This window comes from Brienomyrus brachyistius, chromosome 1 (assembly GCF_023856365.1).
Source record: "Brienomyrus brachyistius isolate T26 chromosome 1, BBRACH_0.4, whole genome shotgun sequence".
Classification (NCBI taxonomy): domain Eukaryota; kingdom Metazoa; phylum Chordata; class Actinopteri; order Osteoglossiformes; family Mormyridae; genus Brienomyrus; species Brienomyrus brachyistius.
In genome coordinates this window covers 49,058,049-49,202,227 of record NC_064533.1, presented here as the reverse complement: position 1 = coordinate 49,202,227, position 144,179 = coordinate 49,058,049, and the positions used below count along the sequence as shown (strand labels likewise).

Here is a 144,179-nt window from a genome sequence, read left to right as displayed (position 1 = left end):
TGAAGGCAACAGAATTTTTTGAAGACGTGGCAATTATTAAAATATCAACTTGCAGTATTTGGAACGGGACTTTATGCAAACCAAACAAGAAAATGGAGACCAGTTCGGTAATGCCTGAAAGATCTGATAGGAAGAATAACATTTCTCTAGGCATCACTTTCACTGTTTTCAAATCTCTGTTGTTTGTTTTTGTGTGTCCTGCCAGCTTGAGTTCAGATTTTTGTCTGACGGTCAGCTGTCTGCTATGTTCCATTTGCATGCCAGGCTTGTGTATAAGCTGGGATTCATATGCCTGGCAGCATGTGGCCATTTTTCACTGCGCAGTGCTGGACCAGTGCAACAAGCCACAAGTCAGATAACACCGGTCACAGTCAGATAACACTAATCGCCCCCCTGTTCTAATCTATAATGTGCTTTGAGGAATCTGGAAATATTATTAACTGGGGCTGATTTTCTTGTTTTGTTAAATACGGGCGACATTGCCACAGACTACATGAAGAGAGCTGCACCGGTTAATTCCCTAGCTCACATCTCTGCTTGCTAAAACTGCTTACAAGTTTAAAACAATTGTTTACAGGAGCAATTCAGTTGAAATGCTTTGTTTTGCCCGCTACCTTCGCTAGACTTCTGAGCATGAATCTTTCATTGCCGCTATCGGCTGTAGCCTGACTCCATCCCAGAACTTCAAAGAAAGTCCCCTACCAAAGCATTAAATTGCACAGACCTGCGACTGCACAGCATGCAGTGTACTTCTCTGACCACAGTGCGTGACAACCTGCAGATCTATGCATAAGAAAACAGCCGAAATATGCCTTTTTGCCACGTTATGTAAGAAGATGTTCCGCAATGAAAGGGGATCGTCAGTAGCTAAAGGCTAATTTCCGATGTTCCAACATGTGTGACAACAGGGTGTAAGGAAAACATTTACTCCCGCCCTTGGTGCTGGGGCCACTGAGCTGAAAAATGAACACTTAAAATAAAAAGGCTATAATCTCTCAGTGTGTAGATTCTGTATAAATAAACAAGTGAGGATTTGCAGAAGCTAAAACAAACAATAACGCAATGCGGACTTTTTCTGCGTTGATTTTACTGTGTGAGTGAACCACAAGCTACACGCCCCCTAGAGGCTGGGGCAGCCGGTCACACAGTGACACAGGGTCCAGAACAGAAAACCCAGCATGAGGCGAGAACATTGCATAAATTAATTTGGACCATTTGATGCTCCCAGGTTCATCTATTTATTATATCCCCAGTAGCCATGCAACTCCCAGCACTGCTAGTAAAAACATGATTTGCAGTCCATTTTCGATCCTGCACGCACCTGGCAGCCCATCATTCCAGTTTCAGGGGCTGAACTCCATGTCCTCCATGCTTCACATCAATTTCTTCTTCTTCTTTATACACAGAGGATGTGTATATGGCCAAAATGTGTCGTTATAAAGTCATTTTATGTGTATATTGTCATCTTTCATTTGCAGGGAGAAAATACAAGGTCCAGTCTTTAATTAGCAGCTATTAATTATATTTAGATATAAAAACTATTAAAAAGGACTGGAGCGAGAAATCAAGCAAGATTTGGGAGACCACTGGGGGGGGTTTTTCCTATGACCTGTTGTGCATGTTATATGTAGTAATTCATGTATTATTTTAAACCAAAATGAGTGGCGTATGAAATGTACGATGACATTACTGTGTCTCTGTCTTCAAAGCACCACAAGCCGCTTAGGGCTTTATGGGGAAGGCTTGTCCACAAATACGCCTGTCAACTCAAAATCGAACAAGGATTCGTAATTAAAAATTCCTCCTTTTGATGAAGTCGCATTGGAGGCTGCCCAGATGTTACAAGTGTAAGTATTTCCCAGAAATATGGTTCCCATCTCATTGCAGAGATGCAGTGAAACTCAGGTCATGGTCGAGGTTACTTAGAGAATCATACTAGACGTAGCAGGCTTCATACGGCACGCTGGTATACTCCTCACACAATACAAGCGCCACCTCTAGGCCATGTCAAGATCTACAGCTGGGTGGAAGCACAATTTGGCAACCCCAGTAACCAGCACATAAGCTAAAGGCTTTAAAAGTAGCCAAGTGACACGTTTTGGCAGCAATATTTATCTCACCATTAGGGTCGATGCTACACACATATCACCTATGAGAGAATATTAAAATAGGAAAAAAACAAACAAATAATTCTCAAGTATGTATATTTTTATGTAAAAAAATGACATACTGTACAGTACAATAATCCAATTTTGGATAGTTTCTTTTTAAATCTATGCCTTCACAGTAAAATAGCACAACAGCTTATAATACTAGAGAATAAAAAAAGGATATGCTGAAAATGAAGTCTGCCTCCATGATATCGGAGCCATTTTAACTTGTTTCAAGTCATAGAAAATATAACCATTTGCAATAATTGCCGAAGCAGTGCTTGAGTACAGACCAATACGCCAAAATACACATGGATAATACATTCACTTAAGAATGTAAATTGTTACAATGTTTTACCTATGCAATTTAAAACATGTGCCCATTAATACATACCGATGTTCAGTTGTTAAGCTCTGTACATACATAGTAATACATCTGAAAGCAAGAATCATGTCTCCACTCACATACTGAAAGTAGGAAAATAATTTTAATAATAAAGCATTACATCTAAAATGCAAAATAGGTCATGTTTAGTTTTTTTTTTCTTTTTTTCCCACAAAAAAAACAATTTTCACTAATAAGAAAAACAACCCAGAACCTTTTATGTAAACCATGTCTCTGCTGCCAGAATTCTCAACCTAGAATGGTGATGATTGCCATGCTTGTATGTAATCGAAAGTGATTCCAGTGAAACTCTTTGTGATCCTTCCACCCATCCGTACTCATACTGCTTAGCTGGGACATGGTTGTGGTGAACTGGGAGGCTGTCCCAGGAAACACACGACACAAGGCAAGGAGGCACACGGAATTAGACATTTAGTGATTTGATCATACACAATCATATACTATGGACAGTTTTGGAGATTGTAATGCAGTAGGAAACCGGAACACTCAGAGCAAACCCAGAGGACAAGGAACAGGGGCAATTCTATGATTTTCTAAGGTAGTGGGCATAAAAGTTGGCATAATTCATACAGAGGGACCAACCTTATAATTAGACCAGTGTTTCCCAATCCAGGAACCCCGGACAGTCCACGTTTTTGCTTCCTCTCAGCTCCCAGTGTACCTGTACCAGGTATTCAGTGTTCCTGATTGGCTGGGAGCTGGGAGGGAGCAAAAACATGGACTGTCCAGGGTTCCCCGAGGACTGGGTTGGGAAACACTGCATTAGACAATGATACAGGCACCTGTGGCTGAACAAGCAGAGCAACACACCAACAACATAAAGATCGTGGGTTCATATCCTAGGGTATACACATAAACTATGACCTCTCCCTCTACCCTAAGTCGCTTTGGATAAATAGGTTTTGAATCAGTGAGTAACTGGGGGCCAATCAGCTTTCAGCTGGGATCAGTGCCCCAAGGAACGATCGTTTCCCTTGACCTTACCCTTTACCCTAGTGTTTGATCTAGGTATACCAGTATACTTAAATGGTAGTTAATTAGATGCTAAGTAATATCAGTCATTTTCTTCCCAAAGCTCAGGTACAGTACACAGTAGCACCGAGGAACATAACTGTAGACTATGTGCAGGCTGTGGGCCTTGCTCCTATGTGTTTTACATAGATTAGGCTCTGCTTGCTTGTAAAAAAGAAAACAAAAAGACCAATTTGGTAAATTTGCATGTGGTAATAGCAAATTTCAAGCATTTCATTGTGAAAATCATGGAAATGTGCTCTATCGTGATAGTTGTTTTTAACTCCCAACTGTTTCCAGACAAGCTGTAAAACACAATTTCACTGTCACAGTTGATTAAGCGAGAACATGTGGGGACTAAGCCGTATGTACTCATTAACTGCCGAGGCACGATTTTCGTAGGCAACAGCAGGTGTCCAGGCATGAAGCTGTCATCAGATGAAGCATTGTTCAGTCGTCTGATTCTGGGGTTTAACAACACACTTCAGAGAAACACAGGACGAGGGTTTGTCTGGTCTTTACACACTGTTAACATCTGAGGTGCTTCTTGCTGGACATGTCATTCCAGACCCTGTGCATTTCATCAGGGGAGATCTGGTGCACTGTGACGACCCGGCGGTACCTACAAAGGCTGTAGGCCATCTTCCAATGGTTGAAGCCGCTGTTCTGGAAGGGGTGGATGCCTAATTTGCGCAGGCACAGCCCCACGTAGACGTCCTCCAGGTGTAGGAGCCGCGTGTGGAGAGACGTCTTGTAGATAAGGTCAGCAACGTCGGCCGAAAACACGTATCCCGTGCCCGAGCAAAAAGGGGGGTACTTGCTGTCGGGGTACAGGTCCCTGGGCATGTACCATTTGCTCCGTGTGTCCCGAATGGGGCCGCCATTGATGACGTAACCAGTGAAGTACCTTCTCCTGGGCTTGGTGTTGGGCTTTAGGAGCTTGTAGATCAGGTTGTCCATGTTGACAAAGATGTCACTGTCGGCCTTCATGACGTATTTGGCCTTGGGACAGTAGGTGGCAACCCACCGCATGCCCATGAGAGTCTTGAGGGTAAGGTTGTGGTAGGAGTCGATGAAGTCCTCCACCACGATGTCGTGGAAGATCTGGCTCTCCTGTTCCACCATCTGGTTGAGGACGGCATCCGTGTTCCTGCCCAGCAGGAATAGTGTGATGATTCGGATGTCGCTCAGGCTGCCTTCGTCCCCCCAGGTCTCTCGGATGGCTTGCCGGGCGTCAAACTCCTTGTGTGTTGTGCTGATGAGGATGACGAGGAACGGTGGGTCAGTCTCGCACTTCTTCGGCTCGTTGATGACGAATTCGAAAGCGTGCGGGTTCAGGGGGCGGGTGCGGATGTTGCTGATGGTGATATTCTTGTGCTTCACTGTCTTTCGTATGGGTATGGAGAACTGCCCAACGTAGGAGGTTGACGGCCGCGATATACTTAAGTACCAGAGAGCACTTGCCCAGCAAATGACTGTCAGAACATATAAGCAAGAGACCTTTGAAGGCATTATGCTGCATTTACTTGTGTCTAGTGCATCGAATATTAACCAGATTTTTTTCCATTAGCAAATTTATTTCCAGCAAGGCAGCAATACGCTGCATCGCTTTGACACTTGACATTAATTTTTATTAACCGGACACTCTATGGGCAATTAATGGAACTGGTTTAATGAAGATAGGCATTCCTGTTCCCTCCTGGTCATTTAACGCCTGGCCGCCTTCGAACTTCTGCCACTTTTCCGGTCCGTCTTTGTGACATGTCCTTCCCTCCCATTAAATCTGGAACAAAAAAACAGTAAAAGAGGATGAGAGCCCGTTACCATCAAGCAATGCTCACACGATCAGTGAGTTTACGTTGTCTTATGCATTTTTCACGTATCCCTCAGCCCTTCGAATGAATAAATGAAAAACATTTTCTCGCTGCGCTCCATTTTTGATCTGAAGGTGAAACGGCTGTTGAAGAGCTTCCAGCTGTAGGACCAGCAATACAGCTGCCATGAATATTTTATTACAGCCTGAAGATTGTGGACTATTTAGCCGGGATGTTTTCAAAGCTTTCTGTCTGCAGAGCATCGCAGTTTTATAATCAAATTGGAGTATATAAGAGAGGGGGAAAGTGGAAAAGGGGAGAGAGAGGAGATAAGAGTGAGACGGAGAGCGAAAACCAAACCAAAAATAGGGAACAATGAAATGAGGTTCATTTTTCAGATTAATGAGGTAAATTAATTGCTTTTGTCTTCCAGGACCTTTCTTGCTTTTCTTTCCTTTATAAGAATCCAAATATGTATATAGCATTACTCAGACGCTTGTCAATCGCTAGAGATACTACAGAGTTACTAGGCTACACTGACTACAGCCCCTGCTTATGTTGCCCATATTGAACCCTGAGCTCTCATGACATGACTGAGTCTCCAAACCACGTTTGAAAATATGAACATTTATGTATTACATAAGGGTACAGCAAGGTGCAAGTAACTGGAATATGATATTTTTCTTGTTTATTGAAGAGCAGAAGCATGTCTCTGGATATATAATAAACGCCCTACAAGGTGTGACATATTCATTAAGTTCTGTTAGTGCTGCTGTTTTCCTAACTGCAGTGGGGTGTTACAAACGTGTCCCTGCTTCGTGTTCGGCCGCGCCGCAAAGGACGGCGAGAGCGGCCGCTCGTTCCTGCCTGCCACGTGCAGCGAGCGACCTTCAGGCTCATGCTTTCAGAGAGGGCTGATGTGTGAAAATTCAGGGACGCGGCGAGAAATGTCGCTAAAGCGTCCTCCTGGAGGAATGTGTCGGAATGCCCGCCGGAATCCAGGCAGCTGTAAAGGAACGGGGGGAAAAAAAAAAATATTCGGAAGCACCCAGGTGTGACACACGTCTGACGGGACGTGCGGCTGAAGTGTGGCCCTTTTTGTGCCAGAGTGTCTTTTGCTACACTGAGCATGTCTAATCTGCCCCCCCCCCCCCCCCCCCCCGCCCCTCTGCTGCATCATCTGCATATAGAATCCTTCCCTAATAGGCCACTCTTCTGCTAAAATCCAGAACTTCCATGACAAGGTAAAGCAACAGTAATGGAGATAATGCACCTTTCACCTCCTGAAAAGGCAGTATGTTTCTGACGTTCTGCTGGTGGAACATGGGCCTTCACAATTCGAGTTCTTATTTCAGCATCTCTGTCCTACGTCCAGCAGATGTCATGTGCTCCTGGGAGTTAAGGCTTAGATACGTGTTACAAACAGCCTGAAGAATCTAGCCTCATTTTCCCACAGTAACCCGTGACTTCTTGTTACCTTAGCCCTTGGTGTAGCAGAATAAAGAGTACTAAACCAGGCAGAAGTTAGCGTGGGAGTATAAATTTGGGATGACATACTCAATGTGATACCAGAAGACCTTGTGACTATTTATACTGTTAATAAGAGTGAATTAGTACATGTATCAGGCCAGCTGAAATATTCATAGCTTTTACTGAACTAGGAGAAATACTCAGGCTCTTCCTTGTTTTTAATGTGTTCAGTAAAATATAAAACTAAGTATTGTTACACCTGAAATTTGAGTGCATTTTATGATAAATTTATCTATCCAATCATCCATCCATCCATCCATTTTCCAAACCGCTTATCCTACTGGGTCGCAGGGGGTCCGGAGCCTATCCCTGAAGCAATGGGCACGAGGCAGGGAACAACCCAGGATGGGGGGTCCAGCCCATCGCAGATGATAAATATATTTTATCTGTAATTTTTTGTTTAATTAAACAAATAATTAGTTTCAATAAAAATCACCATTTAGAAATGTATTTTAATGCATTCAAAACATAACAGTTTTTTAAAATAAAATATATCACAATATGTAGTTTGTCATGCCCGGCTCGTCCGCTCCTCGTGTGTGCCACGCCCCCTGCCTTCCCACGTGTATTTCCCTGATTGTACCCCGCTGTATCTGATTACTTTGATTAGTCTTGTCTGGTTTTAAGTCCTGGTCTTACCTGTTAGCGTTGTCCGTCATTGGTGTTTCCTAATGTTGGTAAGCGTGAGCTGTTTCCTGGTCCCTGTTTCCCCAGTAAACTCCCGTTTTGCCCCGTATTCGCCTGTCTGCCTGCTCATTGCTCCTTACACGCACGATCGCCGCGCTCGCTGCACCCCGATCGTGACAGAATGACGGACCTCAAAAAGAAGAGGAAGCAGGGGAAGCAGAAGACCCCCGAGGAATCCATCTGTCTGGGGTCCTGCTCGCTCTCTGGCTCCAGTCTCCCTTTCGAGAGCGAGAGGGAGGAGCTCGTCCCTAGCCCAGTGTCGGAACCGCTTCATTTTGGAGCCCGTGTCCTGGCCCGACTCTGGGATAACGAGGACGAGACGCAGAGGCAAGTTCCGTTCCCGGACCTCGAGCCCTTGTCCCCCTGCCAGCCGCCACCTCTCGAGCGGTATACTTTCCGACCCGAGAGGCTGCAGAATTGGGGAGGACGGCGAGCGATTAGAGACCCAATCCCGCGTATGCTCCGCTTTTCACAGGGGGCAGGGATCGTCTCTCCCTCGCTGGACTTACCAGTCCCGCCAGTGGAGGCCAACGCCCCTAAGACGCTCCCCTCATCTCTGTCGGAAGGCAGAGAGTGGCTGGCACACAAGTTCTTCGCCCTCCAGGGCTTATATTGGAGGGTGTTGGACAGTTTCGCAACTCCTAGGGACTCAGAGGTGGAACAACTTCTGCGTCAGCTTCAGAGAGACTTCGAGGCTTTTAACCCCGCCTCTGAACCGGCGGCCCTCGAAGCCCTCGCGGAGGGTTTACAGAGGCTTCTCCAGCTCCGGAAGCCGGAAGATCCCGCACCGGAGCATCCGCCTCTGGCCCCGGAACCTGAACCGGAGCAGCCCCCTCTGCCCGCGGATCCTGCTTTGGAGCAAACGCCGTTACCGGCGGACTCCGCGCCAGGACCACCGCCTAAGCCGGCGGACCCCGCTTCCGGGCGACCGCCGCCGCCTGCACGGCTCGCGGCACCCGCCCCCCTGCACTCTGCCGCTGCCGGGGCAGTCTCCACAACTGCCCGTGAGAACAGCGCAGCTTCCTCTGCGAGTGACGCCCGCATCGGTGCAGCTCGCGCGGCCGCCGCCGCCCGCGGATCCCGCTCCAGAGCGGCAGCCGCCGCCTGCGCAGCAGCCGCCTGCGCAACCAGCGCAGCCCCCACTACCTGCTGCTATTCCTCTTGCAGCTCCCGGGCCGGCGCCCCCCACTGCAGCCACCTGCAGCTCCCGGGCCGGCGCCCCCACTGCAGCCACCTGCAGCTCCCGGGTAGGCGCCCCCACTGCAGCCAGCTCCTGTTCCTGACCGCGCTCCAGTTCCTGACCGCGCTCCAGTTCCTGACCGCGCTCCTGTCCCGGCGCCCCCCGCAGCCTGACCGCGCTCCTGTCCCGGCGCCCCCGCAGCCTGACCGCGCTCCTGTCCCGGCGCCCCCGCAGCCTGACCGCGCTCCTGTCCCGGCGCCCCCACTGCAGCCACCTGCAGCTCCCGGGCCGGCGCCCCCACTGCAGCCACCTGCAGCTCCCGGGCCGGCGCCCCCTCTGCAGCAGCCTGCAGCTCCCGGGCAGGCGCCCCCTCTGCAGCAGCCTGCTGCAGCTCCCGGGCAGGCGCCCCCTCTGCAGCAGCCTGCTGCAGCTCCCGGGCAGGCGCCCCCTCTGCAGCAACCTGCTGCAGCTCCCGGGCAGGCGCCCCCTCTGCAGCAACCTGCTGCAGCTCCCGGGCAGGCGCCCCCACTGCAGCAACCTGCAGCTCCAGTTCCTGACCGCGCTCCAGTTCCTGACCGCGCTCCAGTTCCTGACCGCGCCCCACTGCAGCCGCCTGCTGCAGCTCCCGGGCAGGCGCCCCCACTGCAGCCGCCTGCTGCAGCTCCTGTCCCTGACTGCGCTCCTGTCCCTGACCGCCCTGCTGCAGCCGCTCCTGAGGTGCCCCCGCTGCAGTCCCCTGCAGTTCCCGGGCGAGCGCCCCCACAGCAATTGCCTGCAGCCCCAGTTCCTGATCTCGCCCCAGTTCCTGATCTCGCCCCAGTTCCTGATCTCGCCCCAGTTCCTGATCTCGCCCCAGTTCCTGATCTCGCCGCAGCCGCTTCTGAGACGCTTCTGTCCCCGCCTGCTACAGCCGCTTCCAAGGCGCCCCCACTGCAGTCACCTGCAGTTCCAGGGCGAACGCCCCCACGATGGCGGCTTGCAGTGCCTGGGCCGGCACCCCCTCTGCAGCGTCCTGCAGTTTCCGGGCTGATGCCCCGGCCGCCTGACCGTGTTCCTGTCCCGGCGCCCCCTCCGCCTGCAGCAGCTCCAGTGGCGCCCCCTCCGCCTGCAGCAGCTCCAGAGGCGCCCCCTCCGCCTGCAGCAGCTCCAGAGGCGCCCCCTCCGCCTGCAGCAGCTCCAGAGGCGCCCCCTCTGCCTGCAGCAGCTCCAGAGGCGCCCCCTCCGCCTGCAGCAGCTCCAGTCCCTGTCCTAGTCCCCGAGGTGGTCCCGGACAACTCCATCTTGGCTCCTCCCTCTTCGGAGGTGGAGGAGCTGGAATGGGACCCCTCGGGGACAGAACTTGTAACCCCTTGTCCCTCGCCCCGGCGACATCGACCCAGACCTAGGGTCGGCCTGTCTGTGTCCCGCAGGGGAAGGGGACACAGACGCAGGGCTGGGGTCCCGCCCGCCCTGCCCCCTGGCTCGCCCTCCCTCGCCTGCGCTCTGGCTCGGCTGGCGCCTACGGGTCCTGGCCCTCCGGGTCGGCTGTCGCCTGCGGGTCCCCCTCCGAGGCTTCGTCGCCCCGCCTCGCTCCCCTCTCCAGAGCCTGGTCGGTCGCCTGCGGGCTCCCCGACGGCGGCTCCTCGGTTGCCTGCGGGGCCTCTACCTCCGGCCCTCCCCCGGACGTCGCCGCCTGCTGCAGCTCCCCCCTCCTCCGGGCCTTCGCCGTGGGCCCCTCCAGCTCCCTCGTCCCCTTCCCCGGTGCTCCCTCCTGCTCCCTCCCTGGCCCCTCCGCGGGTCCCTCGCCCTGCCTCCTCGGCCCCTCCTCGGCCCCCTCCGGCTCCGGCCTCCCGGCCGCCTGCGGCCCCTCCGGCTGCCGCCCGTCGCCCGCTGGGTCTCCCTCGGGCTCCCCTTTGTTCCCCCTCCTTGTCTCCCTATGCCCCTGCCTTTGTCCCGCCTGTCTCTGTCCCTTCGTTTTCTGCTCGTCCCTTCGTTCCGCCCGTCTCTGCTCCTCGTGTTCCTCCTGTCTTTGCTACCCGTCCTCCTCTGTGCCCTCTGTTCACTCCTGGCCCTTGTGTCCCGCCGGTTCCTTCTGTGTCCCCTCTCTTTCTCTGTCGGTCCGTGTTCCCCGTCCTCTGTCAGGTTTTGTCCCTGGTCCTGTCTTTGTGCCTGTTCTGTCTCTCTGTTTAATTCCCGGTCTCTTGTTCTTGGTTTTGGGTTTTGTTTTTTCAGGTCTTGGTCCCCTCGTCCCGTTCGTCGCCTCCTCCTGGGCGCGCCCGGTGAAGCGCGCCTTTGGGGGGGGGCTCTGTCATGCCCGGCTCGTCCGCTCCTCGTGTGTGCCACGCCCCCTGCCTTCCCACGTGTATTTCCCCGATTGTACCCCGCTGTATCTGATTACTTTGATTAGTCTTGTCTGGTTTTAAGTCCTGGTCTTACCTGTTAGCGTTGTCCGTCATTGGTGTTTCCTAATGTTGGTAAGCGTGAGCTGTTTCCTGGTCCCTGTTTCCCCAGTAAACTCCCGTTTTGCCCCGTATTCGCCTGTCTGCCTGCTCATTGCTCCTTACACGCACGATCGCCGCGCTCGCTGCACCCCGATCGTGACATAGTTTTGTTCTCTTTAAACACAGGAGACAACTGAATGGCTGAACGTTGCATATAACCTTTATATTTTGGGAGGCTGAGGCCTGAAAATCAAAGTGCTTAAATCTATTGACATTTCACATAAAAATTCTCCACAAAACTGACTCGTGATTTAATGACAGAATGTGATACGACTCTTAAGTACATAAACACAGAAGGCAATATCGATCGATACTTAAAATACAGACAACAGACAAATATGGGTTTGGCCTCACCTCCTGTGGGTACCCAAGCCTAGTGCCCATTGCTGCCTGGGATTAGGGCTGTACGATTCAGAAAAAATTTGAATCAAGATTCTTTTGCTTAGAATCAAGACCATGATTCTCCGTTATGATTTTTCTTAAATTTCAACATTTTTTTTGCACTCATTAAACTGCAAAATGAAACATAAAGCGTGAATATCTTTTAAATGCTTATAGAATCTGTCAGTTCAGAACTTCCTACAGTAAACAGAGCAGGAATAATACACATAATAATCCTCTTGCAATGTATTAACTTATTTATTCTTGGTACAATATATTTTATTTGCACTGCATACTAGACGGCGTTATCGCAGTTATATGGCTGGTTTTGTCTTTAATGTTAGCTGTCATTTCCTTTTAAATGGTTCTTATAATGTCAGCATACTTGTAAAATATTTCATGGACATCACTTTTCTCTTTAGTTACACTGCAGGTAGCAGAAAGTGCCAGCAGGTGGCGTCGTAGTTAAGAAAACGATCTCCTAGTAGTTCAGGTCAGTCTCGCTTCTGTTTTGTTGCTTACATTTCTGGCTATATAGATATTATTGTTGACGTACTTTCCACCTTGCTCAGCGTATCTGGATCCTCTCCATAACAATAGCACCTATGAGATGATGTAGGTTCAACATACTCCTGTGTTAAAAGATTCGGCAGAGTATGAAAATATTGTCAGGAGAGAAAAGATCAAAAAGAGGCTCGCAATTACGAGTGCAGAAGAATGTAGAACGTGGTTCTTGGTAAGAAAAAGGTGACATAAACAGAAAGGGAAAAGCCATATTTTTTGTCTGTGGTGGTTGCGAGTACTTGGAGCGGCAGCCAATGCTCCGAGTGGCTCCGATTTTGACAGATTGGCTGCTGATGTTGAAGAAGCGTAGCAAGCAGAGTCAGGCCTGATAACTGCAGTCTCAGTCTCTCTAAATCTGTCAATACCTGCATAAGTACATTCTCACGCAGCCATAAACCTCCACAGGTAACTCTTAGCGCAAATCAGGCAACGTAGAGGCGATACTGACGGTGATATTTTGGTGTTGTCTTGCATTCTGAAAATTTGTAGAGAAAACGTAAAAAAGAAAGTTGACTGGAATATAAAACAAAGCTATGATTTATTTAGCCCATTTTTTCTCCCCAATTGAGTCGTTCCTAAAGGTTTTCCACCTGAATATCATATCAATCTATCATGACAGTAGACTGCAAGGATGTTAAGAGGCAGGTAGCAGGCTAAGCTGTAGTCAACTGCTGCCCATTCATACCCTGCCCACGTCCCCCATTCATGCCCCGCCCACATCCCCCGTTCATACCCCGCCCATGTCCCTCGTTCATGCCCCACCCATGTCCCCCGTTCATACCCCGCCCATGTCCCTCGTTCATGCCCCACCCATGTCCCCCGTTCATACCCCGCCCATGTCCCTCGTTCATGCCCCACCCATGTCCCCCTTTCATGCCCCATCCATGTCCCTCGTTCATGCCCCACCCATGTCCCCTGTTCATGCCCCATCCATGTCCCCTGTTCATGCCCCACCCATGTCCCCTGTTCATGCCCCACCCACGTCCCCCGTTCATGCCCCGCCCATGTCCCCCGTTCATGCCCCGCCCATGTCCCCTGTTCCTGCCCCAACCACGTCCCCTGTTCATGCCCCGCCCACGTCCCCCATTCGTGCCCCGCCCATTCATGCCCCGCCCATGTGTGGCCCCCGCTTTCTGTCCCAGGATTGGTCAGGGGACATGCTAGGAAAGGTATGCCACTTATTGGAGGACCGCTGCTAACCTTCTGCCAATGACCAAGAACCTCAGTGGATGCTGCTTCCAGGGGCAGCTTTGCTGTTGAAATAAAGGCTTATGGTCACAAGCAGCAACAGATTTGAGCTCATGCAGTCCTTAAAAAACACAAGCACACTCATACAAAATCCATATATTCAGGCAGAAGACTATCCATATGTTAGATTCATGGTACACCGTCCTTCTCAGGAAAAGCCACTGTAGATGTGCTAACCTTAGATCTGTTTAAATTGTAAGTTTACCAGAATTCATTATTAACGTGAAGAAAGTCCTGAAGACTGTCTCACAATACATGAGCATTGTTTCAAAGTAGCTTGAGGATGATAATAACCTCGCAATCCAGAAATAGCTTTCCTATGAACCTTGGAAGCTTTCCTATGAAGTCGAAACGGCAGAAAGAGAACAAACATTTACCGTAAATCTATACAGGAAATATTTTTTTTAGCATTCCCGGACTAAAAAATTAACCTACCAATCATAGCAAACAACACGTAAAGTTTTAAATAACACTAACATATCGTGAAAGCAGGAATGATATGATAAATTCAGACCCTATCTAAAGTAGAAGTAATGCTTATACAACGTATTCTCACTTACCAGAAACAATACAGTCACATGTTGCTTAATGACGGCTACGTTCTGAGAAATGTGTCGTTAATTAGTTGAGATCATCATAAAGGGTACTTGCACGAACCTAAACGGTATAGCCTATATATATCATGAATGCATGACTATATGTCTGTGATTGGCTCGCTCACAAACAAATGCTAAAGGTTATTTTAGCTCTTCTCCTTTTTTTCATAAAAGCAAAAATCCTCTTCGGACTTCATTCAGTTAGTGAAAGCAGGGCTTAATGTAAGTCTTTCATAAAGGTGAAGTGGCATAAACCAAACATTCGTAACAAGTAGGATACATTCATAACTGGAGCACATGGAAAAAAAAGTCTTTTACAACATAAAAATTCCCTGTGCTACAATTTGCTTTGGATGCAACTGGGCGAAGGCCTGACTATGAATTAAGTCAACTTATGTTGGCAAACATAAGTTCTGGCCCTTAACCAATGTAACCTCATCATCTCTGAGAAATTGTAGTAATCATTTTGCTTGGATTATTTGACTGCATTTAAATCACTAGAACGTGGCCTGAAAGTATTTGGGAGCTTTGGTGGTTGTACTTCAATGGCAGCTGGTGGCTAAAAAAATGAGAAAGTACGAAGATAAAACATTTTACAATACTACAATAGTGAATTTTTCCAAAGGTGAGAGATAAGGTTTTTTAAATGACAATAAAATTATAGCAATAACTTATATTAAAGTTACTTGTTTCGTAATTTAATCAACCTCTACCTCTGTGGACCAGCTAACTCTGCTGTATTTTCATCAGTGCTGGACAGGATGTTTCACAATTCGAGATGCTCTGTGCTGAATCGAGCACCATTCGCCTGTTGCCGGTCACTCACAGTCATTTACGAGGCAGTCTGTGAGCTGAGGGGGGTGTATTATTTTATTGATGACATCACAATGCAACACGGTTATATATATTCTAATCTTAAAGGTACAGGTCAGCCTCTCTTCTTGAATGTACGTGATAATGCACAGGCAGTGGAGATGGAAAAGGTTCGTTCCCAGCACTTCTGCACACTTAGCTGATTGCTGCAAATCCCAGTTAGTTGCAGCTGTCACTTCACAGTTCATCTGCTTTAAGCATTTTCTCTCATTTTTTCATCTCAGATTTCATTACAGCGGGACGTCAAGTGCCTGGATCTAATATCAGACCCAACTTAACGGACCATAAATTCAACTGGAAAGTGGGAACGCACAAAATCAAAGTTTCCCCCCCGTTGGCTATTTACACCGAAAATGTTCCACCGCCCAAGGTTACGTTTCTGGAAACATCCATTCACTTTTACTGTCTTATATTGCACCCAGGTACATGTCTGTTGCCTGTAGGTGTTGATGTCAGAACGTTATGCAAAAACTCGCACATTTTAGCAAATGGAATTCACATTAGGTTTAAGTCGATGGGAAAAGGATGCAGTGCGGAGGTGGATATTGTTTCCCTTTGATCTCACTGCCACTGCGAGGCGGGCTTCACATGCCATTCAGAAGGTGCCATCGACATGTAGTGTCACAGCGCTAATTCAGCCAATGTGTAGCTCAGCTCCGCAGCAGCAGCAACAATAGCGAAAGAAAGGCGAAGAAGCCATGCAACTGAATTAAAGGTTTGGGTTCGTGCCCGAGTTTCCTTTCACGCAACACGCCTCCAGGCGTCATCTCCACGTGCAATGGAGTCACTCTTTGTTAAATCCAGGCCAGAATTAAACTCCCAGTCAATGACAAAAAGGCCCGCATTCATGCCTTCAATTACATAATCAATAACAATTTGTGTGACTGACAGGGATTTTCGGGGGCAGCGGAGGCAGGCACAGGAGGCTGAGAGGTGGGAGTACTGAAGACACAAGTTAGGGAGGATCACATCAGTACACTGTTATGGGGGGGGGGGGGGGGGGGGGGGGGGGGCATTCAGCGGAACCTTCCAACTTTCTGCAGCATCTCCACAGGGCAACTGTAGGGCTTTAGATCTGCAGAGCAATGTCATCGCACTGGGATTAAACACACTGGCAGATGGTCGCTCTCATCACTCCTGTTGGACAGTGACTCGAATAAACACATCAAATACAGGCAGTCCCCAGGCTACGGACAACATCCTTTCCCCAAGCTTTTAAGTCGAATTTGTAGGTAAGTCGGAAAAATATGAAATACAATACACAATAAGAATAATATTTATATAGCAATAATAAAAATAAGTACCTACAGCATTGTTTCGTACCTTGAGCCGACGGACCACTTAAGCCACGCAATATTTTCAAAATGGTCACAAAGTAGTGTGTGCATGTGTTATTATAAACCATTGTACTTAACCTGAATTTTTTATATAATAGGCCTTATGTCAGTCCGTTTGTCACATGATCTTCTAATGAGTACTGCCAGTATAACTGGGAAAAAAATGCCACGTAGCCCTGGCAGATTCAGCAATAAGAATGTAAATTGGCACTTTACCTGCATTGTGATGTCTGTGCCTGATTAAACAATTAGCCTTTATCAATAATAAACAGACAGTGAACACGGAAAAATGAAGACAAGAATTCTTATTACTGAGCGCAGCTCGCGGAAACAGAACCAGCTGGTCGACACACACTTCAGCGGGCCTTGTGCTACAGTATGTTCTTCCACTCTGTAAAAAATTGCCTGGTTTGCGTTTATTTTATTTTGGGTTAAATGGACGTGCTATGCAGATAGTGTGCCCGGCTATCTTGGCTACTGTAGCGAGGCATCCAGGTGCTGGGCAGGATGCCAATTCCTGTGGTTCAATCCATCTTAGAAATGCTAAGTGGTACCCTGAGTGGCAGTCCGCATATATTTAGCGTCCTCTCCATGGATCGGACACCAAACTGATGGCCTGTGGATCCCCTCATCTCGAGTTCATTGACTTCCTGCATTTTTGCAGCATTCCGCCATATATATATATAAGACAATACCCGCTCGAGCGCGATCCGTCATTTGCATGCTTTTCTCTTCACTTCGCTTTCAGAAGTGATCTGGGACATCTGCTGCCCCCGAAAAAGGTCTTAGTGATCGAGATCGAAATACTGGAAATCTGGCCCAGCAGACAGCATACAAACACAGGCACCGGCTGAGGGAACGTGACGAAGAGCGGTTGATTTATTGACCGGTGGGGGCACATTTGTAACCGAAGGGCAATGAAAGGAAGCAATCGTTTTTCAGAAAAGAACTGTCCATTTTCTCTTGGTGTCAGGGCGAATGTACTGCATAATAGGCTGCGACAAGAGAAATTAGATCTCACTCCGTACATGGGGGTGGAGGGTGTGGGTTTAATGGTTTGATTTATTACCAGATGGAAATTAATAGGCACTGGGATCAATTAGCTAATTAGCAGAAAATGAAGTTGAATGAAAGGATTCTTTTTTTCCACATTCACCAGGCCAGATGAACGATGTTGAGTTTTTCCCTTTGAATTTTTTTCCTGAAAAGGTTTTATTAGGACATTTCTGATATGCCCGTTAACTCAGGGAAGCTGTTTTAATGAGAGGCATACTATGAGACTAAAACTAAACATGGAGTTTATTGGATGTTTTGAGGAAGCATTGCACCTCATTAGTTACAAATATCATGGGCATTTGGTTTGTGTGCTGTTTGAAAAATGGAAAACGTTGAGATGTTTGCATAGTTGTGCACTTCTTTGAACTATGGCTGAATTAGCATCTTATTGAGGAGAAATGTCCACAAGGGTAAGTCAGCCCATTGTTCCTGGAACAGAAGCTCTCAGGCCCCATAGAGGAGCAGGGACCACCAGGATATGTAATACCTTCTGCGTGGGCCCGATGTGCATGTGTAGTGTGTGTGCGTGCGTGTGTGTGTGCGTGTGTGTGTGTGTGCGCGTGTGTGTGTGTGCGTGTGTGTGCGTGTGTGTGCATGTGCGCGTGTGTGTGTGTGGCGTGTGTGTGTGTGTGCGCGTGTGTGTGTGTGCGTGTGTGTGCGTGTGTGTGTGTGCGTGTGTGTGTGTGTGCGTGTGTGTGCGTGTGTGTGTGTGTGCGCGTATGTGTGTGTGCGTGTGTGTGTGTGCGTGTGCCTTTTCAGCATCTGCAGATTAAACAGAATGACAGATTGTATGGCGGTCTGTCACCAGGTACGAGAAAGAGAGGATCGCAATATGTTTGAAATATTGTCGATTAGTCATGACTTTGGTCTGTTTCTTCTCTGCCTCACGTCAATCCAGACAAAAAATACAATAAATAGATTTTCAAAAGGCTTCTCACTTTGATCGTAATGTTCTTTAGTAGGTTCAGCTTTTGAGAAGCTTGGCGTTGGTGTACAAAACACTGTCTTGCGGGACGAAAGACTCGAGGCCAGACGTTTCGGGCGAAAACAAAAGAATGGGTCTGAGAGATAACCAATCAGACTGTAGAGGAGGTGGATCCGAGCAATTTGAGGAGGCGGGAGCAAGACGTCTGATTGGTTGTTCCCCCCTTCTCCAGCTACAGGGACCAACCTCCTCTACAATGTGATTGGTTATTTCTCAGAACAACAAGTCAAAGTCGTGTAAGCCTTCATGTACAACCAATAAAACAAAAAACAAGAGAATAACCCAAAAGCTATAGACCATGGGCTTAAACCTCTTATACCACCTCTACAAAGCAAATTAAACTCCCAGGATCTTTTTATTCCAGTGCCCGGAAAACCTTGCGCTCAGATTTGAAGCTAACACTAAAAATAGCTCCATCAAAATAAACATGTACCAATAAATACATGTGTCTAAGGCCAGCAACACACCACATTTAATAATTAATTATAATTGCACTTCCTCCAAATGAGTATTGACTTAGAGTAAATGTGGCTTGACTGTTCTCCCTTAAAGTTATACAACGAGTTGTGGGCAAAACCTGCGGCATCAGTGAAAAAGATCTTGCTGTCGCTGGTTATCTGACCCATTGCTCGTAAAACCACAGTACAGAGGCCCTTCACAGAGCCAATGCTCCTCTCAGGCCTGGTGACTTTGTATATCTGCAATGTCAAAGAGAAGGAAAGACCAGGAGTCACTGCAGGAGAACGAGCAGACGGAGATGACAGTGTTGCTAAACTATTTTTGTGCCTTTGACCAACACTCTGAATATTAATATGTGCTTTTAATGGAGAATACCACCTTGATTTAAAAGTCTGATATATTTCAATATCTAACCAGTTGGCATTTTTGATAATATGCCTCTGGAACATTCAGAGTTTGGATGACTGCCTTTTTTATGCAGCAAGCATCTTTGCGAGTTCTTTGGCTCAAGCCGACAGTTTCTCATGGGACTGTCAGGTTAAGAACAGGCACTGACTGCGTTGGGGGGGGTTATCATCGGATTAAGCATTCTTCTGCTCTCACATATTCAACACTCATCTAGTGTTAGTGTATAAATAGTGAGAGTAAAGGGGAAGCCGTCCTCACCAGCATTCACCTGGCCAAAAAAGAGACATTTCTGGAAACCAGTAACATGTGGGATGGAAATGTACCTTTTTTCACCATCGTTCTGCTTTGAAACATTTAGGCCAATGCTGTAATCTCTATAACGTGTAGTTAGGGCAAATTTCAGCCAGGCCTCTGCTGTTATAGCAAATAAAGAAAATTCATTCAGGCAATTAAATTAGCCACGTTAAGACGGAAGAATACTCTCCGTATACAGTACGTGGGCTGACTGGAAAAGACAAGACCATCAAATCTTGATTACTGTCACCCCTTTCTAAGAGTTAAATGCTCATATCCAATATCCATTTACGGGGCATGGAATAATAACATTATAAACACTATGTTGTACCTATACCTTTGAAACACCAATATTAGGTGCTTAATTCAGGTTTTGAAATGAAGCCAGACTGTCTTCTGTTCATCAATAAACAGCTTAGCCTCCTAATGGAATTACTAGAACAACAGCAGCACTAAAATATGAGGTACGTTACAACTTGTGAACCGAAGAGTGATGGCGAGTAACTCAGTCAGCTGACTAACTTAGGCCTCGAGCATGTGGATGCTACCAAAAAACCTAATGAGATTCCAGTAAGAATTGAGATTTTCCACTGGCTATTTAATGGTACAGCCCGGGAAATGAGAGGGCCGGCACGACCACCATGACCTTTAGCTTAGCGCTGAGCTAGCAGCCTACATCCCAGGTCATAATCATTCACCGCCTAGAGCGCCGCCCGTTCAGTCCTGCTGCTAACTCTGTCCTTTACCCAAATGACTGCGGCAAACCCCCCCTGGGTAACAGACTACTGCAGTTATCAATTAACAAACAGAATCGAAGTGACGGATGTGCAGCACCAGGCTGTTAGCGTTCCATCCGCAGGGCAGATCCCAGAGGCCAGAGGATGGTGCCTTTCCACTGGGGTGGGTGGGTAGGAACTCAGGGGCAATTCTGCTTTGCAGACAATCACCCTCCCATGGGATTATGGGGATTCTGAGTCTTGCTTTGTGCCGAGTTGAGGGCAATCTCAGTCTGACATCGTGCCTATCCCGATAACAACTAGCAATGATGGGGGAGGGGGAGACGCTGCACTGCTGTCCCCTGGGGTGTTAAATGGAAACATCCTACTCCGAGCCACTGATGAAGATCACAAAGCACCATTTATGGGCAGAAACTGAATCAAGAGCTTCAAACCCAGGGGCGGTTCTACGACTTTTCGAGGCCGGGGCATAACAGGAGACATTCATACAGAGGAGTCAACCTTATCATTAACCAATCATACGTTTCTAATTGATGATTGACAGAGGAGGGGGGCACTCTGGCAGCCCATCAGCTTTCAGCTCAGGCACAGTGCCCCTGTGGCCCCACCCTAGTATACACCCCTGTTCAATAGTTTCTACAGTTCATATATGCATACATATCTTGCATATATTTCAGAGAGATACAGGCTACAAGCTCACTGTGACCCAGTGATTACAGAAAATGGAAAGAAGATGGATTAGGAGACCGTAGCTCAGGTAATTCTGCAGCCATGCCGAGAAAGATGTTGCAATAAATTCACAACCTGGAAATGAGGCCGTAGGTTAAATAAATAAGGAAACAACAGGGAACAGTATTCAATCGAAAATCAACAATAGGCCAGGACTACTGCAGGGTGTAGTGTTTGAATTGTCTGCTGGGGCAAAGGCCCGTGGCAGTACCTGTCAGACTCAGTGTCATCCTACAGTGACCCCAATAACGGCGATCTTACCCCTCTAAGGCAGCGTTTCCCAATCCGGCCCTCGCGGACCCACAGATAGTCCACATTTTTGCTCCCTCCCAGCTTCCAGCAAAAATGTGTACAGTCTGGTAGGGACTACTTCTGAAAGGATGCAGGGAGGGAGCAAAAACATGGACTGACTGTGAATCCCCGAGGACCGGATTCTAAACACTGCTCTAAAGCCGTCAGTGAGCACTGGACAGAGCTGACAGCCTGTTTCTCCCCTACCTGCCCCCCCCTCATACCCTGCCTCAGTGGGTTCTCTGCACTGACAGACTGTTGGGGGAAGGGGGGGGGAGTATAACACATGACCCCCTCTAGTCTTCTGTACCCAGGTGTCTTTTCCAACCTCACAGCAGAATTCTGTCCAATATTCATATGTATTTTCTCTCCAAATGACATCCAAGGTCAACTGGCTCCAAAGGAAACTGCACTACAAGGAAATAAAAGAGAAATCTGGTCTGGTTCTGACCCTCTGTATCCCATGAGTCCTTGCCGCTGTTACTGTTGGACAATGGTGAAATGCATGCTGGGAACTGGATTAGTTTGCCAAATACTTACCATAATCCACACGCCAGGACTCAGAATACAAAACGCCCATTTTGTACTTACTGAAAATTTTCAGATACACGATATATAATTTGAACAATACTATTTACCCTGCACAAACATGAAAAACACTGATTAAATTATTAAGTTATTAAATGTCAGGACAGGGAGGGGCTCTATCGTATGGATCTGATCACCATGACTGACTGGAAAAATGCAACATTAAGGTTTTTGTTTGAATGTAGCTGCCCTCTGATTCTAAAGTCGCAGTAACAAATGGAAAGGTGAGTCATAACCCACATGGCACAAGTTCTGTAATTACAGCTTGGCAGATGGTTGAATCTGTAATGTGGGGTTGTGGGGAGATTATGCAACACACTCTGGCTTCAGTAAATTAATCATTCGCTCATATATATCATGTTTGGTCCTAGTTAGCCATACAAGTACATACTGTACATTTCCATGCCAAAATCATAGGCAGTCAATGAGAACTATATTTAAAGGACCTTCACGTTGGTATAAAAATATGATGCACTATAAGGACAAAAGTACTGGGACACACCTCTGAATCACTGAATTCAGGTGTTTCATTCAGACCTATTGTCACAGGTGTATAAAATCCAGCACCTAGCCATGCGGTCAGGCTTACAAACATTTGACTCAGTAACTGCAGAGTTCCAGACTTCCTGTGGCATTAACCCCAGCACAAATACTGCACCAGGAGCTTCATGGAATGGGCTTCTATGGCCGAGCAGCTGCATGCAAGCCTCACATCACCAAGCGCAATGCCAAACGTCAGATGGAGTGGTGTAAAGCACGCTGCCACTGGGCTCTGAAGCAGTGGAAATGTGGTTTGTATAGTAATGAATCACACTTCTCTGTCTGGCAGTCTGATGACCGAGTCTGGGTTTGGCAGATGCCAGGAGAATTACCTGTCTGACTGCGTTGTGCCAACTGTAAAGTTTGGTGGAGGAGGGATAATGGTATGGGGTTGTTTTTCAGAGGGTGGGCTAGGCCCCGTAGTTCTAGTGAAGAGAATTGTTAATGCTTCAGCAAACCAAGACATTTTGGAAAATTCTATGCTTCCAACTGGGGAAGGCCCTTTTCTGTTCCAGCATCACTGTGCCCCAGTGCACAAAGCAAGGTCCATAAAGACATGGTTGGGTGAGTTTCAAGTCGAAGAACTTGAATGGCCGGCACAGAGCCCTGACCTCAACCCCATCAAACACATTCGAGATGAAGTAGAACGGAAATTGTGAAATTGTGTTCACGTCGAACATCAGTGCCTGACCTCACAAATGCTATTCTGGATGAATGGGCAGAAATTCCCACAGACACACTACATAAACGTGTGGAAAGTCTTCAAAGAAGAGTGGCAGCTGTTATAGCTGCAAAGGGGGACCCATGTTATATTGATGTCTATTGATTTAGAATGGAATGTCATAGGAGTTCTTGTAGGTGTAACGGCTGGTTGTCCCAATACTATCGTCCATGTAATGTATGTCTGTCAAAGTATGACAGCGAAGCCATTTCAAAACCTCTCAAAAACTCACTCCAGAAAATACACCAATGAGTCAATGACTGGACCACAAGCATGCCTTGCTTGACTAATCAATACCTCATCAAATTATTTAACTAATCAATTAATTAATTAAGTGAGATGGTGGCAAAGTTTAACGAGTACATGGAATGGCTGGGGTGCCCCTGAAGCAGATGTTCATCTAACCATCAAACTTGATATCAGCAACTTTTTGGCAAACACAAGAAATTCTTACTTTTCATTGTGTTACTTGCCACCTAGCTTAAAATATTTCCTTTGACAAAAAGCATTTTGCACAGTACTGTATGTAATGCTCCTCCAAATAGCAATTCAGGTGCTTGCAACTGAATACATACGGCACGCAAGCAGGGTCAAAAGGATAAGTTACTATTTGGATAAGCAATAGGACGGCTAAGATGCGTCATCTGAGTGTTTTTCAATGTGGTATGATTGTTGGTGCCAAATGTGGTACTTCCAGCTTCCAGGGATTTTCACACAGTACAGTGTCAAAGGTTAACAGAGAATGACGTGACAAAAAAACATGCGGTCAGTGGCACTTCAGTCGGCAAAAGCACCTTGTTAATGTGAGAAGGTCAGAGGATAATGGCCAGACCTGTTTAAAGCTGGCCGGAAAGCTGCCCGAGCAAAAATATCAGCTCGGTACAAGAGTCGAATGGATTCTCTGAAAGCACAACTTGTCTAACCTTGAAACAGTTCCGTAGGCAAAAGCAGGTCCTACCTGATGCTAGAAGTACCTAATAAGTGGGATGGAATGCCAGAAACCTGGAACATACATGATTCGGGTTCTCCGCAATCCTAAACTGTATTAACAGTATGGAGATAGATAGATGGATGAAAATGGGTGCTTTTGATTTATTTAGATTTTTGAATTCCGGATATTTTCAAAGAAACTTCTGAGTTCCTCTGATCTGTCTTCTTTAACGAGCGCCGGACGAAGTGACCGCCCCTTTCTCTGTGTCAGACAGAAACAGCCAATGAGATTTTTGCTCTTTGTGTGTCCTGCAGAAAGGCTACTTCTGACAAGCTTGGCAGGTGTCACTCAGTCTCAGCTGTGGGCCATCGTAAGGCAGCCTCACCGAGTGTCACTGATGGTACTGATACTGCATCCCTGAAGCAAAGAGGCACTGCCATTTTTCCACCAAGAAAATGGCACATTACAGATGTGCAGTGCTAAAGTACAGTGCTGATGTACAGTGCTAAAGTACAGTGCTGATGTACAGTGCTAATGTCCAGCAAACTGGCATAACACTGTTAAATGGCTTCTGTTCTGGGTTAAACAAGTGGAGCACTAAATATTGTAAGTCCAGCAAAGAGGCACTGCCATTTTTCCACCAAGAAAATGGCACATTACAGATGTGCAGTGCTAAAGTACAGTGCTGATGTACAGTGCTAAAGTACAGTGCTGATGTACAGTGCTAATGTCCAGCAAACTGGCATAACACTGTTAAATGGCTTCTGTTCTGGGTTAAACAAGTGGAGCACTAAATATTGTAAGTCCAATTAGAAAGGCACTTTTTAAACTTATTAAATTTACTTAAACTTTTTAACTATATATCTTCCTGGTTAACAGATTAATGTGCTGTAATCATTTTCTTTACATGACATGAACTGGGCTTTAATAACTTATTTATTAATTTAAACCTAGATTAATTTCATTCCATTGTTAAGGGAATGTCTGAATGTTAAGTGAGACACTAGGTCTGTTATATTGCAGGCTGCATACATTGTTACATCAATCCATCAACATTCCAGCTGCCTTACTCAGGATGAAGTCACAGAATTGTTCGACATTTATATTTATTAATGCAAGTCTAGTATCATACTTTCAATATTAACCTTCCCTACTTGCAGGTACAGCGTTTATAATAGTCTAGTAATATATTACATTTTCCATTGCAATTTTCTCTCTAATAAGCTGGAATTCTGGCCCGATTCTTTTAAATTGCATCACTTCACATCCCGCTGCACTGATTCCCTTCAGATTGGTCTACATTGCATTTATACTCACGTTTTCTATTTACGCACCAGGAAAAGTGTATAATCCCCCGCAGTCCATGACACGCGATCAGTTTCCCTGTCAAGGGTGAGCAAAATCCTGCCAGGGACACATTTAATGGAAATTTCTCTGCAGAAAATTGCAAAAACAAAATAAAGAATCAAAAAGTCAGTACGACTTGTATGCATTGCTACTCCTGCTGTCAGTGCTGCTGCTCGCTGTACTGGCTTTAGAGCGAAATTATTTGGTGGAAAACTTAAATATAGAATCACATTTTCTTACTTTTGCCTTTTTTTCATAAGGGTCACAGGAGACGTTTCATAATATCCAACAGACCAATCATCCTAATTACTACTAGCTATTTCAACAAAGTCAGTCTTCTTTGTAGAAGTTCCTCACACAGATGAACATGGACCCCGAGAGACACATCAGCCTCAAATGGGATTTTATAAGTCAGCGCCATTGTTAATTTACTTTGCATACAAACACCTAAAGCAGTCTACATTACCAACACCTCCCCCTATAAGCTAAATTATTATTAGAACTTGGACTAATAAATATGAATATTGACATTAAGAGGTTTGTTACTGAGCTGACCGATATCTTCAACGTTTCTTTCCATCTAAATATTTTATTGAAGTTCTAGTTTAGCTTAGTTTAGCACACTGTACCCTGTGAGATGCTTTGCAGACCTTAAGGTGCTTTGCCCTTAACCACAACACCATCTGCAGACATTGTACCCATCTCTATATGTTTCTGGTATATTACATTAAAGCCTTCAAAGTGAACGCCTACACTTCAATTAACCATAAAAGATGAAAGCGGCTGATTTAAAGCAAATAGGGTTTGTTTATTGTTTTGGGACACCAAACTCTAAAATTAATTGGCTGTATGAAGTATGGGGTTTTCACAATTTCTCCAAGCAAATTGCTCCCTGACCTGCTGTTCCCCCCATAAATATATAATCAAACAAACAGTTTAGGTAGATAGCCTTATTGACTTTATTTATTGCTTAAATAACTCTCCCTATGACACGCTATACTGGAGTTTATCAATCCCTATCTCCGTGGCCCACTGTTTATTTTGGATTTCGGTCCAACTGAGTGCTTAATTATAGGCTTGACTAAAAAAAATAATTCATATCACACCATGGAACAGTCAAGGACATTTTAATTTTCTATTGTACTAAACCAAACTAAAAAAAAAAGAAACTCACATGCAAATAAAATACTGAATATAATTTCATTATCAAGTGAATATATAGTGATCGGTTCTGCCTGGGATTGGCCCCCCTACAGCCCAACGATATTTCCAGGCCTACTTATGCTTTCTCTGTTGCAATTACTACTAACAATTTACTTTAATAATGCCCAAGGAAAGCTCCTCGCTTGTCATATTTATTCATCGTCCAAAATGGCGGATAGTTGAGCACGTCAGCCCAAACCCCCAGGTGTTCTGAGACTGCTGAGAGATGTAATCTCTCCAGGGGGTCCCTGGCCAGCGAGAAATGCCTGATCTGCCCAGGGACACGTCTGAACCAACTCAGCTGTCTTCTCTTGATCCAGAACAGCAGCATCTCTGCCCCGGGGCGCTCATGGATCGCCGAACTCATCATCCTCATCAGGGACAGTCAAACCAGAAATCCTGTAGCGAAACCTCATTCATTTCAGTCTCATGTATCCATGACCTTGTGGTGACCAATGGTAGGCTTTCCCTCGGGGAAAAGGTCTAAAAATGACCCTCGCGAGCATGTGTGAAGGAAATCAGTGGGCCCTGTCCAGATCAACATTTCCCGAACCTGACCTGGTAACAGCTGTGTGGTTGATGGCTGAGAAACTTAAATAAACCTGTGGACTCACCAACTGGAAGATGAAGGAGGAGGGTCAGGGGTGATAGAGGTCAAATGCAGGCACTTGCAAGATGTAAATACATTCAGCTTGCCACAAATCCAATTTATTCAGTCAACACTTCAAAAGGATTTATTAAACAAATACCTCAGCTTGAAAGAAAATCCGAATATGCAATAACCTCTCTTTTTCTCCCATAACCATTTTTCTTTCCTATTTCTGAATAAGAGAACTCTGCCAGAATAAAAGGCAAGCTTAACATCACCACTAACACATTAGACTGCCTTCCAGAAAACCAAAGGGCATCATTATGGGATGGACCGAGAAACTGCACATTAACGAAACATGGAAGGCATGTTTGTAACGCACGATTGTGACATCACCGTACAAAACCCCACCAAAACACCATGATATCTCTGACAGTATCTTGCCCATTCCAAGACAGAAAACCTGTAGGCGGAGAGAGTCCCCATCTGCCAGGAAGCAGTGCACTACAGCCGCCTGATAGGTCGGCACCGATCAGCTGATAAGAAGGCAGGGCTCCTTCTCCCCGCCGTGGCGGAATGTCAGAACGAAAATAAAACATCACATTCTACCATTGCGGAAATCCCTGTGACAAGATGATGCAGATCAGAGTCAATCCACAAGCTCACGTGTAGGGATTGTATTACAAAGAGGCCGTCTGAGGCACTCAGGAGCTGTGTGCTGGTCGTTTTTAAATATTGATAGCGAGCCTTTATCTAAAGAGCCCAAAGGTGAAGTACAACACACAACGCTTCCAGCTAATGCATCCTGGGATGCTCTTAATGCCTTGGTGAGCTCCTGCGTTCTAAGATATAGGGTGTTTACTGGAGCAGGGCATCGAGAACATGGAAAAATCACAAACAACTACCCCCATTCACAGAACCCTCGCCCTAATACGGGGGGAGGGAGTGGACTATGACAAGAAGTAATTGATCTAGTGCCAAGCAACTGCTGAGGAGAAACATGCATTCGAAAACAACAAGAAACATACAGAATTTTCAAAATAAATATCTCAGTGAAAACTGGGGGAAAAAGTAACCTCTCTGTTTGCACAGTCCCCCTTTGTGAATTAGGGCGATAATTGAGGATGTGTAATTGGAAGGGAGCATAATTCCAAAATGACATTTGCTTTCAGCTGAGGAAACTGCAGTTAACACTGCAGACCACACTAAGCACAGCCCAGTTTAACTGCGGCCATTTAAACCTGTTTTAATGCACGTTCACATGTCCATTATCTGTGTCGTAAATGATCTAAAAATAATGCTTTAAGGCTGTTTCTTACAAAAATGCAGAATTACCAACTCCAGTTACCTTACATTGTATGAAATTCATACAAAAATGTATCTACAGAACTAGGGAAAAATAACGGTGAAAGAAAAACATATATAATACAACTGTAGGCAACCCTGCTCCTGGACTGCCGGTATCCAGCAGGTTTTTCATCATACCTGCTCCCTGATGAACCACACCTGATCTCAGGCAGATAGTAACTCATCTGGTAGGATAGAAAACCTGCTGGATACCGACACTCCAGGATCAGGGTTGCCTGACCCTGATATAATAGATTGCAGAAGAGGATCCATCATCACACACAAACCACAAAGGGAAGCCGATTCAGTTAAACCACAGGTCTGTTCAGTTAAACCACAGGTCTGTTCAGACCACAGGTCTGTTCAGTTAAACCACAGTACCTAATGGTAATGCTCATAATCCTGGAGAAACCCATGCCGGTATAAAACCACCACATAAATCGTTAAACCTCTTAGTTAGCTCCTAAAATAATGACATATCTCTATTATACATAATACTATGTTGTGAATTCAACTAGCGATAGGGGTGCCATGGGGGGGGGGGGGGGGGGGGGGGGCGATAGAATGATTCCAAGTGCCCCTGAGTTAGAGAGGTCGTAAACATTTGGATCATATTTCAATTGGTGTGGGTTGGGGGCCCGATATAATGTACCATTCTGGGGCCCAAAATCTTTAGCGGCACCCCTGCGTAGTCAGATGTAATGATACCTTTACAGGGATTTAAGCCACTGAATAATGGCTTCAGAATGAAACTCTGCTGAGAAATGCTCTCATGGGAAATCAAGATGTACAGCATTACATGGAACAAGACAACAAGGTCACTACTGGAACATCTGACAAATAATGCATTGTGCTAATGAGCATCTTGTGGAAAACCTACGGCCCCAGAGTGACGTCTTCGGCTTCAAACAGAAACGCTGTCTGGAGAACTTGACACATAGAAATATGTCAGACCCCTGGAATGAAGTTCTCCTCTTGATGAGCCAGGAAACTTTCCATGAAGGTAAATAGGTCTGAATAAACCTGTCAGGAACAATCCCTGACAGCTGAATGAATACGCATTTTAAATTGTGTTTTCTCAAAACTAAAGTGTGACGTAAATTTTGTCCTTCGGCAGATTTAGGCTTGAAAATGTAGAATAGCACACACCGGCTCTTACAAATATATTGGTATAATCCATTTATTTTACAGGCGTGTGAAGAGCAGACCGCTAAGGGGAAATCCTGAAGTATTCCACTTCAGGCCATCTGATAAGGAAAAGACGCTCAGATTAGGAAAATCTGTGTTTTTGATGCTCTTTAACATTTTATTTTTCTTCTCTGACGTATTTCATACCTTCACAGTTGTCGCACCAAGTAAACAGTAAAACATGATATACTAACAGAAATAGAGTCTGAAATCTCTGTCAAATACTTTACACAGAAATAACAGTGTAACTAGAGGGGTAGAGATACACATCTTCACACAATACAGCCCAAGAACATAAAGTAGGAAAAATATTTTCAATAGCAGTGTTTTACACAGGCACCTGTACACAAAACCAGCAGGCTATTTGACGTTCAGACCCAAATAATCAAATAACAACAAATAAAACGAATAACCACAACAAAAAGCGTAAGGATATTTCAGCTTAATAATATGAAGAGAGGAATAAAGTGTCCCAAATTTACCCGACATCTAGGTACATTTCTCCTAAATTCACGTAATCTTCAGGTGAGACACCAGGAAAAGGCCTGGACTCAAGCGATGAGATGATCCTGTCTAGATGCTTCATTTACGACATTAAGGTGAGTCTGCTGTATTGTGTATTGGCCAACTGGATGTTGTGTTTCATGTGCTGCCCTATAGGACGAGAGTGAGGCTTATACATACTGTATGCCAGCAAGTTACTCTGAAAATCATCACTGGATCACCAATGATTCTCACTTTGTCAACTTTCATCTTCCACAACAGCTTATCCTAGACAGGAGTTCAGTGAGCCTGTAGCCTATCAAAGAAATTAGGCCAGGGGCATCCATCACGGAGAATTTAGAAATACAAATTCAACTTCTGTCCCACTGTTTGGACTGCAGGAGGGTAAGCAGAGGAAGCCCTCATGGAGAAAGGAAGTTCCTGCAAAACCCACACATACACCCACACAACGAGGGGTAAGAATCACACCCACAGCCCTGGAGGCATGATGCCACCCACCAGCAGTATCGCCATTTCAGATCTTTCGTTGAACATTGCCTCTCCGGTCCTGAGACCATTACTTCTAACAGGCCACTTCAATATATTTCTCACTATCGAGAAAAAACTTGTATGTAGGCCTGCAGGATTTTTTTTTTTTTAAATCACCGCATAAAATAGGGGGCAAAACCCAAAACTCCCCAGGGGAGCAATCTGCAGGACCTCTGAGGCCATTTCCTTCTTCTTAGCACAGCGACGGGGGCCTGTGTGAAGATGCAGAGTGACAGACCTTTAAGGATGAGGCGGGAAATAGTTCATTACGTTACGGCGGCTGTTCTGCATGCTCTGCCACGTCACGTTCGGTAACGCAGGTTCGCATCACGTGTCGCGAAACATCCGCACCACTCCTCGAGCGATCAAGCAGAATCTGAGAGCAAGGGTGTGGGAGATTCATATCCACCAATAGCAGATTCTTTTACATGCTGCGTTTTATATTGAGTCGATCTTCTGCACTTCATCAGTTTCCTTTCATTTCTAATCTAATTCTAAGCAAATATTTGTAATTGCTCAATATAAGCACCCCCTCTGAGCAATATTTTAAGCTATTCTACCTTATGTTTCATTGGCGGGCAGATGCTTTAGGTCAAAGTCATTTGCAGGGCAGCTTATAGTTAGATTACCCATCTACAGAGCGGTATTTGTATTAAAACAATTACCAAACAAACATGTCGCTTAGAAATGGAACACCAACAGGTGTAGTGGCAACTGGGTTTGACAGACGGTTCGCGAAGGGTCACACCACTGTTCCCTCTGTGCTCACAGCAGGCTGCTTACTTTGGCCCAGTCATTGTGTTTCGGCTGTAAGCGACAGATGTGTGACTGCCTGTAGGGTCAGAGATGCCAGATCTGACAGCGGCGAAAGGACTGGGTGAAGGAGGGTATTACATGGATGCCAGCTGGATGCCTGAAAAACAAAAACTAAGTGCTGCCCTCCAGTGGGCAGGTGAATTTCACACTTAGCTACCAATAAGCTACCTGCAAATATAACCCACTTTTATTCAATATGTTTCAACCGCAAGCAAGCAGATGACGTATGTGTACAGCAATAGTATCATCAGGCTTGTGTTCCACAAACACAGCATGTCTGCAAACCCTTTGAATGATCATTAGGGCATAATTAAAGCAATTTTCATTAATTCCTTTTTAATGGATGTGCTATAATTTGTTGGGAAAGCTGTGATTTAATGAATATACTTACTAATCATTAAAATTGAGTTTTGTTAGCTTGAGCGTACTTTTAGCCTTAGGGTGTTATTCTGCTTTGATTTATCTCAATTGGAGTTTCGGCCCACTAATCCTGAGGCTAATGTCACAGAACAGAGTAGTTTTTGGTGCTCAATCACCAGCTATGGATGAAGGTCGACTATAGCTGCTGCTCAGCAACTCATGAAGAAAAATGTTGATCTTAGGATTGAGGCTAATCATACAATTCTTGACAGCACCGGCGACATCCTTATAATTTAAACAACACAATGTCCTCTGGCTACAATCCAGAATGGGCGCCAACATGATTATCTTCCAAAATCTAAGCAGATATCTTTTAATAGGAGTTTTTAGGGGGAGCCTGTGGGTTAGTTCCTGTAATCAGAAGGTTGCTGCCAGCAAATGCCTACCAAATATTTTGTAAAAATGTAACGTATAAATTAATTATTCAGTCAAGAAATAACGTGCCAACATTGAGTGTGAATAACATGTTGTTAAATTTTTTGTAAACTCAGGGTAATCTGGCCAATGAGAGAGCTTCCTCAGTCAGATCGCATCCCTTAATCCCCTCCCCCATCCCTCATCATTCCAGGGTAATCTGGCCAATGAGAGAGCTTCCTCTGTCAAATTGCATCTCTTAATCCCCTCCCCCATCCCTCATCATTCCTGTCTTCTGTTGATAGCTCAGCACATCATCCGTGAGTTGTCACGTCGTGAAATTCACAACTCTTCTTAGCAGCAGTAAACAAAGTTAGCTAGACATGTTTAAATGTATAATACGTACATGAAGTTTCAAGAACATTAATATCTGTATCTGTGTTTTATGTCTTATGTGTGGTTTTGAAATAGCGCACAGCCACAGGTTTGGTTTGCACAAGGCCCCTGGTCACTGGTTCAGACTTCGCAGCTGGGCCTATGAGCAAGACCCTTAACCCCAATTGCTCCAGGTACTGCTATCTCAGACGCATGTTGTTTTGGATAAAGGCATCTGCTAAATTAATTTAAAATGAAAAACATTTTAATCATATGCTCATATATAGATATATCCCTCAATGAGTCACCATTATCATAATCATCATCAGGCAAATTTACCTTCAATTTTCAGCAGTGCAAGTTGCTAATGGATTATAGAATGCATCTGTGAACAGATATAAACAATTAACGTTTTCATGACAGGGAAATATTCCAGAGATGACAATAATCCTAAACAGATTTTCAGACACATTAATTCATAGTGAGCTGAAGCAAATGCTGCCATTTGAGCTGTGACTCTGATAAACACGTTATAATAACAGAAGCACTGAATGGCGCGGATTTCTAATTTCCATGCGCCACAAAGGCGAGATATTTTACCTGCAGGATGATAATTGCTCTAATTCATTTTCCAAGCGACGTGATTTACGATACACTGAATCTGATTCTGAGAGGCAATCACCTGGACGTGTCTGTAAGAAAAGCCCGCTTCAGACACCGCTAAGGATGAAGACCTCTTCACGCGCTCTGCAAATCTCAGAAGGGAAATTGGCCTCTACATGGTGCCAGTGCAAACAATGCTGTAAGACAAACCAAGTGCTAAGCCGATTTAAAGGGTTTCACAAGGATTCACGGGGAGGCGAAACACACGCGATCTCAACAAAATCAAACCAGGCTGATGGGTGACATCACAGCAGAATCATTTTGCCTTCCTTTGCGGAGGCAGACATTGCCTGGCCTTCAGATCATCATAGAAGTTTATCAAAATCCCAGCTGCTTTTGGATAATTTTAGAGTCACTGATTATCGTGAGACAGCACTTAAATTATGTAACACACATACACACAACCACATTATTTCCATTTATAAAACAAAAAAACAAATGTTATACAACCCAACAGATAGTGTTGGGGAAGTTACTCACAAAAAATAATCCATATCAGATAGAGGTGGAAAGTCCATGTCCGGAAAGTACAAATCCAGACCAAGGTTTTGTTACAACCAATCAGTTGAGCTCTCTGCGACTGTGACTCTTTACACTCATTCCTCATGCCAAAGACAGCTACACAAACTTTGAAACTTAGTTCCCGCCCCCGGGAATTTAATCGCTGATATGAATGACGTGGAAAGGAAAACGAGTGAAAGACTTTGGTCACAATGGAGACTTTGTTGGGCTTGTTTAATCATGTGACTATCACCATAGCGACAGCATCAGTGCTGGGAATAAACGGACAAAGGTAAAGATAGCAGTGGTGAAATAACAGCAGCATGTCTCCTTAAAGGGCGCATGCATTAGAAGCCCACAGTAAAAGAAGAGTCAGATTAAAAAGCCATTTCATTTAAGCTTATCCGATGTTACTTTACCCTCACAAGGCTGGATTATCATAATCACTAACATCGTGGTTCAACATGAACATCTGACAAATTATGTTTAATTCAGACTGACAAATCATGGGTAATTTGTTGCAGAAAGGTATGGGATTCCATGGAAGCTGTGTATTTATATACTTAATTTCTTAACGTTTTTTCCTTAAAAAAAAATACTGTTGGCAGAAACAGGTGGAGCTCTTGCATTTTGACAGAGAGAATCCATCCATTATGTTTATTTATAATACATTTTCTAAACGTGAAGTGCCGTAAATTGTAATATGTCTAGTAAGTCTCACCTACTGTTTCTCTCCCTAATACCTTTATCTTTCTTTTATGGGTGACCGTTTCTGAGACCTGACCGTAAAAGCGGTTTCATTACAGTGACTGCCACCAAATTCCCGACTGGTGCTTCTCTCAACAAACAAAAAAAATTCCTGTCGTTCGCCTTCATCACTTAAAATACACAACCGCTCAGCACACTACAAAAATCATGTATCTGCACAGACTCTACGCCATTTGTAATCCTTCCAGGAAGACTTCATAGTAAAAACAAATGCATGTTATCAGGTAGACTAATTAGTTAAAGCTACACGAAAGGAATGTGAGAGAACATGTTAAGTTTTTACTTTTTTCTGGAGCTTTTTATAAAATACTTGGACATGGACAAAAAAAAGTCATAAGCCCACAGGTCTCCTAAGAAAAACGACGACTCACCGTTTCCCCGCAAATCCAAAATGTTTTTTGCTTCTGATTGACAAAGCCAACATATGTCAATCCGTCCACTTAAGCTGTAATGCAGAACCCTATAAAAATAACTGGATATGGAGATATGAAAACTACAGCAACTATTTTTAACACCTGTACATTTGGAAATGAACTGCATGAGGATACAATTCAGGATGTGGAATCAAGGGGCCTTTGGAGTATTTTTGCATTTAAATTATCCTACTGTAGGAAAAAGTTCTCTATACAGTACAAAAAGCAAAGGTCTAGCAAGTGTCGCTATTAAAGAAATACTTTTTTTTCTCGTCTCAATTAAAACCAACAAGCTTTGTGAGAACACCGGCATCTTCTCTGAACTTCTCCCTTCTATAAATGACTACAGTCTGGAAAGCACATACCTGCCAAGTCAAGCACAAAAGCATCTGCGAGATCTCTCAGGAGACGCCTTTAAAAATTCTGAGAGAAGTTGCAAAAGTTTCCAAAGACAAGGATTTCTGTGTTTTAGCTAACTCGTAATAATTTGCAAAAAATAAAGTCATTTCATGGACGTGAGACTCTCGGGAAGTGTGCAGGAGAAGTTGATCTCGCGGGAAAAAAATTTCATAGAGTCGGCAGATGTGAGAATGAGCTTGTCATGGCGGATCGCATGTGCGCCGTGCGGTGTCCTTAATTGTCGAGTCAGCCTGTTCTCCTTATTGCGATTCTAAGGCCAAAAAGTTTTGGCTGACATTTTGAACTTCCATCTGGTCATTTTGGTCTCAATTTGAATTCTATTCTCAGGTAATAAAAAATCAGTTCAATCAATGTCTAGCTTTGCGGAACTATTCTGAACATCTCTGTTAAATCTGTTTATTTTCCTCTATTTTTTTTGTTGTCATACATTTTATCTTCGGCACGCCAAAGCTGTGTCGATGTGTGATTGATCTGCAGTGAATCTGAACAAAAGTTGAATAAATATTCACATGAATAAAACAAATCTTTGATGTGTCAACATTTTTGAAAAAGCTTTTTAGTGTCTGCCACCGGATTTTATGCAAAACAATGCAGAAGAGTCCTACTGGACTGGGCCTTCACACAAATCAGCAATGCCGCCCCCAGCACAGTGTATATTAGCCTGCTAGTCTTTTGAAAATGCTGAACTTTCTAAGCTTAAATTGCACAGTACCCTGTCTCAGTCATTCTGTACACTTCCAAAATCCCTAAATAACACAGTTATGAAATATAGCATAATAGAAAAACAACTCAAAAATCCAGGCATCGGGGAGGCTCGGTGGGCTGCACTGTAGGGTTTTGAAGCATGCCCCTGCACTGACTGTTGCTTACGTTTACTCTGGGTTCTCTAGTTTCACACCACAGTCCAAAAATACACAGGCAGCTTAACTGTCATCTCGAAATTGCTGATAATCTGTGACTGGGACAGACTGAGATCCCATCCATGATGTTCTCCTGTTTTTTACCCTGGTACTTCCTGTGATCAAGATAATGAACAGTAGGACCATTCCTTATATTATTCAGCTACGAGTGACCCAGAGCAGCGGAGGCCTTTGCACACCCGGAGACCCTAAAAATAAACTTCCCATACACAGATTCTGTAGCTCTATTTATATGCTAACTCAATAAATCCAAATCACTTTAGGTTCACCACAAGAGTAACCATGGGAGGTAGGGCTGTTAGGGGTTCATTACCCAGAGTTCCAAAGTTTCATGGACCAGAGTGGCCTTTCACAGTGCCTGTTTTTTTTATATATATATATAATTTATGCCCTCGGTCAAGGTAAACAGCAAAGTGTGGCCCTGTTCTGCATGCTACACCTGTTCCCGCAGCCATAAGTTCAGAATTAATGAAGGCTCATTATCCCGTTTCATCTCATTATCTCCCTGTGCTGACGATCCACCAAGACACTCTGTGCGAGGGAAACGGCCGCCCTCGCTTACCCTTTCCGGTGGCCGCTGCGGCTTTCAAGACCTCAGGGCCATCCGGCTCCCATCCGCCTTGTCTGCATGCGCTGCCCGTTCGTCCTGAGAGTGACAGTGAGTCGAGGGCTGATTTATCGATTCTGTGCACCAGAGATTGAACAGTGGACAGTGCGTAACAGCCAAGGGACTAGAGATTTATAATCTTTGCAAGACATTACCATACAGAACCCCCTTAATGTCCAAGTGCTACAAAGCCTTACATACCCAGCGTAAAAAAACACAAAATAACGTAGACGAAATAAAGTACCGACAAGGTATCAAATACTGTGCGAATTATCGGTAACTAATTTGTGCAGAGTTTGCTCATTTGTATGAGATGAGACAAAGGGAACATAACGACTCACTGCTCAGCAAAGAATCAAGTTGTGGTGAATAAGTGTAAATCCTCCGCAACGGTATGTTAATAAAGCACACGCTAATACTGTTCACGCTAATACGGCATCACGGAAGACAGGTTTTCTGGGAAATCCCACAACAGATGGTTTTTTTGCTTGGGACCGGTGCAGAAATCTTGATATCAATTGTAAATAAGAAATGGAATATATTACTTAAGTGCAACACTGCATGTAATAGCTTGTTAAATATAAGACACTGAGCGGAACAGAATAACCTGGCAGATCTGATTTTGAATATGAGATGAGTAACTTAAGCCGGCTGAACACGATTTGTCACTATTTGTGAGTCCAAGGTCATTAACAGGCAAAATACAGATAGATACACATAGACTTCTGAAGTGTTTATTGCATGTAACAGGAAAAAATTATGCAGCATCACATTAATTTGTATTCATTTCAAGGCCTCAGTGCTGCACCTAGTGAGATTCCCTGAAGTTTAGTCTGAACCCTGACAGTGCACGACTTAAATTGGATTTATAAACATCAATTCATTTACAGAGTGTTGTTCAAGGTTGCAACCCAAATTGTCTTTGAAACAAAAAAGAAAAAACCTGTCAGGGTAAATGGTCCTTCATTCCTGAGGTTTGATAAATTAGTCCTGGGAACCGCAGGCAATTCAAGTCAATGGGAAAATAATGTATAGAACAAATTTATAGACCTCATAACACTGACATATTTATTTGAAATATAATAAAACAGCTACCTGTCTAAGGGCTTAAAAATGCTGTGAAGCCCCGTGCTCCTCAGAAAGCACATTTTCCTCAAAGCAGATTCGAACAACGTTATGTTAACTCAATCTCGCTACGTTATATTCCTCTCAGCTTCAATAAAGCTGAAACTTCCTCTCTGACTTCGGACTTTTCGCAGAGGTCGCCAACCTCAAACTCATTTAGGTAGTTTATGGAGCGAAATTATTTTTGCAGACTCGAGGACACAGGACAAAGGGGCAGGTGATCCTCTTTAGATCATGCTCTCCTGTTTTTATTAGGCGTTGACACCATTCAACAGGTCATAAATGCCACAGATAAGCATAATATGTAGTTATGTTCGGTCAGGTTTAAATGCTGCCGTATTTTAACTGCTGTCAGCTCTGGGTTCACCTGCCCAAGATGAGGAGACAACATATATTATAAGGCTTTATGGCTCCGTCCACATATTCACAGCACAGAAAGATCCATGTGTCTTTGTTTGTAGATATTCCCGGTGTCTGACTTTACGAGGGACCGCTGTGCAATAATTCGCTCGCGAGTAAATATTTATGCTGGGTGAAGACAAAGAGTTTGTGAAAGGAGACAAAGTATTATCAAGCAAACACTAGTGCACTGGTGATTTTTCCCCCCATATGAAGTACCGGCCAACTCAACTTTTTCTTAAGGCCCAGAAGTGGTTTTCATGGGAACGATGGAGAGAAGTGCAGGCGCGGTTAAAACTCGACATTGACACAGATCTCATAATTCTAATCAGAGGAGCTTTCGACATGAGCTGATTAAAAAGATCTCACGTCCAACGAAAATCACAGCATCCTTCCACACACACCTGGCCCGTACAGCTTAAAAAACAAGGCCACTCACCGGGGGCATATTTTTTCATTTAGTAGAGACTTTTGCCCAAAGTCACATACAAGTGAAGCAGGACCTAAAAACCTTGCTCAAGGGACCAACAGTGACATTACTCTTCCAGTCATGGGAGATGAACCCATGAATACCATCACGGGACCCAGGGCCCTTACCCACAAAGCTACACATTGTACAGTGTCCCACGTGGCTATCTGTGTGGATTTCCCCTGGACGGCCTTGTTTCCTCATATCGAATTCCACTCCGTGTGTTTCGGGTTACACTGTGTTTTCTCTGCCTGTGGATACGTGTCCCAGCCTAATACCCCACACTTCCCAAGCTAGGTTCTGCATCACAGCAAACCTTAACAGATAAACCATCGCTGACAACAGATGGATATTTCTGTTAGAAAACTGAGCCGCTGCCTCCGTGTGACAGGTTGCTTTCGCTTGGCCTTGCGGCTTGGATTTACGTTCTCATGTGACTGCAAGGCCCGGCACAAAAGCCTAACCAGAACAGCGTCCCATCCGATGGGTCTACTGCCACTTTTCCCACAGCTGTTTGAACTTAAAACAGCAATTTTATATTTTATTAATCCAAAGCAAAGCTACAAGTTCGGTGTAAATACTGTATCCCGCCATGACTCACCATCTGCTGAATGGGATTTAGAGCGACAATTTCCCATCTGCCTGTCAGGAGAAACTTTTCAGATAACGTCCCTTTTTTGCAGTGGGCTCGGGCCGCTTCTGCTCTCATTTCCCATCCGGCGCCGTCGCCGCTGAAGCTGACACTGCCCCAGTACCAAGAGCCCCCCTCTGCAGTGCGGATGTTCAGGTGTCCCTGAAAGACGATACTCTTTACCGACAGCCCTGCCCCGAATTTTTAAAAGCCACAGCACTGAAGTCGATACCTCAGAATCCTCTACGTGCTTCAGCCATAGCACTGCCCTTCTGGAACTGGTGGATATTAATATTTCTATAGCTGCAGCATTTCAGATTAAGGTGCAAGGCACTTCCATTTTGGATATTTATATTTACGTGTGTGGAACATTTCAGGTGATGGAGCAAGGTCATCCGAATCCTCCATATGCCTCAGTCTTTGCATTGCCATTCTGCAACTAGTGGATATTTATGTTTCTATGGATGGAACACCTCAGGCCTACAGTTCTTTCTGGTGCAGGACCTGGTGAACTTAGTGTAGATTAACCTCTGAAACCACAGCACCAACCTTCCCCCACTATACAGTAACCTGCAACCCCATCCTTCAGGCAGTTGGGTCTCCGTTGTCGGTACACGACTGCAGCTGCGTCAAGGTCGACTCGACATCACGACACGCTGTGCTGGAGGGGGAGTTCCACGACTCAGACTGCCCCCCCCAGGCCCCATATAGTGAGCGCCCTCAGCAATGCCTTCCAAAACGGTTCTGCTCTGGGGGTATAACCTCATTCGACCCAGCAGGGGGACCGAGCTCTCGAGCACCGGCTGAATCCAATTATGTTGCCGACCCAGGACAGGCAAATTAAATCCATTTCGAGGCTCAGTTTTTCTTAGGTTGGGCAAGGCGCCGATGGCAGCCGGTCTGCCTTCAGTGCAGGTTTCAGTGTGGAACACAGCTGAGTTGAGGGGTAAATGCACCCTCTGCCCTCAATTACAGAACCTCTTTTTTACAGTGAAGTTTAGTGAAGTATCATGAAGTTTGAAGAATTCCACACCTCCTCTGCCATGTCGTTTACTCCCCCATATGGGATTTTCTGCCTTCAGTCCATCACTGAAGTACCGTAGAGGCAAATTACAAAAACTCACCATTTAAATGCCTTTCAGAAGCACCTGGTCCTAGTTCTTGAACCATGTCAGACGCAGGTAAACAGAGGAAACGTCTGTCCCTCAGAATGGGGAGTCTTTACCTTGGCATCATCGTCCAAATCATGTTGTGCTTCTTTTCATAACATTACTAACTTTCCAAGAGGTGACCTTCCTCTGTAAAATGACTTTGAGATTAAGCATCCTGGAAAATACCACGTCTGTAAATGTATCAGCGTTCCTGCCATGCGTAGATACAGTATTCTGCTGAAGTTGCTCCCCTGCCATGTGCTCCGTGCTGCCTAGAATGGGCTCCAGGCCCCACCGGGAACCCTGTACTGGATTTATAGGCGTGCGGAATGGATCAATGAAATGTACAGTACATGTGTAAGGTGTTATGGTAAAATAAGGGAAATAAAAGAATATTAACATATTAATGGATGGATGATAGCTGTGATTAATCCCATAAGTGGGATTACATAAGTGTAGATAAGCATTACTGCAAACGTGTGGCTGTGAACAGAAAGTTGCCGGTTCAAATCTCATGGTCGTCAGAGTGATTTCACTGTGGGCGCCTTGAAGAATTGCCTTAACTGCGATTGCACCAGGGACTGGTTGACCTTGCCTTCTGTTGTATTGGACAAACGAATCTGCTAAATAAATACATTTTGTTGTTAAGAATGGAAGTTACCAGTGAAATTCTAAAACTGCAGGAGCATTATCACACTGATGCATTGATTAAAGTAATATAGGTTAAATCAAACAGGTCACAGGCTTAAAACCTTATAATGCTCCGCCCCGCAAACCGTTAAACTCCTGTTCCTCTGTAAGAAAAGGAGCGATACAGTGAATATCTAATGTAACACATGCTGTTTCATAGCTACTGTTATTCATAGTTTCTTTAAGTGAAAACAGGTGATTAGAAATATTGCATGGAGTCTGACAAGCCAGCCGTGTCTATTCTGAAACAATTCAGCTGTAATATATATTCTATATAAGAACATCTGCTAGCAACATATATAAGGCTATGCCCTACAGTAAGTTGAAATTCGGCCCTATGAAATTGGGGCCCGAAATGATGAATGAAGTCGATATTGAAAGAGGACGCGTAATCAATGCCCTACCACGGCCAATGTTCTTGAGTCCATATTCAGTCTGGAGAAGCATGAAAACATTCTGCAGCTTTGAATCTGAGGGCGAAGACAAGGGCTGCCTATGAATGTTCCAGAACAGGCCCATCAATATGAGCCTTATAAAAGAGAATTTCAGATTAATTTTCGAAACACCACTTCTCAAAGAGATCCATAACATGGATGTTTTTTTCCTACCATCCCAGATTACTAAAGGTCTGGCCAATCACCAGTTATATATGGAGGCCCCGATTTCCAACCTTGCACTAGTTGAGTAAACAGCGTTGCACGAAAAAAATAAAATAAAAATGGACCACTCCAAAGAAGCTCAGAGATAATAATTTTGAGGTAATTTTGCAGCTATGGCACATACTGTATTAGCGTATTATAAAATTCAGTGCATGACAAGGAGGAACGAGGTCTGACCAGGGGAGATTAGGAATTTAAATCGTCCCCCTGTCACTAGCTGACACCACTTCCAGACACAGTGAATGGGATTTCTAAGGCAAAGCTACAGCTTAAAAAAAAATCTAATAAAATTACAGAAGCATGCAGTGTATGGTTAGAAAACAGCCCAGACACACAGTTATTGGAAAATTAATGATAGTGAGCAACAATATTTTTGCTTTCGAATAATGATCCAAAAACACCACAGGATACATTTTCAAATTTATTTTACAAAATTCCTAATAAAGGGCAGTGAACTTTATGTTATGCGAACAGCAGCGTCGGACAAACTGTTCCCATCTGAGCAGTGGTCACTAACAGTTTCGGATGGAAATTAAACTATATCAAAATGTCACTCCGACTCTGCTTACAACAAGTAGGAAAGCATTTGTTTTTTCAATCACTCTGTGAAGTGCATATCTTTTCAAATGACCTTCGGTAATTAGGGCTGATCAGTAAAGCTGGCTATTCATAAATGTTTGTTTGTCCGTTAACCTTTATAACTGTGTCAACTGCAGATGGTTATACAATTAGACTTCTGCTTTGCTGATGTTATATAGTTCAACCTTTTAACTCCAGAAAATTATGGGTCAACGAGATATGTTAGACTTCTTAGAAATCTTTATTAGGTAATCAAAACAATGAAAATGAGCCATAACACCGGAGAAAGTCATCACATTAAATATAACTAATTGTTTTCCATATTCTTAAATGTTACTGTGTCATAAGAGGGGAAATCAGATCTGTTATAGCTGAAATTTATATTTCCTTGTCATGAGGGACTGATAATAGCTACCTGATTTATTACATTTAATGCAAATCACGAGATAAGAACAGTATATCATTGTTTCTATAAACACAGGTGGGGAGACCTTTAAAATATAATTATAGCTTGCACAATTGCGGTTAAAAAACATTTTGTTTTAAGAAAATTACATTTCAGCCATTTATCAGAAATAACTGTCAGATTAGAGAGAATGAAAATTCCCCCCAATGTAATAACCTTTGTAAATCCTCTCACAGCTGAATTGATTATATTTACATATTTAGTCCTAGTTATTCATTTCTGGAGGACAGTAATTCGCAGGAATTAAATTGTCCAGCTCCTGCAAGTCATGAGGCTCGCTGCTCACAGACTTACACTCGCACTTGGAATGGAAAATATTAAAATCAGTCTTTGGGAAACAAAATTATCCAACCAGTGCAAAAGTGAAAAAATCTCAGATCAATGTTCCCCAACCCGCTCCTCTGGGGCCCTCAGACAGTGCATGATATTCTCTCACCCAGTTCCCGAAGCAAAAATGTGGACCTTCTGGCAGGAAGCTGGGAGGGAGCAAAAACATGGACTGTCTGAGGGTCCCGGAAGACTGGATTAGGAAGCATTGTCTTAGAGCAGGGCCCTCAAATCTGGCTCTCAATTTCAAACCCATGCCTTGTTTTCAGTTCTCCCAGATAGTTAGTTTAATTACTGATTCTGATTGGTCAGAGGCTTCACACATGGCTCATGGGTAAAGAAAGGCAGGGTGTGGACCTTGATTGTATCTAACCTTGGTTCCTGTTCAACCTTTTGTTTGTAATTGTCTTTTTTGCGTAATAATTTCCTAGCTGATGAGCTCTGCTTCTGATTCAAATTAAAACTTTACCATGTTGGAGTGCATCGAACCGCATACTCTGTCCGTCGCAAAGCCTTCAAGCCTTACTGCTATGCTTCATGCCCCCACCTTGACTTAAACAGAATATGTTTCATGTCATCGTTAAAAAATAAAACAGTCTGGGATTCCAGAGGGGTTTGCGGTATCAGATACCAATATGGTTCAAATAACACATCTGTATTAGGTTACTTGAAGACCTGAAGATCTCCAGCTGGTTGCACTAACAGTGGATGGTAGACATGCCTTCAGGCAGAAGTGTACCTAGAAATTCTCCACCCCTGACAAAATGTCACCTTGCCTGGTCAATTTTACAAAGGGCATCCATGTCCTTCCGAAGTCCCTGCCTACTAGTCCCTAAGCATGCTATATGCTGTACATGAATACAGCGACCTACGTGCTCTTTCCAGGATTTACGGGAGGGCAACTACACCAGCTATGCCACCTGCTAAGTGTGACATAAACAGGACTATTCATCCGGTATCTCCTGGTGTTTCCAAATGCAAATGATAATGCAAATACAAGAAACACATCAGTTAGGAGGTCAGACGGACACTGGGATTGCAAAGGGAAATGGAATATTTTTTAGGATTAGGCTAAAATGGGAACCAACAGGGCAATTGGAAACAGGCATTTTGGTGCGAAACAGAAAACAAAAATCCCAGTCAGTGAACACAAGGGTTTGAACCACCGTCAGCAACTGAAGTGAAAATCAGCTATTTATAGTAGAGGGGAGTGAGGAACGTGTGATGTGAATGTGCATAAATCTCGTTGACACCTGACCCCCGAAACAGCCACAACATGCCTATAAATGCGTCATACACCTTTTAGCTGGATGATAATAAGGCATCAAGCCAGAATACTGCATGCGCCCTCTGTGTTGCTTGGGTTTCCTGCCCCCAGATCTGGCATCCTGCCCAGGATGTCCCCAGCCTTGTGCTCTGTGCTGCCTCGGGTCTCCTCCAGGCCCCTCCCACGTGAACCTGACCAGGAAACGTGTTTAGGTGGATGGATCAATTAATCATATGAGCAATGTCAACTCACAATGTCAGAATTATAAAAACAAAGGAAAAATGAAAGAAAGGAAAAGACCCCAATAAATAATAATTCATCAAAGAAAACTAATATTATTTCATTTCCAACTAAGTTAACATGCTGCTTAAAGTTTGTGTTTAGTTTGAACTATCACTACATCTCTCCAGAAATGAGTATTAATATTTTTGTGATGATTAAACATAGTTCAGCTGATGCCAGAATGACGCTTAAAAAAACAAGGATTATTTTAGCAGAGATGGGAGCGTTGCCGTTACAGTCTGAAATATGATTTATCTTTAAAAGCCCACAAAGGGTATTAGTTGGCTGTGAGGTAAACTGACCAAGGATGCTGAGATATCTGCGCAAACTATGCTTAAGAAAAGGTAGTTCAGCACCTGGGACAGCTGCCAGTCTCTCAAAGGCTGTGATTACAATTTCACTTCACCAGAGGTGATAAGGACCAGAAATTACAAAGATTTTGTTTCAACCAGTTGAGTATAAAGAGTTACATTCACAGAGCACTCAACTGGTTGGACGAAGCAAAATTGCGGTCTGGATTTTTACTTTCTGGACGTGAACTTTCCACCTCTGAAATTCACAAGTGAAGCACAGTATAGGATCCCATTTTCCAAGACATGAATCCCATCACGGAGCAATCAGGACACGAATGTACCTTAATTCATTCCAGTCCGCCTGGCTGCTTTTTAAATTCTGGTTCCCTTGAGCATAATCTCAAACTCAGTGTCCTGAAGTTCCAAGCACTAGTGCTCAAGCAGAGGGACTTTGAAGGATTTAATGCTTTGGACTTGACTATCTGGTGAATCACACCATGAATGGGATATTTGCAGGCCTATAATGTTGTGGTATGTGCCTTTGTCTGTCGAGTTCTCACAACCCAGGGCAACACCCACTTACAACTGACCTTAAACCTAACATTTTAATTTTATTTATTTCAGTGTCCTTCAGAGAGATGAATGCAATTCCTACAGATATTCAGCATCACACAGCAACCATAAACCTTATCCCTTGTAGTCAACACTCATATGACAGAAACACTGATGACCTCTTTTTTTACCTTGGAAGCCGCAAGGCATAATAGCAGCATTTATACAGCCAGAATGGCACTGCATCCACTTTCAATTCACTGCAAGACACTCATTAAACCACACAGCTACCTGCATGCATTCAGGTCAGGGTATCAATGCAAAGTTTTATACGTTAACGTACATTCACAAGCAAATATAGGATCTGGGACCATGGATGTTGTTTCCACATTGATGTGGGGTAATAGAATGCTGTCCTTTTAAAATTAAGGTCGGTTGGAGACCGACAAGGACCTTCAAGCCCCGTGTCAACACTGCCGGGAAGAAACCGCAGCACCTCTGAATGGAACAGATGGAATGTCGTGTTCTGTACAAATACACGGCTGGTGTGTGGCGCTAGACTAAATCGCACACAGAGCGTGAAACGGTGTTTGTTTTTAATAACTGGTTGAAGGGTGCAAGTCTGTTTATAGGTGTTACTCGCTGATAAGTTCCAAGAAAAGCACCTTCAGTGCACATGCATGCTGTTCTTCCTTTCAAATCCACCGTTTGTTCATAAAAGACGCCTATGTTGTTTGGCATGTACACAGTGACGTGCACAGTGACTTTTCATTGGGCAGGTGTTTGAACAGCAGGGTGTGGCTGCGGGGGGGGAAGGTCCCCCTCGGTAAATTTTCGTGATCGGGTGGGGTCCCCTTCGGGAGATTTTGCGTGATTGTCAGTTACCAAAAAAGGGTGCATGAAACATCAAAGTGGGGGCAGTTTCATTCAGGCAACCCCCCCAGCCTCCCCCTCTCTTTGCAAGTAACCACACTGACACCTGAGTCCTAATTCAGAAGCTGGATTATCTAAGATGTATATTTAAAGACACCGTATGGCTAAGAGCGATTTAATTACGGAAGGTAAATTAATTGTCCAGCACACTTGACACATGTTGGTGGCCTCCCTCGTTTTCCCCATAATTGTCAAAATGGCGATGGCTTTAAATTTAAAATCTGCTGCCTGCAAAACGTAACGCGCACATTTAGAAAGGTCGCGTGAAATGCTATATAATGAGCCTGTCTTTCCGAGATGATGAGAGTCGCCGCGGCAGACAGTGCTGCATAATATCTGCTTTCATTAAAATAATATAGCAAAATGTTATTTTAAAAAAAGCAAAAAAAAAAAAATGAAAATGTGCTACCCGACCATGTAGAATTAGACTGAACAGTATATATACATTAAATAAAACACATTTATCTTGATAGAAAAACAATTCATTATTGATTATTTTATTATATTTTATTAATATTAATTCTAGGAATAACTGCACTGAGCAGCAATGAGCGGTGTTGTTTGCTCACATGCTAACTGGCATCTCTTAACTGCCCATAGTCTAAAATGTGTGTCTGCTCTGTTACAGACTGGCACCCCCGCATCGTGCCCTGTGCCACCTGCCAGAGGCCTCCTGTGAGTCTGATCATGATGAAAGCTAGAAGATGAATGGATGGATGGATGGATGGTTGGATGGATGGACTGGATTTTCATTTGGATTCTTATTCGTGCGCTAGAGACATGGTCGTCTAACTCATTCAGACCAACAGAACCAACATAAGGTGAAACTCAACTAACATTCTGGAAGGATGGAAGATGGATGGATGGATGGATGAGCAGTAATCAAGATTAAATCATCTGAAATGGTTTCGCGTCAAAACCACGCATTTTCCTAGTTCGCATGAAGCACATAATTGTGCTGAACCAGATCACGGCAAACCTGTCAGAGAAATAAGAGAGAAATAAGAGCTTTAACTGGAGGCATTTAATAATTAAATAATCCATTAAAGCAAATGGATGAAAGAAAATGTAAAATTCCATTAGTTGCCATAAGAACAGATTCAAACTCACATTTTAATTTGAAAAACATCACTCTGCTGTGTCATTAACCCCTAAACCTGGCTACCCCGTCATGTCCAGGAAGTCACATTATTTGAAGACTAACAAATCCTTCCCAGGTGCTAATTGCTACTGACAACCAATAAACTGTGAGATAGAACTCCAGGGCAATTAAGCTGGAATCACACTTACTGTCTTCACTAATCACTGTGACAGATTATGAATCTGAGATAAGTGGAGCTGCCTAATATATCCAAGGAAAGGAGCAGATGGTCCCGGTAATAAACACCATTAAATTAAAAATCCCTTACTCAGCTCACCTTTTCCCCCTTTAGCATTCCTGAAATAGTTATTTTGCCTCATAATGTAAAATAGTACAATAACCGCATGCCAAGTACAGACAATGTAAAAAAAGCCCGAAAGCAGCACTATGGCCTTCTGAGGTACCTGCTGTATGTGTGTGTCTGTGAGACTCTGCAGAAGCGAGACGATGTTTAGCTTAATTTAACGAAGTTTCAGTCTGCTTCCTCCTAACTTCCGAAGCGAACTTTTCTTGTTACGTCAGTATCTGTAAACTTCTCGGATAAAGCATTTCGACGCATAAAGTTCAGCCTTTTTCATTCGCATCACCTCAGCAGATTTTTGGTGCTGCATCCCAGTTTATTTCTGATGAGATATTAAAACAGCGTATTTATTTATAATTATATATATGCATGTATTTACTGTACATATAAATCTGGACAGCTTAATGGGCCAATAATGGTTAATCTGCAGGAAAATCATAGCTGCATATTTATTGTACTGCCACAAGATTCATAATCCCCGGTCTGACATCTTGTTAGGAGGAGCGTGAATTCCTGAGCACGGATTAAGACGGGTAAGAACAACAGGCACCAAAGGGAGGCTTCTTTCTCTTTGCACGTCTGTGTCAAGTCCTTAAATAGACAAAGGAGAGCCCAGGTGCGGCATCAGCCAGCCAATCGGGTGTCACGATGCCTGGGTCTCGGTGAGGAAGGTCTCTCCAGGTGCTGGAGTCCCGGCTGAGTCTGCGCGGGGGGCGTCGCTGCCTCCCCGGATGACAAGGAGCGGCACCTCGTCTGGGTAATTGGGACCAAAACCTTCCCATGCACCCGGGAGAAGCGATACGGAGAGCCGGCACTAACGTGGCGTCCCTTTTAGCCACGACAATGGAGGATGATTCACAAATCATCTGCCTCGATCTCACATGCTTGTGGAGAGTGAGGTTAAACACACAAGGCTCCGGCAAGCAGCCAACGGGCTCGTTTCCTCAAATAAACCGGCGTGTAAATTCTAGGGAAGAGCCACGATAAGCTGTTCACATCTCTGAAATGCATGATGCAAAACCTGGGGGCTTGAGACAACCAATGCCCATGTGTGAGTCAGTTCATAGCTCTGCTAACTGTCTGCATGCAGCTAGCAACCTTCCAGACCAACAAGACATATACCTGTTAATAATGAAAATCTAATTATACATCAGGTCCTTTCAGCATGATAATTAGCTTTTAATCTTAATCTTATTATCTTAATTTTAAGATAATAAGCCCCAAAAAGGCATCAAGATAGGTATGTAATTAATGAGTAATTATCAAAATTAGTCACAATTTTGCAAGAAAAAATACATTTAAGAAAAACGAAAATAAAAATGACAAACCTGCAGTGTGCCAGATATGTAAGATGCAAAACTCATCTCATTTATAGCCATATAAATATGCCTGCATTGCATCTAAAAATGCCACCACGCATCATATATAAATGCTAACTAGAATACAACACGGTGATAATGAATGAAGATTGCTTTGTAAGTGTTCGTGCAATGGCCTGACAGAGTTTATGCAATCAGCAACAGTGTGACGGTCCAGTAAGTAACGTTTAATCATCTATACTGTGGTTGACCCCAATAATTTATTACACTGTTACATTCACCAGGGTGGTTTTCTCCTTCAGATTAATGACTACAACACAGATGTAACACTTAGAATCCAAGAAGCAGCACTCAACACAGATATTGAAATGCGGTCCCGGACTGGAATACTCAAAGTGATTTCAACGCTATTACATAGTACAATTACACTGCAGCTTTTCATTCTACTTATTGAGTTGTTCTGTCGGTGAGTCATTAAAAGCTCCTTCGCAGCAGGATAAGGAGACGTGTGGCCCACTGTTTGCCGGTTCTTTGGAAGAGGCGAGTTACGATGAAGCAGGGAAGTGAACCTCCCATAGAACAAAGCTTTAACAAGCCGATAAGTCGCCATACAATTATAAAAGAAAGTGAGAAAACTTTACAAACTATTACAATTTAAAATAACATGACATAAAGGCCATCGATGTGACGATTAGGATTATCACGATACTTGAGGCATCCTCCATAAACCCTTTAGACCTGCTTATAATATGTACAGCTACAAGGGTACGTCAGCAGATAATTCTAGGAAGCCTGAAATCCCCCCTTTTCCCCCAGGCTATTTTTTTCAATTACAGGAGAATTTTTGCTTTTTGCTGCGGTGTAGCTTTGCTTTGCTCCTACTGTAAGTCTGCTTGCTTAGTGGTTGCCAGGGCACCACCTTAACCTCCCATCTCCACTGAACGAGGGGCTCAAATTCCATGCTGGTATGAGTAAGGAGTTTACATCTTCTCCCTGTGGGGGGTGCGGTCCCTTCTTTAATCCAAATAAATACAGGGAATTGCCATCTCTGACTTTTCATTGCTTTGATTGATGCTGATTGATGTGTGCAAAAAAGTATCAGCCAATGGATGTTGAGTTACAAAATGCGATAAATTACAATAATTCGATGCGCAGGTTCAACATTTTTCAAAGTATTTTATAAAGTATCATGTCTGGGTATAGTACCCCATATGATAATAATTCGATTATGGAGACTTTGAAGTTATCAAACCTGATTTACATAAAGCACACTAATCATTTGCATATGAGAAAGGTTACAAGTTCCATGCACTTAAAAATCACCAGATTGTCATGCTGCCCCCTTTAGGCCACACAAAAGAATTTCTGCAAGCTGAACACCTACTACTAGAACTTTGCAATTTAACAGATAGATCAAATCCATCCATCCATCCATCCGTCCAAACATCTTCCAACCATTTATCCAGCACCTGGTCATGCGTCACCTGTACCCTATCCCAGGAAGCACATAGCAGGTAACAGGGGGACCCACTGAACAGCCACCAACCCGTCGTAGAGCACTGTTGTAGAGCTTACTAATTTCCATTTACGAAACCTGAGGCTTCTTACTATCCAGAAGGGGCTGTTGAAACAAATTTGAGCTATGCTGTGGCAAATCTGAGTTTGAAAAGTAAGAGAGCTGTTCCCATGTGCTTCACTTATCATTCTCTTCCCTGTAATGAAATGTCAGTCAAAGCGCACTAGCGGCTGAACACCATTAAATCCCCGCATTCCGTCCCCTTTCCACCTGATATTGATACTTCAGTCTCCCAGATCCTAATTACAAAGAGCGATGTCTGGTTGTCAGGCTCACATCGCAATCAAAAATGGCGCCATTGCGATTGACCAGTACCGACATGTACTGCTTTGCACAGACTAGTTTGCACGCAATTAGCTCAGAGTGGCTTTCTGACATCAACTTTTGCTAATTTCACACAAATGTCAAGTTGCTCCACCGAATTTCCTGTTAAACAAAATGAACATATGTTGTAACTGTCACCATGCTAGTTGATTTGATTCAATTAAGTCATTGTACTCATGCATGCAATATATATATTCAAACTAGCACGGTGGCTGAGACCAATCAAGCTTCAGTTAAGGCCAGATTCACAACGTGTCCAGATTTTTCAAACAAAACTCGAACGAAAGGTAAATCTATTAAAGTAAAAGCTCCCTAGGTGTCCATGCCAGTGAATTCTAATAACGTTTCAGACAGCAGCTCTCATTGCTGTAGTTGACCCCCCCCCCCCCCCCCCCTTCTCCCAATAGGTAATTTCTTCCATGTTCTCCTTTCCCACCCCCTGTGACTCTGTTTTCCTAATCGAGGGGTGACTGTGATGAGGAAATCACTTACACTGGAGTGGCAAAGGCAATTACAGTTGCCACCACTGGCCATTACTTTAGCACGGCCACTGCTGCTTGTAGGATGCAGCATTAGTGCTGCTTTCGTTCGAGGCGATCACTGTCTCTACTGCATAGTGAATCGACCTGCAGTGAACAGTGGATAAACTAGATTCGAATTATTTTCAGCATGAATGATGTGCTCAATTCAGCCAGGCACATTGCATATTTACATAGAAAAATAACCAATTGGGAACACCCCCCCCCCCCATAAAATTTCCTTCTGGTCACAGGCCTGATTTCAGCCATGCACCCCTCCCCCCTTAAATGGCCCATATCTTATCTTATCTTATATTATCTTATCTTATCTTATCTTATCTCGCACTATTTGGCCAACTGGGTTAAAACGACTGGGAGAATTCTGAGCCAAGAACAAGAGCTGGAAAAAAGTTGCGGATTTAGTTTCAGTTTCACTTTTCCTAAAATAACATTTATTAAGAAAATCCATTTAGTGTGATATCTGGCAGACCCCAGTACCACTTGTGGCTTCCATTTACACACACAATCTCACGATAATCAAACACACATTTGGGCTAATAGTTACTCCACCCACCTAAATAGACCTACTCTTTGAAACCTGCCCGGGGATGAGACCAATTTTGGGTAAGTGTATTAAAAAGAAAGTGCAATTTGCAGCTCCCTCTGAAAGCCACAATTTCACTGCAGATGCCGTTTGCAGACGCAGGAGCAAATGAGCGAGTCTGCTGAACACGACACTGTCAGAGCCCCAGTGCTAGCAGTGTATGTGGTTTGGTCGCTCTGGCAAGATTACTGTGGCTGTCCAGTCTTTACCAGTGTCAATTCAAGTGTGTTATGACAGTACAGTGATGCAAAATGAAACTGGACACAGAGTCATCCCTCAGTGAGCTTTACAGTGATAATAACACACAACAGAAGCCACTTGATACACTACATATCACTTAAAGCAGGGATCTCAAACTCCAGTCCTGAGGGACCGAATCCCTGCATGGTATTTGGTCTACCCTCATTTAATACACCTGATCCAACCCCTTGTGCTAATTACTACACAGCTCTTGAGCTGAATCATTTGTGGTGGAACGGGGAACGATCTAAGCTAAACAGGGCTTTGGCCCTCCAAGGCTGCAGTTTGATAGCCCTGGCTTAAAGCATAACCGTCCAACCAGGATTCTTCCAAATCAAAGGATAACAATAGATGGACAGCTAATTCAATAATTAACACAAATCTGCTAATGAATCCATCTTAAAACACACAGGCAATTGAAACGTAATGACTATTGCCTAGTGGAGGCACTCCCCTTTTGTTCCAAATCAGCAGAGAACAGTATGTGGTAAACTAATTACATTATGAACTTTAATCTTAATTAATCCTTGTCACAACATTTAGTCATTTCATGATTTCCACTGTTACCGCATCAGTCAGAGAAACAACCAAACCACTATGTCATTGTTAAAAAAATGCATATTTCATAGAAAACCGAAGGTATTTTTACCCATCGTGAGAAGCTCACGGCAATAAGACGGTCTGCGACTCCGGAAATTCGCCCTGGAAATCTTGAGGAAATACAGATCATTAGGTTCACATTTAACAAACAAATGATTTCACACTGATAAAACAGTGCCTCATTAAATGGCAGCTAAACACCATATGTGTTCATGCGTCTGGACCAGCCAAACCCATAGTAGAGCCTGGCATTGGTTCCAGTTTAGTTCTCAGTTAATTAGCCTTGTTTGGGCACATGACTGAATGAGACACACCATTTAGTTCATGCTATAATTTTTTGACCAAATATAAAGTCGCCAAAAATCAAGGAACAGCTATAACAGGATAAAATGCCTCTGAATGCATTTTTTTTAACCTGTTTCACAAAAAATAAAATGATTCAAGTTTGGTGAATAAATAAATGCCTGCATTAAAAAAAATTAACTCTTAAGTTATATAATTTACTGAACTCTAAATGATGTATCATTTTGATACTACAACTGACAATGGATCTTCCACAAGCAAAAAAAACATGAATGCCTACATCAAAATCTGCACAGATCACCATAAAAGTCGATCCCCTGACAGAAGAGCGGACATTTACACGCTTGAAGACGCTTTAATCTCTGCTGACTCGAGTTGACAGAGGCTCCCATGACCGTCAAGTAAGACAACACGTCACCGCAACCAAGTTAAACGAAAAAAATATGCTTTCCTTCAGTTCTCCGGTGCCATATGCATCATTATTATGTTCGAGAAGCTGCCTCCTCTTCAGGCAATTTAATAGTCCTCTATGGGCAGCCCTGGGTCCTTTTCAAACATGCATTACTGTTCCTTCCCCCATCCGTGGTACAGTGGCCTGGCTGTTTTCTCTCTATGCCCCCTTTTCATCCCCATAAGCTCAGTGCTGCTCCAGCTTCTCAGCTCCTTCCCAGATAGCAGAACCTTTAATCTAAGGCTTCTCGAGTGACTGAAATCAGTGCAAATGGGACTCCATTCGGCTAGTCCCCCCCCCCCCCCCCCCATTTATACCCCAACTCTTCAAAGAGGTTCCATTATGTCTAATTTGTGCCTGCTTTGTTTGTTTTCATATGTCTAATTGTCGTAATTATTTGCCTGTTTTTAGAATATTATTCGACATGACTGACTGCACCCCCTCCCCAAACCTGCCCGCCCTCCTGCTGAATCACTAGGAGAGATGAAAAGCAGGATTCTGTCTGCTCACCCCGAGCTCAGAGCTGCAGGATCTGCTGGTGTGAATGTTATTATTTTCAGCAGTTAAATAGCACCTTTGCTTTTTTCTATTTCCCATTACCTTCCGAACATCACCTCTCATCCCCCTTTTTCATCTGTATCAAAATCTCCAGAACCATCCATTCCCCTGCTGTTCTTACAGGTAATATTTCAGATCAGATTAATACCCATTTGTGGGCCCAGGGTGCAAAATAATACAAGCCAGCTTGCTTACTCTGCTGAACAGGAACCAGCGAAGGGACCAAAAGTTTAGAAGCCACAAAATGACTTTCTTTGCTTTCCCAATTTGCCTTCCTCTGACCTGAAATCATAATGCTCTTGGCCTTTCCAGTCCCCGCACTAAAACTGATGAATAATTCTCCAGCTGCCAGGATGGAAAACGTATTAGTGTGAGAAAGTGTTGCTTTATCAGTCATACGCTTTAATTTATATTCCTGCTCCAAAGTGGAGAAAGAACAGAGATGAAATAGATGCTGATGAGGCCAGAATATATAACTGCAGACCCCCCCTCCACACACAAACACACACTCAGCTGAGCACCTGAAGGTAAAATATATACACAAGGCACTTCAGCAAAGTTTGAACCAGCAAGTAGTCATTGTCAGTCTTGCATTCTGGTAATTCAAACCTTTAATTGCACTGGCATATTGTACACAATGTTTTACACTGCTTTCCATCCATCCATCCATCCATCCATCCATCCATCCATCCATCCATCCATCCATCCACCCCCTTATCTTGTTACTTAATGGTTATCTAGCACAGAGTTATGTGGAACCTCATGCCTATCCTAAGATGCAAAGGGCACAATGCAAGAAGCATCCGTACACTACTTTACAGGTCATCTAAATTCCAATCGTCGTCTCATAAAGAGCAGGTCTGCTCTTCTAAGGTCTTCATTGCACTTCAGGGGCAGCTAATTCCATTACTTAGCAACATCCAGCTGTTTACAACTGCCACACATTTAGGTGAACATGTGCTCTGTCTTTTTAGAACTGGGACTTAGGTTCTTGGTCAGGTAGAAGAATTTCAAAACACTGAACCATGAAGATCAATGAGATTTGAAGCATGTCAGACACAATGTCACTGAAAGGCACAGATCAGGATAAGGGGTTTGGTGAAAAAAAAATCATGTTTCTGAGAATTTATGAATTTATGAACAGGCTGTGAGTACAGCCTGTTCGCTCAACAGAAAATAAAAGGGCCGCTGTACTACCCAGTCATTGGCTAGTTCAGGCTGGTACTCAAAAAAATGATTAGCTGGCCAAAATACGAAGTTGAGAAATGTCAGGGTGATGCTAAAGGCATCAACATCTGCAAGGTTCAATGCCTCTGACAGGAGAAAATGTGCATCAGTCAATAGTATCTGCAAGCACAAGGTCTAAGCTACAGCGGAGAGGCTTAAAATGAAGAAGGTGAATGGGTTTGAGTTTTTCAACTCATCAGTCCCACTGAGGACTTTTGAAAACTGAAATCTGTTCAAAGAGTGGGCAAAACTGGCGCCAAGCTAGCGCACCAAGTTGGTAGTGAACAGGCACTTGCAAAAAACATATGAAATATAGGATTCTTTCATGAAATAATTATTAACCATCATAACGTGTTTTGTTGACCTTGGGTTTACAATGAAATATTAATGACAAAAAAAATCTGATAATATTTTGTAATTCCACAAGAAGGTACCCCATAATAAAGGGGGTAGAGTTCTTCAAAGGCACTGAATAATCAATACTACGTGTGAATGATTGCAGCCTCAATCGGATTATACAAATTCAACTATACAGATTTTTTTCAATAAATCCATACAGCCAGTAGTCCATCCACACATGCAACCACTTATCCATCCAACCACTCACCTATTTATCCGTTCATCCATCCATCTGTCTGTCCATCCATCCATCCATCCATCTTCCAACTGCTCATCCAGTACAGGGTCACAAGGAGGGTGGAGGTCATTGCATTGCATGGCACATAAATGCACACTTTCACACACTATGTACAGGGTGAAAATTCATCTGAAGCTGACAGTCTTGAAGGTGTGAGGCAACAGATCTACCCGCTGCACGCCTGCGCGATCAGTTCCAATGAGCTGCTCATAAATAAATATGCATGCATTACAAAAATGCTCGCATACCTTAAAAAACCTTGTTTTGTATTAAGAAAACAAATTGAGCTGGAGAAATATCAGAAATCTGGGATGTAATGTTTATCACCGGGGCCTCTAGTTGAAACTGTCTGCTCCATTTCATTATGCTCACAACATCAGAGACAGCTCATGTGCAAATCTATTCGGGCTGCCAAACTGCCTCCACAAATGCTAACGAGTAGAGCTGCATCTGAGCGCCCCCCCACAGCCCCCCGCCGCCCAAGCCCCTCCCCTGACACCTCGAGAACAGAGCTTGGTGTCTAAGCATCACTGCACTCATTTCGGCAAAACCTCGCATGAACATCCCAATCAGACGGCGACGGCAGAAAGGCTGTTGTGTTTAATGAACACGATTTTGCACATCTGCGCACGAACGAGGCTCATTTCCTACAGAGCGACCTCCCCGATGATCATCTTTCTAAAATAATATGATTATGATAATCTTTTAATAGTTGCAAATGAAGCACAGGGGCTCAGTGCGTAGCGACGTAGCATCGCACCTCCAGGGCTTAGGGGTACAAATCCCCCCCCCCCCCCCCCCAGCTCTCTGTGTGTGTGCACTCTGTATGTCCTCCCCGGAATGCAGGTTTCTGCCTGCAGACCAAACTCATGCAGTGAGCTAAATTTTCAAGGTGGGTTGGTCTTTCTTCCCCACATCTGTCGTCCCCCTATTTCAGCATGTTTCTATGTCAGTCGCAGGAGATGATGATGCTTTATTTCATTGGTGGCCAAGTGCTTGACCGCGATCGGCAAAAACATACCAAGGTAGTGCTTTTTTTTGCCATCCTGCTTCTGCCGCATGGCCTGTGCTGCCTGGGATAGAGTCCAGTACTGGGTAGATGACTCTACAATATGGATGACAGGACTGCACACGTTAGTTACCCGAGATGCTATGAGGAAAGCCGGCGACTGCAAAAAGTTACTGGATGATGGCTGTGATTAATCACATCAAAATACGAAAGAAAAGCAGAAGTACTTGACAAACGTGTCACGTCAAAAGCCTGAAACAATTTGCCTAAAGGGCTTTTGTAAAAATCAGAAGAGGTGTCAGGATCGGGCCGGGTTTTCGAGTAGTTCAGGAGGAACATAACATATCAATTTAGACATGAAGGATGGACAGGCAGAGTGAATCAGAGTGAAAGACCACGGTCACCTGACTCCGACTCCCGGGAGGGACACACTCCCCTCCTCTATTACCATCTTTACAGTAGTTATTATTGCCAATTATCAAACGGGAGTCAGACATGCTGGTCCTCTGTACCTTTTTTTCCCCACATTAACGGCAAAGATGTTTGAAGAGGGGTATTCAAGGTTACTTAAGCACTTAAGGCACACTTAAGGAGCCAAAAGCTTGCTGCTGAAAAGGGGAATAAAGCCATATTTTGTCTGGATCACATCAAGACGTGCTAAAAATGCAAGAATGGAGTGAGAAATTGTATCAATGGTGTGTGATTCCTAGGTCTAATTCAGGTGCCGGGCGAAGAGAAGAATGAAAAGAATTACAAATCAATAACCCTGCCTTGTCTCCACTGAACCCCCCACCCCATCCCACCTCAACACTAAAACTTGTCGCTCTCTAAACGACGAGATAGCTAATGCAGCAGCTAACACAATGAAAGGCCAGAAATGAGATCAAGGACTTCAGCCCATCTTCCTTTGCTTCGCATACAGAGCTGGAACTGATTAAGAATCCCAGGAAAGCTCAAAATGACAAGCCCGTAGTTTACGGTCTTCTTCAAAGTCACCGTACTCCAGCAGGACAGAGGTGAGAAACATCACCAATCATTCTGTACTGTGGTGACAGCTCAAATTGTATTTTTATCCAAATATTAAGTAAAATAATATTTATATATGCACACACAGTAAACCAAAACCATTCCATTCAACCATGGTCCCCACAATGTAACATAAACATAATCCACACACACACACGTCGGGTAAATATGTTTATGGGCACCACTCATTCATTTCTATGGGAAAAATGCTAACGCTTACTATGACAACCTTAACCCCTACCCAGCCCTAACCATAACCATAAGTAACCAAGCAAAATACAAAATAGTTATAGTTTTTAGTTTTTTCATTACAGTCACAGATCTTTATTGCATTGAGTTTTCCCTTAAAAAAATGGGCATTCATCACGTTGTGGGGACATTGTGTCCCCATAAGGTAAGGTACTGTATACCCGCTCACACATACACACACACAGTTCTTGTACACGTGCACTAACTAAAACCAACTCCTTTTTCATGGAGCATAGAAAAGCACAATACACAGTTAAACCAGCTGAGGACTAGTCAGACACAAGCGCGATAAGAAGGGTCTGGTCAGTGAAATGGCAGTTAAATTGTCATCAAAAGTACTACAGGGACATCATGAACGTCCTCATTGACAGGGTTGCTGCACAGATTTTTAACATCAAAATTAAGACTTTTTAAGACCTTTCTAAGACCTGAAAAAGAAAAAAAAAACATTTTCATGACCAACAAAAAGACCATAGCTCTTTACATTTTAAATGTACTTCATATACACATGAACTGTACAACGATTTTAAAAGATCCGCTTTTGTTACTACCAAGTGATGCTGTGCACATTGTGAGAAGAGGAGTGTGGTTTCACAGAGGCATATAAATTTAAATTCTAAAGCTCAAATAAATTGTATTCCATGTCAAAAAATTACGTCGCTAATGTCATACTTAGCAAACTTAGAGGCTGCTTAAACTGTGATCCATAGTAGCGCAATTCCACAAATGTTCCAATCTCAGTAGTGGTCCAGTGTTTCAGATGAAGGTCTACTTGTTTAGATTTAATTGATTTGTTTAAACTTTCATCAAACATAGTTACAAAGGTGTCGTCATTCACAACTGACCTCAGCTCACGTTGGACGAACGGTGCAGGTCTTATCCCTCCCGCATGTGAACGACTTCACTATGTCTGAATCTGGGAACATCAATTGAAACACTGTGTGTATTTCACTATTGGATTTGTATGAATGATGTTGGCTCACCGTGTATAGAGACCAAAGCACTTTGGCCTTAAGTATTGCTCTTGTTGAAACCCCAGAAAAATGTCGAACCCTATACTTCCGAAGCTGTAACTTCAGTGGTAGTTTGGACTTCCAAAGTAGCATCTGGCAGACTAGGCCCACACTGAACGGAGTTCTGGATGGGTAGTGAAGGCTTCTTTGAGGACTCATAGCATTTGTGTTTCTCTGATGCACGATGTGTCTTGAATACCCATACTACCCAATATATAGGTCTTCTTGCACTACGAGCATTTAAAACCATGTGGGTCTGTAGAGCACTGCAGCCAACCTGCATATTTGTCATTGTCTAATCAATTCTCATGAAATTCACATTTCCCCATGTTGACAACGGATAGTACTGATGCGAACTACAATGCTAACGTCCGCTAGTTTATGCCAAACCCGCAAAATAAAAATGTGCTTGCGCAGGCTATATACATATACAGTATACACACCTTTAGGTATCAACTATAGATATCAAAATCTCCTAGATCGACAGAGCGCAGTACTTTAATATCTATGTGTTACGCAAGCCAGAACTAGCGCGGTTATCGTGCCAATAATAAACAAGACATGCAAGCTCGGAGGTCATATGATTCCATAAACATTCATGATTTTATTAAATATTATATTATATGAAATATTATATTATATAACATAACACCATATGTGATGGGGTTTAATTTAAGACTACATGCCAGAAAAAATATACTTTTTAAGAGATCTTATGACCTTAAATTCGGCAATTCTAAAATAAGACTTTTTAAGGATCCGCGGGAACCCTGATTGAGGCTCGGATCAGAGGTGTCAGACTTGCAGGAGTGAAAGGATTCGAGAACAGGACAGTGAGACGTTGGTGGCAGATGGACACCAAACCCAGTAAGATCACACGCACGCTTTGGCCAGTTGAGCTACGTACCACTGGAAGCATTGTCAGGAATATGGAGTGTTTTTCCACAAAACAAGGGGATAAAGTGCTTCGATTTCCACATAAATCAGGAAAGTGTCACGGTCAAGTGGGAGGCAGCCAGGCAGGGTATAAAATAACAAAATAACAATCACATTTCCTGGAATTAAAAAGTGCAAGTATTCACATACTTTATTATTAACATGTACGGCCTTCAATATTTAATATTTGTACAATGGACACCTTAGAGATGAGAAATACATAGAGAGGATGTTTATTTTTGATAAAATGTGTGTACGTTATTTTATTGTGGAGACCAGATTGCCAAAATGATGTCCCCACAAGGGGAAACTCAATTTTACAAAAATCTGTAACTGCAATTAAAATCCTACAATGCATTGTATTTTGGTTACTTACAGGTAAGGTTAGGGCTGGATAAGGGTTAAGCTTGTTGTACTTAGGGTTAGGGTTATGCCCTTACAAATGAATGCAATGGTCCCCAAAAAATAAATATATATACAAATATGTGTCTGTGTGTGTGTGTGTGTCTGTGTGTGTGTGCGCACGCACTGTGATGGGGTGGCACCCTATCCTGAGTTAATTCTCTGCCTTGTGCCCATACCTTCCAGGATAGGTTCTGGACCCCCGCAACCCAGCATAGCACAAGTAGGGGTAGAAAATGGATGGATGGATGGATGGATGGACGGATGGATGGATGGATGAATGGATGGACGGATGGATGGATGCAGAGATGGATTAGGGTTAGTTGGTGTGTAATTGCAGAGATGCTCGGACCTCCTGTCTCGGCTGTATTTGAGTCCAATGCCGCCACCGGACTCTCCGCAAGTCTGCAGGGGGTCAGTGGTCATGGGAAATTGAAACAAATGCTGCTCGTTCATTTTCCAGGAGAGACTGTGTTCTGTTATTATACTGTAACCTTCTGTGCTCAGGTAAAATATCAAATGATGAAATGGTTTGGGTAAATGTATAATATTCCATTTGTAAATTTATTAAGCTAAACCACAGATACACTGTAAGGGCATCTCATCTCTAGGGGCCCCCATTCATTGTCAAAAGTTTACAGCTGTATCCCAATTATTGTTCTTAATGGCTGTACTAACCTCCCCCTCTTCTATACCATATACATGCCTATTACACAAAATTCAATAAATACATTCATAACTGTCACGGCCAAGAAAACATCAATATTTCAAGCAAAATGATAATAAGCCTCCAGCCGCCCCAAACCCATATTTCATTCAATAAACATTATTTTAACAATTGAGCAAAGCAGACAGTATTTTCATACAGAGGCCTGTAGTGTTATGACTGATTTCTTTATGGGTCAGACACCAATGTCTGGATTCAAAAGCACATGACATGGGGGAGTCAATTCTGGACCAGATTACTGTGTTTAAAGTCTGTTCTTCTCATTGAGACGATAATTAAAGGGGAAGGGGAATGGGCAGAGGGGAAGGAAACGACACTGCAACCATTATTGCGCCAAAACAGAAAATTTAATTTGATTAAAAAAAAAAACTTACCAGAATGTATGTAAAAAAAAAACCCCAGTCTGATAAAATTACAAATTCAAACACGTCAATTTATGACACACATAAAAAATGTAGGGAAGGTGAAAATGAATCAGGGTTAGGCTTTAATCTTTAATCAGGCAACCATATCTGCCCTTTTCAGAGTAACAGAAGGCCAGTTATTGTTATGGAAGGTTGGTTTTAGGCTTCTGGTTTGAGTACCATCTCATAGGGGACCACCTGAGTAACACCTCAGCCAAGAGACACACCGTTTGTCTGCCGAGGTCATTCACTGTGATGTGAAACCCCATCTGCAACACCGCTTTCCAAACAGCCACGTTTCAGTCAAATCTCTGAAGCAGATAAAGAGTGTGCAGCCTTTAGTCTTTATCCTATTACTGCCTGGACAGCAGCCAGACTTACATAATTATCGAATTATCACAAAATAAACAGGCCAACCTTTGCATAGCTAATGAGCTTGTATTAAAATGTTCCTTCTCGTACTCAGAATTTTAGAATCATTCATTCATTCATTCATCTTCAATACCGTCTGTCCTATTCTTGGTCATAGGGGTTCAGAGCCTAATCTGGAATAATCCAGGATGGGGAGTCAACCAGGGTTGGGCCCATTCTGGTATGCATTCATCAATTCCAATCCAAATCAGGAACTGGAGATGGGATCGGAAAAAAAACCATGGGGAACAGATTTGGAACTGAATTTGAATTCCAACTCCAGTCCCATTTCCTGATTTGGATTAGAATTGAGGAGTGCATACCAAGCCCAGGCCCTGGAGCCGACCCATCTTAAAATTTTAAAATCGGAGAATCTTCAACATTTTCCAGCGATGTCAAACCTAAATGTTAAAAAGCTACAAAAATTGACTTTCTTGTCAGCATTTATCCATTTTACCCCATAGCATTTACCTTTGTCATTTTTTATGACAAATTAAGTTATTCAGCAGGGTGTACTGCAGTTGAGTTAATGGAGCTGGTCAGCTGCACTTAAATTAGTGTCACGCAAACGACAGAAATTCAAAATCCTGAAGACAAAAAGATAGTTATTGACAAAAAAAAAACTCTCTCTTGCAAACTATGACCATTAAAGAATATTATTTTGCAACAATCAGAACAATCCTTTCAAAGCGTTAAAAATGCAAGAGCATATTTTATGCATGGATTCATGCTTACTTCAATGGAACCTTTAATGGAATATTGATTTGCAGAGCCCACCCTAATTATGATCTTCGAGGGCTTTCAGCCACCTGCCTGGATGCATGTAAGAAGAAAATGCACTTTTCCAGAATTTTGTTACTGTATGGTGTTGCCATAACAGTGAGATTCAGCAGAAAACTGCACACCACCCATAGCCAAAAACAGATACAGAATACAGCCTCTTACAATTCACCCCTGATTCACACAGGGCTTATAATAGCACTGAGTAATGTTCAATCCCCCAACATGAAAATGTAACTTTGCATGAAAATACTCAGCAACTCTCAAACATCCCCTGATGCTCCAAATATAAGCCGAACCAAACATAATGGCGGTAAAAGACATTAATGTTAACGACCCGCTGTCAAAAATGTCTTGAGCTGTATACTAGCGGTCGTCATGTAATGCACGGTGAAATGTCTGAACAAAACACGACAAAAGGAGAAGCAGATATCATAATCTCTTCACAAAGATTTCCTCTGGGTGGGAGAGAATGCTACCTCTGATCCTTTTAGAGACTCTGCAGCGACTGCCGTCATTGTTTATATGCTACTGTAATATACTGTAATATATTCATATACAGAAACCTCCCCCTGGATTTGTGCTACTCTAACAAGCAGGCCTTTTGTTCTTACATCTAATCAACTTTATAGATATTATACTTTATATAATTAAATAAGTATTATTAGAAAATATTTTAAATATCCTAGCATCCTCTCTAAAGTGGCCCTAAAAGCAGGGGTCCACATTTATTGCACCGCGACTCAATCTTTACCATGCCAGCTCAGCCATGACTCTATGTCAAGTACAGGCTTAAATTACCGCTATGATCTAGCGTGCAGCTCGCTCTGCAATCTACGCCAATTTGATTGGATTTGCCCGTGAATTTTAAGTCAATCATCCATGGTTTAGCTTCTTGGATTGGTTGAGTGTTCGTTAGTTATGCGCTAAGCATTTGCAGGTCCAAGCCCCGTTTATATAGGTTTAATGTAGGACTGGGGCTGGGAAATCTGATTGCCGATCAGCACAGGAGCTTGATGGTTTTAAAATGCTTACATTTCCAACTCTGTCTCATGACCGTTTCAGAATGCTGTTAGTTGAAAAGATTATAATGGAGCTTAATCGTAAGTGTGGCTGCTACTACTATTATTTCATGCAACTGTTGGCGAGGAAGGGCCTGTGCATGTGTTGTTAGCATCTGGCTAAATTTGTCAAAAAGTTGATTGTGTCACCGACTGGTGGGCCCTTTGCTGAACAGCTTCAGTGTGGGGTAATGTCACTTATAATTCCAGTGGTGTATGTTTCTGTTGGGCTTCCCTGCACACATTATCATCCTTGTCCTCACTCCTTTCCCCCCCAACTTCCTCCTACCATCTAAGGATATTCAGTCCAGGTGAACGATTGTCTTTTCATTCCCCTTAGCACGTGATGAACCTTATAATATTACTAGAATTCCATTCAGGATACAGAGCCAACGATGAGCAAAACGTATTTGTCTTTAGTAAGGGTGTAATTATTTTCCAATATGGAAAATCTTGAACAAAACCACGCTCCTTGTGGAACGAGCACCATTGCAGATGTCCGCGGAAGAAAATAGCCGCTTTCCAACCAATGAGGGGCTGCACAACACATTGCATATCTCCACTGGTGTCCCAGTAGCAGAAGGCCTCTCATAATTCCAGCTGCCAGGGAACTGGAAATTTAGCCATGTCGGAATACTGCAGAGTAGGTGGCTGTCGCCTTCCAAGCCCCCGTGATCTTCGTGTGTGGGACCAGAGAGGTACCTTATGACAGGTAAGAAGGTAAAGAAGCCAGGGATGATTATTGGTACCATTAAAAGCAGGCAACGGCGCTGGCTAACTTACTCGGTTCCAAGGCTTGCAGGTCAGAAATGAAAAATCAGCTGGATCTGGACGCTCAATGCAAGCCATCCGTCAGTGGAGCAGAGAGTGCGGGAGTGCATCTTTTGAAATATTAATTTTTTGGCTCTGGGTAGCTCTTTGGGGTCCTTACACAGCTGGACGTTCGGGGGTTGTTTAAAGCGGGCGAGCGAATCCCACCAGGGCAACGAAAGCTTTCTGTCAGAGAGCAAATTTATCTCGCCGCTTCACAAATTGCTCTTCATCAGATGGAGACTCTACGAACTAAACCCATGTTGAGCCAATTATGTGCTTCTACTCGAAATTTCAGTAAGGAATCTAACGGCAAGGCTAATATGTGACAGACCGGCCTTAAAATATAGCTTATTTAAAGCAAACGGGGATATTCTGTGTATTGAACGTACGATTTTTGTTTTACGCTATTTTCATTATGAGTCTCCAGAGGGCCCTGTTACTTGGTGTTTGTCCCATGTCCTTTTTCCCTATGTTGAATTACCCAGCCTGTAGGAAGCGTGCAATCAAGTATCTGACTATATTCAGTACTTGTACTAGCACAAATGAAAATAAACATTTTGAATCCTTAAGATCACCTCTCACCCAACCCACACTGAATATTTCATTGTACTTGTGTTATCCACTTGCACAACAACACATTAAAATTCCCGATCTGCAAAGAACTACTCCTTCAAGCAGTCAGAATAATTGAGTTACATTAGCCCCGGTTTGCTCAAATGAATCTATTGGATTTGTCTCAATCTGATGATCCGCCAGGTGCTGGCTTTGCCTACAAGTGCCAGAAAGAACAGATTTTTGTCTTTAACCGTCGAAAAGAAAATGCACAACAGGGAGAAAAGGTTGTATCTTTTCGCAGGGATTGCCTCCAGTAAAACGAGGTTCTGATGCTTCATGGGAATCCTCTCAAATGCCTAACAAGACACCTAATGTTCGTCTGTGGACACTGATCAGGCGCAGCCTAGATAAGTGATTCACCGTTGCTGGATTTTGGGAGCTTTGTGTAATGTGCTGAAAAATGTATTTCCAAGTACTGCTCCGGCGACCAGGACCATGGAAAAAAAACTCTCGGTCATGAAGACACTCTTAAAGATCCATTTAGCAGCGGGTTCACTGTTTTCCTGCCAGAAGAATAAAGAGACATCCGACCTGTAAAAATCCTTAATATACCAAGGGCTTGTCTATTGTCAAAGAGTGTCGCTTTTTAAAATGGGTTTTCGTCACTTCTCGACTGGCTCACATTTACACCTTCTCTAATACTGTAAATTACACCATCTCTAAATACTGTACAAGCTTGGCATCACACACTGCAGGCTTCACTGGTGCCCATAACAGTCGGTACTTACTCATTTCTATCAGTTTTCAAGTCGTTCATTATAAATCGCTGGGAAGGGTGTTTTGGATATACAATACAGCTATATTAAGCAATATCTTGCTCTAAAGACTGATTTACTGTGCACAGAGCCTTAAATAATTTTGTCCTTCACATGGAGGTCAGGAAAACGCAGGCACAGACATGGGGTAAGTAGTGGCCCACCAGAAATAGGGTCTAACATGGTATTTTACCCTGCTCTGGAAATGTTATCATGGGAACCCCCCCTCATAAATATTTGCTGTTGAAAATACCATAAAAACACCACTTATTCAGTGGCTTGTCATGCTGTATATAGAAGCTCACATGTCATAATGTATGTTTGCTAGGGTTAAACTGCAGAGTGCAGTTCTGGTGGGCTTCGGTGATGACCTGGATGTCCAATAAGAAATTCCCCTCGCGTTCTGAGGTCAGGGAAGGTGGGTGAATCATAAAGTTATAGGGAAAATGATTCAGATTTCTTTTTCTCTTTGCCTGGGAAGGCATCCCGACCTGCATCCTAATCTGCCGGCCCGTTTTTCCCATAGCGCCAACGCGGCCCTTAAGCAATCAGCAGGCGCCACCTGAGAGTCGCACAGCTAAGTTCAGCAGGAGCAATTTTTTTCCCACTGTGTGCCAGGTCAGCGTGACTCGGTGTGCTGCCCTGCGGGCCTCCCCCGCGACAAAGGTAAGTACTGTGGGGCCCTGTATCTGCCCGGCCGCAGACCCGGCTGAGAGTAAACCGGCGCGTGTGTCACAGAGGCACATTTTCAAAGGGCACCTCGAGAAAATGCTGAGAGATTCACCACATCACCCCCTGCACCGCAGTCTGTATCCCATACACCCTCATTCAAGTTATCTCCGTTTAACATTTTCTTTTTATTGCTGAAATGCTTCATCTTTGTCTATTTTCAACAGCAACCGCTGACAGAAACTATTAATATAATATTCTAATTTCTTAAATTGGCAAACACATGTTTACAGATAATGTTAGAATTTCTGAGAGCATTGTATTTTAATAGCTGGAGATTACTGCCCTTACTGATTATGACTTTGTGTTGACTGCCATTGTTCTGTGGCGGCCCCCTGGCTCAGGGTTACCACTGTGGCCTCACATCTCCAAGGCAGTCAGTTTGATTCCTGCCACCCAGCTCCATGCCGGCGGAGTCTGCATGGTCTCACAATGTTTGGGTGGGTTGCCCCAAGTTGCCCCAAGTACTGTGGTTCTGCACACAGCCCAGGAACGTGTGATTAGATGAACTGTTGTCATTAAATTGCCCTCAGTGTGGGTGTGTCCCTCCCAAGGTGTCCTCTGTCTCATGCCCTATGATTGACTGATATCCCTCCCAAGTTGTCCTCTGTCTCATGCCCTGTGACAGACTGATAACCCTCCCAAGGTGTCCTCTGTCTCATGCCCTATGATTGACTGATATCCCTCCTAAGGTGTCCTCTGTCTCATGCCCTGTGATTGACTGATATCCCTCCCAAGGTGTCCTCTGTCTCATGCCCTATGATTGACTGATATCCCTCCCAAGTTGTCCTCTGTCTCATGCCCTGTGACAGACTGATAACCCTCCCAAGGTGTCCTCTGTCTCATGCCCTATGATTGACTGATATCCCTCCTAAGGTGTCCTCTGTCTCATGCCCTGTGATTGACTGATATCCCTCCCAAGGTGTCCTCTGTCTCATGCCCTATGATTGACTGATATCCCACCCAATGTGTCCTCTGTCTCATGCCCTGTGATTGACTGATATCCCTCCTAAGGTGTCCTCTGTCTCATGCCCTGTGACAGACTGATAACCCTCCCAAGGTGTCCTCTGTCTCATGCCCTATGATTGACTGATATCCCTCCTAAGGTGTCCTCTGTCTCATGCCCTGTGATTGACTGATATCCCTCCCAAGGTGTCCTCTGTCTCATGCCCTATGATTGACTGATATCCCTCCCAAGTTGTCCTCTGTCTCATGCCCTGTGACAGACTGATAACCCTCCCAAGGTGTCCTCTGTCTCATGCCCTATGATTGACTGATATCCCTCCTAAGGTGTCCTCTGTCTCATGCCCTGTGATTGACTGATATCCCTCCCAAGGTGTCCTCTGTCTCATGCCCTATGATTGACTGATATCCCACCCAATGTGTCCTCTGTCTCATGCCCTGTGATTGACTGATATCCCTCCCAAGGTGTCCTCTGTCTCATGCCCTATGATTGACTGATATCCCTCCCAAGGTGTCCTCTGTCTCATGCCCTATGATTGACTGATATCCCTCCCAAGGTGTCCTCTGTCTCATGCCCTGTGATTGACTGATATCCCTCCCAAGGTGTCCTCTGTCTCATGCCCTATGATTGACTGATATCCCACCCAAGATGTCCTCTGTCTCATGCCTTATGATTGACTGATATCCCACCCAAGGTGTCCTCTGTCTCATGCCCTGTGATTGACTGATATCCCTCCCAAGGTGTCCTCTGTCTGATGCCCTATGATTGACTGATATCCCTCCCAAGGTGTCCTCTGTCTCATGCCCTGTGATTGACTGATATCCCTCCAAAGGTGTCCTCTGTCTCATGCCCTATAATTGACTGATATCCCTCCCAAGTGTCCTCTGTCTCACACCTTGTGCTTCCTAGGATAGGCTCCCAAGTGACTATGACCCTGAAAAATGAAGGACTGTACTTGTACACATTAAATTGTAAGATGCCATGGAAAAATACCTGAAATATGGTAATGACAATGTCATTATAGGTACTGTATAGGTATTCCAATGCAACAAATGCTCAACGCAGAAACAATACGGAAATTTGTTCCAGAATTGTGTGGATATCATCATATTCATCTTTTTTGCCAGTGCTTTCATATGTAACTCACTACCTTAAATATACGACCTGCCTTCTCTCTTACCTGTATGTACATCTCCCTGAATTACATACCATAATAAATTGCAACACAACTGAAACATAATAAAACATAACAGAAACAACACAGTATAATCAAAACACAATGCCCATATTATCCTAGAACGTCTGGAACTGAAGATAATATAAATAAAACATGGTCAACCCCCTAGAGAGCAGGTCTCCGCTGTGACATATGACTAATTTGGCAGGTAGGTCACCTCTGGGTTCCAGCAGGTTAGCAGTCTGACGTTCAAAGCAAACACATTCTCCATTTTTTGCCAAAATACCAAAACGGGCCACAAAGGCTTTGCCAATAACTACTTATTTGCATGTCCTCCTTCAAGGATTTACACAACCAGAAGCTGAGACACTTATGGCATTTAAATCAGCCCACTACAGTATATGCTGCAAATGAAGCTTATTAAGTAGAATAACTAGCAGATTATATTATACATCTTTTAGCTTTGCAAGGTAAGAACCTGGAGCGTTTCCTTTTCAAGAACAGTCGGAGAGAGAGAGAGAGGTTGATGCAGTGACGAGTCACATCTGTTCCATTTGCTATCTGCAGTGACTCACGGAAAAATCTCAGCTGTTTGTTCTGAACAGCTGCAGCTTCCTCAGCGCTGGGCTCCCAAGCACTGCTATAGCAAACAGTCTGCATGGTGAGAAAACAGCAAGTATTCACTTGTATAAATATTTCAGTATTTAATTTATAATTTGAACAACATGTGCGGCATATTACTTAAGGGGGAAAAAACCTGCAAAAAACACACTTTAGCTTAAGTAAACATAATTAATACTTAATGTTTATGCAGAGATAGTTAACCCTCTTAAAAGATGGCTATGTTAATACATTTTTATTTATAATAATGCAAAAAAACCATAGGGGACTGGTCACCATTTCACAAGACATTATTTTAGAAGCCAAAATAAAGACACTTTAAGTTTTCAAAATCTTCCTTTACATCCATTTGCCTAATACTGGTTGTAGGAGCCATTTTCAGCACCTGTTGTTGGGTTTATTACAGTATCTAGGTTTATGTTGCATTATGGCTATTCCCGAATAATTGTTTTTTTGTTTTTTACTGTGTGAATTAAGTGAGGTCACCACCACACCCCCCTGCAATAAACAAATGATGATGTTAGAGGCCAGGCCAGGTGATTATACCTAGACGGCAAATCATTTTCAAACCAGACACACATGCAGACTAGGAATAATCTGGGTACAAACGAAAAATCGTGAAGGTAAACTTTACATCAGACTGTGCATTTTGGAGATGTTGCCAGGCCAATCAATAGTAGCCACTTCAGTTTCCGATATGATTAGCCGCTACGCTAGTCACTGCATGACTGAAAACAGACGAGATGTTGCCATTTTTTGTTCCATTCTTGTAACTGACTTAAAAGCAAGACCATGCACTTCCCCCCGTGCAAGAAATAGTGACGTTTATGCAGTTACTCAATAAAAGCAATAACTAAGACCAGCTCGCTATGCTGCTCTCAAAAACCAAACACCAATGCTGTATAAGGGTCGGAGAGGAAAAAAAAACAGTCTAACAAATAAATAGATGGAAAGGAATATTTTATAACAACTCAGAGCATCATTCGCCTATATCTGTCACTTGGCCGGAGGTTGCAAGCAAAATATCAGAGGTTTCCGAACAAATGTCTAATGCTTGGTTTTATATCAGCTACTATTACTATTTTCCGTGGTAGATAATTTTGACTGTGTTGAGAGCCCAGATATGATATACACAGAAGAAAGGTAAAGACCGGACACAGTATTAAATCTTATCTGGTGAGTACATAATGGTCGCATAAATCTTGCAGTCACTCCCACTCTCTGGCTGAATCTATCTGATCTTTTGAAGTTGAGTCTGGCAATTAGAAGGCACTTCCTGCATGAATATTCATTAATGATGAGAAAATCAACAAAGGATAAATTTTATACATGATTGGGACTGGTGGACAGCAGCCAAGATCTGTAAATATCTGGCTTACTACTAAGACTGGCCAGAGAGTACTGTAAGAGGCGGGCAAGACGAGGTGATGGATGAAGAACTAATGAAGATACCAAGCCACGTAAAAGGATAAATGTACAGAGATGCATGTATTAGAGTTTCTTGAAGGGCGTTGTGCTTGGATTTAGCAAGGAGCCAACCAGAAGGAATGTGGTTTGAGATACACACTGTTCACCATCACTGAGGGCAATTCACCGAGGGAAAGCACAAATGTAAATCAGGGAGGATGGCGCCCCCTGCTGAACGACCTTTCAATGAATTAATGGGATAGGCAGATGCCCAATGGCAGAGAGCGGTGAGGTAGCGGGAGCAGCTGGAGGGCTGCGCTCGAGCGCATCTGAGGATCAGTGGAGGATGAAGAGGCTCCTCGATAACAGCGAGCCGGCACCTCGATGGCATTTCCTGAGTCGGAAGCCACCTGCTGCTTCTCTGGGGAATGGCGTGGGGGGGGGGGGGAAGCCGGAATGGTCGGGGGGTGGGGAGGTTTCAGGCAGCCACTGGCATCGCTTAGCCAAGGACAATGACACTCCAACTGGCACCTGCACCAGCGTGATCCCATCCAGCGGGCAGCCTCTGTGCAATCCTGGCGGAATGGGATCATCTAAACGCCACTAGTCTCACATCCCAGGCCTCTCCCAGGTACCGACCACCTGCTGCCGGCCTGCACGAAGAGAGACGGTTGGGAAACAAGCTGAGATGCAGTGTCATGCTGTATGGCATGATTACCCAGAATGCCCCGCCACAATATCCTTTGAGGTTTATCACCTTAACCTAAACCAGGGCTGCCCATAAGGAAGACCAGGGAAGGCTATCAGGGGCCCAGACACTGGGGAGAGGGGAGGGGCATCAGTGTATGACTGTGAAAAAAGGTAGCTTTGTTTTGCAAAGGCGGGGGGGCATTCGGTAGAATTTTTCATGGTCCAACCATGTATTTGTGTGGCCCTGAACTAAATCCCAGAGAAATAAATGCTAACTGGCTGCCAGTAAAGAATAAAAATCTGATCTTTGTCTCAGATGCATTACCTGATTAAAGCAAACCAACTGGGAGAAGCGAGGTGATGTGTTATCTGAAAGTCCCAGTTGGTACAGTTAGCCTTTAAATCCGCGCAGGGTGTGGGGGGGGGGCTACCTAAACACAGGGGCCAAATTTCGCAGACTGCGCAAATTAAGTGTCGCAGCAGGAGGAGGAAGGGAAGCCAAAGAGTTACAAAACAACCAAGATGAAATTATGGGGCAGGAGGCAAATTGAAACCGATGCAGATAAATGCAAAGTACTTCGGTTGGGAGGTTTAGGCAGAAGACGCCATACTGGGGGTGTCACACATGGAAAACAGCTGTTGTTTATGTGGAGTTTGAGCACATGTACTGATGCCAACCTGCATGCCAGCAAAAAAAAACGCATATATACATTTGCAAGTGCTTATAATTTAAGCCAAAGAAAACCACGATGCGACATGCAACACAATTACACAGCTTACAAAGGTGACGGGAATGATCCACACATTTATCGCACCAACGTATCTTTGCACAACCTGACAGTGAGCCTGGAATCTATCCCAGGAAGCGGTGGCAGTCCAGTACAGGGCTCAAACACCCACAACAGGGAATTTAGATACAACAACTCAACTACGTGCATTTTTTTGGACTGTGGGACAAAAGTGTCCGGAGGAAACCTACGCAAACACAGGAAGGACTCCAAAAACACAAAGCAGGGGACGGATTCAAACCCATGACTTTGAAAATGCGTGGCTACGGCTCATCGCCTGTGCAGGACACAGAAACTGGAAAATACTTTCATCATAGTCGTACTATGGCGCTGAAGAAGCACAAGGTTAACTCTCTTTAGTATCAAGCAAAAGAGCATCCAAGCATCCTGAACACTGAAGAGTATGGATGAAGTCAGTTAGAGACCATTTTAGAGAAGATCAAAGGAAAAACTGGCAATACTTTACTTGAAGCTGTCATCTATAATGCATTATAGATACCTTCATAATGTATTATAATGGCCGGTATAAGAATTAATAAAGCATTATAGCATCTTCTATTGACAGTCATAATGTATTATTATGTTAATTATACTTCATAAGCTCCAACAAAGCACTCATCTATAATGCACAACAGATATCTTCATAATGCATTATAATGACTGATATGAGAATTAATGATGTGTTTTACCGCATTATAAATTGCATGATGCTACGATAAAATCATACATAGGATCATACAACATACATACGCTAATGGCAATATCAAAAAATCCAGGTATTCCAATGCAGCAAATGTCTAATGGAGAAACAATAAGGAAGAATAAATGAGCAGTATTTTGTGAATATCATTAGGGCATTATAGATGACAGCTTCATAAAGCATTCATAACAAGTAATAAAAATGGCTATAATGTGTTACACCTTAAAGACACTTATAGTCATGTTTATACTGCTTTATGACTGCATTATAATGAATGTGACCCAGCATGGTGGTGCAGCGGTTAGCACTGTTGCCTCACACCTCTGGGACCCGGGTTCGAGTCTCCGCCTGGGTTATATGTGTGTGGAGTTTGCATGTGTGGATGTATGTATGAGTGAATGGTGTGTGAGGTGCCTGCGATGGGCTGGCCCCCCATCCTGGGTTGTTCCCTGCCTTGTGCCCATTGATTCCGGGATAGGCTCCGGACCCCCCATGACCCAGTAGGGTAAGCAGTTTGGAAAATGGATGGATGTGACCATATATTTGTACAGACGTGACATTCATGGAAAATGTTAGTGAAAAACTTAACGTTACTAATGCTGGTTTCAGTTTCTTTTTTTTAGTTTTTGGGTTGGGAAGCAAAAAATTGAATCTGATATCCTTACAGATACTCAATTACTCGATTACATCTGGGAAAAATGACTGCACTATATTCACCACAGTGGTACACTGCTCTGTACAGTTTTCTTATTTATTCTTTAATTACCTTTGTGTTTATTTTTATTACCGATTTTCCTTTAAGTACTTTTTGTGTTTTTACTTACTGTACATTATGGTGGGTTTTATTTATTTATACATATTCTATTCTTCATTGTTTTTATTTCTACTCATTTTCTCTTTTGTTGTATTTCATTCTGTACTGCTGGACAAAGAAATATCCACTGCGATCAATAAAGTTCCATCTTATCTTAAATACTGACGTTCTCAAAATGTCACGAACTACGTGAATAATTTCAAAATATGGCCGTTAAGCGATCAAATGAATGGATTTATTGAAACTTCAATAAAAAGGTTTTGATCAAATGTAAATTATAGCAATTTTCATGTATTTATGTAGCAGGCAATATGAACCAATGACCTTCCAATTACAGACGCAGAGTCCTAACCCGCAATGCACACAAAGGCCAATGAGACGTGGCCCTGATTTTACTTGATGCTCTTCTTTTGATACTTGGATATTGGAGTTTTAAGTTAGCGAACATCTCACATTAAAACCTGCCTGACCGGACCTCCATTCATGTACCTGAAAGACTGTAGAGACTCCCAGGCTTCCAGCTGACTGAGGCAGATGGCTGGCGGGAAGGAAGTGCGGATTTAAGCACCGCTAGACTCCGGTCGGCTGCAGGGACAGCAAATAGGCATATCGATGCGAGTCGTATGCAGCACCCTGCAAAGAAAACTCAAAAGGATAAGCATATCTACAGATGAACACAATGAAGGGCACTTAAGGTATGTCTCTAAAACAAATCTGATCATGAAGGCGACCAAACTCTGTACAGCATGTAAATGTAAGTGGCTCCTAAAGCATTAATGAATCTACTGTACCGCAAACCACTGTGCAGCTATTTTCCATGGAACTGGATCTGATGTAATGCTACTCCAGATCTCAGCAGCATAATCTAAATTAAATGAATTGAACTTTTGTTTAGCTACCAGTCTGTTGTGTGGAATTGTTTCCATTATATGGCTTTATAAATGGTTTGACATTGGCTGCCAAAAATGCAGGTATCGTTTTATTGTGCCGTCATGTTCCCATGGCACCTGACGAATTCATAACTTGACATTTGATTTGAAGTCATATGATGCTTCTTGGTAGAGTTATATAAACCACGTCATGTGCAAAATACATCCAGAAATAAGTTATTTTGGGATGCAATTTGGAATAAATAACTAAATCGCATTCTGGGAATTGATGCATAGGGATATTCTTGCCTGTTCATGCCTTAACACTGATTGCAATAAGATACTGAATTTTGCCGGCGTTGTTCTGCTACCACTCAGAACATGGGACTGCAAAAACTATTTCTCGTCTGATTGGGAATTCAGGAAGTCGCCAATCAAGGGCTGTGACCAGATTCTATTGGGCAATTTCTTTGTTGGGCTTAGTGCGGCGGTACTCTACTATATATAGACCTAAATATCATGTTATTGATAGTTGAATAAAAACTAAGCAACTATATCAATGCTATGAAAAACACGTTAGTATTTCACTATTATTGCTTATAATAAACGTTATATTGACGCTCCCCCGAATAAGCAGTTTGAAATAGGTTTGGATGGACTTAAATGTCTTAATAGTGACAGCAACACTTAGAAGTGTTTGGTGTGGATCCAAAATATCTAGCTGGAAAAAAGTTAACCTGGTGTTTACTATACATTGGGACATGGGCACTTTATAGCCCCTGTACAACCCTCATTGATAATAACAACAGTAACTGTGATTGCATCAATGTGAATGGATGCTCTTCATTCCAGATTGTAAATGAGTGTCGTCTGGAAAACATCCTCCAGTGAAACAATCTTTTTTATTATTATTATTCTGTGGCTGAAAACAAGCCATCGTATAAAATCAAGGTAATCTCTGATCATCGTTCACTGCAGATTCCTCAACGTGACACCAACTTGAATGTACGTCTCACGCCGCCCAGTGTGACGTTGATTCGGAATAATACCTCTGGCTTCCCCGTCTGTTTTACCATCAGCCATTATTACGTGCATCGCTCAGGGCTTCATTCCACATTGAAAAAATGTTATACCTAATAGACTGAAAATTGTATCAAAACCAGAAATAAGACAGACATAAGATGAAAGTAACTCTATAATCTTTTTCAATTCAATCTGAATTACAGACAGAAGGGATATTTTACAACAGAATGTATTATATTTAAGTGCAATAACTCACATACTGTATATGTAACTATAATGTGCATAGTAGTATAAGTATATAGATCAGGGAGTTTGATGCTGCATGTTTTGCATTTACTGGTGGGATGAGGCCATTTTTAAAAGAAAATCCAAATTACAGATTTATCACACAGCTTGCTGCAGCATGTGGTACACAATAAACTCGGAAAGCGCAAACCAACTGGCAACACACATAACAACTAAGTCATTAAACCCCCTCCTTTCAGATCGTTCTCCTGCCAAAACAGACCTTTATCTCTCCATTTTTTTATGTTCTGACCTGCCAACAATGTTCTACAACAGGCTGAAGTAAATGTTTATATTGGAATGGTCTGCACCTCATAATCTCCCATGCACTGCCGGAACACAAATTAGTATTAGGCATTATTAAGCAATAAACAGATTCACGACTGTCCCATCAATAAATAAGCCAGGTAGCTACAAAAGAATCAGAGTGGAACGACGAAATTATAAGCAATAGTTATATAAATGTAATGTGAACAGATCAACTCGATTACAGCGAGCAGATAACCTCAGAGGAATTGCCTTTCAATGGGAGTTATCAGCTTTGCATTTTAATAGATTTCAAGTGTCATTTTGTTGAAACAAAAATGCCAAATTGCTTGTTAGACGTGTCTGTGGTGCCTGGAAAGCCTTAGTATTATTTTTTTGTGACTTGTGGATGCAGCTCTAATTACCAATCCAACCAAAGTGAATTAACAATTACTCATATTTAGCCAAATGAAGCAACAATTACTGAGTTTTCCATAGTCCCAGAAATACTGCATTTTCTCTTCACTAACTTCAAAACAACAATAAAGTACCTTATCCATCTAATTACAGAAGAAAACAAGGTAAATTCCCAATATATTTATTCACGCTGCCTATAATCTACTTAAAAAGCCAAATCTTCTATTTACAGGCCAAAAATAGGCTTTGTCTCACCTTACACTGATTTTCAAGGCTTCTTCTTTCACACCAATTTGTGAAGAACAAAATATCAATTAAAAGCTTTAGATTTCAGGGGGAAACAGTAGAGAAGAGGAAGCCTCTGTACAAATTGTTCTGAAATATCCACCTGATGATTATTCTCACTGCATGTGTGAGACGCTTTGTGTTCAAGTAATACCAGGATCACAGTGAGTTCTCTAATTCGCCGATTTTATCCTGCTTTCTGTTCTGCTCTTTCTCAAACTTCAGAATAAAGAGGGCAAGCACTCCACCGGGGTTTCCGTTTCCACTGTTCATAACCCACTAATATCTTCCACTTCTTAACAGAACTGCATAACTTCTCTACTTGCTATACGGTAATAAATGTCATGGAATATGTTCCTGTTTAAAAAAAAAATTATTACCTAATAATGGATTTATTTACAAATGACCACACGTTTTAAAGAAAAAGGTTTTGCACACTTTATTATATAACATCCACACTTCTGATGCAATGCAGTCAAATCTCAAGATATTGCCTAAGAACTGTCAGTCTAAAGATGAAAAAGATGAAGAAATGTGTCCCGCTGTTTCTGCAATGCTCCTGTTACACAATTACGCAAAGAAAATCCGTAAATATGATCAAAAACATATATGTGTCTGCAGGTCTTTTATTACTGTCATCTGTCAAACAGTGTTTGTTTTATAAAGCAAAACAATATATATTCATATAAATTCATATACCGATGGGGACCTAAGATAAGAGATGTTTCTGAATGCCTGGAGTAATGAGTAGTGCCGTGCATAACAGTCCACATCGCTTCCAAACCCCCAGAAAGCAGCACAAGATTTATCTAAGCAACTCCATGTGTCCATCGGCTGGATTTGATAACCGGATGGTACCACAGAGGGTTAGTTAGATATCAAGCTATCTGGGAAGTGAGTAGCTGCAAAACTGCACCTGCCAACTCTGCAGCAGAGTGCTCTAAAATTCACATGCAGTGGATGAAGCACGACAAGCAGAAATGTACATATCTGCACGCTGCACGAGGCGTGCAAATCCTACTACTCGCGCCCTGGGGAATTAACACGGTCGCCCAGACCAGCAGAACATAAGTTGAAATGAAAACGTTTCTGTCAACTCCTTTATCCCTGCTCAATGAAACTGCAATACCGCTGTCTCCATTGTGATCCATGTGGAGTGAAGCAGTGCTACGTCATACCGCAATCTCTAAGACCAGAAAACCACCAAAACCCCATTTTAATCCCCACAGTCTTGAAGCAGGCCACTGGCTCTGTGTGAAAAAAAAAAAAAAACTCTGTTTTGGTAAATAAAGATTGAGTTCATACAGCGCGAAGATCTGTGAGGTCAACTGACTGGGAGTTCGTGACCTTGTCTGCAGGAGAACCGTGGAGAGAACGGAGAGAGTGACTTATAAAGTTAACTGTTGTTTTGGGAGCAGGAGCAATCTGTGAATTTTATACTCACAGTGAGAACCAATCATAATAATTCTGGCTGGGGAATGGCAGTAGAGCTTTAGTGAAGAACAGATCTTTAAAGGAGTCCATAAAACGACTGCATATAAACAACAGAAGACTGAAAGACAACCCGAGTCACTGAGTCCGTCTTAAATTTTCATTCTCGTCTAAAGCGAAAGAACGAAGTCGGGCACAGTTCTGAGGGGAGATGCGACATCAGTCACATAGGTTGGAGACAGACAATGTTTTCTCACCGGTGCAAGTGAAAAATAATTGGGAAAAACTAAAAAAAAAATATTAGATGATTCTGAGAAAAGTGGGTGACAACGTCTCCAAAAACACAAAAGGATGGGAAATAGTTAGTGGAGAGCAGACGGAGATGACTTACTCCTATGTTACAACACTTCCTTGGTGGCTTCTGAAAGCTATGCTAGGCTACAGCCATAACCAGGGATTGACATAACTGGTACTCAAGTAGGCATTCACCTTTAAAAGCGATACGCGCGGCAATCGATTGTTGTAACAGCGTGAATGTGTACGTATGTTATGTGTATTTGCGCCAATATGACAAGAAATTACTGTGCATTTTAAGCTTCATATTCTAATTTATACTTCATTTGCCGTACAGAGGTTAAAATGCACGGTAATTTCTTGCCATATCGGTGCAAATGCACATGAAATACGTACGTATTTGCGCTGTTGCATTAATCGATTACCGCTCGTATCGCTTTTAAAGGTGAATGCGTACTTGTGTACCTGTCCATCCCTGGTCAAGACCATACAGTTGTCAATATGCTCTAGTGAGGTGCAGTGATTTTCATGATAGATTTCTGAGCACTAGGGGGCATTGTCAAGTCAATATATAGCACATTTAAAAAGAACAGGAGTTGAGCTAAGTTGCTTTCCGGTTTATGGATGTAGAGGAAAACAAAAAGTACAAATTACATGATAAAGGTCTTCCGGTGCACATTGCCACAGGATGGTACGTGCTTCAAGTTCACTAATGGCGCTTCCCATTTGCATACGGGACCCGATCTATACCATGAAGAGAGACTAGTTACAGCACAGTTCCAGTTCACTTTGGTTTTCCACTGCAGGATTGACAGTGCCATAAAATTGAAGAGATGATTGTTTACCGTTCACACGGTGAACATCATGATTTACGATGTGCATTAGGATGTGCATTTTTATAACTGTGCGTCAATTTCTGCTAGCGTGTATGTGAGAATTACCACGTTATGTAAGCTTCAAATGCTAGCAGAATTAGCATTTGCATGTGTAAGTTCGCATTACGAGTCCATTTCAGTCAGCTATTTTTTAAGTGCGAGTTTAGGAATTTTCAAGTTATCAGGAATTTAATAATACATAGTGATGTGTGATTAATAATTAGTAATATGGAGTAATTCATAAAATGTAGGGGTAGCATGGTGGTGCAGTGTTGCTTCACACCTCTGGGACCTGGGTTCAAGTCTCTGCCAAGGTTCCATGGTGTTTATATTTTCTCCCTGTGGAATTGTGGGGCTTCTTCTAGGGTCTCCAGTACCTGCCCCCGCACCCTATCCTAGGTTGTTCCTTGCATTGTGCCCATAGTCTCTAGTATTAGCTCCAGACCCTCTGCAATCCTGAGCTGGTGAAAGTAGTTTCAGAAAATGAGTGAATGGATAAATATATCACTTTTTCCTTCTGAGAATCAATGTGAATCAACACATCACTGGTATCTACGTGCATTTCAACCAATCAGATTGTGGTAACGCAACGAGCTCGGTTTGGTCACATGTTTAGCCCCACTAGTAAGCAGAGCCATGTCAGCATGGGTATGGGGCACATGCTCTGCAATGGAAAACCGTTAGTTCGCGGTACAGGTCTGGTACAGCTTGGAAAAGTACCATAAGAATCAGGGTCAAATAGACCAAATTGAGATTTTATGGGATATTATAGAAATTATGCACCAGAGTTCATCCCCCAACCTTTTCAAACTGACCAGAGGTTACTTCTAGCTTGTACCACCTGCTTGTGAATTTTGCACATCTGTTACACAATTTCCAAAACAGTTGATGCTAATGATCATCACTAGCTCCACCGGGGGCAATAGGGGGTTTCATTGTAACCAGAATATTGGGCAGAACTGGAAGCATTCAGCAAGGATATATTGGCTCGAAACAGCTGCCCACCAAATAGGAGTTCAGGGATGTAAAAGAATCCTGGGCTGCACTCCCAAATGAGAGAATTACCGCCTGTATTTCACGGAAGCACCAGCTATCACCTCTAATAAATTAAGATGTTCAACGGAGAAGTGTGGAGGTGTCACAGACAAAGACTGGACCTGGCAGCAGATGTCTTTCCCATTTCTTCAGTACGGAGCCATTCACTGGGGTCATGAACTGCGCTATTTACAGGAAAGACATTAGGCATCTGAAATACAGAACCTACCCTCTACACGTTCCCGGCAATTTATGAACATGCTTTGTCTTCTTCTGTTAAATGCATAACGCCTCGCCACCGATTTTCCACATTCCATCTGACTTGTCACTTGGACTTCTACATGAATCGCGGAAATGGCTAGTTCTACAGTAACGGCGATGGACCTGCCGAAGTACATACGCACAGGAAAAGAGCAAAATCATATATGCCAGTATAGACTGTTCTAGAACAGGTGCAGCTAATGCAAAAGCCTTAGAATGAGATTGAGGTTGCATTGCAGTTTCTAATTTTGTTTTGTGATAACTAATGCCAACAAATGTTTGACTGCTGAGTGAATTCAACAAAATCAAGCTATACTTGGGTCCTGTGGAGCTCATTATGTACAGTCATATTTGAACATTATATGCATCATCCAGGATTATTTATTCTGTGTTTCGTGGAATTGACAGGCAATGCATGATCATACATGCACTGCATGCATCTATTAATCTGATTGGTTATATTACCTGGAAATTTGAGTTTCCTGACGAATGACCATCACGCCCTTTTTCTGCCAGTCCATATTTTCTAATTCCATTTGTGTTCTTTGTTCTCATTACTGTTGCTAATACTCCTGCTCTTAGCTGACACATCGGCTACGGCATATTAATTTTATTTACTCCTACGTCTTACATGGTATCCCAGATTATTTCTCAATGACAGGATGAGCTACCTTGCTTTTAATTAAGGCTGCTTGGTTCGTCAGGACACCACGTTCCCCGCATTAAAAAAAAAAGCTTGAAGAAGAAAGCGTTGCTTTAATTGGTTGTAAAAGTTTAAAACCGAATTAAACTTCAGAATGGCTTAACCCCCTCCAGGGGGATTAATTTAACATGTCACCATGTCACTAACTGAAAGTGGGGTCGAAAATGCTCAGTTTGTCGTCACTCGCATGGAACCGGAGTCTAGTTAGTTGTTGTCATGGCTGCAGGAAAACGTTAAGATAGCTAGTTATGAAGCTCTACCAACTAGCTTAGCAAGAAGAAAAAAAGAAAAAAAACAAGCTGATCGGAACAACAACGAATGAATGAATGCATTTATGTTCAACGAAGTACAACGAAATTGGAATACTATCCTTGTCAGTGCAAGAAAGAAAGAAAAGAAGACAGAAAGGATACAAAACAAAGAACAAAAATACGTGAGTAGAATATAAAAAAAACAGAATATAAACAGAATAAACAAAAAAATGCATTAAAGAGTAAATAGAATATTAAATAAATGAAGAAAAAAGGAGGTAGTTACACAAGCCAGAGGAATATACCAAATGTGTAATCAATAGGTCATTTTGTATATAAAATTGGGTGGGGGGGGGGGGGGCAAGGTGACATTTTGTCAGGAGGCCCAAAATTCTACATTTTCTAATTTTAGAGTTGAAACGCATTTGCTAAAACATTACGGATAGAGTAGAAATGCTTTTACGGCAGCTGAAATCAAGGCGGCTTTCCTTCACCGTTACAGCAGATATGCCGCACGGTTTATTATGACCATCTAGTTTAAAAGAAATCTCACTTTTTCTTGCCTTCAAATGACTTCCTCGCCCATCTCCCCACCGTCCGCCTTGAAGAGGAAGATCATTTCGACACTCTGACTCTCTGACACTCCGGCTGTTTCCCTTAAGCTGTCACGGGACGTCCTGATGCTTATTTTTTTCCATTTGTACGTCACTTCTGCTTTAGGCATTTTTCTTACCAGTTGTTTTTGACAGCAGGGAAAAATAATAATAATAAAATAAAATAAACCAGCCTAGACCCAGTTAAGAGTTCGGTTTTCACGCTGCTGCATTATGGTATGTGGCACTTCTCAATCGCAAAAGATGCACATCGGGTTTGGGCGATGTGGACAAGGGGCCGTTTCCTCCCTCGCAGGGCTGCCTCTGCTGTCGCCATGTAGATGGATGGGGTGTTAATGGGCAGCCAGGGAAGGCTCACGAGGAGGCGGAGTCACTCGTGCATCCTGAAGAGCCACTTTAGGAGCGTTTGCTGCTGTTCAGAGCCACACGATCTCGGTGGATTTTAAAGCACATTAATCACATATAAATTTACATTTCCTAACCAGTATGGATAAAATACCTGTGAAGTATTTGGGATATATATATACACTCAAACACACAGCCATTTATCCAGTGGCCCCTGGATTCATTTCAGCGAGTTAAGGGCCTTGGTCAAGGGCCCAGCGGTGATGAGAGTTTTCTGCCAAGGACTGTGACCTTCTGATCACAGACACCTACTGAGCTACACGCAGTCCCTCAAAGGGTGATGTCTAAGCCAGCCAGGAGTCAAACCTAAAATCTTCTGATCCATAGTCAGAAGCCTTATTCACTGTGCTCATTATCCCAAACTTTTTTAAAAAGATATTTTTCATAAAGACTACAGAAACGGGCCACATAAAGCTATCTCATTGTCACATCTCAATAAGCAGGGGACAAAGGTTTGGAGAAAGTTACGTGCTACTTGGTAGCAATCTCCAAGAAGAAGCTATTAAATCACAGTTTCCTAGCGACAAGAAGCAAGGAGCTGCGAGAGAAGGAAAGTCATATTCTCCCCATCGAAGAACGCCTACCACTGAAAAGCTTACCGCTGGACTAAATACAGTCAAGGCCTTTTAAAGAGATGCCTATGATGTCCGGTGGAAATAAAATCCCTCAAATCAAACAAACATACTGAACTGTTACTGTCAGTCTGTTTCACAACATGGTAAAATGAAATATATATAGCATTTGCAAAGCTTAGCAATAAAATATTTTTCACCACAGAGAAAAAAATACATACTACATTCTATATGTGTTGTCTTTGCTCTACTGTACATATCAAGGGTGTGTCAGTCTAAAATAGGGTCATCGCGTTCATATATTATATTCAAAAGAAATAGTCCATTTACCACAATGACCATTGTGGCCAAAACTTGGCACCTGGCCATAAAAGTGTGGTTTCAAAGACTGCTATGGTCTTGCAAACCAGGAATCACTAGCTGAAATATTTTTAACAGTAATGCGATGGTGAACCCTTAATGGTTCTTTTTGTTTTTACTACTTTTTTCTGGAGTTAGACCACCTGGTTTATGAGGCAAACACCTGCCTGCACTGCATCTCTTTAAACGCGGAGTAAAGGAATTCCCATGAGCCTTTGCTGCTGGGATGTGGGGAAGCCAGGGGAAAGCAGGGAGGCTTGCTGAACTCAAAATGTAAGCATCAGCGGGTTTCACAATTTAGAACAGACCATTAAAGAGAGAGGGGAGGGTGAGGGTCAAGGGGCAGGAAGGTACCTACATCTCGATTCTGGAAAACACTGAATTTCAACGGAGACAAACTCAAGATTCAAGTTTCAGCTTTTTATTTGTCACGTGCACGATCGTACGCCAGCACCACTGTGCGGTTCAATGCCTTTCCAGCTGAAGTCAAATTTGACTTTATGTTTCACTCGTGGCAATAAAATTCCACAGTCCTGCCTCGTATGCATTTTCGGTTCCCAAGAACAACAGCACTGACTGAATCGCGATTCATTTCGTCTAAGTAACAAATTGAGCAGGTGATTCTGGCCTTGACACTATGCACAGGTCAGTGACAAAATCTCAACACAAGTGGTCAGCTGGACACCTTAGAGGCGCAGGATAGACACGGGTGCGAACGAAGACGTGTCCCAGCTGCCTTACACTGTAGCTTGACGCCAGTAGTTACTTGGAAAGTTGCGCATTAGAGGCTACAGTGCAGGCTATGCTGCTATCTGGGGCGTAGATCCTACGCCATAGACTGATTTATACTTCAAAGTCCTCGGGTACAGCATAGTCTCATACCCACATTGCAAAGTCCATGTCGAAAACGCATCGGGATGCATTAGCGTTTACACTACAAAAGACACCTGGTCAAATGTGTCCCAGACCACCTCAGTAAGTGGACTGAGTGACCAGATCACAATGCGTCTTGGTAGTCATTTATACTTGTATTTGGTGCTGGCCACTTGCTATCCAATAGCCCAAGACGTATTTTAAAAACGGCCATTGACGCTGAAGTGTTTCCAATGTGCTAACAGATCTAGCTGAAAAATATGGAACATATATTTAAAATCCCAACTTCTTGTCCTTAGTAAACAGTTGGATGGATGGATGGATGGATGGATGGATGGATGGATGGATGGATGGATGGATATATCTAAAATGATATACATTTTATGTATGATGAACATTAGCATAGTAGCATGTGTCAATATAAAGGGATTCTGCAATTATATTAAAACAAAAGTAAAAAATCAAATAAAACAATATAAAATATTACAGCATGTATAAATGCTAAATAGACGCAATATAAGATCATGGTAACATATCTCCACAAAATTGTACCACCTCATCATAATTTTCCGGGTCATAAACACAGTGATTCTTCGTACAGTTTGATTAAATTAACATTATATTAAGATAAAAGGGGGTGCTATTGAGATTCGATCAAAGTGCAGCCCCAGAGTTAATCACAGATATAGGGTTGCCATTCAGGACATTCATCCTCTGAGAGTAAATGATTCTCCGATGTTATGAGGACATTCATTTTCAATTGTCTCTAAAGAACTGTATAAGCAGAAGTGCATTTGTATTCAAACGCAAAATCTGAACAGTCTTATAAGCATTTACATGACATCATTGTAAAAATAAAAAATATATATATTAATTTGCTCTGCCAAACTACAGCTTTAGTCCAAATGGAATTTGTCTAAATAATCTAAAGCAATTTATCAGGCTGCCAAGCTTTGAAATTAAACTACGAGTCAACTGACCATGGGCGGACTGTCAACATACAAATTGTCCTTCAAATGTGAAGTTCGGTTTCTCTGTCTCCTGGGAAAATGATTTAAATTAACGATTCAGATTTTCCCTTTTTGTTTGCAGGATGAAACCTGCAGACTTGAAGCATTATTAAGGTGGACATAAGTCCTTACCTTTCCTTGAATTAATTTGGATCTCTAAACAAGAACAGGCATCATCAGTCTTTGAATCCTGTGACTAATCCTCTGTTTTTAAAGATACACTTTAGACATAGAAAGTCAGAGAACTACATAATTCATTATTGATGAATAGGAGCTGTTTTTCCACTATTATGAAGAAGTGTGTAATTTAGAACTCAAAAATACAATTTGAACACCATATTATCTACAGAACAACCTAAGAACTGAATATCTTTTAATTTATGACACAAATTCTTGAAGGTTTTTCTTGCACATGTAACCATCCATCCATCCATCCATTTTCCAAACCGCTTATCCTACTGGGTCGCGGGGGGTCTGGAGCCTATCCCGGAAGCAATGGGCACGAGGCAGGGAACAACCCAGGATGGGGGGCCAGCCCATCGCAGGGCACACTCACACACCAGTCACTCACACATGCACACCTATGGGCAATTTAGCGACTCCTATTAGCCTCAGTATGTTTTTGGACTGTGGGGGGAAACCAGAGTACCCAGAGGAAACCCCACGACGACATGGGGAGAACATGCATACTCCGCACACATGTGACCCAGGCGAAGACTCGAACCCGGGTCCCAGAGGTGTGAGGCAACAGTGCTAACCACTGCACCACCATGCCGCCCCGCACATGTAACCATGCGATTATATAATTTCTTTGCAGTAATCAAGCAACAATCTGAAAATCGTGAATGTTGTTTTAGCTACATGATATTTTGACAGATTTCTACCTCCACTGCCAAATGTCAATTTCCTTGAATACATTGTGATAATTCCTTAGTCCTGTGGCGTTTTAGTCCATTTGATGTGCTTTTCAGATTAGCAGAACATGACTCTTCAGGTAGAAAATGTGGTCTATGCTTTTTCAGAAGGTGGTATTACGCAGAAATAAATACAGTAATTTCATGGCGTGAATCTGAGAGTTCCTGCAGGCAGATAAATACTGTATTTTTGCAAACGACTTGCTGTCTATAAAACGTTCACCCCGTAATAATAATTCATCTTCCTAGCTGCCTCATGATTTTCCTGTCATAAAACACACTCTGTAAACCAGTATAGAAGTATGCTTAATACTGAGCTGTAATGACACCCAGAGAGCCGATGATTGTCCATAGCAACCAAATTCAAGAAAAGTGCACTTTGTTTCCTACTGACAAGGAGACCTCAAGGACACACTACAGTACTTTCACCCTGGTGCTTTAGTAAAATCCAGTCTCGTATTTATGGTATTATCCGGATTGCTGTAAGAAGCCTGAATATATTTTCTCCGGATGCTGCTGATCAAACACCAACATATTTTGCCTAAAAACGAGGATATTCCCAAACAATCCAACGAACAAACCAGAAAACAAAATATATGCTAATTCTCCCTCATGGCAAAGCTGGAGTTATCGGCACCTACAAAATGTATAGAATGTAAAAACAAAAAAGAGAAAATTATATTTGGCATTCAAATATTTTTTTTGCCTTCAGATAGCACTGGGTTCCTTTTGTGCGGAGCAACTTATCTAAATTGGAACGGCAAAGGGTTAGCCAATCTAATTAAAAACGATTCTAATGTAGTACAGGCCTCAAACAAAACACAGCCTTTACAAACCTAGGATTTCTTGACTCGAATTACATTCTCCAAAGACGGTTCAGGTTGCCACTCCAAGACATCAACTCTGAGCAGCACGCATGGAAATCTATGAGATCCTGACAGAAATAACTACTTTTTCCTTCTCTCTCCATCCCTTTCATTCTCAAGAGGGCCGGACAAGAAAGAAATTTTGGGGGTTTTTTTCCCCCAAGTACAAAAGATTTTATAGACTTGGAACAAGCCATGATGGAAAGTCTCAGACAGTCATCATATGAGGGAACGATGTTGGGATCAGGCCCTATATATGAATCTATTTTTGCTAAATCTAGGGAACCAAACTGCTGTACAGCCATGCTTAGAACACCGGTACAGCATGTTCCTATTACTTCAGCCCATTATCTGGTACCAGTTCTGTCTTGAGCAAGGCTGTTCTCTAAGCTTTCATAGCTAAAGCAGTGGACCCGCACTCATTCACTCCTCCCATTCCATGGCTGTTTCACACACCACAGGAAGCTGTACGACTGGAGAAAAAAAAAAAGTGATTCCGAGATAGCTCAGTGGGAGGTGCAGGTTGCGAACTTATATCCAGTCAGTGGAGAATACATTATGTTCCGGCTCATTAAATTAGATTACTAAAAGCATAACCTGACCTGAAGCCCCACTGACCATCTTTGCAAATAAAATATGTTCCTGCTGATTCCACAGGTGATTTCAGTGGTTTTTCAGAGGCGGAAGCCACTGCTTCGGAGTGGAAGTGAGCGCCGCTAGATCGTCGCGTCACTTACGACAAGTCTGGCGATTCGACTGCTGCCCCACATGAGAGGCAGAGAAGAAAAAAACTCCTCTAAAAAACTGGGATAGGAGATTATCTGCTGTTGGACCCCTGGGTTGCAAGTGGAGATCACGAAATCAGCAAGCCTTCTGGACACGTACACTCGCACGCACCGAGTCGGCAGAGATACCAGGAGAACTGTAGCCGGTGGTCACAAATAAGACGGTTCCTGTCCGGCAGAAGCCTTGAAATGAGCACATAAAAGTGGGCCATTCAGTGGCCATAAACGTGATTCACTGGAGGTGGGTCATTGTCAGGACACTGCAGCTTTGCGAAACTGGCACCATGGGCACGATGTGCTGTCAATCTTTAAACAAACACTCGCACTGACACACTCCTGGGCTTTCAGCAGGACGGTTTCAAACGTAATTCAATTCAGGCATTTTTAATGGAGTAAATGGTGATGGAGTAGGTTTTTGTTCTGAAATAGCTGGGGACCCTGCAGAAGAGCACCCCCCCCCCCCCCCCCCCCACCATGCTGCAGGTGATAATGAGACGCTGATGCACAAAACAGCCTACGGATCAGCTCCATGTGGCAGAACGACAGGAACCTTCAAACAAGTTGGCACTCACATAATTGATTCTCGAGAAAAGATTATAAAGTGCCACAGTTTTAAAAGTCACCAGCCAGCGCCGTCACAGTACAGGCCAAAAACGGAGCGAGACGTGCCTTCTGAGGTAAACGAATCCCCAAAGGGCCGGCAGAGAAGCCAGAGGGAAGGCCACTTGACCATGGAGCCGTGGAATCAGACTACCCACAGACCAGGGCAGTGTAACTGGACAAGGCTGGAGGTTTAAGCAGATCAAATATGCTTTCAATTTCTCAAAGCATAAATAAATCAAACAGAAATTCCAGAACTAGTTCCCAATTTAGCAACCAATAACAAGAGGGCAGCTCTGAAACCTGGCCAATGAGCAATTAGTACAATAATGCCATCAGGATAAGTCCTCTCAAGTGAGCGCGGAAACCTTCACAATTCAACAGTGTCCAATCCAATAGCCTCCAACAGGTAGACGCCCTACGGCTGTTTAATCAGACCTTTCCAGATGGGAAATATCACTTCAGGAACCACTGCATATGGTCCAATGCAATTCTGAATATATAACAATGCTATAAACATTTAACTGCAAATGCTTGGAGTACAAACACTAACGCAGTACTAGTGTCCAGCATGGTGTGTAATTGGATTTATGGAAGTAATTAACAGGCTGCCTCAGTGTTTTCAAATGATGGAAAAACCGTGAAAGCCAGAGAAGCCCTACATTAATCTATTTTTGAGGTATATTATGGGAATTCTCCCTTGGACCGCATATCAGGATCGTGCTGAGGACAGCGTGCAAAGAGCACACAGAAATTGGGTGACAGCAGTGATAACCTCCGGGCCAAAGAAGACAGATGATATGCATTATACAATTTGCTACATTTAAAATTAATTCACTCTCATTAGGAATGGACAACAGGGCACCTGCACTTCACGGGTAAATTGTAGATAATCCGTGACAGATTGTGGAAAAACACCAAAGACAAACTGCTCACACGTGAATCGTTTTTTCCGGGAGCACATTTTAGGAGTCCCCACATACTGTATAACTTAATAGAATGTCTTCACTCAAAACCCCCCAATATTCATATTAATAAAATCAATTAGGAATGAACCTCTCTTTCTAATGCTAAATTTAGACTAATGATCCTGATTGCTCAGAAATCAGAGACCATTGATGAAGTCATGAAATCCCTTTGAAGAAAATTAAAACTTTCTTCGTGAGGGCAGAAGAGAAGAGAAACTGAAGGGGAAGAAAGTTGGTAGATGTTGTCAAAAGAGATGAAGGTCTCTCCAGTATGCAGTGAATGAAAGAACGAAAATATGTAGCTACTGCAAATTGAAACATTATATAGCTGGACCAGGAGGTACAGGAGGCATCCAGCGACAGATTTAAGAAAGTAAGGAAACAGTCCCCAATGTCTTCTACTAGGCATAATTAAAAATGTAAGAGCTGGTTAAAACAGCAAGAACTAAGATTGTTGTTATTATTAGTAGGTGCTGTCAGTATTGTCTCTTGGCAACCATACACATGCCATTTCTCAGTAATGTGTGGTCTTCTGTCTGGATCACCAGGCATCCCAATGGTGAGCTTGTTATCAGACCACTTCAAACAGAATTAAACACATGGGTTACTTTAGCCAGGCTTCAGAACTACTCAGCTACAGAATCTCACATTTATTCCAAGATCCAGCTCGTTTCTACAAACTCACTTGAGTGTCCTTCAGGTTCTCCAACAATTTCCAACAATCTGAGATCAGATTAACGGATGGCCTACGTTGCCCGTAGAATCTGAGTCGGGGACTGTGTGTATATGAGGGACTTGCGATGGCCTCATATTTCCCAGGATGTATTGTACCTTATGACACACACTTCCACGAATGATCATCCCAGTGCAAATGTCTTTTTTGTGGATAGATATATCGGATCACCATATATGAGGGTTGCCAGATGGAGGTCAGTCATCAGTCTGATATTGAGGTATAGCACAACAAAATTCACCAAACCATTTTTTGTTCCACAAAACAAAATATATTCTGCATCATGACAAAAGAAACTCTAAATACAACGAACCACCACAAACAAACAAACCAGTTTACACCCAGTGCATAACCAGCTGGTACAGTAGCACACCACAAACTCCACCCCCCGCAACTCAGCTGACCATATGTATACATTACAGTTCAATCAGGGTCATACCAGGGCACTTGCAGACGGAAAGCCTGAAACGGAATAGATGTGGAAGCTCAGGACTCATGCCACTGGCCCAGTTTTAAGCAGAGACAAGCATTTATTGGAATAAAGAACAGACCAAATGTCACAGCCATCTTTGCAGACGGGAAGTTGTTTCGCATTATTTATATAATACACTTGGAAGCATATGGGCATTACTTGGACGGTGTACAGTATCTCAGCTTGGGGCATCTGAGAAAGCACACATGGGCATTACAGACAGCCAAGGCTGACAGAGAGGCACCTAAAATAAAGAGACGAGAAGGATAATGCTATCCTGAATGAATTTCATCAGCGATGAGTCAAACTGGACCCAGTATTAACCGAATTTGCATTTAGGAACGTGGAAATACCGAGCTGTTTGTTTTCAAACGCAGGCGGAAATTTCAAATTCAGACTTTTAATTCAATCTCCAGATATAAAAAGCGAATTATCAAAAGAATAAAAAATGCAATATATACAGCTCCTGTTTAATTCATTCATCTCTTTCAGTACATGCATTCGGCTTTTAGATTCAGTTTGAAAATAGTGGGGAGTCACTAGAGAGGAGGGAGAACATGCATGGACTTTCAGTCTATAGTCAGGAAAAAAGGCAAGAAATTTCCAGTATTTGTCCTGGGCTCTGTCACCACACTGGGTATGAACAAGAACAAACGATTAAAATCCCACCAGTAAAATGGATGTCTATACACTTCGATTTTCTGCTCTGTGCTTCCTTCATAACTTTCTGTTATGAAAATCTACTGGGTCTTGTTTTGCGGTTGTGGTTGCTTATATTTTCTTAGCAAGTGGAATTCACCAAACAAAGTAGGTAGAATTGTTGGTCTTTGTACTGTCCCTTGCAATCTGTGAGGCACCTTTTTTCACAGTTAGGTCTGTAAGACATGCTTGACACATCCATCTATGGATTATTCATCCTATTAGCACCATTGTAAGAATATTACGCAAGCTGGCTTAATGTCAGCCAAATGGCCTGCTTGTTAAATGCCGGTAAAGTTGAGAGATGAGAATAAGAAAAAAAAAAAGTGTTTAAGATATTCAGCTGTCACACATTTATTCTGTAGCGTGCAAATTTATATAAAAAAAATATACAGCAGGTACAAGTGATATGTGCGTCAACAGTCTACATAGCCATTCCATCGCCTTCACAGCAGAGTGCCAGCATTTTCACTTTGAAAATGAATTTAAAAGTCCGAGTCCGTGTGCTTTTAGAGTTTAATGAATTTATCAAAGCTTGCATAAGGTAGCTCAGGGGGAAGAACTGTAGCCTCATGCCTCCAGAACTGTGGGTTGGATTCCCACACCCGGCTCAGTGCTAATAGTCTTTGCATGCACTGCCTGTGCGTGGTTACGTGTAGTGGTGACTCCAAATTACCCACAATGCACAACTATGTGTGTCACTGTATACCCTACACTGGCATCCCATTCACGGTGCCACCTTCCTTATGCTTTCTGGGACAGACTCCAGACTTACAAATAGTTACAAAATGCACGTATTGTCAAATAAAAAATTACGTAACTAAATATGGCAGCATTAATTCCACATGACTGTGGACAAATGTTGTTACATTCAGCACTAAACAATCCTGATATAGTTACAAGGAGCTGAATACCATTGTAACAATGCTGAAAATGAAAAACATAAAAAACTTACTTTAAATGGTTAAACAATATATTCATTTTAAAAAGCAGAGATGCTTCAAATACTATACTCAGGACGTAGCGCCGCATTCTGGAGTCAGTGACAATAAACTAGAAGACAGTCTTCCCAAAACAAATTTCAATTCCTTGCACGTAGGAAATCTATTTTGTATTTTATTTTTTCACCCCACAACCCTGTTCTGGATACGCGGCTGGAAGATGGATGGATGTATTTTATTTTTTCACTAAAACGGGAAGTTTAATGAGCATGTGGGTAGGAAATACATGTGTAAGCTTTCAAATCGTATTTCATAACTTGTAAAAATCTGAAAAAATGCCCAAGCATTCACGTACAGCATTCATCTACAAGCTCCGTGCCCTGCAATCAATTATTATAAATGCAAAAAAAAAATTAAAAAAATCTGGCACTCGGCTTAATAAATTTCCTTCCATTCCAGCATGTTTTCTGGTTGTTTGTGCCAGGCAACACTGTTGTGAAGGTAATGCCATCAATTCAGCCAACATTACTCAGTGGAGCACCAATTTTATTTGTTCTAAAATCATATTCACCTTTCTCCCAGTTAAGAGCACTTCACCAGTACAGCACCAATGCCTTCATACTCTTTTTTTTTTCCTCATTTCCTAACCAAGCGTTTCTGAAATTCAATTACATATTTGAGATTTTTCAGAAACAACAATCATTATCCTATTATGTAGGAGCTCATGCCAGTTTATTTAGAAAGACAGCCAACTGCTTGGTGAGTTGCCATTCAAGGTTGCAGCAAGTAGCATTTGATGAAAATGGGGGGGGGGGGGGGGGCGACACCAAGGACACAAAATGAAATTTTATTTTTAAATGGAGACATTCATCCTAAAAGAAACTGCAAAAAATCGTGACTATTTAACACAATATATTTGTTTAACTCCACTGCCATCCATAAAAACAGAGATCGTACTGCATGATCAACCACCCCCCCCCCACCCCCGGCCCACCCCAAACACACCTTGTCAAAGTGTATAGTTGGTGACCCCCCCCCCCCCCCCCCCCCAATGCCCTTCCAAAAAAATCTTGAGCCTGGCTATCAGATTAGCTCTGGTACCGACGCTGCTCATAAACTACCTGCTCCGTCTATAAACCGGGTCGGTCACAGACAGTTTCTGCATCCTGCTGACCCACCAGTCGTTCACATCAGTCAGTCCATTCAGACGAGGCCGATCTCAGGAGCACTGGCAAGCGTCTCCAGAGCCTGGGATTGAGGGAACATGGATTCTGGGCCAACCCTGGCAATTACTGCTGTAGCAAACACCCCCATCGCACCAAGAGCGGTGGGAGGGCAGAAGTATCACCCCCAGCGACCTGCTTCTGATGCAGCTCTATGTTTCACCTATCAGACCCGTCCAGTCTGCTTCACTGGAGCAGTTTGAACGCTCAGAAATACCATCCTCCTGTTCGCCATATAGTCTGTCTGGGGACCCAGTTCTACTCCCCGGCCCACATACTGTAAAGTGGGTAAATCATAAACCTCCTTGAAATTTTGAGGTGACATCATGGTGGGGGTCTGCCACACCCCATTTTGGGACATTTGGACACAGAATGGATACCATATGCCAGATGATTGTCTTACTATTGCTTGATAAAGCTGTATCCCAAACTAAGTGCTAAATCCCCCCCCACCCCATTGTTAAAATCGCAGAATCCATCCATCTTCCACCTGCTCATCCTAGACACATTCACAGGAAGTCTGGAGGTGACCCCAGCAATGCAGGAATGCAACCTGGGCAATCACACACCACGGCCCATTTGAAGGCACCGGCTACTGTAGCCCATAAGTGACAGTGTGCAAACTCCACACAAAGAGGAGGTGCTGCCCACTGAGCCACTGTGGCAGCCCATCCATAGATCATTAAAACGCCCCCTACAGGTAGAACTGCACATTGACATCCTACTGCAATTACAGTATTTGACTTTTTTTCTTTTAATCATGGAGGAACATGCTGCAAAGGACATTTTATACAGAATATATGCTAGCTTTTCTAAATCCATTACATATATATGTCCTTTAAAAATGAGGTAATCAAACTGCTATGAAAATCTCGAAAGGATACGTTCAGTGACTTTGAAAGGACAATATTTTGCGGCGTAAACAGACTGCATAAATCCCTTACTTCTCATGGAAGGCGTAAATTGAAAAATTTGATTAAGAGCCAGTTGAAAAGTGAAATGGAATAAGTAAAAAAGTATATAATGCAGACAAGAAAGGGGCTGTCAAAAGATGAAAAAGCATGTTTATTTCACATATGAATAGTAATGTAACTTTCACCCTCCCCCCAAAAAAAACTGCTAAATATAAAAGCCAGTGTACGTTCTTTTATGTACTGTGTCATTTCCCTCTCGATTATACCCCCAAAATGTAAAATAAACCATAATAATATTAAAAAATATAATAATTCAATTCAAAATCTAAAATGCCAAATATAAAAATGAAATCCAATGGCAGTGGTGGTTATGAATTAGGAATAAGAGATGCATTTAACATAAAATACAAAACAAATAAGACAAACACACGATGTTTTACCAGTGTTAAAAATTATCTTTTAGTGTCACTTTTTAAGAAACACACGCAAATTCCAAACAAAAAGTGAATGGCTAACAGGGGAAACCACTGTAAAATTGGCTGTTTCATGCATTCACGCCTAACGATATATTAACTTCGGCTGTCTGATGGGACGAAGAGGCAGAGCACGCTGATGCACCAAGCCATTGTGTGAGCGCAAAGATCTTCACGTTGGAGCCAAACTAAGATGATATAGAATCCATTCATTAAGTTCATGGTGAGCAAACTCGCAACTGACACCATTAGCATCTATACTAAAATGACATAAATTCTGTTTGGTTCCGGAAGCTATTAGACACCAATAAATGCATTATTGCCATGAAGATGTAAAAGAGCTTATATTTCAATAATTTTACGGGGTGCCTCTGATACATACTAAATCCTGCACCAAAGGTCCTCTACAGTTTTTCAGTTTTCCCTAACTAACCCAAACTACCACACTGGCACAGTGCATATTATTGTTCTACTGGGCTGGTTGTCTAAATCCAGCTAGATCCCTGTAAACCATCCTGTTCTTCTCTCTTTTGAATAAGTTCCCTCTCAAATTTAATTTTGCATGGTGGACCACTGACTCTTAATTGCCCATGGAAGTATGCCTGTGATGAACAGGCAACCTGTCGTGAAAGTTCCACAGAATGATGAACTGTGCAGGAGTGGTATGCATGTTCCTTTGCTTCCTCAGGCTATCATTGCGTTTCCAGCTAATATTTGTAATTTGTTAGCAGGTTTTTTTTCTGCCTGTCACTAAACCACCTGCCAAGGACAGGTCAAGATACCCGGTTCAAAGTCGCGGTAGCCGCGCAGCCTGCAGTGCGAAAAACGTAACCAGCTAAAACACACAGAACAAGAGGACAGCTGGCAAGATCTGCATATTCATGTTACGCAGCCCTCTTAGGGTTTTCTACTTGCTTCTATTGCACAGAACAGTCCATGACGGACAAGAAATAAGGCTGTTCTGCATACTACACAACGAAGGGACTACAGAGAAGAATAATATGTTTTACAATTTACAATTACAATTAACTTCCACAAAGTCTGGATGCTCCAGTTTTGACACTTTACACTAACGCGGAGCCAAAATGGATGGGTAAATGCACTTAATTCCCATCACTGGGTGTAGCATATTGATTAACGGGTTTTCAGCCAAGCGTACATATCAATATCTTTGCCCTTGAGGTTCAGGTAAAAGAAATTCATTGCCGGAATATTGAATTAATGTGTTTCAATTATATATATATATATATATATATACAGCAGCCCAGTTTTATTGATAAACGTTATGACTTGTTTGTACATACATTACAATCTTCGTTATGACATATGCATAACTGTTCCTTTTTCAATTCCGCAATTAAATTTCAGAACTGGGTGGGAAGAAACATCTAAACGCATCTGCTTAGCATACAGAGGCATATTCCAGAAGGTATACAGTATGTTGGCTGGTAATATTGCGAAAAGTACAGAGTTTATTATATTCTACTAAAATTATCTTGCGTATAAATGATATTACGCATTAACTTTGTTACTCGTTTTGTCAACTGTCCTCAAGACCGAAATGGATAATAGGCGTTTTCTTTTGTTTATTATTGTTGTAATATGCATCGTAGAAAAGGGTGAACATGTTAATAAAGCGTAACTAAAAGCTTTATGTTACTTTTGCTTCAGAAATGCAGCTGTTGCAATCTCCGAATTCACAACTGAAATCGGAGAAAACAATATTCATATGAAAAATAATGAAACATCAGTTTGGGGACTAATTTAGTAAGGGGCAACTCATAATAACAAATGTGTATTTGTTCTGAAAGGAAATAATAAGAAATTACACTGTATGTTAAACCCCATAACTTATTATTACCACTCACTGCAAACTATGCAATGTAATCTTAAGCTATACCTTATCGCTCATTTTTTCTTAATTCATTAAGGGTAGAAAATCGACTTTTTAAGTAGGTTACGAGTCCGTTTCACAAAGTCCGTGATGAATTATGACCCCCTCGTATAAGTATAAGCTCAGCATTTATACTGTAAATGGCAACAATCGTGAACGCCATGCATGTCCTCGCTGTCCCCATTTGTTTCATGCACTAAGTGACACCATCGCTAGCGCTGCCCCAGTGCAGCCAAACTGCAAAGTCCGACACACGGTGCGTCCCTCCGAGGACACCGGAGTGCCTGATATCACATAAAGCACTGATCGGAGCGAAACTTCATTTTCTGCGGCGACAACCAGAACAAGCCAAGTGCTTCAAGTGGCTCCGAAAACATCTCCCTGCAAATCTCACGGCATAACCGCTTAACGTGAAGGTTATACCAAAAGCCTCTTTGGGATATTTTAAAAGCGCTCATTTTCCTGGGAGACCATAACTCCAGATTTAAAACGCCAGAATGAATAAAAAAAGAAGCGCTAAACCTACCAAGCTTTTCGCCTCCATCCCACCGAAATCAGTAGTGGTACTGATGCTACGACTGTCCTCTGATCAGCATCTCTGAACAAGGCGCTATCCTTATCTAGGAAACGTGATAGCTGAATGCGGGGGTAGGATTGGCTCACTGCTTGACAAGAGAGCGGGCGAATGAGGGGGCTCCGCGAGGTGACTGATAGCCAATCAGACAGAAAGATATTTTGCTTAGCATGGTAGATTGACGTTAGTAACGCACCGATCTCTTTCCATAGTTTGCAGTTTGGTGGTTTTACGTGTAAGTATTTCGGTAAATGTCGCTAAGGTTTGGAAAAGGATTTTCTTTTCTTTGAGTTTTTGATATTTTTTCTGTTGACTTTAAACTTTAAGTTACAGTAATTTTTTAGACAAAATGGAAACAAATCGGCATAAAAACGTGGTTAAGTACACAAGTTGAACAGCTCACATTGCTTTTTCGAAAAAAAGCCTTACCTCTTACCCTATAGTGTGATACTGTACATGCCTAATTAGTCGAAACATGTCCTTAGGTTTTCAGCTACATAATTAGTTATAAATCTGAAAGACATTGGCGAAAATTTGGAGGAATGTCTAAAAAATGACAAATATTTGTACAGCTAAATATGTGATCTGCGAAATTTCTAATGTAGTCCGAAGTTAAACGGTCTAGCAAACAAGTGAGTAAAAGTGACATCTGTATGTAACGCGTGAATAAAGGCGCATTGTTTCAAATGCCGTGATACTCTGATCACAGATTTGGTTTAGATACATAGAAATCTATTCGCACTACAATCCCTGTAATGTTAAACAAACCTTAATTATGTAGCATTTTGAAATTATACAAGCACATAATATCGCCCCTTTGTATTAACTAAATACGGTGCCAATTCGAATGAAAGGAACGTGGGTTCTGAATAATAAATTACAAGGTGCCACAAGTGTGTGGTTAAAATGAACAGATTTTCTATAAATTTAAACAAAAGAACAGCAACAGGGTGGGGCTTATTGACATGGGGGATTTAAGACGTTTTTGGTAATACTAATATGAACTGCCATAAATAAAAAAAAAATGCAATTTTGAATGTTGTAATGTATTTCCACCAACAATTTATGATTTTAAAGCCATTTGAAATAAAAATTCTTTAATTCAACTATTACGTAATTCATTAATGAGCTTAAGCCAATGGGAAATTGAGGGTTTTCCACTGGGTACACGTGTTTGGCTGACAGATTTCTCCATGTATCTTTCTAAACAGTTCGATGATGCGGAGCACACTTTAGTGGTGCCAAAGTTCCTTTTTTATTCACTGTCCAAAACCACGTGCTGAGTTTGACAGTATGTCTTAGCTAGAGAACATACAGCCACATCAAGCAGGCAGGTGGCCTTCCTGAATGCAGCTGTTTGTCTCCGCTCTATGGTCTGAAAATCCACAGTGGTAAAAAAAAATTATATTACCAAACGCTAAAACAAGAATAACACTACACATGTTCTCATAATCAGCTTTAATCTGTAACGCAAAGCACTTCAAATTTAAAGAAACATATATCACTCTTCCGTTAAACAACAGCAGTTTCTTTCCCCTATATTACCATTAGTTATCCATAGTTTTTTTCATTACCAATATATTCACACAGGGCATCTTTAATTTGACACTGTACATGATAATCCTCATAAGATAAGGCGAATTACGTGGTTTAGTATTTTAAGGCACAGGTGTAATAGAACTGTAACATTATTTTAATGGCTGGTAAATGACGTGAAATCTGTCCAGCATATATACATTCGCGGTATAAATGAGCCTGGCTCATTTAGCAAAATTAGCATTTCACCTGTTTGAATGTGTGTTCAAAATATTACTATTTCAAATTACAAAATAAAGACAAAAAGTCAAAATACCTCAGTACATTTCTGCGAGGAACGCAAAGCTATATATATATCTAAATATAAAAATTTCCAACTAATATTCTTTGGTATGTTAATGTATTTTAACATGTGCTTGCTGACCAAGCATATCTGTAAAGGGCAGTTTGCATATATTAGATTTTCCTGCATTACCAGTTTATACTGGTATTTAAAGGAGGAATTCAGCTTACTTATGGTTCCACAGAGATTTATATGTGACAGACGAAAAACGTCCTGGTTAATGTCTATAACAGCATATCTGAAATTGATTCATGTAGTTTTTATGTCATATATTTTATTGTGCTGTTAAAATGAATTTGAGCTCATCTTATACAACATATGCTTCGTTGAAATCTATCTCCCATAAGGTTATTGTAAAGTATGCCCAATACCTTGTATCAGCCAGGTGGGCCTTTAATTAAGCCAGCCAGCATTGCAACTATCCACTAAGGATACAAAATCAGCAGGGAAAAGGGGAAGGTCTAAAATCAGGATACAGGAATTCTTTCAAACAAAGCAAATCAAAACATGGTCAAATGCTTATATGAAAAAAAACATTCAAAACTAGCACAGATGATATAAACCGAAGTATATATTTTATCAAGCAACAAAAATTGCCTCGATCATTTTTTTTTCTGAAATGCACACCAGGTGCTTTCAAAGGCAAGTTTTAAAAATGTCATTCTGCAATCAGAAACCCAGGCAGAATTTTAACAGAAAATTTAACAAAAAAAAAAAACAATTCTATAAGCGTACATTTCATTTGATTTAATACATCTCTCCATGGACAAAACGATTAGGTGAGTTTAAGTGTATAAATCTAGTCTGGTTAACAATAGAATGTTGCATTATAAGTTTTCCCTTAAAACAAGCATGGTTTATTCATCATTGTCATAATGTCTGTTTCTTTTAATAAGTTCCTCCAAAGACAGGGTCTCCCATTCATTCCTCCTCAAGTCATTTGTTCCGGTTCCAGTTTGTTCCAAAGCACTGCAGACATTTGTGGGAAAAAAGTCAGGGCAGCAATCTGATCCCCCTTGTTTTGAGTCACTTGATTCAATTCCAAAATCCAGAAGGTCATCCAAAAGAGAGGTCAGAGGCTTTTCTTTGGAAGGATCACCAGCCGTCAGACTACAGCCACTGTCGAGTCCTGAAAAAACGTCCTCCAGGAAGCTTAAAGAACTCAACGGTGCTACCTTCTCACAGAATAGGGTACTTTTTTGAAAAAAGTCATTAGATACACTATTCTCTGCATCCTCTGTATATCTGCCACCCGACGGTACAAAAGCGTCCTTTTCTTCGGCCAGCTTTAAGGCACTGTAGGTCTGACTCCATCTCAGACTTGTCTGACCGTCCTCCGGATCATTAACACGTAGACCTTCTTCGACGAGATACTCAGGTGTGACCTTTACGGTGGAGCCACCTGGAACATTATAAGTCATTTTAACGTTATCAAATTCCAGACACAAGGCCTTGTTCTTGAATAATAACCGGTTGTTGTTGTTGTTATTGGAGTTTGCATTTTCTTCCTCGTGCTGTGCCACCTCGCCATCGATCACTGTTACCGGCACGCTCTCCGACATCCTACTCTCCCCACTATCCTCTTTTTCACTTACACCTCCAGCACGCTCTGCCTTCTCGGCCCACTCTCTATGCACAATAGCCTGCACACTCTCCACCTCCTGACATACTCCAGCATCATTAGCTACTTCTTCTCTACACGCGTCACTTGTTCCTCTACTTCTAGGTGCACTCCATTCTGGCTCTGCCGCGTTTATCTCATTTTCTGACTCTTCAAGTTCCAGAGCTGGATGTAATTCTACATCTATTGGGTTGGTAGTAGATGTTGCAACATCCGCGGGCACCTCCAAGTGTGTGGCATGAATTTCAGCTGCTGCATTGTCTTCATTTTCTGGGATGTTTTCCATAAGCCCAGTTTCCATAGTTTCACTTCTCTCTGTCAGAGAGGATTCTTTGGATGTTCTCAAATGCTTTGGTACTTCAGGGACAGTCTTTGGAAGGCTGTGTTCGGGAGGCCAGCTTGGCTTGGTTAGCTTCACTTCATTATCAATGATAAAAGCATTCTTTGGTGATTCGGCCTGAGGGGGCCAGACAATCGCAATCTTGTTTTGCGGCTTCCTGGTTTCATCATGTGGTTTGTCGACATTGGTTGCCTTTGTCTTGGGGATATCGTTCTCTGCTGCGCTTATGCCGCTGCTTGAAACAGATCTTTGTGAAAAAGGCTTCTCAGAGGAGGGCTTTTCCGTGATTTTCTCTGACGTACTCTTTTGCATTTTGGAGTTCCACAGCTCCTTGTGAGCCTTCTGTCCAAATCCTTCGTCATAGTTGCCTTTGGACTTGAATAATTGTTTGTAATGTGGCTTGCAATACAAATGTCCATGGAGAGAGGCATAGTTGCCAAGGCTGCAGGAAAGAATTCAAATTAACTTTATTGAGAAACAAAAAAGCAGCCCAACTGTATTAAAGTTGGAGGGACCTACATGAGTTTATGTGTGATTATGATGACGCAGCAACGGCATTAGGTGTACTTGGAATTACCTTAGCTTAGCATTGCAGTGGAAACAGCAGAAGCAGGACCTATGGAAGTTTTGTTTGTCTGCGACCAGTGACTCCATTGGATACACCCTCTTCCGGCAGGCCGCGCACAGCTCCGACTCGGGAACTCGAGTTTTCTGAAAAGAATGCAACTGAATTAGGACCCCCAAAGACAATTTATTAAAAATGTGTAAAGAAATCTCCAACAATAGCATTAATTTACCATCTTCAGTTATGTTTTTTTTTTTTGTAACAGTGCATTACAATATCTTATTATTCAATAACTTCTGTATGGTAATATCAGTAAAACATAATTTAAATTGTAATTTAATGTACTTTTTAAAAGTAAAAAATATTGTAGCTAATTAATCATTTGTTATGATAGTACTAAACATAGTCTGTGTGGGTTTAAAGATTTTAAATGTAAATTTAAAAATATAGCCTTAAAAACAAGACCGACTCAATTAGTCACAACATTAAACAAAAATCGTGCAGTTCAGCCCCAAGGGTAAAGTAGTCTTTTTAAATAGGAAGCGTCACAAAAAATTTTGTTTCATTTCAAAAGTAACTACAGTGGTTTCTTTATAAATGATGATATAGCTTGGATTACAAGCAACATATCAAATTCTCATATACGAAGTAACCTAAAACCTAAATCACGCGCAAAACTGAAATAGATTTTACATTTCTTTGTAACTGTTAGTTTTTCCACTATTCATTTATCTAGTTTGGGGTTTCAATGGAGTTCCTGGAGGAAACTGTCATGAATGGTACCAGAACTTGCAAACTCCCGTATGTGTGTTATTATATTCAAACCTCATTATTTCTATATTTAACACATTTATTCATTTCTTGGGCTAACGATTAAGAATAGAATATCTGAATACAGAAGCAAATATAACATGCTGATATTCCACACACCTGCGGTATGACATGCACAGCAAAGTAAGAAAACTGCAGTCTCGCTCAGCAGGCAGCGAAACTAATGGTGAAACTCCTTAGCGCATTCCTTAGTACAAAAAAGCAGTACAACTTACTTTGTGTATAGTTATAAGTAGTTAGTTATACATAACTATACTTTGTGGGCACAGTCATAAGCTCAATACAGATATAATTTCCTTCATTCAGTATTGCTATATCCCAAAATAGATGTAACAAATAATCATTACCATTCTTTTTGTGAAAGTTTTCTATCCATCCATTTTCCAAACCGCTTATCCTACTGGGTCGCGGGGGGTCCGGAGCCTATCCCGGAAGCAATGGGCACGAGGCAGGGAACAACCCACACTCACACACCATTCACTCACACATGCACTCCTACGGGCAATTTAGCAACTCCAATTAGCCTCAGCGTGACTTTGGACTGTGGGGGGAAACTGGAGTACCTGGAGGAAACCCCACGACGACATGGGGAGAACATGCAAACTCCACACACATGTGACCCAGGCGGAGACTCGAACCCGGGTTGAAAGTTTTCTACTCCCAGAAAAAAAAGAAATGGAAGAATCTCCATTCAAAATTCCAATGAAACAAGACTTGTTAGTTAAGGTGATAAATACACACTTTTTTGCAAATGCATAAACACACTGTTATTGTTTATTAGCCTCTTCATGCTCCACAGCACAGTTTACCAGTCATGAGCGTCTCTTGCTGACGGGATACTGTCTGTGAAGTCTTCTGTTCTGTTACGTTATAGCCCAGGCTCTTGAAGACGCTCTCGCTTTCATTCCAGGTTTTTTGGAAGTTCTTCAGTAGTTCTTCAGGGGTGCTGTCCGTCAAGACATCTAGCCCTTGGACCTTGCCCTTCACTACGTCTGCATATGTGGGAGGGGCACACCGGGTCGTGATGTGTTCTGAATGCTGGGAGACTGTCGTGGCACATCTTGACCCGCTTATCTTATTACCAAATTCATCGATGCTGGAGAACGTCTCGCTGACTGACTGACTCCCGGAAAACCCCATTGGTTCGGTCAATCCTGACTGCAATGCCTCCTTCTGGATGGGCGGGGGAGACGTCTGCCATGAGCCCTTCTGCTGTCTCCAAGGGTTTGTCTGCTTTGAACCATCTGTCATGATTTCACGCATCTCTGACTCTGGCTTCTCATGTTTATGCTTTTGTTCCTTGACGGAGGAACTCTGCTCGCCCATTTCAAACATAGTTTTAATGGTCTTGATGTTGAATGTTGGAACCGGTTCCACTTGAGTTCCTTTTTGGTCGTCTTCAGGATCAGCGTCTTCAGTGTCACTTCCTAGTCTCTCTGCAATTAGAATAGGCTCTTTTCTTGTATAAACCTTCTGTTCTGGTGATTCAAATTTGTGGACAAGTCCAGAGAGATTTACCCATGGGACCTCCTCTTTTCCTTTTTCTTTGGCTTCTGTCTCTTCTGTGTCTGGGCCTAAGCGTTCTGGGATTTCAATAGGGTCCTTGCGTACATACATTCTGTTCACCTCAGCCTTCTGAGCCTCCTCAAAGAATTCTTTCTTGTCTTTCACTGATGCAGTTTCTAGCGTCGCCTCCGAGACTTCTGACGTCTCCACGACATGCGTCTCAATTTTGATCTGACGATGGAACGATGATGGCGATTCTACAATTTCAGATTTTTTCTCGGCTATCTGCGCGTGTTGTGACAGAGGAGGTGGAGACGCCCCCTGCGAAAGCTTAGCAGTGGTGTCCTTCAGCTTGGCCAGCTTGTCTGATCGGCTGAATGTTGGAGAAGGACTGGCCCTGTTGATCTGAGATGTTGTTGGGTCAAACATCCGTGGTGGTGGTTCAGGGGGAGTGCACGATCTGTGCATTGGTGGAGGTGAAGGGCCCACTCTTTGTGGAGAGCTAGCCCTCCGTGTAGATTCTATGGTAATATAAGTAGGTGATGGTGAGCGCATTCTGATTAAGGGTGAGGTCCCTCTAGAATCAGCTTTCTTTGTGTCAATGAACTTTTGCTTCATGCTTTCGTGAGAAGTCCTTCCCTCTCCCAATACTTTGTTATGAGCCTCCACTTTTGACGAGCCAATACTTATTTTCGATATTGCTCCACCAACACCTATCTTTTCAGATGCCAGTCCACTTCCAGGCTTTTCCGTGGCAGCGATGCTTCCTCCTAAATTCAAAACTTTCATTTGCGCAGCCGATCTTACGTAGACTAGGATGTCTTTCAGCTTCTCAATATTATCATCCGGTCTGACTTCTAAACTCCTTTTTGCCGCTGGATCTATTAGCCAGCTAGGGATTTTGATGAGGAGAGTCCTTACTGCTTTAGAGTCAATTTTCCCAGATGGTTCAAGTAAAACATCAATTTGAGAAAGCAACCTGTGTATTTCTTCACATTTTTGTGAGGCCTGCTGATTGGCCACCGAAGATGTACTTTCACCCTTTTGTGATGTTTTTCCTGTTAGCTTAACACCAATGTGTCTACTTTCAATTTGTGGTTTATCCTGAATCTGTGGCTTACTGGTAACATCTTTTTGCATTTGTGAGGTCTCCATTTGTTTTTCAACTTGAACTGTGCTTTGTTGCTGGAAGCTTTGCTGAACGTTGCTTTCTGTGATGATCACTTCTTCACTGACTTGATCATGTCCCCCGTGCTGCGCTTTGGCCTTCTGCATTTTTCTAACCTCCTTTTCTTGATTTCCCTTCATACATGACATCTTCTCTTTAGGAATAACAACAGTTTTCTCCTTGAATTTCTGCTTGGGTTTCAGCATTTGTGTTTCCAGCTTGCTGTCCTTTACAGCTGCAGCCTTCTCAACATGCTTCTCAGCTTCGTTGACGATTTCTGTGCTTTCCTGCACACAGCTTTCTGTAACTTTGGTGATTTCGCGAGTCATCTGAGAAAAAGCTTTTCTGTCTTGTTTACTTAACTGCTGCTTATTAGTAGCTTCTGCCGAAGATTCTTTCTTCTCAGTCTCCAGATTTTCCATCTTGTCAATTTTTGGAATCTTCACTGTTTTAACCTTGAAATTTGGAGTAACTTTCGGGATTTTTGTTGGTTGGAGAGGAACTTTACTCACTTCCCGGTTTAAGGAAACATCGGTTTGTTTCATTTCATCGGTTTTCAGAGAAGTTGAAGTTCGCATCTGAAGATTAGTGAAGTCTTGCACGACAGTCTGTTTAGAAATGTTGCTTTCTTTCACGACATTCTGAAGTTCTTTGTCAACAGCTGATGCAATTTTTCTAGCAGAGGGCTGACCCCTTGAAGGAATTAAAGGTTGGACTGATAAACCCCTTGATGGTGCCTGCACAAGCGCACCGAGTGACACTGTGTCTGATATAATTTTATCGATTATTGCTTCTGCTTCTTTCTTAGTTGTATCAGTGCTCACTGCTTCTCCCTTAGCTGTGTTGTCTGTGGCAGATGCTTCAGATGCAGCCTGAATAAAGGGTTGCACATCCCCATCACTTGCTGGAGAAGCTGGAGCTGTACCAACTCTGGTCTTCTCACTCTCCTCCCTCTGCTTGCGATACTTTTCCTCTGCAATCATCAGTGGAGTTTTGAATTTCCTCACACATGTTTTAGGCCTCGCAGGTACCGGTTCAACAGGTGGAGGTGGTAGTTTTATCTGAGGCTTATAAACTTTCTTCACCGGACCAGGTGAGTCTTCTTCTTGTGATGCAGTTCTCAGTGAATCTGTCGGAGCTATTTTTATTGCTTCCTCTTGTTTCCTTATTTCCTTTATATTTTGGCTGGATGTGGACAGGTCAGGTGCTATAATGGTCTGCTGTGCGGGCACCTGGAATATCTTGGTTGAAGGTGGTGGAGGAGTCACTTGGTTTTTCTCCACGTTGATCGGCCCTTGCCCAAACTGCTTATGTGCCTCAGGCTTTGGGATCTTATATAAGGAAGGGGCCTTTATGGGTTTGACAGGCATTTGTTGAGCCTTTGTGAGTGGAGAGCGGAGTGATTTTCCTGGCATGGAATCCAACTCTTGCTGCGATGGTGGTGGGGGTAGATAATCTTGTCCAGCTATGTGCGGTGGGGGGGGAGGTGGTGGTGGTGGAAAATGATCTAGATCCACAGGCGGTGGTGGAGGTGGTGGGGGCAGGTCAGAATCCTGCTTTGAGACAGAGGAAAGTGGAATAGAGAACATGTTACCCTCAGATTCCAGCACTGGTGGAGGTGGGGGTGGAAGAGGGAATTCAGACTCTGACAATGGAGGCGTTGGCAGAGGTGGAGGTGGCATATGGATATCTTCTTTGCCCTTCTTTATTGGCTTAACAAAACCCTTTCGATTCATGTCAAGGTTGCGGAACTCTGTCTTCAAGGTTTTAATATCATGCTTTTGCACAATTGTTTTGTGTTCTGCTGCTTTTGTCTGTACCTGTGTCGTAGTTTTGGTGTCTTGGAGGTGTCTTGCATCAGTGGTGCCCTGTGATGTATTTTTTATTACATTTGTCGCTCCTGTTGCTATTGCCTCCTGCGTGAGCTGATTGCCAGTGCTCACAGCTTTTGTCATGTTAGCTTGTGATGTATTTCCTGTCACGTGACTACTGATTTTAACACCCTGTACAGGCTTAGTGGTGGTCTTCGTCTGTGATTCATTTTTAACTGTGTTTAAGTGTGTCATTCCTGAGGTGCTTGAGGTTCTTGAATCATCAGTATCCAGAACCACTGTTTTCACACCTTTGCTGTGCTTTGTGGCAACGTTACTTTGTGACACACATTGGTTTACATTTGTAACCATGTTATTAGTCACTTGATCTGTCACATTTTTCTTCTTGATAATCCCAGGACCAGGGACTGCTACCTTCGGTTTTAAAGATGGTTCTTTAATATTTCTCTCTTCTGGAGTAGGAGACATATCCATCACTGTAGTCTGAGAAATAAGAGCATTATCCTCCTTGGTTAAGGACTGGCCTTGCGCTGACTTTATTCCAGCATGCTTGTTTGAGCTGCTGCGTAATTCATTTGCCTGGCATAGATTTTTGACTTTCACTGTCTTGCTTTCAAGCTTAGTCGCAACTGAGTATTTGTGGGCTTCCTGCTGAGGGGGCAATGAGGTTTTCATTGAAACGCTGGCTTCTTTAGTACCATCAATACTACTGCTCAGGTACTTCTGCTGCTTTCCTTTCAATAGGCCTTTTATTGTGCCCTGGACATCTCCTTTGATTGCCTCCTCTTTCTCCATTTGACTTTGTTCCTGCATGTCGTATAGCGACTTTATAGACATCTTCACGTCTCCCTCGGTGCTAGCTTTGCACTGTGTTTTGCATGGGGCTGGAGGTTCTAACAGCAGTTGTATAGTGCCTTTTACATCTCCCTGAACACTCACTTGTTGCTGGTAGACCTTCTTCTCATTAGAAGCGTCTCGTAAGCTCTGCATCGCCATCTGAATATCGCCTTTAACAATTTCCTCTTTCTCTACCTCTTTCACAGCCTGTTTAGCGTCTTCCAGTGATTTTAAAGTTCCTTTGATATCACCAGGCACTAAATCCTCAATGACAATCTCAACTTTGCTGCTGGCAGATTTTTCCAGGCTCTGCAGGGTCCCTTTAATGTCACCTGGGACAATTTCTGCTTTTTCAATCTCTTTGAGTTGGTATTGAGCCTCCTCCAGAGATCTCAGAGTGCTGTTTATGTCACCCTTGACTACTTCCTCTTTTTCAACCACCATCTTCTGGTTTACAGCCTGTGTTAGAGAGTCCAGGACTGCTCTCAAGTCCCCTTTCACAATGACCTCTTTCTGGATGTTATCTAGTGATATCACTGGTTCGGTCATAAAAACCTTGACCGTGTTGTGCACATCTCCCGGGACAATATCATCCTCTGCAACAGTTCGTTCAACCTGTGACTGATTTTGTTCCAAAATAAGTTTTGTCCCTTCAACATCTCCTCCAACGATCTTCTCTTTCTCCATCTTACCTCTCTCATCTGGCTCACTTTGCAGTTCTTTAAGATAGTCCAGGGCCCCAGACTCTATGCACGTGGAGTAAAAGTTCACATTTCCCTTTTCGGTGTCTCCCACTTTTATCTTCATGTATTGTTCCGGATTGTTCGGGTTGGACAGAAGTATGTTGATAGCACCTCGAACATTTCCTTTGATAATATCCTCTTTTCCAACACTAGTCTCTTGTTTATTAAGAAGAGAGTATATAGTCATCCTTACATCTCCCTTCTCGTCTTCCTGTATCAGAATACCTCGTTTGGCAGACTCATCCTCCTTCATCAGGTTGCTTATTGCTTCCTGAATATCACCCCGGATAATTTCTTCTCTTTCCACATTGATTCCTGTGTCTTGGTTGAACAGCTGTTGCACTATAGTGTTTATGTCACCCCTCTCTTCCTTATCTATAACAACGGTTTTCTCAGTTGTCTCCCTTCTGTTTAGCAGATTCATCATTATATTTTTGAGGTCCCCTCTAATTATGTCCTCCTTTTGAATTTCTGGAGCTTCTTGGTTCATGAGGTTGTACTTTGCCATTCTGACATCGCCAATTTCATCTGTTTCTATGAGTATTCCTTGTGACTTGACTATTTTCTGGGAGTACAGCTCCTTCAGAGTATCTTGGATGCTTTTACCGATTATCTCAGTCTTTTGCATGCTGCTCTCGTTAAACTCGTGAAACGGGGTTGTTTCAAAAAGCCACGTCGTTGTCTTCACATCCGCTTGCGGAATCTCTTCACGAGAAACGGCAACATTCGATTCATCCACCTCTTTAATCTTGTCAAGGGGCTGCTTTTCAAAAAGCCACACCGACTGTTTAACATCTCCCTTTAGCACCTCTTCTTTCGTTACCTTTTTCATCTCTTCGTACTCAGAGGCTTCACCATGTATCTCATCAATTGTGCGCGTTTCAAACATCCATGTGGCCGTTCTCACGTCACCTTTATGGATTTCACTGACACTGACCGTTCTGATGTATTTTTGCGATAAATCCTCAGACTCAAAACGTTGTTTGTTTGTTTGAACGTCACCTCCTTGAACATCATCCACAGTTCTAACCAAGAGCTTTGCTTCTTCTGAAATTTTATCGAGTGACTGGGTTTCAAATCTCCATCTCGCTGAGTTTACATCACCTTTCTGAATGTCTTCCTGTGTGACAGATTTAATGACATAGACCTCATCTGTGTCCCTTATCGAATCAAGGGGTTTGGTTTCAAATAGCCACCTAGCTCCAACAACATCTCCCTTCATCATTTCCTCTTTTGTGACTGTGGTGACCTCATGATAATGGCCCTCTTTGTCACGGATGGCATACAGAGGCTGAGTTTCAAACATCATGGTGTAGTTTTTGACATCACCTTTCTCTGTCTCATCACAAATTATTTTCTCCATTTTTGATATCTCTGTATCAGATGATTCTGCATGAATTTTATCCAAGGAGAAAGTCTCAAAAATGAAACGTCCCTTGTTAACATCACCTCCTTGTATGTCTGTCACAATACGGTTTTCTGTATGTTCTTCAGAACCCTCATTAATAGCATCTATAGGTTGATTTTCAAACAGCCACGTGCAGTTAACCACATTCCCTTTCTGAATGTCTTCTGCTTGAATGGTCTTCAGCTTTTTCAGTGTCTCTTTGGAAGTTGAAGTCATTATGTCAGAGGACTGGTTTTCAAATATGTACTTCATTCTGGACACATCTCCAGACTGAATATCAATCTCAGTAACTCTTTTAAAAGCAGAAGTGTCATCCCCTCTGATGTTCTCAAGATTCTCTGTCTCAAAAAGGAACCGGGCCATTCTCACATCTTTGCCATGAATATCCTCCTGGTCTACGGTGCATGTCCTTAGGATCGTTTCTGACTCATCTCTGATAGTGTCAAGTGACTGCGTCTCGAACAGCCAAGTGCACGTCTTGACGTCCCCTTTATGAATCGCCTCTGTTTCAGTGTCACCCTTTACCTCAGCCTTTTCATAAAGAGCATCCATTGGCTGTGTTTCAAACAACCACCTACAGGTTTTGACATCACCTTTCACAGTCTCTGTTGACTTCGTCGTCTCAGTCGCCTCATCTTCTACATTGCTGAAATATTTAATAGAGTCAAGTGGCTGTGTCTCAAAAAGCCATTTAGCTGTTTTCACATCACCTGACTCTGTTTCCTGTTTTGATATACCTTTAATGATCTGTAATTTGCTGATACTTTCATCAAACTGATCAATGGGACGTGTTTCAAACATCCATTTGCAGGTTCGAACATCACCCTTTACAATCTCCTCCCTCCGCACAGTTCTCACCTCATGATAAGCACCATAACTGTCTTGCATGGCATATAATGGTGTAGATTCAAAACGAACTTTGTTTGATTTTACAGAGCCACTTGTGACCCCCTCGACTTGGATTTTCTGAGTGTCATCGCATTTGCCTAAATCCATTGTTTCAAAGATTACTTTGCAATTTGAAACATCCCCTCTGTCAAGTTCTTGTAGGTTCACAGTTCTTATGCTTTCTTTCTTTTCTTCTCTGATGTTTTCAAGCGGTTGGCTTTCAAAAACCCACTTTTGATGTCTGACATCACCCTTTTCCTCCTCAGATGTCACTACTTTTTTAAGTTTACCTACTTCAGGACTATCCTTCAAAGCATCCATCGGCACTGTTTCAAATAAATGTCTAGCTGTTTGCACATCACCCCCTACAACCTCTTCCACAGACATTGGTCTGGCATTTGCAGTGTCTTTTAAACTGTCCATAGGCTGTGTTTCAAATGTCCAACAGTGCTTTCGGACATCAGCTCCAATAATCTTTTCTTTTTCCAACTTTGAACTTTCCCAATCTTCATCTTTAATAGAGTCTAGGGTCTTTGTCTCAAACAGCCACCTGCCTCTATTGACACCACCTTGAGAGTTGTCCTCTATTGACACCCCGCAAATCAGTTTCACTTGGGCAGGGTCTTTGTTTATCATGTCCAGAGGCTGAGTTTCAAAGAGCCAACGGGATGTCTTGACATCACCTTTCTCGGTTTCCTCACGGCGGACTTTTGTGATCTCCAGCATTTGACCAGAGTCTCCTCGAATGACACACAGGGGTTCAGTCTCAAACAGTTTTGTGGATGTTTTAACGTCTCCTTTGATCTCTTCCAATTCTGACTTCAGCTGTAGGAAATGGGACTCATCAATGGTCTCAGTATGGCCCAGAGAATCCAGGAGCTGGGTTTCAAACAAGTACCTGGCAGTTTTTACATCTCCACCAGTTATATCTTTTGTGCAAATAACCTCTGTGCTTTGATCTTCTTCCTGATATATCTTACTGAGTGCATCCAGTGGTTGTGTTTCAAAGAGCCAGGTTGCCGTGCGAACATCTCCTCTTGCTAACTCTGTTAACTTGCTAGCTTGCTCAGTTGAATCTGGGGTATCTGTGCCTAGAGCATCAATGGGTTGTGTCTCGAACATCCAGGTTGTGTATTTCACATCACTTCCTGCAATGATTTCCTGCTGAGCTATGCTTTTCTTGCTGTCTTCATCTGGAGTGTCATCTTTGATTGAATCTAGGGGTTTGTTTTCAAACATCCAGCGCATAGATTGCACTTCCCCTTTAAGAATCTCATCCCACTCAAGGTATTCTCGTTCGGGGCTCACTGACTTGATGGGACTGCTCTCAGAGTTCTCAAAAACATATCTGGCTTGCTGAACATCTCCGGTGACTTCATCTCCTCTCTCCAGCTGCGTCTTCTCAATCTCTGTTACGTCACTGAAAAAATCCCTTTCCAGGTTTTTCCGGACCTCCGGGTGTATATGCTTGTAGAGGCGTTTCAGCTCATACAAGTTCCTCTGCTTAGAATATTGCTCTTTATTTACAGACTGTCTAGCCTGGCAAAGTTGCTCAAATAGTTCTTGTTCACTGTCCTGCCCTTGACTTTCTAGTGGAACCAGCAGCAAGTCTGGGGGAGGGGGAGGCAAGTGCTCCATACTCTCATAGGAAGTGACGGAAGCACATGCTGAGGAAGAGGCAGCAACAGCTTCTTCTACCTTCCTAGTCATGGACGATGTTTCACATGTCTTGCTTGAGGAAACTTTAGATGATACACTGTGACTCGGGGCCCATTGAAACTGGTTGAAATCAAGATCAATCTTTTCGGGAAAAAAATAACCATTTTTTGATTAGCATGGATTCCATCCCGCCAGCAACAAATTTGTCACGTGCAAATAAAATAAATCTTCTTTTTGACACTAAGATCAACTGCAAACCCGGCTTGAAAATCTGCTCCTGCATGTGTGGAATGCTAATTTTTTCCATGAGCCTTACCTATGATAAATACATTAACAGGTCATCAGTGTGACTAAGGTAATGTTTCTATGAATCCACAATGTAGTTCAGCGAACTGAAGATCGTATTTTAAATCAGCCTGAGGAATCTGTAATCTGAGTTTGGAAAACACAAGGCAACAACAGCAGGTAATTAAACCAAGATACAGTAAATAGCTCTGATAAATATGCATGTAAATCTGCTATGTTTTATGTTGAATTGAATTGTAACTGTTTTTTCTGGTTTATTCGCTTTGCTTAGACTATTTCAGAAACCAGGCAATGTGTCTTGGTTGTAAGACAGTGTGTCTTGTTGCAGCAAAATGACTTGAATGAGCTTGTAAATAATTTTTATATCTCAGTTTCAACATAAAGCCAAAGGCTATATTCTTCTGAAGACAAAGCAGACCTCTCAAAGCACTAATAATTGAAAGATACTCCTGTAATTAATTGTCATTGTATTATGTGTGATTTTTTTAAAGCACTATCTGTGTTGTAACTTTCATATGATGGATCATTTGAGATATTTCATACTAATAGAGATAAATGCTCATTAGTAATAAAACACTTTGATACCTTAATTTGCTTGCTTGGTGTTGCATCCTCAATATGCTTTTCAAATTGCTGCTTTAAAACCTGTGTAGATATCTTCGGTATGTCCTCACCTCCGACGACCTTCACTAATGAAGGAAAACAAGATGACCCTCATCATCAAAAATTCACCGTGATTTGGAATGGATTTATTTCAAGTGAAACCAAAATTACAGTTCTAAAGCCGATTATGTTAAGTATCTGCATCACGTTTAATCTTTAATGTACAAAATTAATTGGACTTCATGATAGGTTTCCGATGGAATTTCAGTGGAACCCAAAACATGTGCATATATTATTCCGGTTAATGTGTTTGGGTAAAGCAAGTGACCATGTAAATTATACACGAAAGTGCTCACGTTCACGTTTAAATCTTACAGGCACGTTCTAGGAGAATGTTGGCCGTTCTGCTAATCGACAAATAATATGAAAAGAGACGTGTATGTGTGTGTGTGTGCGATGCATAACAAGAAGGGGGAAGCTACTTCACCTTTTCCATCAAAATGATTTTCATAACTGGAGACCACATTACTTTGGTGGGCACTCTGATCATAGTGGAACTGTAACGAGACAGAGATGAAGTATAATTATCGCAGTTGCTGCTCTGCGGGTTTTACACACTGGTAAATTATGAAACTGGAATAGACTCAGCAAACCATGCATGGAAGAGTGGAAAGTGAACTAAAACAAAGTCTCTGGCCTCTGGAGATGAGTAGGCCTATTTTCTTTTGTTGTTCTTTTTATTCTTCTACAGGATACACAGGCATGTTTAGAATACTTAAAACACAGTAAGTGCGAAAGCTTCATGTTGCATTATTTTTTCAATCCGTTTTTTTCCCTGATAATACAGAAAATAACATTATTCTATGCTAATTTTTCATAAAGTTGAACATGCTGTCCCAAAGCATTTTAAAATAACCTCTTTTTTAATTAGAATCCACAGCTAGAACTAGACTTGCATGCATTACAGTTATGGTTTATTATATCTGCCAATAATGTGACTTTGGGGACGAGTAAAGAAAAGAATTTAATCACATTTTAGCTGCCGCGAAGAAAAAAGAAACACACACACACACACACACACACAGCACTCAAAGGCGCAAATATTAGCACTAAATGTTTAATGATGTTTTCCACTCCGCAGATGTTTCTGTCCAGTGTTACCTTTTCATCCTGAACAGGAGGCACCATCTGTCCAGATGAGAGACTCTCTCTGGAGCTGCCCTTCACTGTCACCTCAGATGTGCTAGACACTTCCTGTTTGACAAGATGGCGGGTGATTACAGGCAAAATACTAGAAGACCTCGCAGCCGGCTTTGCTTCATCCCGGAAATCGCATCTTTCTGTTAGTCTCGGGAGCAGCTTGAATTAAAGTTCCATCAGGGACAGTTGGAGGAGAAGGAAAATAAAGTGTGACAACTTGATTATTAGTCAGTTACTAATGCTAATTGGACAGTAAAAACTATGACTTGGATATCTCACCTGAATGTCATGCGGAAGGTAAGTGTCACTGTACCGCAAATCCGACAATCACTGTCAGATTCATGTTCCTGTGGTTTGTGCCATTTGTATGTGTGTAAAAGTGTGTGCAGCTGTGTATGAATTAAAGGTTATTTATGTATGCAGGGATTGTACTTTTATCAGCTGCCTTTGTAGTACCTGTTCTTATCTATACTTTTCTGTATATTTAGACTATGCTGACAAATCCAGGCTGTGTAAATGGAATAACAGTTTGCCTGGTTTAAATAGCGAAGCTGAACTTGTGCGATGTGACACGAAGTCACATACAGTACACTTTATGGGCAAAAGTATGTGGAGATCCCTAGTAATTACATAACTGGCTGATTAAGCCACTGACATTGCTGACGTAGGAGTACGATCATACACACAACCATCCAATGCCCAGCAACAAACACTGGCAGCATGGTGAGTGGTCATACAGAGTAGCTTAGTTATTTTCAATCTGGCTACACCATAGGGTGCCGAAAAAACAAAACATCATAGGATGCTGTCTTTTCGACGAGTCAGTTTGCCAAATTTCTGCCCTGCTGAAGCAGATTAACTGCCATTGAGGTCACTGAGAAGTGGAGACACCTGAGAGCAAGTTCAGCTGTGAACTGGTAGGTCTCACAAGCTTAGAGAAAGGGAGCTGGTCACCCAAATTCAATGCCCAACATGAATGGCAGCAAATTCCACCAGCAATATCCCCCCCCAGTAACATTTGCCCCAGGAGGATCCAGTTCTCAGTAAATTCTTGAGACATTTTCATGATCATGGTATCAAGAGGGTTGCTTAGCTTTATGTTAAAATCTAGCAGTCGGGGGGTGGGACCCCTTTGGTTCATTGTGCAGTAGACCTCCAGCTGTGATGGGGCCCTGGGGGCGGTGGCACTGCTGCCCTCCCGCTTCCCCCACCTCCTCTGCTACTGACCCCAAATTAACCAAATGTAACTTCTGGTTCTTTACCTGCACAGATCGGTGCTGGAAGTGGTATTGCGTGACGGTACTCTGAGAAGATGAGATTTCCTGGCTCTCGAATTGCTTCTTAACGCTGGCTAGCCCCCCCGGCAGGGAGCAGGCCTCGGCTTCCTCCATGACCTAACGACAGCAATGAAGGAGTCATTAGCACCTCCCGTCACTTTCAATGCTGCGGCGATCAGGTTGACGCCGTTAAATAGCACCGGCTGCCCCCCCGACCACCTGCTCTGTATGCAGCACCGCGGCAGCCTACCGCAAACACCTCCCGAGTCAACTGTGGATGAATCGCAGCCCGAATAGCGGGCAGATCTTACAATATCTCTCCTAACGTAAACACTCACGCCACTGCAAAATCTGTTTAGCTTGTCTGGAGGACAGAAGCAAGCTGTTTTTAGTTATTCATTTATCGATTTATTATTATTTTAGGCCATGCTCTAACATGACGAACATTCATCCAGGATCCGCATCACGTCTGTCACCTTGATTTCTGATGCTTAAAGATTTCTGGCGAGTGACAGTTGGCAGAATTATCCTGTAGAGGGCACAAACAGTCCATCAGTCTGTCCTGCTCTATTTTACTGTATGTTTCCTCTCTATAAGCGTGAGTCACACCTCCTTCAGTGTGTCAAACTATCAACCCCCCCCCCCCCCCCCCCATCTAAATTGCCACTGGGACATGGCGTAACTGTCAATAATTAACACACAGCTGTTAAACATAAAGGTACCAATACAGTGGTAAGATTCCACATTTTTATATTCCTATTCATACATATAAGGATCGAAGGTTATCAGAACTTCCATGGCAAAATCATCTACAGTTAAAGACAGGCATGTAGCTACATTCAAAAATAATGGGTTTGAACAGACCTTCCACAAAATTTATTTCTGGCTACGGGCCTAGTTAAAAATCTGCATTATTTAGTTGGACTTCTTAACATCTCCATCAGCTAATGCTGGATTTCAAAATAAGGATTTTTTTTTCTTATTAAAGCTTTCATTCAGTCTCAGGTTTTTTTTTTAACTACATCAGCTAGTGCTATATTCATTGTAATACATTTCATTCATTTCATGGAGCAGCATTAAAAAGCAGCATTAGCAAATTGTAATAATAGTAATTTTTTTACTGGTATTATTTCCATGCATTTTTAAACAGGTGACACAGCTACGGTTTTATGCACATGTGATACGCCCAGAATTAATCGTTGAGCAGAGGTGCTCTCAGTGGGGATGGCTTGCTGTAGGAAATTCTTTATATATAGTCGACGTTTTGAGTGGGGCACTGAGTTCGCTCTCAGACATATGATTGAAGTGACCCAGGGAAAAATTATCTCTACGCCAACAGCAAGCCTGAACAGACACATGCGCGGTGGTGTAGGTGTGTGTGCGTGGGTGCCTGCGTCTGCGCGTGGGTGCCTGCGTCTGCGCATACGTGCTCATCACGGGAGACTGCCCAACAGCACGTGTGACTTCCTGCCCGTGTGGACAGCCTGGGGCCGATGGGCGGGGCCAGCCTCTTACCGCGCCGCTGGAGGAGGAGCCAGCCACGTCGCTCTTGGAGACGGCCGCCTGGTACATAGCCAGACGCTCTCTCAGGGGGATGGACTCAGCCGCCCCCGCCTGTGCGCCGCTCCTCCCACTCACGCCTTTCTCAGGAGCCCCCGCCCCACTGCCGCCGGCGCCGCAAGCAGCTGAAATCAAAATGTACGGCCATTAACTGCGTGCCGAGTCCCCGTATAGAGCAACAACAGAGAGAAAATGAGAGATGTCAAATATCCTGGCCGCAAGTCCCGGTGCAGGGAGAAATTCAAAATCAAGGCGACATCCATCCATCAGTCCAAAGAACCATTTATCCCTTCATCCATCCATCCATCCATCCAAACAAACATTTATCCCTTCATCCATCAATCCAAACAACCATTTATCCCTTCATCCATCCATGCATCCAAACAACTATTCAACTATTCCAAATTTCATCTGTGATTATAAAATATTATTTTGTTGTTAAATAAGTAATGAAGGAATTTACTTTAAGCCAGAGCAAAATAAAACAGAGGGGTAGCACCTTAACATGAGTGTTTGTGTGTTTTTGTAGTCTCTTCTGTAGTACGTCTGTTTCCGTCTGTTTCCTGCAGTCCAAGGACATGCAGTTAGGCTAATTGGCATCTCGGACTGCCTGTAGCATGTATGCATTTTGATGGACAGGCATCCCTTCCAGGGTGTATCCCAACCTTATGCTCTGTGCTGCCCCCAACAGGCCCCTAGGCCCCCCTGCAACCATGAATGTGATACACGACCATAAGATGAATGGATGCATAAAATCACTGCTAAAGCTTTTGGCTGGGAATTACTTATGGCTGTGAACTGTACAAGGATTTTGTATACTTAGGACCAGAAGAACATATTTTGGCTTTATGTGAAATTCAAAAGCTGTCTTTACTAGGTCACCCACTAACATTACTGCAAATAGCGCCCGTATTTTCACATAGTCGTCTACATCGACATCACAATATAGCCTATTAATCTCTCACATGATACCTCAGGATTATTGGAAGGTGACTTAGTACTACATGTAACATAACTCACTGACTTACCCTATATAGTCAGTGGACACCAAATCTATACGGGTTGCTAGCGGGGACAGTCTGGGGTATGTGGAAAGGCTCCCAGTCTCCAATGGCATCGCTGAGAGGCATTTGGAGCCTCCCCACAGGCAGCCAATTAAGTACAAGAGAACACTGATTTTCTCCGTCCCCTCTGCTGTTTAGCGTCTGTAAATCACCCACGATCCCGCACACAAATCCGTCGTGTCGGCCGCTGCCCCATCGTGTCAGGACACACCTGCCCAATGTGGCCCATGCGGCCCCTGAACCTGGCCAGGCTGTGATAAGAGCCGGCAACACAACAGAATGGTTAAAAAGGCATTAACTCAGAAGACAAATCCACTGGCTGTTTTTAGTAAAGGTTATTTTCAACACTTGGAAAAGTGTTTCAAGAATAAGACACACGCACACAGAATGCAGCAACCAAATCTATAAGATTTAACCCCTTTTCAGTTTAACAGTCCGCACTGTTGATATAATTGTAGATTATAGCACATTCATTTAAACACACCGAAACTGATGAATTAATAGTTCTCCAGTCTTCAAAAACAAGAACTTAAACTTGAGTGTATTATAACCATAATTTATTCACAAAGCAGTGGTAATTTTATTTATGTGTGTGTGTGTGTACACAAACACACACACAGGCACATAAAGATAGGCATTATACTGTATATGTATATATCAAGATTCTTTGAATTTCTCAATTTCTTGTTGCGAAAAGCGTTCCCAGTATTATGAGAATTTTACTGGCACGAATTAGAGCACAGTGTTTGGAGTAATTCCCATACGATATTACTGTTTATTAGGTTCATCTCACCCAGCACAACCAATACAGTACAAATATAATGGGCAGCACCCCAAACAGGAACATTTTCAGCTTAGCCATAACACACTAATTATTAGCACCAAGGTCACATGAAATATCATCTTCCTTTCCTATTTAATCGGCATGACGCACAGCACATCCTCGGTCTTTATCAGATTCAATACGCGGCTCCAGCATTAGGCAAATGAGATTCTCTCATATAGGACAGAACCCACGAAAAGTCATTTGCGAAGATACTTAAAAACAAGGCAGCTGGTAGCTGAATACGTCTGACGATATGTCATTTCTGCAGACAGAAATGTGACACTGAGAACCAAGGTTCTGGCTTAATGATATTTAATTTGCCTTCTGATGAATAAATATACTTCAGGCTTTTCAGATCCGGGTAGAAAAGAACATGAGATTAAATACAGAGAGATCCGTGGTATTTCTGCATAGCAGGTAATGCAGTGGAATTCTGCTCATCATACGTCGAATGCAATTTCCATTGAAACCGCAACAATCATTTGAACTAATGAAGCAGACAGGGCTGATCTACAGAGACCCGCTGAAAACTCTGGCAGCAGTTGGGGTAAACGGAAAGAATATTTCACATGATTCATTTACCTTCTTGCTCTCCACTGAAATCACGCTCGCTTGCTATTTCCAGCTCACGGAGAGCATTGCATTGTGATGCGTAGTTTAAAGCATGACATTAAAACTAAAAACGTTCCCTCTTGCTGTAAATATCATTGTGCTCAGCCGTCACATGTTTCCTGACAGAAGACCAGTGCTACCAGACTAAGTGATGAAACAATGTTCCCCTAACTCCCCCAACTTTAGATTCTTAAGCTATGGCGGGTATGTTAGTGTAAGTCTATCACCCTGTCAAGAGGGAATGACTGACTAGCACAGCAACAATCTCAAAATAAACCGGCTTTTAACTACTCCAACCCATAAATACTCAAGGATTTTTAGGACCTGAGGTAACGCGAAATTTTACCCTTTAGCTGCAGGACAATGAGGAAAATGCTCCTCTCAATGGGTGGGCAGGAACGAAAAAAATTTAATTAAATATCAAGGGTCTTGACGTTCTGATGCCAAGAAATGTCACAGATATCTTTGGACTGGACAGGGTGAGTCAGGAGCTCACGTATCAGGATAAGTCAGGCAACGGAGTTAACGTGTTCCTTAAAAAATAAATCAAGAGCATTTTATATCCCTAGTAGCAGAGGGTCATGTTTCTAAGGAGGAAGTAGAGATGCATGCCGGAAACATGGCCTCGGCATACGTTAACACTCCAGTGATCTCCATGGTGCTTTTGTGGCAAAAAATATATAGTGATCCTCATCGATAAACATAATTAATTTGCGTCTCCACCAGTCAGTGTCTAAACATGGCATCCCAGACACCGATACCACGTTCGCCATTACTTAACACGCAGACAGACCTATGGTAACAAGCTGTGGGTAACTCCGCATGTCGACGATTTTCCAAAAGCGTTTATCGGATGTTTAGCTGTCGTAATTGCTCGCAAAGGGGCCTACTTTGAGGGGACGAGCATGGACGCAGAACGCGAGAGCAGCCACTCATCTCTAGCTAGGCAGAGCTCACCCGCATTTAAGCCACATCCACGAGAGAGGAAGCGTTTACGACAGCTTAAAATACATGGCTAAACACGCAAATCAGCAAAAACGGTTAACGGGTGCAAACAAACTAATCATTCGATAAATTTTAAAGAAAATTATGGAAGACGAGGTTTACAGAATGAATTATTATCACAAGTCGGCTCGCTGTTTCATCATTAAGAAATGTAATTAAAACTCTAAGTATGAATGATGAAATATACAACTTAACTGGAAATAACTGAATTTCAATACTAATTTAATTACATATAACTTAAAGCAAAATAATCTTAAAACATTACCCCAAAGGAGTAAAACGAGCATTATATAGAGGGATAATTTCACTATGGATAAGTGGAACAGATATATTATTTATTTGAGCAGGCATAAGTGGTTTGTACGCATCGCTAATACTTACCAGGTCTTTACAGATCTAGCGAAGTGCTGTTCAGTCGACCCAGTAAAAGGCCTGAAAATCTTGCGGTGCTCCTTTACCTGCCAGCCAAGCAAGCGAATACCCCCCTGTTTGACAGAGAGCAGCACCAGCAACCAGCCTCTGCTTCGGTCTGTTAAGCAGACAGAGACAGCTGATTTTATTTTAGGGCCCCCCTTGCCCCCACCCCTCTGGCCCCCAAGAAAGATGGACCTCGGGGGCTTTTTTTAGAAGATGAAGGTTAACGTCAGATCACATAAATTTACTTGCTGTAACTTCCGGAAAAATGGATTCTGGGATTTTCCCTGCTGTGTGTATACATACATATCTATATACATATACTACATACATGTACACATATATGTATTTGTCCGTGAGGAACATAAAATATTTAACAATCCATCCACCCATCCATCCATCCACCAAACCAACCATCCATCCATCCATCAATCCATCTTTCAACAACTTATCCTGGTCGGGGTTGTGGGTCGGTTATAAAAATTACGTATGAGACAATGTTCACAAAATATTTGCATTTAGTGTAAAGTTCATTTAATAATAAACTGGTTATTTCACTTGGGTCCACAGTCAAAACAGCCACTCAAGACCAAGATGCCAGACGTGATTTGAAGCTGATGTGCAGATACTAACGTAACAAATAAAGAAACTCCATTGGATCTGCATGACATGCCGTTATGCATGTTCCCGCGCAGTTCTGTGCATGGGGGCCTGTGATGTAATGCTTGGCGGGGGGGGGGATCGGCGCCTGACTGGCAGAGGTATCTACCCAGGCTCCAGACTGGATGTCCGTGAGTCACGGCAGCTCTGTCCGTCACGTGTGTAACCCACACCCTAAGCCTCCCCATCTTATACATGATACTGGGACAAACACAACTCCTTTTTAGAAGCCTCCGATAGGATCCGTCGCTTGTAACCAAGCCGGGGTGGCGAGACGTCATACGCTCATGCCAGAAGGAATTATGGGAATGCTGGGAGAAAAGCACGCCAGCATATGTGGACCTCAACTTTCCAGTCAAGACGTGTATAAATTTTTATAATATCCATATACTGTAGGTGTTATGTGACAGGCTTATTTTTAGAGGCCTGTCTCTAATCATTTAGCCATGGGCACTAAATTTAAATAGCTTAAAATACTGCTATTTCTATGTGCTTCTGGTCTTGTTTTTACAGACTGGGCCCTTTGCTATTGAGCCCACAGAAATAATGAAAGCGAAACTTTTGAGCAAGGCGTGCATTATCCACAGAGCATGTCTGTCAGGCCTGTCCCTCTCTGTTTCTCTCTGTCTCTCTCTGTCTCCACGGCACTTAAGCAGAAACTTCTACAGAACACTGAGCCTTCCCCGTATCACCAACCGTGAGCCTAGCAGAACAGGATCACACAGCCACAGAAGAGGCATTTCCCACTGCAGGAGAATAACAAGCTCGTCATGCTAGAGACAGATTCTTTAAGCTAGGGTTCATCTACCAACATCGAGACCCTCAGGTTCCGGAAGATATCAAACAAAGTCTTCTGTTTGTATGCAGAAACCCTGGGTAACCACCATGGTCAGGAAGCAGCAATGTGGTTTGGGTTCATCTTCTGGTAACGGACATGAAGCTCGCATTGCCTATGCTGTGAAAGACTCAACCTCGACCATCAGATCCCAACGCCATTGCCAGTCGCTGCAGTGCTATCCTGCTTCAAATAAAAGCAACATGCACCAGTGCTAAAATTGAGCATATCATGAATTTAGCATAGCGTGAGCTAGCTTGTCTGAAGTGGTAATACCTTAATGCTACTAAAAACATCTGGTACAGTCTGGCTCCTCAGCAGCAAAATTGCAATCATGCTAGAATCACAGCTGCAAAAATTATAACTACAATTAAACAATTAGGCTCCTTTAGACAATGAGATGGGATAAACTGATCGCAATTAAACACCAATTATATCTCCCTTAAACCTGCACCGCTGCAAGATACAGATATAAAAATGATAATAAGTGATAATCAAAATGATACTGGCATAAAATGTACATTTTAAAATGTTAATATGACTTATTCCTGTGCTCATATTGATGTTTGAAGTTGCACTTTGAGGGGAGATTCTATTTATAAACAAAAGCAAATGAAGAGAAGGAATATTTGGCCAATGACTTATTAATTAGGTAAGGTTGAAAATAATAATCATTATTTATATGATACAACTCACGATATGACATATAATGGGATATTGTGAAATATATCTTTTCTGCTACTGATTTAAGCTTCCCCGATACAGATACATCTTCCAAGGAGAATGACACCTTCAACCTTTTTGATGTCAACTTGTGCCTCTCAGTTCTTAACCAATTAAACCCCAGTACAAACACAGTAATTGGTATGAAAAGATTGAGTAAAGTAATTAAAAGCTGGATGAAATACGTATTAACTTTAATATCCTTGCGGATTCTCTTTCCCTGCCAAATGTAACTCAAGTGTACAATTACAAAAGCCTTTGTTTAATAGAGCTACATTTTTTTATTCAGTTTTTTTAATAAATGTAATGTAAATGGTTTGGAGATATCACGGAGTGTTTCCTTCCTGTTTCTCATTATTGCATTTCGGAAAACTGATGATTAATTTTTGGGTCTTCCACCAACGAGCCTGTCTTTCAATGCTAACAACTAAGAGCTGTCCATTAAATCTCGACAGCTCACCTGTCCTTTACGGCGACGTCTGAAACAAATGGTAATTATTCCACACCGAGAGATGCGTGAGGTGATGATAACTCGCTAGGTGTTAGATATGGCATTCCTGGTCAGGGTTAGGGGGACATTAAAATTCTGTTACAATTTGAGGTCCTCATTCTGCATTGCTGGACTGTATTGCTGCTAACTTCTTGAGACATGTAAGAAGCGTTGGGAAAAAAAAATGGTTATTAACTATTGAATGTAAAATTAACTTTTTTAATCTAACTCAAATACCCCTTGGAGTCCAGTGTGTTTTGAATTATCAAGCTTTGTAGACTGTCTACGTTTAGGTCTCAATGGCCAGATCGCAGCAGAAGATTGTAGAGATCATACTGTAGCTTGAATGTGAAATGAGAGCAACAGTAAATTATCCCTCAAGAGGACAGTGAAATGCAGAGCAGGTCCAATATCAGTTTGGGAAAGGACTGTTGATTCTGAAGTTGGAAGAGTCGTCACTCACCCACAGGTGTGTTCTATAAAAACATGCCCCAGGACCATGGGGGGGGCAGGGACCATCCAGAGGGTCAATGGACTGCCAGTGGGAGGGGTTAAACAGGCAGGCCGAAATGAATTGGTCTGGAAGGGAGCTGAGCTCACTGGAGTTTTGCATGTCTGCCCAGTGCCTTTATTTAACAGCCAGCCTCTCTGCAAATATACCTAGTGAGCTGCTGTCATTCTCATGATGTCATAAATCACAAAAGGATGTCAGAAAAGGTCAATTAAACTCGGCCTGACGTGAGCGACATTGCATATCTGACCTGTCACATCCTCTCCAAGATTGCCTTCATCGTATGCAACTGAGAGTGTTTTTTTTTTCCTCGGCTGCGCTGCTGAAAGTCCGGTTTGAGAGACCCTTTGAAATTAGCTGGCTGTCGCTGATCTCGGCAGTATCAATGTGGAAAAGAGGCTGGAAAGCAGTGATCTGAACCGTGTGCCTCCCGGTCACTGGAAATTGTCAGCAGTCGTCACTTTACTTGCCGTCGCACTGAAGTGGGCCTCTCAGCCTATGCCCATGTGACCCTGTCATCATCCCGGATAAGGTCAGCAAGGCAGAAATAACACACAGAGCTAAATACATATACGCAGGGAATGAAACTTTGTAAACATTCACTGAGAGAATGCATGGTCAAGCTGTGTACCATTCAAGTGTTTTTCTGACAATATACACAAGAAATATATATATGTAGAGAGATATAAAAATATAATATAAATAAAAGTTGTGTGATTTTCCATTAGAAAAATATTATTCATAATCAAATGTTTGGTCAATCGTTCTGCTGTAAATTTCATACTTAAATAATATTGAAACCCAAATTAATCTCAAACATATTTGCATATTAATCACCATCATGCCAGTAACAATGTAACATTTTAATTTTAACTTATCTGAAGACCCACAAGCACAGAAGTCTATAGAATGCTCTGCCTGATATCTGCAGCAGAACAAAACAATTAAATGGTATACGATGTCTGAAATGAAATTGAGATGCTGTAGGAGTGTCTTACATTGATCGAGGTCTGGGGTCTGCTTAGAGGACATCCTCTCGGCTGATGACAGAAGGTCCTTTGGGGGCTTGAAGAGTCGATTGGACTGTCCGACCCAGGCTTGTCTGGACGGGGACGGGTGCGCGACTTGGTGAGGCTTCACTTCCTGCTGTCGGGGCGAAAGTGGAGGTGAAAAGTCATCACATAAAGGAAGCACCTGTAGTGGTCTTGCGGGGGGGCTTTTTGACAGCTTCCTGACAGTTTCGCAGGAGGCAAAGCAGAGATGCATGTGGCTACAAATCGTATAAACAGTGTCGGCCTGCCGCCTGACAGAAAAACATCATATTGAACAATCAACTGTTACACTGACGAGATTATGCACCACTTCTGTGACAGCAGGCAAGGCAGAACAGGAAGTACCTTGACAGTTTTTACTCTTACTTTTTGTGTAAAAAGTCATAATTGATTTTTGAAGTACTATACAAATAGTTTTCTTACTTAACTTTACTACACAGTATATAAACATAAATAGATTCTATATTCAATTCCTGTTGGTTTCTTTGAATGTCTGACTATTATTTCAATGTTATTTCATGCAGCAGTTAGCAGAGAAACACCCTCCCTGATTAAATCCTCTCCTGCACACGAGGTGATCTAGTCCACCACTAGGGGGCCCCCAGTAGCTGACAGGAAATGACACGACTCAAGCTGTGACCACTTGAACCAATTCAGGGAGGAGTAATTTGTTTGTTATTTGGAAAAAAAAAAAAAAAAATATATATATATATATATGATGAGCTCTTGGCAAACTAGTTTATTCTCAACAAACAGACTGTGAAATAAAGCATCAAATACAAGAAATATCTTTTTCTTTTTTATCGGGAATAAGTTCCCACTGGACCAAATTATCATTTTGCCTTGACCTTCCCCAAACGCTTCTTTGCCTTCTTCAAATACGCCTCAGAGCAGCGCTGTGATCTTCCAGGGACAGTTCACACTTCACTCTGACTCATACCTTTATAAGCACTTCTGTATCTCTGTGTGCGTTGTCTTCTGTTATTAAATCCATAAGTCATTATAATCCGTCTCTTCCTTTAACTAAATGAAGTAACGATATGATCTGCTCCATCTGAGTAGGCGTTTCATTTATTCAGACTGAAGAATCTGAGAATCTTTCTTCGCTGTTCGACAAAATCCCTTCCCAAAAGATCTCGAGCGTGCCGCTGTCAAACTACAGAAAACCTTTGTGCTCTTTTTAGGTTTCGGCCAAAAGAGCACCAGAAAAAGGAATGGTCTGTTAGGGGATATTGAATTATCTGTTGGTTTGCTAAGTCCCAGTGCGATGGGTGTGATTCTGGAGCATGAACTAAGTGCGCCCTTTGCATATATGCATGTAATATATATTGCATATACACACTCTGCCTTTGGACTGGTGGCGCCTCACATGGCTGGTATGAGCAATCTACTGATAGCTACTTTGTATTGATGATTACAAGCAGATGTTCCAAACTGTGAGCTATATATTGCTAAGTATCCCTGGAAGGAAATGCAAGGTGGGTTTGTGCATGCAGCCCTCCCTTCAGCTGGCATGGTACAGCCTTGAGAGCGCTTTTATTTTGAAAAGTAACTCATGTACATCTGTCTTTTTGGGAGAATAGTGCAGTTTAAATTGTATATGCTTCCCTCGCAGGTCAGAGATCCATACATAGATGAATGAACAATTGATTTAGGGTTGAAATTTCCAGTTCTGATTACTATTAAATTGCTATAAACATTACTAAGTGCTTTACTTCACTATAACTAACATAACCTCATTATTCCTAGTTGTAATCCCTAATAACAGGGAATAGTGTGAAAAAGTTTTAATGTATGCATTCATCAGATGAAAGCTACTGTGGTGTAATCATATTAACTGTAATCCATCCAGCTTCCATTATCACTCACCCACTAGGGGGGTGATGGTGAGCATGAAGTGGGGGGGGCGGGGCAGGACACCAGCACATGCTCACAGGACCAAACATCTGTGGTAATTCAGGTGCTGATTCACCGTAGTTTGCGCTTTTGGCCAATGGGAGGAAACTCACTCAGTCATGTGGACGAATGCCCCAAAGTCTGTCTAGGAAACAGTGTAGCTATCAAACTACTGTTATATAATAGCAGTATAAAAACACAAATTAATAGGGTTGCCCTTAATCTGATATAAATTAATGGTGTAAAAATACAGAAAAAATAATAATTAGATACAATAATAAATACCAAAAAAATCCGATAAAATTCAGAAGGTCCCACAGAAACAGCAAAATGCCCATTATTTGACTAGAGAAAGACATGAACAAAGACCAGCATATTCACTGCAGAAAACATTCAATGCGTCTGGGGTATTTGTGGTCTGCAGCTTGATTATTCCAGCACTGGCTCGTTCTTCCAAGTCGACACCTGCTCTGAGGTCACTGCCCTCTGACTTCCCCTGTAATTATTCTCTGGGAAGCAGAGAGGCATGATGTGAAGCTTTGATCTTATTCCAGGGCAGAGATTTGCTGGGCTTTTCGGGGAAAAACGCCACAGCTTTTCTCCTTGACAGCCCCTCTGTGGGTGCCCAGGTAGGTCATGTGACTCGGACATCAGCTCGTGCTGCCGCGCTGCGCGTGAACGTGCTGCATGCATGCGCGATTTGTTTTTGGCGTCGTTGAAGCATGACCAAGAAGGACTGCTAAAAACCGTCACATGTCAAGACCACCCAGCTATTTAATCTATCTGTAGATCCATCATCAGACTGCTCCTCCTAAAAGACGAGGTATAGATCTGTAATTTGTCTTTTGTCTTCATTTCACGGGAAGTGAGATTTGCAAGAGGATGCAGGGGACTTTACTCTATGCGGCGAGCTTGCAGCATACCCAACCTGCGACAGCCGTTCTCACCTCTGAGATATTAAGCGGGCTGGAAATAGCACTTCTTTCGCACGTTGACCAGCCTCTCCGTTGAAAGCACAAGCTATGCGTCATCCTTTCCCCAGAAGCTAACTGAAATGTGGTCGCTGAGGCTTTGACTGTTTATACAGATGAACAAGGGCTCATCATACAGAGTGTCTGTGATGTCACCTGCGTTTTCAGTGCTTGTTTACCTACACTGGTCTTATTTTCTGTTGTTTGTTATTTACAGTTATTTATTGCTGACTACGGTACTTTTTTATAGGGCATATAGTGGTCTTCAGTAAATAAGAAAACCACTATACTAAGTGTATGTAAAAAGAAAAGAAAATATTAACAGAAACTGCTGCATAATATGTGAAAAACAATTGTATTTTTTATAGGTTTCGCTTTTTACTATAAACACTGAAAAAACAGTGAAGCAGTATCAGTAAAACAAGCAGACCACAAACTGTGAGCATAAAGATTACCGTTGTTTTTAGTGCACCGGTGACCAAAGGTAAAAAAAAATGGAACAAGGCTTATATGCAGAACAACGGATATTATTAGCATAAACGAGAAACAGAAGCAGGACTGTTGATGCAACCAAACCGACAAGTAGTAGCTGTATATGCATCTAAATTGAACATGAAATTCAGTGACATACGGAAAACAGACCAGGAAGGAAGAAGTAACAAAAGATAATTTCCTCCCTTGGTCAATTCCTTCTCGTCCAAATCCAGCTGCCTCGGGTTCTCTCTGCTGGTTTGTAAGCCAAGATTAGAAGTGACTAGTTAGCTATTAGCAAGCGTGAAATTAGCATATGACTGGGCAGCCTGACTGAGAACCATCCAGTGCTGCCATACCAGCACTTCACAACAGATGTGTGTAATATACATATTCAGCAGGATTAAAACATCCAAACAATGCATCATCTTCTGCAATCTTTAATAAATTTGTGACAGAGAGTATGTCTGTCAGATTTTACATTTCCTATTTATCCATCCGACAGCCTTTAATAACCATATATTAATATTTTACCAACGATTTCCATTTTATTTCCAGACTAAAATATTCTTTGTGCCTTTCTAATGTGATGTAGGAGCACAGACAGAGACATACATACCCATTTTCCTATCAAGCTTTATCTCTTCAAACAGTACTAGATGCCTTATAGCTGCTACCTTAACCACACAACCCAAAATGCCGATTTCCAGTGACATTCCAGTCAGGATGGATTGGATTCCCTCCAATCCATAAACCTGACAGCAAATTTCCACTCATTCCCAACCTCAGCACCTACAGTAATGAAAGCTAATCCCTAACCCTCTGTCTGAGTTTCCTTTGAAATCATAGTCTGTGTTTGTTTGACTGTAGTTTCATGTCCTTTATTTGGTCTGGTTGAGGTTGGATTGATTTTTTTCCCACATGTACCCCATCACACACATAAAGAGGGAACATATCCCACACAGATGCAGGGGGAACATTCCACACACAGATACAGTACAGGGGGAACATACTGCACACAGATACTAAGAAGAGCATTCCACATATAGATACAGGGGGAACATATCACGCATAGATACAGGAAGAGCATTCCATATACAGATACAGGAGGAACATACTGCACACAGATACAGGAAGAGTATCCCACACACAGATACAGTACAGGGGGAACATACTGCACACAGAGATACAGGGAGAACATACCGCACACAGATACAGGGAGAGCATTCCATATACAGATACAGGGAGAATATACCACACAGAGATACAGGGAGAACATACCGCACACAGATACAGGAAGAGCATCCCACACACAGATACAGGGAGAATATACCACACAGAGATACAGAGGGAACATATCCCACACAGATGCAGGGGGAACATATCACACACAGATACAGGAAGAGCATTCCTTATACAGATACAGGGAGAACATACCACACACAGATACAGTACAGGGGGAACATACTGCACACAGATACAGGAAGAGCATCCCACACACAGATACAGGGAGAATATACCACACAGAGATAAAGGGAGAACATACCGCACACAGATACAGGAAGAGCATTTCATATACAGATACAGGGAGAATATACCACACAGAGATACAGGGAGAACATACCGCACACAGATACAGGAAGAGCATCCCACACACAGATACAGGGAGAATATACCACACAGAGATACAGAGGGAGCATATCCCACACAGATGCAGGGGGAACATATCACACACAGATAAAGGAAGAGCATTCCATATACAGATACAGGGAGAACATACCACACACAGATACAGTACAGGGGGAACATACTGCACACAGATACAGGAAGAGCATCCCACACACAGATACAGGGAGAATATACCACACAGAGATACAGGGAGAACATACCGCACACAGATACAGGAAGAGCATTCCATATACAGATACAGGGAGAATATACCACACAGAGAAACAGGGAGAACATACCGCACACAGATACAGGAAGAGCATTCCATATACAGATACAGGGAGAATATACCACACAGAGATACAGGGAGAACATACCGCACACAGATACAGGAAGAGCATCCCACACACAGATACAGGGAGAATATACCACACAGAGATACAGAGGGAGCATATCCCACACAGATGCAGGGGGAACATATCACACACAGATACAGGAAGAGCATTCCATATACAGATACAGGGAGAATATACCACACAGAGATACAGGGAGAACATACCGCACACAGATACAGGAAGAGCATCCCACACACAGATACAGGGAGAATATACCACACAGAGATACAGAGGGAGCATATCCCACACAGATGCAGGGGGAACATATCACACACAGATACAGGAAGAGCATTCCATATACAGATACAGGGAGAACATACCACACACAGATACAGTACAGGGGGAACATACTGCACACAGATACAGGAAGAGCATCCCACACACAGATACAGGGAGAATATACCACACAGAGATACAGGGAGAACATACCGCACACAGATACAGGAAGAGCATTCCATATACAGATACAGGGAGAATATACCACACAGAGATACAGGGGGAACATACTGCACACAGATACAAGAAGAGCATCCCGCACACAGATACAGGGAGAATATACCACACAGAGATACAGGGAGAACATACTGCACACAGATACAGGAAGAGCATCCCACACACAGATACAGGGAGAATATACCACACAGAGATACAGGGGGAACGTACTGCACACAGATACAGGAAGAGCATCCCACACACAGATACAGGGAGAATATACCACACAGAGATACAGGGGGAACATACTGCACACAGATACTAGGAAGAGCATTCCACATATAGATACAGGGGGAACATATCACGCATAGATACAGGAAGAGCATTCCACAGAAACAGAGAGAACATTCCACACACAGATACAGGGAGAACATACATATTCCTTACACACACACACATAGTCAGGGTAGCAATCAAACCCACACCTCTGTTGTAGCGAGGCCATAGTGGGATAGCTGGAGCAAGACAACATTCTTTCTCCACCCAGCACAACTTAAATTGTTTTCTCTATAGCAGATCTGTACGCACTACCTAGCGATGTTCTATTCATAACAAGTCAGCAAGAGCTGCTTGACGATAACCATAAACAAGATTGTGTTGAATTTGTATTTCTCTATCAGCTGAGGGGACCTGGCCTGTAGGAGCCGTCTCCCGCTATCATACTGTCAGGCGGGTTTCCACTGTCTGAGCCCAGCTTCCGTTGCCCTGACTGGGCTTATGCATTATGTACGCAAATCTCTTTTCAGTTGCTTTCATCATACTTGACGCTCACAGAAAGCAGCCTAGCCTGTTTATCCGGTGAGCCAAAAACTTCTCCCCTCGAATCGCTTTTCAAAAGCTGGTGCTGCTTCCTCCTTGAGGTTCCCCCCAAATGAACAGTCCCCTTCCTCGCCCTTGAACACAGAGTGCTGAGCGCGCTGTCGCTAATCACTCTAAGGACAGGCACCAGAGGAAGGAACCAGGAAGCCTGTTAATTCCTGCTGCCGTTGACGATTGACCAGAGCTTGACGCAGAGCTTGGCTTAAGTCCTGTCGGATTACTACGGACCATTAGGCCGTCTTTTATATATATCGTTTGAATTGTCAAAGAAAGCCATCCTTTTTCGGGAGTATCGATAAACTGTTTATTAAACCGCTGCCTCTTCTTTCTGTGTGTCCTGAAGATATTGTGAGGCTTTTTCTCTGCGTACTCCAGTTTCCTCCCACTGATATGCAGTTAAGCTGACTTGTGCCTTTGAATAGCCCCTAGAGGGCGATAGTGTGTGTCATTGTGTGTCCCTATAATGAACTGGCATCCCATCCAGGGTGTAACCCGGCCTTGTGCCCAGCAGTAGACTAAAGCAGCCCCTGTGACCCTGACCAGGATGAGCAGTTACAAGATGAATGGGTGGACGCATGTTTAGAAAAGCTGAATGTATAATTATTGCACTGGAGAATCGTGAATGCGCAGATGTTCGTGTTTTTTTTGGGTGGTTTAGCGGTTAGCGCTGTAGTCTTACGCTTCCAGAGCTGGGGATCCTAATCTGGTTCTGTGTGCATGAAGTTTGCATGTTCTTCCTGGGTCAAGTGGGTTTCCTCCAGGTACTTCAGGTTTCTCCCAAAGTACAAAAACATACAGTCAGAGAACCTGGTGACACTAAGTAGTGAGAGTTCCCTGCAATTGACTGGCATCTGGGCCAGGGCACCCCCTGCAATGGACTGGCATCTGGGCCAGGGCGTCCCCTGCAATGGACTGGCATCCGGGCCAGGGCGTCCCCTGCAATGGACTGACATCCGGGCCAGGGCGTCCCCTGCAATGGACTGACATCCGGGCCAGGGCGTCCCCTGCAATGGACTGACATCCAGGCCAGGGCGTCCCCTGCAATGGACTGGCATCCAGGCTAGGGCGTCCCCTGCAATGGACTGGCATCCGGGCCAGGGCGCCCGCTGCAATGGACTGGCATCCAGGCTAGGGTGTCCCCTGAAGTGGACTGGCATCCAGGCCAGGGCGTCCCCTGCAATGGACTGGCATCCGGGCCAGGGCGCCCGCTGCAATAGACTGGCATCCAGGCCAGGGCGTCCCCTGCAATGGACTGACATCCGGGCCAGGGCGTCCCCTGCAATGGACTGACATCCAGGCCAGGGCGTCCCCTGCAATGGACTGACATCCGGGCCAGGGCGTCCCCTGCAATGGACTGACATCCAGGCCAGGGCGTCCCCTGCAATGGACTGACATCCGGGCCAGGGCGCGAGCTGCAATGGACTGGCATCCAGGCCAGGGCGTCCCCTGCAATGGACTGACATTCAGGCCAGGGTGTCCCCTGCAATGGACTGACATCCAGGCCAGGGCGTCCCCTGCAATGGACTGGCATCCAGGCTCAGGGGACCCTTGCAATGGACTGACATCCAGGCCAGGGCATCCCCTGCAATGGATTGACATCCAGGCCAGGGCGCGAGCTGCAATGGACTGACATCCGGGCCAGGGCGCGAGTTGCAATGGACTGACATCCAGGCCAGGGCGCCCACTGCAATGGACTGACATCCAGGCCAGGGCGTCCCCTGCAATGGACTGACATCCAGGCCAGGGCGTCCCCTGCAATGGACTGGCATCCAGGCTCAGGGGACCCCTGTCTTGTGCTTCCTGGGTTAACCTCCAAGCTCATCAACTTGTTCTGCATAATCGACACATTATGGAAAATGCATGAAAAATATTTATTTGAATACTTTAGTGCTTTTCTATTCTAATTAAATTCCACCACTGGTTCCCTGGCAGGAGGCAGGCGGTCTGGGGTTTTTCACATAACCATTCAATTAAAATGCAAAACAGCAGCGCGCCTGATAATCATCCCCGAATTCCATAATCAACACAGCGCCGATCGTCGGGGGTCAGCGTCATCTAAAGCCGTAAAGCTGGCGTGCTCCTTAATGTAAACGACACGGCTGAGCTCACATTGATTTCTGTCAAACAGGGTGCTTCGGCTCAGTATATGAATCTTTTTTATACTGGGCAGAAAAGAGTTATGGGTTCACAGATGGCAAGAAGAAATGGGCGACTGGCATGTAATCTGGCCATAATGAAAAAGGTACATATACAATAAGGTGTAAAATAAAACAGGTAAATACGGTATATAAACATAAGAAGATAGGATGAACATGGCCAATGTGATGCATGAAAAAAGTCAAACTACACAGAGAGGTACCCCATGGACAATACTAATGACAGTATTGTATATAGTAATGAAGAAAGCAGATCTGAATTGATAGACTTGAGAAAAGACAATAAAAATAACAGGAGAAAGTGTTAGCAGTGGAAAAAGCAGTATACATGGATGAAGAAACTGCATATGGAAAACAGACCCAGAAGCGATAATAGTCTGTATGGCTGGATGTTTTATTAACTGAAGTCTGGGCCCACAGGAAATGTGTGAGGGATTGATTGTGTGCGTGTGTATGTGTGTGTATGTGTATGTGTGTGTGTGTGTGTGTGTGTGTGTGTGTGAGTGCGGAGGGTGAGGGGTTCACCATAAGCGATTCGTGACCCAACCAGACGGCTTGTTCATTCTACGACAGAGGTGCCTCTACATGAGATGGTTCCAAGTCCATGGAGAACTTGAACTGGAAGCCATGAACTGAAGCAGACGTAAGTTAGATTAGCTCTCTGGGCATCAAATAGATTTAGCAGCATTAAACACTGAAATTCAAGGACACCTATGTGGAATTATGGGAGTGACAAAAAGGGCGGCAGATGTAAGATCCCGGCTGAATCATTCAGCCTTTTTAAGCAGCGGATGTTCTATAACACAGCTCAAGATAGTCCATTGTCATAATTGTACAATATTGCTCTGTGGCTGCATTAATCTATTCATGAATAAAAAATGATTCACAATAAACTAGGCTTGTAAGACAGTGAGAAAGCTTTTAATAATAAAGATGTGATGGAATATTGATAACATAGCGTTCTACTTAGGCAGTAACATCTTACAGGTCTTACTGAAAATGTACAGAAATGTCAAGCATTCCCTATCCAGTCCTGTGTGTACATTAGTACTTATAGCTGCTTACAGATCTCCGTGGGACCAACGGTGCCATTTAGTCCCTTTCAGACAGTGCTGTTATGTTGTCTTCATCCCATGGAGGAAGACTTACGTGTAACAACTGAAAAACATGCATTCTCTTCATTTCCGACTGCCTCACTATTCGTTCAAATTCTGTTTAACATCTCACTGCCCGGTTTTTGCAGTTGCGGCCAGATCAACCTGTCAGCACTGCTGTTTTCACAGTCCAGTTTCCAGCTGGATTTGAACTTGTAGCTACTTCGTGGGGTGGACATCATGACGCAGGCCTTCGGAAAAGCAGAGGAGATGATGAGCCTGTCTGCCCGTCTCCCGGGCTCCCGGACGCGAGACACTACAGCCTCTGAAGAGAGAGAAGTGCCACTAAAGGCACCGTCAAGCCTGGCGATATCTAAGCATTACAAAAAAATAAAACCGCTCTACGTGAAACGACAGGCTGTGAGAAGCACTGATAATCCTGAGACACACGTGATAAAAACCAACAGCAAATAAATCTTTCGTTGCAATGAATCTGTCACCACCGTTCTTGTGCGAACAAGGAAAGTCATGCTGTGAAATGCTGGAATGGGCTGTACATTTATAGATATACTGTTCCTCTGGTCACAAGAACGTCTGATATATCTACAAAAGTCCCAGTGGAACATCTAAAAATAATCTACCATTGTGATACAACAACCAAAATAAGCAAGAGTTATAGAAACATGAGTACTGAGAATGGTTATTGGTTGGTCAACCTCACTACGAATGTCATTATCATATCTGATATATCATTTACTTATTCTAGATAAACAAAGTGTGCTAATATTTGCATCTAAGTCCTGCACACAATATAGGTGTTACAGGAAGCCACTGCTTCTGACACCAGTATCCGAAGGTGCAAAGTTCAGGTTCAGAAAGCACAAATCCAAACCAAGATTTTGTTTCAACCAACCAGTTGAGTTTAAAGAGTAACATTCACTCAACTGGCTGGTTGAAACAAAATCAGGGTCTGGATTTGTACTTTCTGGACCTGAACTTTCCTCCTCTGCCCTTATTTGTGTATAGTTGCTGACAAGCTTGTCTCTTCAAAGCTTGTCCTTGCAATGGTGTCTCTTGCATTCAGGGGAGGGCTATGGATTTACATCCACATATTCTTCAAGAGGGACATTATGAAGTTTCTGGCCATGGGGGGGGGGGACAGTTTCTAGGACAGGTTTCCATCAGCTAGATTGTGACAGATCAGGGGTCTTTGTAACTCCTGTCTTGAAATTCCAGTCTCCCCCTATAGTATCTTGAGTGGCAGTTCTCTTACCAGAGCTGACTGCAGGCGACAGAATTTCTTTACATGGTCACGCAGACGAGCTCTTTGCGTGCCGGTGCAAACAATTTAAATATCTGGCTTTTACCATCATGTCATTCAAAAGACACGTAGAGCCAAAATGATGATGGATTCTGCCATTCATTCAAACATTCTAAGAGTCTCACTGTGAACGGTAAGATCTACCATATACCTTATACTTTAACTTAGCCTGAAAGCCTTACTTTAAAATTCTCCCGTGCCTGATTTGCTTGAAAAGAGATTTAAAATACAACTCTGATCCAAAGATGTGATCACTACAATGTCCTGAAAGCAAGAGGGTCTAGCTGCGGACGTTTGTAGTGTGGAGCTCCACCGGAAATACGTGATCTTTAAAGACGTAAAGCGGTTAGGGTTAGGGTTAAGGCTAGGGATAGGGTTAGGATTAGGGTTAAGGTTAGGGTTAGGATTATGTTTAGGGTTAGGATTAGAGTGAGGGTTAAAGTTAGGGTTAAAGTTCGCTGTAACACAGAGTGTTCCACGTATTTCCAGTGGAGCTCCACTCTACAGGCATCTGCAGCTGGAGCCTTCTCCCTGAAAGGGCCACCTGTATTGCATCATCAGTTGTTTTACTGCCATCTTGTGGTCCAGATAAACTGCTCTATAGTAGCTTAATATGAATAAATGGCAGGAAGGATGATGGCAAAGTCACCATGAAGCAGCATTAGACGAGGCTGAGCTGTCACCTTCATTGGCTGCCGTGCCACCAGCTTAGAATTGCAGGCAATGATTCAGTTGGCAGATTTCTTTTTAAGTAAAACAATGCTGAAGAGTTATTCCGGCTGTTGGATCTATCGCATCCTCCTTCCGCGCTGTCTGCCATTCGGTGCCCATGTTATTTGATGTGGTGAGCATCTGGTCACCTGATCTATATATCAGAGCATGTGCCAGAGCGCATCCAGAATGGGGCAAAGTACAACCCACAGGCAGCGGAGGCGAGAAGCAACGGAGCCCATCATGACTTGTAATGAAATTTCAAAGCTAATCATTATGCCAACGGTCATTCTCAAATAATTAATTCCTCAAAGAGGATATCGACAGAGCACGGGCTGCTCATTCATTCGAAGTCACCTTGCCTCAAAAGAAAGATTATTAAAAATCCAGTGTCAAAAATTTATAACACTCAACAGATAAAAAGGACTAAAACTTCAAAAACCTAGTTGTACAGCAAATTTAATTAGCATTCTTAAAGGCCCTGATAACCATTTGCAATGTGATAGAAACTAGTCACTCTGAATTACACTAATTATTTAGCACTTGAGCAGTCAAAACAATTACACTTTAGCAATTATAGTGGAGGGAAAGATAAAATCCTAGCATTCTAAACCAGCCATCAGTGCCTAGGATGTTCTGAGAGATGAAAGGGGGTGGACCTGTAAGATACGGCGAACTCTACAGCCACACCCACCGGTGACTAGAGGATTGTGGGTAGAACCAAGTCAATGTCTCTCATCTCCAAGAAGGCTATATCACTCGATGGAGCCTTCGGTACATGGCGGAGTTAAAGACCCAAATACTTCACTGTGTGCAGGTCTGAAGAAACATGGACAGGAAAACTAGATGGCTAGGATGAATTAGCCACTGGGTGATCACTACATAGTATTAAAAATAAACCCTAACAAATCTTTTAATAGGAATTATCACTATTAATGGGGAAAGCAACAAGTGAAACCGCGCAGTTAATGGGTTTTCTGTATGCTGTCAATCACCGACCGATACGGCTGAATTAACATAGGTAAATTCACCGATTCCCTTTGGGTTAAACCTGGCAGGTGACTGACAGCACAGGGTAATTTAATTGGGTTTCAAATTAAATTTAATTGGACGCAACTTTCTTCCCTACTTATCACTACATCTAACTTTTAGGCAGGTAGTTAGAAGTTGAGGAAGGCTTCTGGGCATGACTGAAGATGAAAACAGGTCTGGAGGAGTAGGTTGGCTTGTGGTAATTAAAACCATCCATGGCACACCTACATATCACTTTAACTTCAGAGTTAAACTAAAATAGAACATTATGTAAGTCTATCTATTCATCCATCCATCCATCCATCCATCCATTTTCTAACCATTTATCCTGGTCAGGGTCACAGGGACATTGCATAAGTGCACGTTTTTTCCATTGCTAAGTAAGCCATTAGCCAAAATAGACATTGTCAACACGAAGTCTTTGAGGAATGTGCCTGTCAATGGTCAATGGCACTGCTGTTAAAATTACTGCCATTCTCGCACATAAACTCGTCCCTGCATTACCTTATATTTAACGTCAGCATGTTTAGCGTGTTACATTTCCAAGTTCAGAATTGTACGCCAACAATTGACATCATCTCCTTGAATTACTCTCTGCACTGTCATAGTAGCTATATAGGAGAAAGCACTTAATACTTGAGGAATTTGTTCCTTGCAATATTGGATTTGTCTCTCTCTCTCTCTCTCCGGCACATATGTCCAGGGATTGGCTCCTGCTTTGAATAAAACTCTTGTCAACCCCCATTGTACACAGTCTAATGAAAAGAGACTTGCATTTCTATTTCTGAACAGTGGGTACTTCGCATTGTTAATCTGACACAACACAGAGCCTCGAGGCTGCTAACTCTGCCTTTTTCAACAACATAACACCCAGGCAATGAAAACGTTTAGCGTACATCTTATGATAACACTTCCCTCAGAATGTGGGCTGTTTTGTTAAACATAACTAAAGTTGCCACTTCATTCAAACATATAATATGCAATATAGCTTTGTAAAAATCTGAGTGCCGTTTACAGGGATACAAAATTAAGTGTCTGCATAATTAATACAATGTATAATTATAAATGCTTCTGTTAAATGAAAAGCAACATAATACAAGCTATTTCTCAAAAGAACAGTCAAACAGTGCCTTCGCTTCAGTTTCGAACCAGATCAATAAGAAGAACGAGTTGCGGGATTGAAATGTCTCCCAAATGGCAGCTATGAAAATGCCACAAGCTTCTTTTTGACATCCCACATTTAATGCCTTTTTGGAAGATGTTAGTTTTGTTCATGTTTTTTTCATGATTAAAGGCTACGTTGGGTATACAGCATTCTAGGGGCATAAATGATGCAGAAGAACTTCTAATAAAACGACGTTCCACAGATTTTCCCTTACTCTTTGTTTTTTGCATCCACCCTTCCGTTCCTAGGGAGTGCGGCAGTGTGCAAGGATTATTCTGGGTCACACAAGTCCACAGGCCACGTATCTGCCCTACATGGGCGGCCAGTGAGGAGAGGCCCTAAACCGCACCGGACATCTCAATTACTGCTTTTTTTACATTTAAAATCCTGAGCTATAGATCCCCAAAATAGAGCTTAAATCACAGGGTATCGTGTTACCATCGCATCGAGCCATATCTGCAGAGCATTTAAAGAGCTACTTTTTTCGAGAAGAGTCAAAAGAGCACAGGATGCAACAGTGTTTGAACAATAGGAAGCAGTTAATGAGTCAACAGAGATTCAGTTGTTTAGTGTTTGGGGGCAAATTACAACAGACCAAACAAGTGGTTTCCTGTTAAACAGAAGGGTTCCTGCTCTTCAGTTATTAAATTCATGTAACAGATTTATGATTTATTAATGTTTATGACTTCTTATGATCTCATTCTAGTTCTCTGGAAACGTAACATTTTAGCAACTTTTAACTTCATTAAACGTAATTTACATCCACATTATCGCACATGCTAAATGCATATGCTACCTTATTGCATACATGTGCTGGAGTTTTAACGTTCATAATGTATTTTATTACAATATAGATATTCTAGTCAATGTCAAGGAAATAAAATAGGTGTTTCACTCTATAACGTTATCAAAGCTAGCTAGTAAGTTTGAAGTAAAGCAACTATTGGAGGGACCTTAAATTTCAATATTCAGTCATGCGCTTTTGAAGGTCTCAGTAATTCTCCTCAAACACTAGGTCTTTGCATGTCACTTAGCCAATTTCTTTAAAAAAAATTACCTCCCTCAAGTTCGGGCCCTGAAATTAGACCCTCTACCATGTACTTTCATGTTCCGACTCCTTACACATAGGCGGTTGAATATTTCAGACTCTGTGAAAGATGAAAGGGGGAGCATTAAGTTTGCTGATGCAGGATGCTTGAAGACAACAGAGGACTCCGCTCTATGGCGCGACTACAAAGACGGTCCTCATCCTCTGCATGTAATGAGTAATTTTGAAGCATCAGCTTTACTTGTGCCTTTACTCTGGCTCTCCCTCACACATTACATTTAGACTCCAGCCCTTGCAAATTACCCTGAAAAGTACTTTGTGATGTCTGGGTGCCTTTTTGCTTGGCAACCTGCTTTGATTTCGTTTGGTTTTAATCAGTGAAATTTTTCATGGAGAGTAAACTTGTGGCATCATAAGCAAGGATTGCGGCCATCGCCACTGAGCCACAAAAACACTGAGAGCTTTGAAGGTAAATGCAGAACACACTTTGGAAAATACAAAAAGCTACATGACGTATATCTTGTACTCACAGCCCGTGGCTTCTCAAACATCATTCTCAGGTTCTCAAGCGAGATGTCAAACTTCTCAAACTTCTTAGCGGTCTTCTGGAGCTCTCGGGCAGCTTCACTGGTAGCTTTGGCTGCCTGAGGTCTGAAAGAGGATAGGGAGGTGGAGGTGGTGGACCCAGTTCCACTCAGCACCGGTGGTCTGTTTCCTGATTGAATTTCCATTGTTGCGGACACTATATCCCCCCGCTGCCAGCCAGAGAGAAGAGTGGACATGAGAGCAGAAAGAGCCAAAGTGAGAGACAGGAGAAAAGAGCGATCCCTCCTGCACTTGCACAGTAGCTGAGGTCTACGCAGACTGGGAAGGCTAATTTCTAACTGGCCTTGAATAAAACTCAAAACCAGGCAAGAGAGAAAAAAAAACAGGGAAACTTCTTCTGCTCCATCCCAGAAAATGAAAAAAAAAAACAATTGCACACCTACGCCAACTGACACAAAGAGGTGTAGGGAATTTGAGGCTTCAGAGTAACTACACAGGGGTGTCACTGGGCTCCCTCTGGCATGCCGGGGGGAGGGGGTGTCCATTGGGGTGAATCTCCCCAGGGTGGGCCTTACAGACGGCGCTGATTCTCACACACTAATCTCCCCAGAGGTATCTCAGGCTTCACCACCAGAGACCTTCTGGGAAGACCTCAAACCGGTACGGAAAGAGCAAAGCACGCAGCCAGGGCAAATGAGTTTACACACTTGGGTAACAAAAACAAAGGAAGGCACTTTAAAGATGGAATATCGAGGGAAAAACACACACATAGTATTAAATGTTTGTCTGTTCTCTCTACTCTGCTACTCTGACCTTGGATCAAAACCAAAGACTCCCCTGGGAGACTCTCCATAGCTGGCAGGAAATAAATAGAGAAAAACCAACAAGGCGACTCAAGAGACCAGATGACAAGACCATGCATATTCTATTCTTCTCAGACAAATGCCGGATGCCCTGAAGCAGGTAACCTCCAACCCTAACTTCCACTTGACTGTTTTGTTTACTATTCTTTTTTACACCAACAGCCAATGAGGGAGTGTCCTAAAGGTGCAGTAAAATCTAAATGTAATCATGCTTTGTTTCCTCGATTCTGAAACCTGTTGTACTCCATCCTCACAAGACAGAACGATACTGGTACTGTAGTGTATCAATGTAACACAGATTAAAATGCCATTTTTTTTATTATAGCTTTCCCTGATTATGATCAGTAAGCATTAATCTGTATCTTTCGGATTATTACATCACTGGTTCGGTGTTACACCTTATATATTTGTTTTTAGGCTACATTCCTCAGTTGTTCTTTTCATCTTTACTATTTTTGTCCTCTAGCAGGACTGTTGCCTTATATGGACTGTATAGTTTATGCAAAAACTTCTTCTGATTATTATTTTTATTAACCCAACTGCTCCTGTTTTGTTTGTTCCAGTCATGCTGAGATCCAG

General features: G+C 42.8%; 2 protein-coding genes and 1 long non-coding RNA gene across 7 annotated transcripts; 1 reads left to right on the top strand and 2 right to left on the bottom strand.

Annotated features, from left to right (window-relative positions):
- Positions 1 to 2,190: 2,190 nt before the first annotated feature.
- On the bottom strand, positions 2,191 to 39,705 carry LOC125742963 (beta-1,3-galactosyltransferase 1-like). Of its 2 annotated transcripts, none has more exons than XM_049015489.1 (2): positions 39,554 to 39,705; positions 2,191 to 5,350 (listed from the first exon to the last, which is right to left on the bottom strand). In XM_049015489.1, the coding sequence occupies exon 2, from the start codon at positions 5,077 to 5,079 to the stop codon at positions 4,096 to 4,098; it is 984 nt and encodes a 327-aa protein (XP_048871446.1). In that variant the 5' UTR covers positions 5,080 to 5,350; positions 39,554 to 39,705; the 3' UTR covers positions 2,191 to 4,095. The 2 variants fall into 2 exon arrangements, with proteins under 2 accessions (XP_048871446.1, XP_048871454.1); XM_049015497.1 differs by lacking the exon at positions 39,554 to 39,705 and adding an exon at positions 25,331 to 25,426.
- A 60,275-nt stretch (positions 39,706 to 99,980) lies between these two features.
- LOC125742844 (xin actin-binding repeat-containing protein 2-like) lies at positions 99,981 to 143,023 on the bottom strand. Of its 4 annotated transcripts, none has more exons than XM_049015251.1 (10): positions 142,722 to 143,023; positions 126,899 to 127,046; positions 118,716 to 118,885; positions 117,186 to 117,317; positions 115,885 to 115,977; positions 115,211 to 115,280; positions 114,706 to 114,809; positions 104,583 to 113,955; positions 102,955 to 103,088; positions 102,681 to 102,819 (listed from the first exon to the last, which is right to left on the bottom strand). In XM_049015251.1, exons 1-9 carry the CDS (start codon positions 142,971 to 142,973, stop codon positions 102,994 to 102,996), a joined length of 10,437 nt encoding a protein of 3,478 aa, XP_048871208.1. In that variant the 5' UTR covers positions 142,974 to 143,023; the 3' UTR covers positions 102,681 to 102,819; positions 102,955 to 102,993. The 4 variants fall into 4 exon arrangements, with proteins under 4 accessions (XP_048871228.1, XP_048871208.1, XP_048871211.1 ...); XM_049015254.1 differs by having other exon boundaries at positions 126,899 to 127,043; XM_049015271.1 differs by lacking the exon at positions 104,583 to 113,955 and having other exon boundaries at positions 99,981 to 102,819; positions 142,722 to 142,978.
- LOC125742981 (uncharacterized) lies at positions 136,362 to 137,406 on the top strand. Its single transcript, XR_007398252.1, has 2 exons — positions 136,362 to 136,463; positions 137,064 to 137,406. It is a non-coding gene; the product is annotated as an uncharacterized LOC125742981 (long non-coding RNA).
- Positions 143,024 to 144,179: the final 1,156 nt, after the last annotated feature.

Coding starts and splice junctions, on each gene's coding strand:
- LOC125742963 (XM_049015489.1), bottom strand. CDS start 5,079: ATGCCTTCAAAGGTCTCTTGCTTATATGTTCTGACAGTCATTTGCTGG.
- LOC125742844 (XM_049015251.1), bottom strand. CDS start 142,973: ATGTCCACTCTTCTCTCTGGCTGGCAGCGGGGGGATATAGTGTCCGCA. Junction 115,978..117,185: donor TCCAGCACCGATCTGTGCAG/GTAAAGAACCAG, acceptor CTTGTCAAACAG/GAAGTGTCTAGCACATCTGA. Junction 115,281..115,884: donor CTCCTGTTCAGGATGAAAAG/GTAACACTGGAC, acceptor GTCTCGTTACAG/TTCCACTATGATCAGAGTGC.